The sequence below is a fragment of the Channa argus genome, chromosome 11 (assembly GCF_033026475.1).
Source record: "Channa argus isolate prfri chromosome 11, Channa argus male v1.0, whole genome shotgun sequence".
Classification (NCBI taxonomy): domain Eukaryota; kingdom Metazoa; phylum Chordata; class Actinopteri; order Anabantiformes; family Channidae; genus Channa; species Channa argus.
In genome coordinates, this window is record NC_090207.1 from 18,149,502 (window position 1) to 18,293,680 (window position 144,179).

The 144,179-nt window shown below is 40.1% G+C and overlaps 7 protein-coding genes across 22 annotated transcripts in view; 3 read left to right on the plus strand and 4 right to left on the minus strand.

Moving 5' to 3' along the window:
• Positions 1–19,212: 19,212 nt before the first annotated feature.
• Positions 19,213–28,798, plus strand: adrb3a (adrenoceptor beta 3a). The gene is made up of 2 exons (XM_067522541.1): positions 19,213–21,089; positions 26,667–28,798. Exons 1-2 carry the CDS (start codon positions 19,774–19,776, stop codon positions 26,692–26,694), a joined length of 1,344 nt encoding a protein of 447 aa, XP_067378642.1. The 5' UTR covers positions 19,213–19,773; the 3' UTR covers positions 26,695–28,798.
• A 380-nt stretch (positions 28,799–29,178) lies between these two features.
• got1l1 (glutamic-oxaloacetic transaminase 1 like 1) lies at positions 29,179–36,047 on the plus strand. The gene is made up of 8 exons (XM_067522543.1): positions 29,179–30,672; positions 32,443–32,624; positions 32,786–32,909; positions 33,683–33,900; positions 33,993–34,143; positions 34,750–34,915; positions 35,121–35,263; positions 35,724–36,047. The coding sequence occupies exons 1-8, from the start codon at positions 30,501–30,503 to the stop codon at positions 35,861–35,863; spliced, it is 1,296 nt and encodes a 431-aa protein (XP_067378644.1). The 5' UTR covers positions 29,179–30,500; the 3' UTR covers positions 35,864–36,047.
• A 5,166-nt stretch (positions 36,048–41,213) lies between these two features.
• On the plus strand, positions 41,214–47,461 carry prlhr2a (prolactin releasing hormone receptor 2a). The gene is made up of 3 exons (XM_067522542.1): positions 41,214–41,350; positions 42,668–43,148; positions 45,208–47,461. Exons 2-3 carry the CDS (start codon positions 42,688–42,690, stop codon positions 45,842–45,844), a joined length of 1,098 nt encoding a protein of 365 aa, XP_067378643.1. The 5' UTR covers positions 41,214–41,350; positions 42,668–42,687; the 3' UTR covers positions 45,845–47,461.
• A 16-nt stretch (positions 47,462–47,477) lies between these two features.
• Positions 47,478–59,494, minus strand: rab11fip1a (RAB11 family interacting protein 1 (class I) a). Of its 2 annotated transcripts, XM_067522539.1 has the most exons (6): positions 58,763–59,494; positions 53,882–54,318; positions 52,681–53,746; positions 49,838–51,592; positions 49,411–49,516; positions 47,478–49,041 (listed from the first exon to the last, which is right to left on the minus strand). In XM_067522539.1, the coding sequence occupies exons 1-6, from the start codon at positions 59,110–59,112 to the stop codon at positions 48,838–48,840; spliced, it is 3,918 nt and encodes a 1,305-aa protein (XP_067378640.1). In that variant the 5' UTR covers positions 59,113–59,494; the 3' UTR covers positions 47,478–48,837. The 2 variants fall into 2 exon arrangements, with proteins under 2 accessions (XP_067378640.1, XP_067378641.1); XM_067522540.1 differs by lacking the exon at positions 49,838–51,592 and having other exon boundaries at positions 58,763–59,485.
• Positions 59,495–60,622: 1,128 nt separating this feature from the next.
• Positions 60,623–95,045, minus strand: adgra2 (adhesion G protein-coupled receptor A2). Of its 2 annotated transcripts, none has more exons than XM_067522536.1 (19): positions 93,989–95,045; positions 79,961–80,032; positions 69,472–69,543; positions 68,404–68,475; positions 68,232–68,303; positions 67,485–67,648; positions 66,887–67,100; positions 66,543–66,707; positions 66,253–66,463; positions 66,007–66,156; positions 65,733–65,894; positions 65,416–65,616; positions 65,085–65,274; positions 64,372–64,580; positions 64,146–64,273; positions 63,934–64,057; positions 63,702–63,850; positions 62,890–62,979; positions 60,623–62,734 (listed from the first exon to the last, which is right to left on the minus strand). In XM_067522536.1, the coding sequence occupies exons 1-19, from the start codon at positions 94,288–94,290 to the stop codon at positions 61,318–61,320; spliced, it is 4,164 nt and encodes a 1,387-aa protein (XP_067378637.1). In that variant the 5' UTR covers positions 94,291–95,045; the 3' UTR covers positions 60,623–61,317. The 2 variants fall into 2 exon arrangements, with proteins under 2 accessions (XP_067378637.1, XP_067378639.1); XM_067522538.1 differs by having other exon boundaries at positions 66,265–66,463; positions 93,989–95,044.
• Positions 95,046–98,081: 3,036 nt separating this feature from the next.
• pdlim2 (PDZ and LIM domain 2 (mystique)) lies at positions 98,082–134,656 on the minus strand. Of its 3 annotated transcripts, none has more exons than XM_067521687.1 (10): positions 134,325–134,656; positions 123,571–123,695; positions 121,532–121,683; positions 119,386–119,455; positions 118,747–118,892; positions 117,334–117,397; positions 105,343–105,461; positions 100,447–100,592; positions 99,546–99,657; positions 98,082–99,213 (listed from the first exon to the last, which is right to left on the minus strand). In XM_067521687.1, the coding sequence occupies exons 2-10, from the start codon at positions 123,661–123,663 to the stop codon at positions 99,027–99,029; spliced, it is 1,089 nt and encodes a 362-aa protein (XP_067377788.1). In that variant the 5' UTR covers positions 123,664–123,695; positions 134,325–134,656; the 3' UTR covers positions 98,082–99,026. The 3 variants fall into 3 exon arrangements, with proteins under 3 accessions (XP_067377788.1, XP_067377790.1, XP_067377791.1); XM_067521689.1 differs by lacking the exon at positions 134,325–134,656 and adding an exon at positions 132,448–132,575; XM_067521690.1 differs by lacking the exon at positions 123,571–123,695.
• A 1,362-nt stretch (positions 134,657–136,018) lies between these two features.
• The window catches only part of sorbs3 (sorbin and SH3 domain containing 3), a 21,856-nt gene continuing 13,695 nt past the window's right edge, over positions 136,019–144,179 (minus strand). For 6 of the 12 annotated variants that reach the window (XM_067521359.1, XM_067521356.1, XM_067521357.1 and 3 more), the window contains exons 10-21: positions 143,266–143,319; positions 143,012–143,119; positions 142,374–142,429; positions 140,995–141,065; positions 140,390–140,451; positions 140,199–140,245; positions 139,925–140,039; positions 139,713–139,838; positions 138,287–138,838; positions 138,062–138,165; positions 137,833–137,939; positions 136,019–137,387 (exon numbers count right to left, since the gene is read on the minus strand). In XM_067521359.1, coding sequence (XP_067377460.1) covers positions 137,326–137,387; positions 137,833–137,939; positions 138,062–138,165; positions 138,287–138,838; positions 139,713–139,838; positions 139,925–140,039; positions 140,199–140,245; positions 140,390–140,451; positions 140,995–141,065; positions 142,374–142,429; positions 143,012–143,119; positions 143,266–143,319 — 1,464 coding nt within the window. In that variant the 3' untranslated portion in view covers positions 136,019–137,325. The remainder of the gene's footprint in view (positions 137,388–137,832; positions 137,940–138,061; positions 138,166–138,286; positions 138,839–139,712; positions 139,839–139,924; positions 140,040–140,198; positions 140,246–140,389; positions 140,452–140,994; positions 141,066–142,373; positions 142,430–143,011; positions 143,120–143,265; positions 143,320–144,179) is intronic. The other 6 variants (XR_010915556.1, XM_067521364.1, XM_067521360.1 and 3 more) reach the window with 6 other exon arrangements.

Genomic DNA, 144,179 nt, shown 5'->3' on the forward strand with positions numbered 1-144,179 from the left:
TTTAATAATGTAAAGCAATGATTATCGATGCTGCTTTGAACTGCAGTAATGCAACTCTGTCATTAAATTCTCATATGTCACAGGATGAAAATCTTTTTTTCCACTGAATTTCACTTAAATTAGGTAAGAGTATCATGATGTAATGCATTCCTAGTAAGAACTCGGTGTGAATCAAGGGGTGCAAAATAAGTGGCCAAAGGAAGGTTCTTTGTGAACTTCTGCATGCACGGTTGATTGGGAAGATTCATTAGGAAAGTGGCAAGTATACAGGTTCACTAATGATAAATAACAATAAGGAAATGGTTCATTGTATGTATTCTAAGTAATTACATTATTGATTATATACTGTAGCTCCTGACTCAGTTATTTAGGACTCTATGATCAATAACCAACCAATAACCTACTAATACTTACCTACCATAGATAAGAATATATTAAGAAAATAAGCAAACAAGAAGTCAGTTTTAAGTTAACATTAGTTTGTAGAAACAGTCCCGACTCATACTCTATGTATTACCTCTTTATGTAGCTTTCAACCAATATAAATACCATCAGAAAAAGCAGTACCTCATGCTTAGTTGTCATGGTGATGGGCTGATATGTCAGCTTAAATATCATCTGTATGTTCATCCACAGCATTGGGTAACAATGACATTGTTCGCAGGAGCTAGCTTTCAAGTTTAACTTCCCTCCATTTATCCATTTCAGGGTCGCAGGGGACTAGAGCTGATTCCAGCTGTCATCATGGGCAGTGGCGATCCTACAGTCTCAAGATATGGGAAATACAATAAAATACACACCCAGCCACACTGGATATAGCACAGTAACTTAAAGTAATACATCAGTGATTTATTGTACACTTTTAAATTCCATAACTTGGCATTCATAGCTTGACAGTTGAACACAGATTTCATCAGTTAACCAAATAAAAAGTATTGTCCAAGTTAGCTGATTATTTGCAGCCTGCTAGCTAAGCTAACAAGTTTACTTCTGGTGACTCCTCCAAAGCAGGACACACTAGGCTGCTCTGCTAACTTAGTTAGCAAAGTTAAATGTCAAAGTAAACAAACTATGTGATGCCAATGGAAGTTCTGTTGTTCAACTGTCTCTTTTTACACAATTACAGTGTTTACACTGAATCATGCGCTACTTGCAAGGAGTGAGGGTCGGGTCCTCTCTGACAGGTAGTGCCATTGGGCAAAGTTTAACTTTTGTCAGACTTCAGGTTACCCCTACTGGTCTGGGACCCCAAGCAGCTGCTTGCTGGCACGGTACGACTCTGACCAGACAAGAGAGGTGGGGTCCACCCTGGACAGGTCACCAGTGTATCTCAGACAGACAACTATTAAAACTCACATTCACACCTACAGACAGTTTAGAATCACCAGTTAACCTAACATGCAAGTCTCTTGACTGTGGAAACCAGAGAACCCTGAGGAAACCGAGGCAGGGGGAGAACATGAACTCCACAAAGAAAGGCTGAGGCTGGCAGATTTGAACTGGGGATACACTTCTAGCTGTGAGGCAGCAGCACTAACCCTTCCACTCCTGTGCTTTCCTGAGTTTAAATTAATATTTCTATTTAGAGCAATAGTAACAACAATAGTTTAAAAACTGTCATCTGTATACAGTCGATTTATGTAGCTCGTTAGCTTAGCTTAGCACAAATACTGGAAGCAGAATCATCAACTAATCTGTTGTATACTGTATGTCTATGTATTATGTTAAATCTGTAGATCTGTCATTGTATAGTGTGTAAAAATGGCACTTGAATTAGATTCACTGTGGCTGCACTGGTGCATTGACTCACTCAGGGGATGATTATTTGGAAACCAGCATGAGGGCCTGAGAACGAGACTGAAATGTCAATACACAAATTCACATGAAACTGAGAATTGCATTGGTGAGCCTAAAATAAATCTCAGAGGCATTACAAACAAATATATACGTTTGATCAACTGTTGCTTGTTTTCCTATTTCAATAGCTATACCTTGGTTCTTGAGGGAATAGGTCTTTGAAGAACTCTTCTGGGGATTCCCACCAGTCTAAGCACAGTTCCCACAAACTGCCGCTGGCCACAGCTCTCTGTGGGTGACTATCAGATTAATCATACCGGTGTAAAGAAACCCAGACATTTTCAGATTCACAATGGTCTCATATACCTCCAGCCTTTCCACCCCACAGTCTCCCCCAGTAAAAACAACCTGTGTTTTTATACAATTTGTGCAAGTTGCACAAATCCAACACTGTTTGTTCAGCCATTATTGACTAATATCACTGGATAACTCTCTATAGTTTCCTGCCACTATTGGTTGGAAAGTCTAAAATAAATTTGTTCCCTTGGAAATCCATCCGGGCCAGTTGTGGTGAGGCTGCAACCTGAACTGCAACTACATCTTATTAATCACAAACATGAGAGTTTCATCATATTCTTGAGCTTACAGAATTTATGTTCTGATACCAATGCAGCCCCTTGGTGTGCCATGGTGTCCAAATCAGCTCACAGCTTCAAAAATGGAGGCTCCTTACTTTCCCTCAAACTGGAAAACAGAAATGCTGCGGGTAGATGTGAGGTTCAGGCAAAAATTTGAAAGGTGAAATGCAGGTTTTCCTGATCTGGAAAGCACAAAATAATCTGATCATCTGATCTAATGTTTCTAGATTTACAAATGGCTCCTGGCTCAAGCGGCATACCATCCCACAGTCCTTTGTCACTCCCTAAACCCAAGAGAAACGACACAATGAAGGCAAAAACAGCACAGTGTTTGGGGGAGAGGGGCTTGTTCTCAGACCACACACTAACTACAGCTGCTTTGTTTTTTTAGTTGTTTTTTTTAAATAACAGCAGATAGTCTGTCGCCAGATCAAAGACTAGCTATTTCTGCTCACTCACACATGGACGACAGAATGTCTCCTTTTACTGCAGCTAAAGTTAGCATTGATAAATTATTTGATGACCTTACATCATCTAAGACAGTGGTAAACAAAGTTATGAATCACTTTTGTAAAATTTTTATTGTAATTTATACGTTCTAATATATTGTCAGATTGTTCAGTGTTGAAAAGCAGTTCACTGAGCAGGCTGCCAACATCATTATTCATCTTGTTTTTCTATCAGGATGGCCATCAAATCAAATCAAAATCAATCAAATCAGACTTTTCTTTGTAATATGTTTTTCCTGCGCAATTAAACAATTTGTTTTGCACTGCACTCACCATCTGGGCACTACCTGCCTTAGGAGCCACAGATGGAGGTCGAGTTTACACAGCACACACGGCAATGCCATTCATTCAACAAGCCGCCATGCAGCACTGGAAATTTCCTTTGTACCATGATCACATCGAGGTTTAAAAAAAGATCAGTGAGAAACTTGATTCACCGTGCTTCTGGAAGTTGTCAATGACAAGCCTGGGACTTTGCACCTGTTATGAATTAACACATAGTTTGATTTTCTTTATGTCCATACAGAACTGGAGCATTAACAATTATGTAGCAGCAGATGTTTCAAGTCAAAGTCATTTTTTATCTTATAAAGATAATATGCCACACATATATAGTATATGAGTATATTGTAAATTTGAAGTAATTATTTTATTATTGTTTGTTCTTCAGACCAGCTGTGTTTTCTGACCATAATGACTTGTGATATAATATGGAGGCAGTGTGTAATCTAGAGTGGAATCAGTGTCCCTCACCTCTTGAAGAATGTCAAAAACGTGTCATCAGATAGAGAGCTGCCTGCATATAAAGTAAAGTGACAGGCAATTTGGCTATGGTGACATCTGAAGATTTGCTTTCTGCAGAGCTAATGAAGACAAAAAGCATACTATTGGAACCAGCCAGACTATACAACATGAACCAAATTAGCTAATTATCAAAAGTTTAAAAAAAAGGAAAGAAAACAAACAGGATGTAGGTGGCTCCTGTTGTACTGCGTAAAACACTTGGCCCACCTCTCTAGCAGCAAACTGCCTTAGGCAGCTTGGACCTGCCCTCCTTGCATCAGGGATCCATCACGTCAGGAAGAGTATAGGGAAATGTTTGAGAGAACAAAACAGGCAGCAACCCAGGAAATTCTAACTCAAGAAGGAAGTATGATTTTACTCTCAGATAAACGAGGAATTCAATTAAAGGACAGTCAGTGAAACACTTGAAAAGGGGACAATGGGACAATAGATGCCAGTGAATAAATAAGGCATATGTTTACAACTATGTAAAAATGTACCTTCAAATAATCCATACAACTGTTCATAGAAAGAAAAAACACAGACTTTCTGGCTGTAAATGACCAGTTAACTCAGAAACTCCACACAGCGAGAGACCAAAATAGGCAGAGATAATATTAATGCAATCCAATCAAATTCAGAGACATGAAAGAAATGCTCTTGGTTTCCCATGGCTCACTAGATGCCTGGCATGAACTCCCCCCCTGCAAGGAGAGGATTCCAAAGATGCATCAGAAGTCACTGAGGCATATTTAACAAACTTTTTATATGTGGTGTTAAATCCAACTGAACTTGTCTCCTTTCCAGTGCACTCTCACAAAAACATTAGAACACAGAGGGTTTATTATCCATTCTATTAGGGCTAAGTGGGTAATGACAATAGGCAGGATAATCAGATAAGCCCATTTGATTTAAACTAGACTCTTGGCAGCATGTACTACCTCTGTATCTTGGTGGGAAGGACCTTTGTGTAAATTCACACAATTTCAATAGTGGCTACTAAGCATAAGCCTTCTCTGTGTGTACACATTTCTGTTTCTTCCTTTGGAAAATCGGATATCATTTCACCACAGCATGGAAAAATGGTCTATGAGCAAATATTTGTGTTCACTTCAGCTGCTTGAATCCTTCATTTTGCAGCACTCACACGCATCTCACTTGGCACAAGGGGAGTAAAGCCATCATTACAAAATGGTTTGTCCAGTTGGCTTTTTGCACATCAGACACGTACTCACACAAAAACATACAAGAAGAATTCACACAAACACCAACACACGCAGACCACATAAAATAATGAGCTGCTCAGGACTCAAAGATAGTTGTTAAAGATAGTTTTTATTTAAAACAAAAAACAAAACAAGAAGCCTGAAGTTAAATTGCATATATTAATCTGTTACTAGAATCTGATTATTAAGCTATTAAACATGGAGAAGCACTGAATTAATCACTGTTCACTCCACCTGACACTGGCGTGAACTGCTACCCAAAGACCAAGAGATCATTTAAATATAATACTGTTGACTGTGCTGATTAGATACATATAAAGTACTACAATAAGAGAAACACTTATTTTTACTAATTCTCTGGAAATTAAGAAAATCACTACTGTGCATGCAGGGGCAGACTAATTTACAATAGGAGATTACAAAAGAGTTTTAAAAAAATAGGATGTACAATACTTAGAACCTAATAAATGTTTGAGATGAATTGTGCTCTATGAATGAGTTGGGGTTTTTATCCAATTTTAATCCAGCATTAAATACTGTAAGCACTTCGATTAAATTTAGTTAGTGACAGCTGATCACACTGCCTGAAAATACTGCAAGAAGCTACTAACCAAGTGTTGTGTACAGTGAGCTTTGCTAGAACCATGGATGTCCACAATTAGGATTTTATTCATCTCTATCTGCAGCTATTGAGTTGAGTTACTGCGAACTAGATTAATAGAAAAACATGCACCATAAAAACCAAATCTATATTTTTTGATCTGCTAATATCTTATCACAATTCTCTTCAACTACTGTTAAAACGCCCCCATGCCTATACATTAGGAACCCTCTTAGAAGCAGCATCTCAAGGAACTCAGTCACCCAGGCCAAATATTTAACACATTAATTCATTCATTTTTACATTCATTCTTAAATATGTTTAAAGCATGTTTAAAATGTGTTTATGAGGGGACAGTCATGTGTAATGTGCTTACATTTTATGTATCATGTGAAAGACGCAGCCCACTAATCAGTAACAGAAGCTAAAAGTCAGGGGTTGGAGTTCAAGCCTATCAATCAATACATGAACTTGTAGCGTAGCATTTCTCCTGTAGGAAGATTTCAAGTTACTATTAGCTTCTAAATAACGGGGCTCTCTCAGAGGCAAGTAACGCCCTGATTCCTGCATTAAGCCCCCAGGAATAGGACTGAACTGTGAAGCAATTTGGGGTAGAGCCCAAAAGTTGTTACTACATCCTCCATGTGTTCATGCACACTGGTCCAAATAGCATTTTTCCCATAGAGAATAATTACAAAACAGACTTACTGCCTGACTATTAAGTATTTCAGACTTGAAAGTATTATTCCAAGAAATTGTTATATATGCACATATTACTAATATATATAATAAGATTTTTTTACAGCTGCACTAACGAGACAACAAAAACCAAAGCCAAAAGCTTTAAGTTTATTTACAAACCTTCTGATTTACTCTTAAAGTACAAATTTTAAGGGATTTTAAGTTTCATTTAGTCCACACATTTCATTTGGACACATTCATCAATATGGACACATTGGAAAGAAAGTCGCTTGGAAAGAAAGAAGACTGATTTCCAGAGATCAGATTTCTATCTGCTTTATCTGATCAGCTTATCACCTAAAGTCCTCCCGCCCACCTGATCACTTTGTCATAGGCCTCTGACTGATAAGCTGGTAATTACAGGAGCAATCAAAATATCAATGACACATAATTCTATTAGAAATCTGTCCTATGGTCATAAACTGTAATCAGAACTATGTAATATTGGTTCTATTCCCCAGTTCTGTGTCCTTTGGCTGAACTTGTTGACACTGCTTGCGTCAAACCAGTTGGACAAACACTTTTAAACGAATGCCGGAGAATGAGTAATAGAAGAATGTATCTAGATTGACTAAATATAAAAACTGCCTGACAACTGACACTGTATAGATTTAGTGAGGTGTTTAAAGGTGATGATGCCAATCCATGTATTGCAGAAAGCATAGGTTGAGTATATTTTGCCAGTTTTGGTTTTTAAATTTAGCACTTACTGCCTATTGTTCTGACCCAGTAGCAAGTCAGTCTGTTTAATGACTTCAGGATATGAAGGCAGGTTACTCTGACTGTGTCCCCCACCTCGTCCCACCCACACACACTTAATGAGGATTGGTTTCCCCATAGCAATTACTGTAGATGTCCTGTTTGCATTTTTAGGCTGGTGCTCGATTAGCCTTCCCTCAGAGGAACAACCAAACACTGGCAGATCTATTTTAAAAGTCATAGGAACAGGTCTAAGCTTGTTGACTGGCTAAATATACCATTAGCAATGTGAGAAATGTTCCAAAGCAAAGGGCGCCGGCTACAGAGATACTATCACAGGGCACACCCTCATGTTTTCATGCCATTCATGTCCCTCACTTGTCCCAGTCTGAAGCCTAAAACCTCTCCTACCTATCTTCTCCTTCAAGCTTATCCCACCTCCACCCATGCATTCTGACTTCACCTCTATTCTCTTGCCTGTTCTGTCTCCCCAGTGCGATTCAAGCATAAACTGGCCGGGCAAGATTCTTACGAGTGTACAAGTGAACACACCATGCTGTATTAGAAAGTGCCGTTAAGGTGTGTTTTTCTAATCTTAGCCTGTCTAGCATCGAAGAGGTGAGCAAGTCAAGGGACTTGCGTGCAGCACAGGAATTTCAGATCAAAGGAAGAGAGATGCCGCCTTCCCCCCCTCTGACATTTTGTCCTTTTATCACTAAAACCCCTTGGGATTCCCAACAGAGGAATCAGATATAGCGCCATGAAGATTTCCCAGAGTAATAACACAGATGATGATTTTATTTTATACACCAATAAAAATTAAAATTTAACAATAATTCAAATTATAAAGCTTGTTTTTCGTCTCAGGGATGGACCATTCAGTAGTAGATTACACAACCCAGTTTCCCTTCCTCTACATTTCCTTTTCTCTGTGTTATCTTTAATCAGCATGTTCAGGCCTTTTACAATATGCTTTACATGGCGCCAGAGGCTGAACTTTCTAAGAAAGTCTTAAGGATGCAGTCACACCAGGCATCAATGTATGTTTGCTTTAACCCTTACTCACTTTAATAAAAAATGACAACAAAAACAACAACAATAACAATAAGCCCCGGTACATGGTCACTGGAGTTTGGTGCTCAGCAGGTAGATGGTGCTACCTGTATTTGGATGGAAAATGAATGGCACTAGTTTGGATTTCAAGCTTTCACAGTTCAATGCACACAATTTAAATCCATTAAATGCTATCTTGCAAAACTCAATAAATTATGACCCTCACACTACCCCTGGAGTGCTTTCAGAATGATTGAAACACCTGGACACCTGTGCACCAGTGGTGGTACAGACCTGTGGCTCCAGCTTAAGCTAGATAGACAAAGAGTTTTCTAAGTCTGGAAAGTCACTGTACAACACTCACCCAAACTCTGAAAGTATTTCCTAAATCCTTATATTACGACTGTGGCGCAGGAAGGTAGAGCGGTTGTCCACCAATCTCACAGTTGTTGGTTCAATCCCCGGCTCCTCCAGTCACATGTCGAAGTGTCCTTGAGCAAGACACTGAACCCCAACTTAGTTGCTCCCGGTGAGTGTTGGCCAGCTGCATAGCAGCTCCCCCATCGGTGTATGAATGTGTGTGTGATTGTGAGTGTGAATGGGTAAATAAGAAGCAGTGTAAAGCGCTTTGAGTGCCAATAGGTAGAAAAGCGCTATATAAGTGCAGACCATTTACCATATTCTCATTTTGCCATCCAGATACTGTAATTAAAATCTGGCAATGTCTTACACTGCTTACACAGTCTACGTCCAGGTGTACAAGGGTGCAGACAGTGTCATCTACGGCTGGTGATTTTTACAATAAACCAGATGATTTCTAAAATTGGTGACTCTAAATGCCTGTAGGTTTGAATGTGAGTGTAACTGGTTGTCTGTTTTTGTGTATGTTTCTCAGTGTTGGACCTGAGATAGGCCTGAGATGTACCCTGCCTCTTGCCTAATGCCAGCTAAGATAAACTCGACCCCCCCGCAAACTAAATAGGATAAGCAGTTACAGATAACTGATGGATGGATAGTTAAATATCAAAGTATAGAAAGACTTTACTGAAAAAAATCACATCTACTAAACAGTACACAAAGAAAGTAACATTTTTTAGATTTAAAACATAGCTTGTTAAAATAAGCTCCATTGTTACCGGTTGCAACATTATAAACAAGTGGGTTTCATTTTGGTAAATTTTTTAGGGGCTGTGGTAAATCTTTTGTACAGCTACTTAAGTAAAATTTTAATGCTGGACCTTGTTTTTATCCTGATCTGGATGTGCAGGTGAAAAAACGGCTTTGTACATTTGAGACAAGGTGTTTCAAAATGATAGGATTGTGTTTCCTTCATAGTAACCAGTAGGTTTGAAACAGACATACTGGATTCCTTCAGCTTAGTTAAAAAAAAGATAATTTCCCTAGCTTTTTTTTTTTTTAAAAGTTGGTAGTTAGTGTTTAAGTAAACTTAGAATGTCCTTCCTCACTCCTCAGCTCCGTAAGGTCTCAGCCTAGCTCTGGCTGGGGATGAGATTATCCTCAGGTATCCAGTTTCACAGTTATAGTTGATGCAATTTCAACACCACTTGCTCTTGAGCTGGGAGAAAAAAAATGTAAAATAATGCGAATACCACAAAGTTATAGAGTTTAGTAATCAACCAAATAGACCCCAAAGTTTTTGTTGGTGTATGTGTTTGTGTGTGTGTGTGTGTGTGTGTGTGTGCATGTGTGTGTGTGTGTGTGGGTGTGTGAGGGAAAAAGAGAGAAGGGAGAGAAGATGAAGAGAGTAGAGAAAAAAAGAGTTTACAATAAAGAGAAAGAGGAAAAAAGAGAGGAATAAAGATAAGATAAGGATAAAGAGGAACAGGTTGACAGCAGGTAATAACAGGCCTTCGACTTCAACTCATGCTGTGCGTTATGGCAGTAATATGCAGGATATTAATGTTGAAAAGAAAATGCTATTTAAGGATAGGTCAGGGACATGCATTTCAAACAAAACTGGGACTGTGGGTAAAAAGCAAAACAAAATAACATAATCATTATGAAGGAATACCTTCCTGATGCACATGCCATGTGCTCTACAATTACTTTAAGACAAAAATTAACATATTTTAAATCATAGGTTTTTACATGATCTGCTGTATTTCTGTTTGTTTTCTGGGATAAAAGCATGGACATATTTGGACCAAACCTAAGCATATGATAACAGAAGTCAGAGAGACAGATTTGCTTTAAGATTGTATGCTCCTATTACACATTGTGCTAATTTGCATATGTTACATTCAGTGTTCTACATATGCATAATTGGGGGATTTTGTTTAGACAAATCCCACAATATCTTACATGTAGAAACTATACCTCCTGTGTATCCATTTTGCAAATCTTGTTCTTTGACACTTTTTTTAGCATGCTATAAGCAGCTTCTCTATGTGGAGTTTGCATGTTCTCCTCTTGCTTGTGTAGGTTTGCTCCTGGTACTCATCCAGGTTTCCTCCCATAAAGACATGCATGCTAGGTTAATTGGTAACTCTAAATTGCAGATGGGTGTGAATGTAAGTGTTAATGGTCGTCTGTGTGTGTCTCTCTGTGTTGGCCCCAAAAGAGACTGGCAACCTCTCCAGGGTGTATTGTGCCTCTTGACCAATGACAGCTGGAATAGGCTCCAGCCCCCAATGAATGAAGTCTGCCCTGCCCATGGTCTCGCCTCTCTAGTTGATTTCTGCTCAGATGTCCCACCTGTAGTGAAAAAAAAACTTTTGTGCAATTTCTCTGACTTTATCAATCTTTTCAAGTCAAACAACATACCATAGTGTTGCATGTTTGCCAAGACCGCTGTTGTTTGGTTTAGCTTTTTATTGTTATCTCGATACTGCATGATTTCTTTTTAATTTCAGGATAACAGATGACATTGTGAATTTGTAGACAGACAAGACTAATGATATACTCCAGATGAGGTTGAATTTGGCATGTTTACACTGTCATGATGGTAAGTTGGCAATGTTATGTGCACACTGCTCAACTGAGTTTGTCTCTTATTTTGCACAGCCTTGTATGCTATTCCCCAGTACCCTGTCAAATGTGATGTGATGGGATACAGGCTACATCTAGCTGGTCTGCTTACTTTTAATTTATTCATTAAATGAGCAAATTTGCAGCCACTCTGGAGAAATAATGTAAAGCTTAGAGCAACACTTTAGTACCAGTAACAGAGAAGGCAGTGCAGAGGTCATCTTTTTCATCTTTTTCATCTGCTCGCAATACGTCAGTTGCTGCAGGTATAGTGTCAGTCAATTTGATGTTCTGGAAAATACAAAATAATTAAGTTTTAAGGCTTATCGTAGGGAGGTTGAACAGATATCACATCAGTGCACCAACAAATAACACCGAAGACGACACCATTCTCTTGATTTAACGCTTAATAAATGCTTTTTTTATTTTAAAGAAAAAAAAGTATGCACTCCTTTTGATCCACATTAAATACATTTCAGCAAATTGTGCTCTTTTGCATGTTTTGTGAACTTGGCCTCCCTTGGACCAGGACCACTTTTGATAGGGACTGACCAAGCTGCATTCTGAAAACACCCCACAAGACCTTTATCTGTACTTGTTTAACCATTGCAAAACAATGAACATCTTTGATTTGCACACATTTGTCTTTAGCTCGCACTATCTGTATGCAGTTATAACATTATCTGCTACTATCTCTCCATGGAGGTTTCTTTCAACATTGTAGGTGACCCAACATATGTGGGTTGTCCCCCTCTAAGACAAATGTTTACATACTTATTGTCTTTCCCTATTGTGTGTTTGTAGAATGGATATAATTGAAGGAATGTAGTGCATAGGGGACTGGCTTAGCTCCATTTAAAAGTGAAGTCATGAGGGTTCAGGCAAAGGTTAGGGATTAAGGGATGAATGGGAGTCAGTGTAATGTCTCCTCTAATTTTAACAGAGCAAGGATGGAAGTGTGCTGTACTAGCAGGGGTAAAGCTTTATATGTGGGTTTGAACCTGTTTCATGTGAGTGGCCAAGTGAATCTCCACATATTGATTGTAAAAGAGAATGTCCTGGTTACAGGCCTAAATGTTTTATAGTCCTACCAGATGCATCACAGTAGCATGAAAAACAGCATTCAGAAAGCTTTTCCACTGACCCTTAACGTACAATAAATTACTTGGTCTAAAATAAGATCCACTTAATTTGGGCGGTGTTGTGCAAAAGCAAGATACAATGACCTGCCTTGAAACACTTTGGCTGGAGCACTGTTCATCAAAATGTACATGACAAGTCGATGGAAACATTTGGTTTACTGCACTGTGACTGCAAAGGATGCAGGCCAGTCAAAAGGGGTTCTTTGAGCCCATATAAGGGCTGTTTATATCCCAGTTATAGAAAAAAAAGTCTTAAGGCAGATTGACAGGCAACTTGTTTTTTAATTATTATAAAGTGGACTTGGAATTGGTGGTACAACTTGTTTATTGAGCCAGGCCCAAATGCTCATTCACTCTGGGTCAAGTTTTGACACTAGTCTGGAAAATGAGTGTATGGTGCATCCAGAAAGTATTCCCAGCGCTTAACTTTTTCCACATTTTGTTATGGTACAGCCTTTTTTTGAAAATGGATTAAATTCCTTATTTTCCTCAAAGTTCTACAAACAATACCCCATAATGACAACATGAAAGAAGCTTGTTTAAATAAAAAATGAAAGAATCATATGTACATAACTATTAACAGCTCAATACAGTCCCAAGTCTTTTTGAGTATGATGCTACAAGCTGCTCTCAAACTCCATTAGGTTCGAGGAGCATTGATCCTGACTAGTCTCTCAGTTCCTGCCGCTGAAAAACCTCCCCACAGCATGATGCTGCCACCACCATGCTTTACTGCAGGGATGATATTGGCCAGGTGGTGAGCGCTGCCTAGTTTCCCCCAGATATGAGACTTGGCATTCAGGCCAAAGAGTTCAATCTTTGTTTGATCAGACCAGAGATTTTTGTTTCACATGGTCTGAGAGTCCTTCAGGTGGGCTGTCATGTGCCTTTTACTGGGAGGGGTTTTGGCCTGACCACTCTACCATACAGGCCTGATTGGTGGAGTCTTGCAGAGACAGTCGATCTTCTGGAAGGTTCTCTTCTCTCAACAGAGAAACGCTGGAGCTCTTTCAGACAGACCATCGGGTTCTTGGTCACCTCCCTGAGTAAGGCCCTTCTCTCTTGATCGCTCAGTTTCACCAGGCAGCTCATTCTAGGACTTCTTCCATTTACGGATGATGGAGGCCACTGAGCTCATTAGGACTTTTAATGATGCAGAATTTTTTCTGCACTCTTCCTCCCAGATCTGTGCCTCAATACAATCCTGTCTCTAAGGTCTACAGACAATTTCTTGGACTTAATGGCTCGGTTTGTGCTGACATGCACTTTGGGACTGTGTTTAACTGTGGGACCTTATATAGACAGGTGTATGCTTTTCCAAATCATGTCCAATCAACTGAATTTCCCACAGGTCAAGTTGTAGGAACATCTCAAGGACAATCAGTGGAAACAGGATGCACCAGAGCTCAATTTTGAGTGTTATGGCAAAGGCTGTGAATACTTATGTGCATGTGATTTTTCGTTTTTTTATTTTTAATAAAACAAACTTCAAACGAACATCTTTCACTTCATGCAAAACTTCACCCAGTAAGGCTGCAGATGACAAACCTATGACCTTCTTGCTGTGATGTGGCAGCACTAACCACTTCACAACCATGAAGTCATCATCTCTCCTCTGACATCAAATAATCTACCAAGTACCAATGTTCTCATTGCTTTGAAACTGCTTTGCTTTGTTCTCATTTGCTCCACCAGACTCTGCGCAGTTCGTTAAGAAGTTCTTGTTATTGCATTTAAATAAACAATCTGTGTCATGAATCCGTGTCATGAAAGCCTCCACCACACCTCTTCACATTAAATGTTGGAGCATATTTCAGTTAAAAAAATATGTGAAAAATGTTGCACACAGTAAGCTCAGACAGCGGTTGTACTGGGCTGGTGAGTGTATTTGTGTGAAAGCATTCCTGAAAATAAGAGCAGGCCACTCAGTGAATGTTCTTTGAATAAAAAAAAAAGTTTAAAATATATGTACATGTATTTATGTGATATAATAAAGACATGACCATGACCCTGTTACAGTGTCTGTACGCATCTAGCATTCAGCAAAGGCACTGCTCATTGCAAAGTGTGTTAAAGGATAACAATGTGGCAATACCAGTGAACAAAAGAAATGTTTCATTCAGTAGAATAACATGCATTTAACATCCTTGTTTGGAAATCAAGAAAAAAACAATGAGTTTTGCTTGTCGTTGCACTTAAAACAATGACTGGTCACTTTGAGATTCTACAGCATTGGTATTAGTGAAATGCAAAGCAATACCGTATATGCAACATGTGTAATGGAATAAAAATATATACATTATGTAACAAACTGTTTTAAAGGATCTGCTGCTCTGTCACAATATTTGTTAGATACAAGAAAGTAACAATATTTATCTCCCCATGCTCCAAAATAAATAAACAAATAAATCAATAAATACTAGTCAGTTTTCCAGTTTTAATTTTTTCCATTCTAAAGTTTGCTGTCCCATCTTTGCTTTGTGTTATTCTTGTGCCCCTATTGATATGCTCAATTAACTCTCTGCGGTTTCTCTCTCTCTCTCTTTTTTGTACTGACAAGCCTGTCATCAAGATTTCCTGTGTGGCTAATCTTTATCTGGAATGTTTACCTGACACAGGATTTCACCTACTGCTGGGTCTCACCCGGTCTGTCATCAATAATTCAGTGGGATCACAGGTGGTACTGAATAATTGTCATGATTAATGTCAACTAAACTCCTGCTGACTGCAGAGGGCCAACATAGTGACACTAGTAGTCATCGATCCCCACAAGACCAGATGAGAGCTGAAGCAGAGCTCTGCTCTCGCTGTCTGTGTGTCTCTGTCTGTGGCGCCAGGATCGTGTACTCCTACTTTCTTCACTCTGACACTGATTCACAGTATGATAAGATGCAAACCACTTATTTTATTAAGATATAGAGCTAGTGTTAACCTCAGATTTATTGTTTAACTTGAAGCAGTAATTGCAGACATTGTGGCTGTATGGATTATTAATAGCATGAGGGTTTTTTCAGGACTCTCACAAATTTACAACCTTGCTCCAGCTGACTGTGGGTAAATATTCCAAGCAGCAAGACAAGAATGACCACTTTTTTGTTTTATTTGTTTACCAAATGGAAACACCAGCGTGATTGTTTTTCATACATTTCTTAAATGTTTTCATGTTGTATCATCTTCCTTGTTTTGTACTTAAGGACAATCAATATGAAGAAGTTTTCTGTGTGTGTCCTGAAACACAAGCACATGCTGACAAATGGGCATTTATTTAACAGGCTGGTTATAAGCGTAATTTTAAAAAAGTCCCAACTGTAGTGAGAATCTGAGTGACTTATCCATAGGCATAAATTAATCAATGTCGTTCATTTATAGAAAATTACTGACCAAACCACTATAACTAAGTACAGAAAGTATGAATGGGCACTTTAGAAAACAAACAAATGGATACACTTTATTCACTTACAGTAAAGCCCCAGATATTCATTTATTACTATGTATAGATGTGTTTATGATATTCTAAAACCACCGTTCATTTGTTCCATTAATGTAAAAATGTGTAAGCAGGATGCTACAGAATAAGGCTAACCTACAGTGCAAAAGTTTAAAGTGGCACTGCATACTCTGTAATACTGTTCACAAAGGTTTATATTAAGAAAAAGAGATGTGGATTGCACAAAAAATACTGTCCCTTATCCTATGGCGTGCTACTGTAAGTTATATACTGTAAGTTAAGTTCCAATTATTAATATGTAGAGCACTTGCTTGAGAGTGGAAGCATCTTTAACTAATCACTGGGGTTTATGAAATAAAAAACTTAACGTGGTCTCAAAAATAGCCTCACATTGGCCGTGTTTCCCTCTCCTGAGGGTGTATGAAAGGACAGAGGCCATCAGTGCCTAAAACCCGCATGATTCTCTGTATACAGTCCCAGAAAACTCAGCATGTGGTTCCACTCAGAGCATAATGAGTGTGATTTACCCACAACATTATAGTGGCAGAAGGCTAAAAAGTTTGGCCTCTTACTAGCACCCTCTTCTCACCTTAACATATGGTTTCGTACTATATATCTGCTGGCAAGCAAACTGCTTTGGGGGCTTTAACTTCACAGAATGCATACATCTAAAATAAATCTTCTCTGGTCAAATGTTATTTTCATGATTCGTTGTCTTTATGTTCTAACAATACATACAGTATTAGGCAAATTATTACATCGTTAGTGCTCAAGAGTCTGAAGTTTGTTATGCACTTGCAGCCACTCCTCCCTCTTTCTTCCAGTCTTGATTAACTTCTCCAGCTAATGGAGAATTTCCTGTGAAAAAGAAAAAAAATATCTGATATACAGAAAAGTCACAGCAATTCAAAGTCCAGTAAAGATGTGCTGTAAAACAATCCCAGCACAAATCTTTATACTTAATACTTATAATTTTCAAGTTCAATCACAGTCCTTAAACATGGATCGTGAACATGAAACAGATTGTGCACTCTGATTAGAAGCACAGACTTTCTCAAATGGAACAGCTTGACCCCTCTTGTCCAGTATTGACTGTTTAAACTCATACCACTGGTTCCTGTTTAACTTTTGTTTGACAAGATGAAGACATTAAACGTCTTTTTTTTTCCCCTCTGGTAAAACAAGAGTGGCCACTTTGCCAGATCCAAACAACATTTTGAAGAGACACTCAATTAAAAAAATCCACATCTAATGTTAAACAAATGGTCTGCAAAAAGCCCTGCTCAATGTGAGCAAACTCTTTGTCTGCAAGATTTACACCCTGAGGCTTTTGCCACAGGCAATGAGTGGGAGAGTAACTGTGTGGACTTTTCCAAGCACGGGCGTATTGGCAAAGAACAGATGGATTGTGCTGCGAATTGAAATGTAAGTTTGTAAAGACCAGATGGCTGCCACGAATCATGCCTTCTCTATATCCTGTAAGTCTTAAGAGAAAAATACCAGAAGTTTTTAAATACAAGCAGATTGGAAAATATTGCATTTGAGGTTTCCATGGAGAGTAGAGAATCATTTTCAGGTTAAAGTGCATGTGTAAAGCTAGTAATAAACACATTTTCTAATGCCGTATGGCTGGTCTGATGATTTACAGCCTGCCAACACAAAATGAGCAAATCCTGCTCTGCTCTCAGCACTGCAATCAGATTTTGAATTTTGTTTTTTAGTACGCACAGCTTGGTCAAATATCTCCTGAATTAATTTCCCACTAAGCAGGGAACAAGATAGGGTGTCACAGACATTTAGGTGACAGATTGCCCAGGTCAAGTGCACTGGAGGACCATGTTAATTTGCAGGCTCTGCACATGATGTTGGGTGTTTTACAGTGCAGATACCACACAGATTAACCTTAAAGGCCGTGGTTAATTTAGCAAACAAGCACAGTACGCACAGTATTTACTACTGTTACAAGATTCTCTCTGTAATGTTGAGAAAGCTGTCAAAGCTGATAGTACTATCAACAACTTGTGCCAGCTGCTGCACTTCACTAGACTAGGACCAGGTCCAGATCCACAATGGCATCTTCTCACGCAACGACAAATGAGCAGCTGTCAAGCTGTCAGCTCCACAGTGACCTTCATCTACAGAAATGCAGTCTGATGGGGCCTCTTGGTCGTCAAGTTTTAAAAGGCGCCAGTGTTTTGCTTTTGACTGCTTTTCCCTTTTGTGAATGCAATCACAGCTCCACAACTTCCTTGAGCTGATTGACGAAGTAACTTAAAAAAAAATTGGACAAAATCAAAGGGAGAAAATGTGTATATGATGAAAAGGTAAAGCATTCTATAATACAGCATAATCTGATTAATTATCTAATTGATTAACTTTTAAGTTGTTTTATTACTTAAATTTATTAACAAGTACGTAAGGATGTGGACATTAAACAACTCTGAAACTCTGCATGGTCTTTATATTAAGTCTTGTGTAAATTTCATGATTCAATATAGTTTTTACTAAGCTAAATTTGACTAAATACAAACGGATTGCTCAGAAAACCCCTTAAAGGAACTGTGTGACATTTTGGGAAATATGCCTGTTTGTTTTCTTGCCAAGCATTACATTAGAAGATTGATGCCAGTCTCATGCCACAGGTTCAGTATGATATATTTCCATGATTATCCTCCCATTAAGCCACATTCAAATGCAAGGTGGGAATAAATGTAGAGGAACCACAGCTGCAGTTGTCAAGCTGATCAGACCAAAGAAGGAACTGCTCGGTGACAGCTCCGCACCCCGGCAGCGTGCTGGATATCTGAAGGGGATCGCATGGAAGGCATTCGCCTGATTGTTCTTCTTCAGTGCGCTGGCTTGAGTAACAGCAAGATAGCTATCTATTATTTTCTTTCCCTCCTTTCAGTCAAAGGGAGGGCACTTATTTCCTATTCTGTATTGTTGGCGGTATCTTGTGTCTTGTGGTTGGCAAAGCTGACCCAACACTGCATTACAAGTAAACCTTTAGAGTTGTGATTTCATACTGGAGGTAATGAGCTATAGCCACATTTACACAGCTAAACATGCCAAAGTATTCCAACATTTTATATGTTTACAGCAAAGCTGGTGTTTAAATAAATGACAAAACATATTGTTAAGCCTTGGAAGTGTGTGTTTGAAAAAAGCCAGCATCATTTGACAATCAGAACAGAAGCCAGTAGTGTAAAAGCCTGTCACATTGTTGACACAGTAAGGTGACAGATATGGGTAATGTGTTAGTGTAGTTGCTAGAATCAACATAAAATCAGTCGCATTAAAGAATGAAGAGATGATGGTAGTTCCATACTTTGTAAATGTGCATACAAATATGCTATATGTGCTGATTCAGGACAACTGTATCTTTAGTTGTACAGTATGTGATCGCTCACATGCGTGGCTTTATTAGGGTACAGATCCCTGTATAGCCTGAGCACACAGGCACACTTTTCCACTCCTCCCATCTGCTTTCAGCCAGGGTGTGATTAGAACCAATACAATCTTGGGCAACCTGCACTGAGATACAGCGAGAGAGAGATAGAGGGAAAGAGAGAGACAGAGAGGGGGAGAGAGAGAGAGAGCTAAAAAGAAGGAGTGAGCAGCCAATGTGATACACTCTATTGGTTACTGCAACAGCGTCACTGTTTGCTTGATCTTCAAACAGTCTAACTGTGGCATTGTGGCAAGATTCAGCGAAAACACAGCAAGCTGCACAAATCCCAGTGGATGTATTTAAATGGACAAGGCTGGGCTTCTGTTTCCAAAACTTTTTCTCTCACTTGATATATGGACGTATTTCCTGGATTCATGGCAGCAGATCACAACTGTGCTAACTTGTATGGTTCCGGCTTTGTGGATGGTTTCGATTCATCTTTTTGGTGATCATGTTATTGTTGCCTAAGCCAGAAGAACTTCCAGAAACAATTATGTCTTTCGAAATGTGGAGACCCACAGCTGCTTTTTGAGAACTGGCAAACAAGATTCCCAAGGTGTGAAAAGTAAGCAGTAAATGCAAACAAAAGAATAACTATGATTTAATGAGGGAAACTTTATTTTCAGCAGATTTATAATGTTTGTAAGATGTGCAGACTTTTCAACCCTAACTTTTGACTGAGCCGAGCCAGTGAAAAATGGACGGCAACCTGAGCACTTCAATATATTTGCAGAACAACATAACAAAATCCTACCACAATGCAGCAGGACCTTGGATCCTTATCATACTGGTCGTGATCATATTGATCATAGTGGTGGGAAACCTGCTGGTCATCATCGCTGTAGCACGTACTTCACAGCTACAGACAACAACAAACATCTTCATTATGTCCCTGGCGTGTGCAGACCTCATCATGGGTGTCTTTGTGGTGCCTCTTGGGGCCACAATTGTGGTGACAGATAACTGGCAGCTCAGTAACGAATTCTGTGACTTCTGGACTTCTGTAGATGTCCTGTGTGTGACGGCTAGCATCGAGACCCTCTGTGTTATAGCTGTGGACCGATACATAGCCATTACAAGGCCACTCCGACACAAGGTTCTACTCAGTAAGTGGCGTGCAAGAGGAATAGTTTGTTTAGTGTGGGTTGTGTCTGCCTTAATTTCCTTTGTGCCTATTATGAATGGGTACTGGCGTGCAGGAGAAGAACCTGAAGCACAAAGGTGCTACAGTGACCCTGCATGCTGTGACTTTGTGACGAACTGGGCCTTTGCTATCATATCTTCTATAGTGTCTTTTTACATTCCGCTGGTCATAATGATATTTGTGTATGCAAAAGTCTTTCTGATAGCAACGCGGCAGGTCCAGCTCATAGATAAGAATCGCTTGCGTTTTCAGAATGAGTGTCCAGCAGCGCAGCTGCAAGTTGGCCCTCAGGTCAACAACATCTTGCCATCGGCATGTGTGGGCTCCAGCGGCTGCAGCGGCGCAGTGAAGAGAAAAAGCGCCAAGCGGAGGCCGTCACGCCTAATGCTTGTAAAAGAGCACAAGGCCCTCAAGACTCTGGGTATCATCATGGGGACCTTCACAGTGTGCTGGCTGCCATTCTTTGTTGCCAACATCATTAATGCTTTTAACAGAGACGTTCCTTCTAAGAATATCTTCCGACTGTTAAACTGGCTGGGTTACATCAACTCTGGACTTAATCCTATCATCTACTGCAGGAGTCCAGAGTTTCGCAGTGCATTTAAGAACCTGCTCAGCTGCCCGTGGATGTCCACCCCACGGCTCAATACTTTCTATAAAGAGCTTCGGACTCGCTGTTCCTGTTTTCTATGGCAACCTGAGTCAGGTACAGCCGGCTCTTTCCAGAAGTCTCCATGCAGTAGGATGGAGGGAAATGAGAGCCTGTCCAGTATTCGGGGAAGTAGCCAAAGTGAGGAGGCCTCCCCTGGTGCTCTGCAGTACAACGGCAGTACACAGTTTAGTGCCATGTCAGAACCAGACACCAAATTGTAAGTTCTTCTTAATTTACTATTTGTTTTTATTCTACAGTCCATTTTAACCCACATGTGATGAACGCCCCACAAACACACAAACTTCTAACTCCTCAAGTAGAAACACTGAGGTCAGTGTTTGACAGTTCATGTGTAGTTCTCCCAACATGCTGCATTACACTTTTTTGGAATATGTAACTGATAAGATGACCACATGAAATACACATTATACTCAACACAATACAGCATCAAGAAATTGTATTTCATCCTATTAGCTTATTGATATTATGAAACTAAAAAACCCAGAGATACAGTATATGAGTGAGTCTGACTCTTGTCACAGATTTGACATTTGATTTTCTTTATGTGCCTTTGTCCTTTTATCCCACTGGATCAATTCTCCATGGAGCAGTGTTACATCAGTTATTTATAAATTGATGACCGTTTACCTTACTTACATCCTGTTGTGCTTTAACAGGGCATTTCACAATGATACTGATAAAAACACGTCTACACATTAGCACTTTCAGTTTCATATATAATGATAACCAGAAAAATGACCCGCAAAATATATTAAGAGTTGTAGTTTCCTAGTAATTTGTCTTTTAACAAAACTGGCTCCACATTATGTACAGTATAATGATATCCTGAAATCTAAGAATCTTTGAATATTAAGATATTTTAAAAATATAATTAGCACAACTTTCGGAAACGTATATATATAGGTTCCTTTTTGCATTTAGACATATACCTGTTTGGAAATGTTCTTACATAGTATTGTTCTGCTGCCCAGGAGAGCAATAGACTAAGTGAACATTGCAAACAAATAAATAAATAATTTCTGAAACATTGGCTTTTGGGTTGTGCCCGTACAATTTTCTGCACCATGTTACTTATAATCAGTCTTGGAATTTAGTTTAGTTTTTGTAAAATAAAAACAAAAAACAGATGTTCACATTGCAGTGGTTGATACTGTGTAATAATGGGTAGTAGGTTTTAGTTTACTAGTTAATAAGAATGATATTTATTTATTTTGTGTTCTAGGAATCTCTTTACTGTTAATGTAAATCTTTTTTGGTCAGCAATCTGCAACAACCGTATTCCACAATGCAAAAGGTGGCTGTGAAGTGGCTCTGGAGTGATGTGTAAAACACAGAGAACCTCATGGCACATTTGAGGACATTTTAACTACTGACTCTCCTGCCTGTCAGTGGGCCTCAGTGTGCCCTGCCCAACACCTCCTGCTGTAGATAAATCTTTATCACTACACACAAGACTTCCCCCCATAAGTGGAGAGGCTGTTTACAACACTGACAACCAATGCGAATGATCTCGTTAACACAGGAAAATCAAGGTTGGACAGCTGAATACTTGCTTCATTATTATTCTACTACATAACCAGGACTTGACAGCACGTAATTTGAAAAATTAAGAAAGCTATCCAATTACATAGATTCATGCAATTCATATCCAGTTTTTTAGCTGGTTTATTAAGTAATATTGCTGTTTAATATAACATTTGGCTATTTACAGAAGTAATCAACACTCGTCTTCATTATCGCCTCAATGAAACTTTAAATATAATTTCATTAGAAAAGGTTTATCGTTAATTTTCACAAATATATTAAATGTTCCACAGAATTTTATATTCAATTCCCATACTGTAAACTTTGTTGCAACATCAATCACAGATATTATTTAGAATTTTAAATGCCGAACAAGACCAAGACAACAACAACAAAATACTTTTGGAAACACAATTGTTCATAAGGTTATAATTTACGGCGATAGCTAATGTTTAATCACACTGTTTAGTTTTAGTTTAGTTTGATTATATTTTCACAAACTGAGAACATTTGGGTGAATATGCAGAGTATATACATACGCAGATTAAAAAATAAAACATTTGAAACTGCAATATTCAGATTTCCACCCTTACATTTACTCCCAGGAATGTATTTAGAAATATACAATAATTTGTCCAATTTCAGACCAGTAAACTTTTAATGCGATGTCATTTTGAAAACTGACACAACTGTTACACCTGCCTTGTGAATTCCCATGAGTAACCAAGTTTTATGACAGACGGATGTCAAATATTTACTTTGCATATTATATATTATTTTTCTCTTCTCTTTATGTGACATCTCCACAGTGGAATTTTACAGACATAATCAATGGAGCCATAAAACGGAAAACATTTACAAGCGTATAAAAGTCTTCCTTAAAAGGAGCCTCGTGGGTTCTGTACTAAATCACCCCAAGGGGAAGGCTCAGTGGGCTCACCCTGCACTTTGGGCAGGATTACAAACATAAGTGAGACCAGCCGTTTGAGAATGACTCTGATGGGGCCACAACTTGAGAACTGAACCTGGTAGAGTCTGGGCTGCTTCTTTAACCTTTAGGACAACACACAACAGCAGTGTTTGTTAAGTCAAGGGTCAACGTATTCCAGGGCTGATAAAAACCAAAATACAACCTCTGGCATGAATAGTTACTATAGGGATAAAAGGCTTCATCACACAGCACTTTATCAATAGTTACAATATTTAGATTTTATAGAAGTACATGTTGACATAGAAAATGCCTTTTCAATGTATCTTTTATGATTACAGATTTAAGTAAATTTTTTACAGAATTAATGAAGATTTTGTTGTGTCTGTGTTTTTGTAAGCCGTGTCACTGTGTGATATTTTAAGTGGTATTTCTGAATTAGTCTTAATATATTCGAGAATATTTACATATTTGAAGGGGACCAATGTTGGTTATGGACAAAAGGAGTTCCTAAGCGCAGTTTATCCATGGTTGACAACTCTAAAATTAAGCTAACAGAGAGTGGAAGCTTTTATTTCAAAAGCCAGCAGCCAAGTAGGATTTCTACTAAATCACACTGTAAATGTGAAGATATGAGGAGCGTCTGTCTGATGTCTGATAGCCTGGTTTAGAAAGATGTCCAGAACTTTCCTCTTGATGATGAATACAGGACTAATATGCGTGCAAAGATACAGGACAGCAGCCATGCAGGCATGTGTATTGCAGCATATCAGAGAGCTCATACTCTACACGTGAGGAAGCGACTTGTCAACATGTTGCTGAGTAACGTCTCTAAAAGGCAGAACAAAGAAATCTGGCATGGCCATCTGATGCACACTAAAATATTTTCCGCTGTAGATTTGAGTACAAATTTAGCACTAAAGCAACATGTAATAGGTTACAACAAGCACAGTTGTAACCTTTATTTTAATGACAACTTTCTCACTGGTACTATCTGTTCACCGCATACAATCAAATGAACACGGTACACGTTTGTATACACAGTATGTTCTTATTCTCAGCTTGTGAACTTTCAACTGCGGTGAACTAAATAAGCACAAGTAAGCAGACATCACACAAAGCACAAAGAGATGGGTGAGAATGACATTTCCAGTATAAATACTGACTCACTAGAGCCACATTAGTGACTCATTACTCAATACATTACTAATGACTGTATAAACATTTCAGACATATTAGTTGACAACTCATAACAAAAACTTCAAAAGGACGTTGTTTTTATAAGCTTGGCATCTAAGGTTTACATTGTCAAAAACTTTGCGTTACTTGAAGAGATTATCATTATGCCAGCTAAATATGAGGATATAATTGTATTTCCCACAGATGCAGACTGTTTCTTCCCATAGCACACAAACCTGTATTAAAGGACACTTTAGCCCATGACCGCGGCCTGAACTGCCGGAATAAGTTAAAGCCCTGCAGGTAGCACATCATTAGTTACACATTAGAGCAACCTAATGTTTTGATAGAATTAAAAGAAGGACCGGAGCGTGTTAACGCTTCTTTCCTGTGCTGTGAACTCTAAAACTCTGGGCTTTTCTCTGCATTATACTAACTGTGCCTCCAATCTATCGCCACACACCGACTTCCACAATGTGCATTTGGTTAACTAAGAGCAAGATCAGGCTCAAGAAAGCGTGAAACAAGCAGCAGGATAAAACAAACATGGTGGTAGTGACCTGTGGGAGACCTCCAACACTCCTTTACAAGCATAGCTGGTATCAGGTCCAATCACACTGCATCACGTTCAAATGGAGGCATCCAGAAGTTGAGCAAACACTTGGAAACACTTAGATTGTTAGGGTTTGGACAGATACAAAAAAGCAGTAAATCATACCTGAATGCTCCTTGGCTTTATCCCTACATCAGTTCTACATGACTGAAACTTTCAAGACTGTCTGTTACACTAACAGGAGCAGACATCAAGATATCAGTACTTTCATGTTATGCTGTACTATGACCATAGTGTTCTTAAAATATTTACCTTTGCATTACACAGATGGTTGGAATATTTAATGAAATCAAGTTCTTCACTTTGTCACATTTAAAAATGTTCTACATTGATTTACTGTTGGACAGAGGGGGTTTACCTGCAGTCAATACAATGACAACTATGTACCTTTGGTAATTTTAAACACATTTAAAATGATAGCTTTATTCTCAGGCAGGCTTTTTTAAAATCTATATTTATTATGGCTAATAATAGTATGAATACTGGCTTGGTGGTTTTAATGTCTGGTTTCATGGGATTGCTGCTGTCTGTTCTTAGTTCAATAATATGAAATACAGATGAATACATCTATGTTGGCAAGATACTGTACACGGCATCATCATAAATTACGACAAAAGTTTTTTAATTCCATCCTCTATTTCTCAGAAAATTCTATTATTGTATATATGGTATAATATAAAACATGTTTTTCCTGATTTTATATCTAATTTTTTGTGTACAAATTCTTATGAAACAACATTGTGAATAGTTTCTTGGCTATTTTTTTCCCTGGATGCATTCACATTTATGTGAATTTTACAGTTACAGGTTTTCCTGTAGAGACATGTACAGTTGAGATGATAGCATCAGAATTTCTGTCTCGTTAGGGGGGTGGAGGTAGAGTTTCACGCAGGATTAAAGGATGAAAGAAACTTCGCATTAACTTTCTATTATTAGGGGAAAAAAAACAAATAACAGGAAAATGAGATGCAATAATAATAATGCTGGTTTCACTTAAAACTCCATACTCACAAATAACCTGTAAGACAACAAACTGTCACTGTCTGGAAGGTTTCTTATCTGCCAGAAACTGAAATGCAACAAAGGGTGTGACTAGCACAGGACAAGAAGTCCTTTAGTTACACACATAAAAACTTCATTTTTTATAGGGTTACATTACATCTTACAGGGCTGCACGGCAGGTCAAGGATATAATATGACAGCAAACATTCTTGTCGGTTATCTTCAAATCAACTGAAAATTAAAAACGTATAATTATGATTTAAGAATTACGATTTTAAAAAGGCAGTGAAATATTCACAGGTGAATATTGGATCCTGTCACTGTGGGCAATGTCTTCCTTTCATCCTAACTGTTAGCAAACAGGCCAATATTGCTGCAGAACTGCCATGCTGATTTTAGTTGCAGTTCCCCCCAATGTGATGTCACGTTGTCTGTGTGACATTATTTTAAAGTACACAAGATAGATAATAATAAGGTTAATTCACTTCAACTGAAACATTTCATGCTAAATGTTCATATCTTTTCAGCTTCACATTACAAGAAAAGGACGGATGAATTGTAAAATGTCAAGCTGCTGAGGCAAACTATGGACTTCTTTGATTAATGTGATTCCTGCAAAGGCTGAGACCAGCTGAAGAAGAACACAACCACCGGCCCTGAAAAATGTAGCTGAGCCCTCAAAAGATGACTGGATTGAGTGTAGAGAAACAGCTGCTTTAGTCTGCAGATGAAGATCGTGACTGTCTCTGTGGAGAAGACTGACGGCTGCAACTCAACACTGACAACGGTGAACCTCCCAGTCTCATCTAAATACTGTTTGCAAAATACACTGAGTTTCTGAGTCATACTTAACGGCAAGTTTTAAATGCATTCCAGTGAACCTCTGGACACAAAAATGATAGCAATTACTCATTTTTTACAGTACATTATCTGGTAAGTTATCTATTTATGATGACACTGAATCTGTAGTGAAATACCAAAGTTGAAATACTTCCAACAAGGTCATAATCTTGGCAAGTCTTCACTGTTCATTAAAGAACATATATTTTCCCACACAGATTCTTCAGTGTAATATCAGCTCAACCAAGCACTCAAATCCTAACTTCATGTGTCTGTCTCAGTCTTAATGTTTCTGTTTGAGCCTAAAGTCTGTATCCGCACAATAGTTATCTTGCTTAAATCAAGTTATTCTATTTTATAACACAGCTATAAAACATGGCTGTTGACGCAAACAAAATTCTAGTTTACAATCCAAACATCAGTGTATGTCACTGTGCAAGGTACAGTATTAAAAACTGCAGGTAAACATAGCAAAACACATCGCTGCTTGCTGTGTTGCTGGCAAAAATGGTCATGCTATAAGCTCTGTAAGCACTCTGACATGTCCAAATATAGAAGAATAGTGGACTTAACTGTATCCATTATTTTGTTGTATTGGGGCATATTGTCGTGTGTTATTAGTCATAATACACCATCTGTTGCATTAGGAAATAAAGTATTATACAACTGTGACACTGGTCACGTGTGAAAGCTCTCACTTATGAGAGCAAAGTTGTAAAAATGTAAATTCAAACTACTTAATATATAATTGTGAGATGTTGAAGTATTTTAGTATTGAAAACCATCTACTAGGATTATTTAGAGTCAATTGAAATTTCCAGTATTTAGGATCAAAATGTATTTTACCATTGCTCAAATTCAGCAAGTCATTGTCTTCACAGTCTATACTGTGATGTTTTAATGGTAATATACCTCCATTCACCACATTTTCTACACACATTCTAAACTCTTGCTGGGAACAGTGTGATTTTAAGTGTTTTCTAGACACACGAAGAAGCAAAAGAGTCCAGTACTTTGACAAGAAAAAAGACAAAATCTGCAAGAGGTCAGGACATAATGAACATCCTTTAGATTTATCTCACTGTGATTCCCACCCTGGAATCACTGCTCTGTAATGTAAACCACTTGATCAGCTTAAGAAACAGTTGTAAACAACTTAATGTTTCTTATTATAAGTAATCCTCCACCCACCAAAACCACCATCTCTGGCTGTGCTACTGTTTGAGCAGATGTCATCTTATGTTAAGTGTGGAATTATCAGGATTTGTGACATTAAAGAATAAACTGAGAGTGAAAATGCAGGACATCTGACAACAAACTGTAACCAACATTATGTAGCTTCGCCATGCGAACTGTGTGACTACTGAAACATGATTTGGTAAAAAGCCACCACAGTTCAGAGTGGAAAAAATTTGCCTATCAAAAGTTAAGCCACATTTAAATCAGCTGATTCCTGTTACAGTGTTTTCCATGAGCTGGATTAGATTAAGGGGCCTATTTTATGAAAAATACTATTACAGGAAGTACAAATAGCTTCCAAATACATTTTTAACAACCAAAAGCCAAACCATTACTAGTGTGCATGCAGATGATCATAGGCAAATTCATTCTTATAGTTGCAGGATTAAAAAGATTTTACACATCTTACAAACACATTTCAGGTCAAACTGCACATGTAAACCATGGAACTTTTAAAATGTACATCCAATTGTTACTTTGCTTTTTCCCTTTTCAATTTGAAAATCTAATTTCCACATGATGTAGTAATATATGTGCTTGCAATGTTGATGGTGTTTGATTAAAGGTTTTTATTTCTTGGCTCTAATTTTAAGCGTGTCATGGTTTTTCTCTCTCATCTCTTGATTGCAACTGAAAATCAGTGTTTCTTCACTGAGCCTTTATGGTGCCAACACCTTGTCCTGCACAGGGTGTTACGCCACATTTTTCTCAGGATAAACACACATTTTCAGTGCACAAACATAAAAAGTGTTCATTGACACCAGACTAGATCTCACCATTAGAGTGCTTTAGTCTAACTAAGTTAACACACTGTGGATCCATCCTGGTAACACGGCGTGACTGAAACATACACCACTTGGTCAAGCTTACAGAATGTTTTATTTTTTGATACAACGCGGTATTAGATATAGTTTCTTATATAATAGATGAACTCCAGAAAAGTGATTTCCCTTTGTTATAGGACTTTTGGTTTTGTACTGTACCTTTGTTTCTGGGCTCATTTTGTTCTAACTCCAAATTATAACACAAGCAGCCACACACAACCTGACATCACAAATGTTTAAAACACAACCACAAAGCAGTCTGATGCTAGGAAAACAAATCCAGCAATAGACAAAGATACATGTTTTGTCGTCACTCCCTCAAAACAAAACAAAAAACACTTCCATCTGATTCAGAATTACTCATACAAAAATAAGGATAACACATTACTCTACTAAGAGTCATCTCCAGGATACAACATCCCACGAGTCCAGGATACAACATCCCGTGAGGACTATATTACATTTTAGGAAAGGATGTGACTCTTTGCATGGAAAAACCCCACTGCTACACACAATAATGCTGTTGCTTAAACAGTTAATTCTCTGAAGACAAGTACTGAGAGAAACAGCCCAGCAGTACAGAAATAGCAATACAGCAGATAAGGCCAGGAAAAAGTGCATCTCTTAAATGAATCTCTTTCCTAAATGACCCAAGACAAAACTAACTACATGGTTTGACCAACTACTGCCATCTAGTGCAGTGATTTGTGATGAGCAGCTTTACAAACTGCTCTACATAGCCTCTGCTCTTTAAAACTTTAATTCTGGGTTTTTCAATTACTGTGAGATTCACTGCTATTTCTTCATCCACATGAAATGGCTGTTTTTCAATTCTCAGCTTGGGTAAAACGCACTTGGCCAGTGCTGTGTCCCAGAAGCTTGATGCACTTACAATACTGTGGTGTGTCATAACTTGAATGGCAAGCCAGGAAGCTGCACTGCTCCTCTTAAAATGGATCTGACAAAGGAAATGTGATTTGAAGTACTGTACATATGGAATATTACTAACACGTTTTATATTATCACTAGCAACTTATACTTATAAACCATCTCCACAAAGACAAGTCAGTGACAATGGATGAAGAAAATCTTTCAACATGCTGATTGCTGCTTGGCATTTTAATTAATGTGTGGAGGTTGCAGGTTTGTTGTGCAACTACAAAAACTAACCTTATATGGGAGCAGGAGGTCCACTTTAAACTGACTTGTTGTCACACTTTGAGGCTGGAACTGGGTTGGTCTCTTCCAAAAGTGATCACTTCCACTCAGGCTAGCCTATCTGAGAATGGCTCATGTTGGTGGCAAAAGTAAACTCACCAGAGCCACAAATTAGGGAGTGACAAACTCATCCGTTTCTGTTGCCGTGGTGACAGTATCCAAAGACGTGCGGTAACCTGGAGACAGAGTCTAAACAAAAACCTCGTAGGTACCGTGTTGACGTGGCTGTTTGGAAACGAGATGAGCCGACCTGGCAGGAGCACTGATGAGGCAGAGGTCAACCAAAATGACGACCCAGGAGGTCAACACTCCGCATCCACACACACTGCAGCAGCAGCCACTCCTGAAACGAGGCTGCTGGTAGCCTTCAATACAGACAGTCAGGCCAGGAAAGTTTACCTGGCAGGGAGAGGTGAGTCCGCTCATCTGCGTTTACCACTGTTTATGATGGTTTCTCTTTCTTTAGCCTAATTGTACTTATTTCATGTAACTTTCACTGTAACTTCACTACAGCTCAGAGAGGGAAATAGGTACTACATACATTCCAGAGCTTTAGTGATGGATACAGATATGATGATAAAAAATATAATTAACAAATAAATTATTATGCTTTTTCAGCTAATTAACTACTTGACAGCAAATTGTTAACCTTCATCTGAAGCTTTTGTGATGTTTACACATTATTGAATAATAATTCAGTAACTGAGGGCTTATTGTTTTATGTATATTTTGATGTTTTTGTACCTTTACTGTTTTCCATGCAGGACTATACTTTGAGTAAAATATTTATACACCGTGGTAATAATAATTTTACCTCAACAAAATACAACTTCTTCCACCACTGCTCACTCAGAATAAAGGGCAAATAAAATGTTTTCCCTTTTTGTCACTTGACAGCTGGTGTTTTTGATCTAGGTTGCTAGGTTACAGAAATCTCCCCCCCCCCCCCTTTAAAAAAAACTTTCCTAGCATTTGTATTTACCACATTTTCACCTTTGAAAGAGTACTGAAGCACAAATAACGATTTTGTTTTACAGGTGTGTGTCCCCCAACACTTGTTTTTCTAAAGCATACATTTCTGAATAGAAGAAAATAAATTATTGTTGAATGAGTTCTCAAATGAAATCCTTAGAAATAAGCTTTGAAGAACAAGTAGTTCTCTCCTTGAGTCTATATAGATACTATATAAATTAAATTAACGTGCACAGCTAGGCACATACCAACCCAAGGTGCAAAACTGTAGCAGGAAAATAAAAAAAAACATTTATATCAAGATCTTATAAATTGAAGATCTTTAGATCTTCATAATTCCACCTTAGACGATCTTTAGATCTTCAATTTATTAATAAGCATACATAAACCAGTCTGTGCATAACAGTTTCCACAGGCTTGCTTAATTAATATAAAATGAAAATTTGAGATTTGAGGAGAAACATTATCAAACAAACAAATCTGGCCAAGACTTTCACGGTACATACAGTACATATGATCAACCACACCTTGTACAATACCATTTAAAATACGCAGAAATTTTTGTAACTCAGTCAGACTATTGCCTGGAGAAATCAGAATATTAGTAGTGTAATTGAGGCATTTTAAGGGAGGGCTCACAGACACGATCAACCACAAAAAGGAATTTCAGCAAAATCAGTAACAGATATTAGCCCTTTGTTTCTGGAGGAGCAGCTCCAGGAATTGTGAAAAAAAAAGAGACAACTGATTTTACCCACATTATAAGAATCTGAAGCCTGGAGGATACTGTACGTTTCCCCTCGCTGTAATCCCGAAGCTGGAGCAGTTGGATGGACCTTAGTATACTTCAAATACAACTTCTGTTTGCATTTTAAAATCTATATCTAAACACAAAGTGCAGTAAATTAGCTACCATGACACTAGCTTCTTATGCATTTCCACCAGATTTCCACATTTTTTTCTTCTACATTGTTTTTTTATTTTCTCTAATTGTTTCCAGCTGATTGTTTTTGAGTGGGATGATAACTGCAGATCAGAAATCTATACTAGTTAATTGGTCCACATGCAGAGATTCATAGTTAGACTGCAGTTTTCCCCCGTTATGACCTTTGTTTTCCTTTTCCGAAAACACAAAAGATTTTTCAATTTGACAGTTTTGTTTTGTAATGAACAAAACTGACCTTTTTAATGCAACGACTGCCTTTTGCAGAGTATTTCAGCGAGGAAGGAAAGACATTTGAATTGTGTCTTATTGGGAAAATAAAGCAACAGTTGAGCGGCGATCCCACTCTTCGACCTGAGTATCCATCTTCTTTAGGCCTGACAGAATTCACCAAGAGAGCCACACAGGTTGCTTTGGGGAAGAGCTCTCGGGCAATAGTGGAGAACAGGGTAATCGCAGCTCCCCACAAACACTGTAACTGAACTATAATTGATCTATAATTACACAGTCATGGATTTAGATGCAGCTGTAACGTCAGAATAAATCAGCACATAAAGAGCACTCAAGTGTTTTAGCGTCCTGATCATTTTCATTATTTTAACTCTTTCAGGTGTTGGGTGTCCAGACTCCTGGTTTTACTGCAGCTCTGCGTCTTGGAGCTGAACTCTTAAAACACTGGTTTGATGCTGGCGCACCTTGGTGTGGGCCGGTCTACCTCTCTTCCCCTTGTGATGGTAAACCTTCGTCTCAACAAGAACACACGTGTGTTGGCTCTAAAATGTTGGTGCACGTTAGATTAGGTTCTTAAAACATAAATAACACAATGCACAATTTTTAATAGTTAAAAATGAATACTATAATAGTCCAGTGTAGCTCCTTATGTAAATTTACATGTTACTGACAACAAAACTAGAGGATGACTCATACAGTATACACCACAAATATACCATAAGAACAAATGGCAAATAATGGCCAGCAATAGTATCCATAGCAACACTAGTTACTACGACATAAACACAGAAGGAAAGAGGTTAGACATAAAAGGAATGGGTGTATGAGAAAGACAATCCTCTCTATAGACTCATGGTATCTTCCAGATAAAGAGCCATTAATATATTCAGACCCTTAGCAGACATGTCAGATGTTCACTGAAAGAATTTTCTACCTTCCAGATAGAGTTTATTCACTTATCTTTTGCAAATATAAAAGATTTAGTGGGGACTTGGCGATTGAGGAAACCTGTGAAAAGAAAAGAAAATGTGCAAAACAGAATGGAATGGACTACTGCACATTCGCATCAATCCCTTTAGGAATGCAGCAGAAACTTGTTCACAAGTAAAAACAATTGGTGGATTCAATTAAAAAGCAAATTATCCTAAACAGTGTTCACTTACAGTGGTGGCAGCATAGTGTAATTATATGCTGGGGGTTTAAGCAGCAATGATCTTGAGGAATTTGTACTGCTTTAAGAATCTAATATAGTATTTCATCTCCATCCTTTCTGTAGACTCATTGCCTGGTATCTTCCAAGCAGCAGGGATCCAAGATATCCATGAATATTACTACTGGGATGACAAGCAGCGGGGCATTTGTTTGGAGAAGCTACTGGAGGATCTGGAGAGGGCTCCTGAGCAAAGTGTTGTTGTTCTATCAGCGTCTGCTCACTACCCAACCGGAGCAGACCTCTCTCACAGTCAATGGGCTGTGGTTATGCAACTCATCATGGTAACAGACGCGTACATTTCTAATAGAGGCTAACATTGTTTTTAATTAGACAAGAAGCTCCTCACTCCTACTACTTGGCACTGTTTCAACAGAGGCGTAGGCTTTTCCCTTTCTTCTTGCTGCCGGCTCAGGGACTGTGCTATGGCGATTTAGAGCGAGATGCCTGGCCAATACAGTGCTTTGCATCGCAGGGGATTGATCTCCTCTGTGCTCAGTCCTTCTCCCACTGTTTTGGATTATATGGTGAGAAAGTGATGTTCAGAAAATGACTTATTTTAAAGATTTATATGTGTCACTTCTGTGACCAAAGGGACTCCTTGACAAGATGAGCCAACACAACAAATTAAGACTGGTATCTTTGATGTTAAATCAGCACAAAGTACAATCTGAACCTGCTCTGCTATTAAAAGAAAATACAGCCAGTCAATCTGAACTCAATTTTCTTTTCTTTTGTGCTGTCAGACAGTGTCAGCCCCTCACACAACAGACCAGAGCAAATATGTATTCTTGTTTATCGTATCAACTGGGCACTGCTAGTTGTGTCTAACAAGACAAAATCACGTTGCCTGTTGCTTTACAATATTACTTTTCTGCGAGGGCTCTATGCTAGTATCAGTAAATCTTTCCAAGGCAGCTTCTTGCTTGTTTCTCTGCGAGTTGGAGAAATTTCATTCACCAGAACTGAGTGGCTTATTTTATTTCCTAATTCAGAGACATCCCTCTTCAGCCTTTTTTCAGCACCAGCTTCATAGGAAATAGAGAAAAATAACATTATAATACTATTGCTAAACCATGTGCGGCGCTTCTTTATAGTATCTGATTCAATCTCTTCTCTTCCCCCTTCACTAGGTGAAGCTGTGGGACACATCCTATGCGTCTTGAAGCAGGACTCCCTCTGGTTGCCTGTGCGGCATCGAGCTGACTCAATAGTCAGAACACTGTGGGACCAGCCATCTGTAGGAGGAGCACAAGTTGTTGCCACAGTGCTCAGTAACCCTGCCCATCTGGTTGAATGGTGAGTCACGCTCTACTTGAATGAAAAAATACGTATTTAAAAAATGTGGCTTGGACAGTGACATTGCTACAGTATCAGTAGATGCCAACAGCTTGTGCACCGGTCATCTGATTTATTTAGGAATCGCATGTTGACCTCTTGGATCTTTTTACATTTTGCAGGTACTGAATGATATTAGTTCCTAGTTTGCCCCTGTGTTTGCCAGGCAGGGTGAAGTTAAGCGCATCGTTGAGCGATGTATGCTGATCCGAGAAATCCTGAGAGACAGGCTGCGGCTTTTGGGAACTCCAGGTTCCTGGGATCATCTGGTTCAGCAAAGTGGACTCTACTGTTGTACAGGTCTAAATGGTGAGGAGAAATGAAAATCTGTTGTTTTTCTAGTGAACTAGACCAGCAAATGATTCACTAGACTCAAATAAGGATAAAACAAAACACTGCTGATGTCTGAAAGTCATAATTACTGTAGTTTTCAATGCTTTTCTTTTAATCTTGAACTGAACTGGCGTTTACTGTATATTTTTTCAGATTCATTATTTTGAACTGAGTCATGCCGCTCTTTCGATAACATGCAATTATAGCGCTTTTTACAGAGCTATGAAATGTGATTGGCTCACTTTACGCCTGTAGAATAACAGGCCTGAAATTTAACAGTCTCTTTTTGATTGTTTAACAATAAGTATGATTGCTAATAGTACGTTCTTCCGGAGGAAAAATACTACCAGTATTCTACAAAAAGCAACAGAACTCATGATTATCATAAATACCGATGTGCTTTCACTGTACTTCTTGTTTTTTATATCTACTTTAGGTCTGCAGGTAGAATTTCTGTCAAAGTGGAGACATATGTACCTCCTGCCCAGTGGCTGCTTAAACGTCAGCGCAATCAACGGCCGTAACTTGGACTATATTGCTGAGTCCATCCATCTGGCCCTGACCACTCCACTCTGATCATGTGGCTTTTGATCAAGATCTGAAATCAGGCCTTTCAGCCTCCTTTAAACACATTCAGCTTGAACCTTTCCTCACACTATAAAATGCTAAATATCAGGGTTGCTGTAATGACTATTGGTGGTGTATACTGAAAAATAAATGCAGAGAAATAATACAGAATAAATGCAGACCATAATTTGATTGCTTATTAATTTCTGATTCTTTATGACCGAGGTCCAGTCATTGGTAACTGTAACAGATACCAGCCTGTGATGGACTTTCAGCTGAGAAGCCAAGAGTAATGTTCAGTATGTGATAGTAATAGTGTATGACAGAAAGGTTGGAGCTAATTTTAATTACTTTATATTCCCTCCAACCTTCAGACTGGAAAGATTTGCTTTGAACTAAAGGTGGAAGGAGTTTCTGTAGTTTGAATCTTATATAAACAAAGTGTAGCACTTTTCTGTGGCACATGCTTTACTTTGTTAGGAGAGACAGCATGATCTGCAGAGAATTCCCAGAGTCTTGCACAAAGGCACAATTTAATATAAGATGATTCAAGAGCTTAACCATGGTCTAAGCCTAACCTTTAGAGTAATAAGCCTTAGACTAGCAGCCTGTTTTGCTTACTGCACTCAAAGCAGAAATGAGCCTTCATGAATTCCTTTCAGTTGCTATGAACAGTCAGGAAAATGAATGTGATGGAAACATCAGCCTTGTATTCAGAAGGTAATAATTCAATTAAGTTTGCTGTAAATAGTTTTACACCAACACTTCACGATCTCTAAAATACGATTATACTATACTATATAAAATAATAATTGCTTTGACCTGTACTGAAGGTGACAAATAACGTTTCATTGTCAGGTACATTTCTTCTAATGGACCATGTCTCAGTGCAGGACACTGTTAATACCTACGATCATATTGGCAGAAAGAACACGGTCAGTGGTTTAAGGGGCTTCATGACTCCCACAGTAACATTTAATCTGTAAATTGTGGGGGGCTCTTATAGTCACATGATCCACACAGCATTTCCTTTCCATTTAACAAGGATACATTAAAAATGTGTTATACGGGTAAATTATGTCTAGAAACATCAGTGACTAAAACTTTCCCTATCATGAGAGTCTGTGTGTGATGGTGTAATGGGCTAATAAAAAATGAGTATTATTTTCTTGTTTGTTAAAGAAAAACAGACTTTAAAAAAAAAAAACTTGTTTTTTATCCAACTTGATATCTCTGGGGTCCTGCTTTCATTTGTGAGATATGTAACTAATGTCAGTGTATGCTGTTTAGTTCTCCGAAAAAGGTTGCAACAAGGTATTTAATGGAGGCGGTGTGCTCACTCTTTTCATTACTGTGACCTTGGGTGAACAACGAGGATAATCAACATCCACCATCACAGTCTCTGAACCATTAGATAGTTGAAAACAGTGAAAAACAAAATTCTCAAACACAGACATTTGTGCTCCTGTGAAATACTGATCATAGACCAATAGCCAAGATATGAGCATTTGGTGCATTTTTTTCATCAGTTACTTCTATACCTAAGATTTAAACACAACTGTTATAAAGGTGGTCGGTTGTCTAGCGTATAATCAGGTCATGAATCGGACTGTGATATTACCCCCCTTGAATAGAGCAGCCTTTACAAAAAGGTTAATGAGTAGGACGGCTTATGAATGAGTCAATAATAAAACTACTGAACATTTTAATAAACATCCTTCTTGGAAAGTGGCACCCATTTTTGGTCACGCCAGCGTCAGGCTTATTAGATGACAATGTTGGCTATTTGGGGGATCAGTACATCCCCTTTGGTGCAGAGTAAATAGTCCTTTGTCCTTTCGTTGTATCCTGTGAGTTCAGAGTTGCCACAGCAGATAATTTGTCTACATGTTGATTTGGCACAGTTTTTATGCCGGACGCCGTTCTTACGCAGCCCTCCCCAATTTCTACCAGGCTTGAGACCGTGGCTGCAAGGCTGGGGATGGAGATGGGCAGTTGGGGGTTCAGTTTCTTGGCCAGAGACACTTCGACACGTGGTCGGAAAAAGCGAGGCACGACCCTTCAACCCTATGGTTGGTAGGAAGCCAATCTACCAACTGAGCCACTGCCACCCACAGAATAAATTGTAATTGTTTTATTGTTTTAAAGCATACTGTTATACAGACACACAATAACTGTTTTCTTTCCTCTGCACACACATCTGACAACAACATCAATGTTAACCCGAACTGTGAAGGAGTAATCACATCAGCTTTGTCTTGTCTGAGCTGATCTCTAAATTGTCACAGCAAGACACAGACGCAGTAAATTTAGGACACATGGGGCAACCTAGCATCGACTACACATAGGGCAGGCTTTCATTTCCACAGGAGATTTTTAGGTGTTCATCTGCTCCTTCAACTGCACTTAGATGTGAGAAAAAGATGTGCGGACTGACAGTGATCGGTGATTAGCGGTGACTCACACTGAGGGAAAAAATGCTATGAACTTCAAACAAAAGAGCCTATAATACAATCTAAACGACTATGCCATCAAATTATTCCCTGGCAACATAATGATTTCAAGCAGCGTGGAAAGAACGCAGGAGTTATCTGAACTCTGTCATTACTTGCAATAGTATTAATTATAAATTGTGCTTGTGCATGTCATTATACTAAACTATAAAAAGTGTTAATGCTCTTGAAACTGTTTCATAAAAGAACCTCTTTTGATTCAGCGATACACTATGTTTTCCTTCTTTAATAGCACTGGATTAATGTTAAGCCTTTAGTTCTTTTTTAAAAATATTTTTTGTAAACTGAGTGAGCTGTCAAAACTCAATTCTTATGTCTCTTTCAAGTTTTCAAGCACCTTAGTTACATGTCAGAAGGGCTCTGGTTGATATTAATAACAGTGAACTCTGTAACTGTTTAGGCTTTAGAAAGTTCTCTGACATGCTTTAACAGCTTTGTGGCTGCTTAGAGGTAAATCTGTTAGTAACAAAACAAATTTTACAAAATTGCAATTCCACTGCTATCAGTTATGATACAATTTACATCCATACCAAGTCAGATTGGTCGCAAACTCTCAGGTTAACAACCTTTAGAGAATTTAGAAGTTAAAAACAAGCTGTCTGACACAAATAGCATTAGATTTCATGAACCAAAGTTCTGAACAATTAATTTTATCTAAGGATGGTTAATGTTTCAGAGGTTTTTTGGTTGAGACAATAAATATCTTTACTGAAACAGAGCACAGACGGCATCACAAAGAACAGAAAGTTTTTATTGTGAGAGCTATGAATGTGACAAATGCCATGCACTGATTATTCAGTAAAACAAGTCTTACAGATTGGTTTGGGTTGAGTCACTTACATTTATACAAGTCGGATATGATGAGGATAAATTATCTGACAGAAATGTGGTGTAGTGCTGTCTGCAGATAGCAGGAACACACTGTGGTGACTGATCAGATCATCCTCTTTTTAATCCTTAGGGTCTAGTGATTTGTTTATCCTGTGTGTTTGGCTTTGGGGTCAATTGCTCTCAAAATACTAAGAACATTGTCTTAGAGGATCTCACGACATACTCTTGTAGACTGTATTGCCACTATATTGTGCCAAGCAGGTATTCAGTCTGTCAGCGGGGCAATTGGTGTCATCGTTCTCTGTGATGATAGGACAGGAAAACTATAAAGCTGTGAAGTGAGTCTGATCTGCAGTACTTTAGGGTAACCTCTGATTTCATATAGACTATGGGCGTCACATCTAGATTCTGGCAGGCAGTAGCTTGCTCCATGCCAAAAACAAAATTATACAGGTGACAGTTCATGTACAGTATGGTTATGCATTTATGAACTGGAGAACATGCTGTACAAATACACAAAATTCTCTGAAGCACATTACGCAGCTAGTCAGGGAAACAACAACAGTGAGTTATTGTACAGTAAACCATGTTGTTGATGGTAACAGTTTTCTTGCAACAATCACGTAAATGAATGAACAAATACATGTTTGTTCACATACTTTCTGGAAGCTAACACGTTAAATTGATTCCCTCTCTTTGGAAAAGATTTTCTGTCCATCTGCTATTGATTGAAAAAAAAAATAAATTCTGCTAAATTGAAGCTCACCTTACTTCAAGGAGAGCCTGTATGCCTTTTTAACAAAGGCATACATTAATGAGTCTAGCTACATTTTTTTCCTCATAGCTCATGTTATCTTCATATCTATTAATTACGTTTTTGTTGCTTGAGAAATTTTTTTTTTTTTTGCCACCAATATAATTCCCATTTATAACAGGAATTATATTCCTATAATATAATTACTATGCTGGATATTTTCCAAACTGAGGGATCGTGTCAGAAAGTTACTTCAAGGTAAACTCAAGGATACATTCTGTCTACATTGAGCTACCTGGGGACTGAGCTATGACTGGCTGCATGCACGAAGCAGAGTGAGGAGAGTTAACCTCTATTGATTACAACCAAACTCCTAGAGCTTCAAATGAACGTCCCAAAGCCTCAGACACACTGTGAGCACAACTTCCACTGTGTGTATCACTCCAGGATCCCCTTTACCAGGCCTGGTCATCTGACTTCATACGGGGATGTTGATTCAGAATCTGTCCACTAATGCCAGTGTATGGCCATGATTGTTTTCCCTTTTTCAGCTGACTTGTTAAGGATAAACAGAGAGAGTTTGCACTAATAAAACACGCTACCGGAGCTTTATCTCCGACTGACCTCCTCACGAAGGCCACTTCAGAAATCACGTCACCTTCTTATCGGTCTGGCCCTCAGACCCTTTCACAAATATTTGTGACCAGTGAAGGCTGACAGTTTAAACATTACAGCTGTGGCAGTGACCTCTGCTGCATTAATTCAGACAGCAGCAAGCACTAAAAGGACACCATCAAAATAACCCTTCACATTGTGACATTATATCCTCACATAATCCTCTGCCTCTACATTCTACAACATTAAAAACTAACCTTTGTGATTTAATCAGGCATTGTGCATTATTCTATAGAAGCCCCCGTAGGAGTTTATAGAGAATATACATATAGAAAACAAAGGAAGAATAAACTGTAAGTTCTCTTGTTCTGAGCAATCTAACCGAATGATTTGTTTTCTTTTTTTTTTTTTGAGGCTATGTAGGCTACACAACCTGCCTCTGAAACACGCGTCAGCAGCTCTTTCAGTCATCAGCTGCCAGTCAGCTTTAAAGACAGATATAAGGGAGCCATCCCTTTCAGCCAGAGTGCATCTGTTGATCTCCTGGTATTACATGCACTTAGAGCTCAACGACGATTGTGACACAAGTCTTCACAGTGGAAATCAATACTGTCACATTATATAGGGAAGCTTCAGAGTGCGGGTGCAGCGCTGCCCAAAAACCTGAGGGTTCATCGGTATGAGAAGTGCGTATCTCTCCGGAGACGCACGGCGGCTCCGCGCTGCTGGATCTGCGCCCCTGCGCTGGTTTTCTGTGACAACTGACAAATCGAGACAGGGAAGGTAAGGACAGCTACTTTTTCCTCTTTTTACATGCAAGAGATTTATATCTGTGTTATTTAACCCAACTAAAACTGGATCACCGTGAACAATTTAATCGATTTTGTAAGGGTTTAGAGGGTTTTCATTTGTTTCTGGCGTGTTCGAGAGAGCCCGGTGTCTTTCTTATCGTCTTTCAGTAAGAGTTCTCATAGGGCAGAGAACATTTACACTGGTTTGTTGTTGCCGCTATTTCACTGTATTCATTCGGCTTGGCAGAAAGGTTTGGACCAAAAAAAGCTGCTTTACTGATTTTATGTATATATACACTGGATTAAGTAATAAGTTTCATTCTATTGAGTTACTGGAGAAAAGCCAACAGTGATTTTTACACTTAAATGTCAAGAAGATACAAATAAACCATTGTGCAACGATGTAATTTTATTCTATTTCATCTAACTGTAATAGAGTCAGCTGAATTATTACGTACATTTGCTTGAGGCGTGAATTGGCGCTATATAAATAAAGTTGAATTGAACTTGAACTTAAATTAATATCAATAATCTACAAAATGAAGAAACTGACATTTTGGGCAAATTTGTAACACAAATCTTTTCTCTAATATTTTCCTCAGTTACTGTAGTAAAAATGTGATTGTTTCCTTCTGTTATGTCTGATCCACCATTTTCACAAAGATCAATAAAAATTCAAATTTTCTGCAGAACTGTAGCAAAACCGATGGGTAAAATCAACAAATCCTAAATGAATTCATAGCCACTGCCACCTGTGTCCAGTACTGTCTCATACTGCCATGCACTTGTGATGTCCTTTACATTTCCTTGGCTCTGCTAAATATAGCTGAAATACACTGATGTGAATTGGTATAAACATCCCTGTGCACATGCAGAGTGTGGAAATAATTAGCTTTGTTATTTAAAGTTTGTGTTGAAGACAGAAATAACTGAAAAATCCAACTCGCAGACAGTGACAACCCTCTCGATGTCAGAGTTGTACTGCAGCAATTAACCCTAAGACTGAATAACAAACATCTTTGAGGTAGTTTCTCAGTCTACTAATTAAGTTACATTTTACGGTATTCTGATCAAAGGAAGATACTGTCAGGGATTTTACCTGGATGTAGACAATTGAAAAAATGTGTTAAGGACAAGAATTACTGTTTGTATTGAAGTCAATGGACTGACAAAAATTCTATAGACATGTTTATAGCAGGGGGGACGTTATCTCCATCTATCTTTCTCCTGAATTGATATTGTTTCACATTTCACTTTGCACATTGATGAACACATGCACTGAAGTTTAATCATGATTCCATCCCTCCAGGTTGACGTCAGCCTTTTGAGATGGAGGGTGCAGGCAGTGGCTGGGCAGCTGAGCTCACACCCCCATATGTGATGCTCGACGTGAACGGAAATGACACTGGTCGGGTCTTTGAGGTGGCGCTGCAGAACAGCTCCTCTAAACGCAGCTCGCAGTTTGTGGGTGTGGAGCTGCTGCAGTCCTTCAAGCTGCTCATCATTCCCTGCTACACTTTGGTGGCTCTGGTGGGGGTCTTTGGCAACTATCTGCTCCTCTATGTCATTTGTTGCACCCGTAAGATGCACAACGTCACAAACTTTTTTATTGGGAACCTGGCCTTCTCTGACATGCTGATGTGTGCCACATGTGTTCCCTTCACACTGGCCTATGCTTTTAACCCACATGGCTGGGTGTTCGGCCGCTTCATGTGCTACCTGGTGTACCTCATTCAGCCTGTGACGGTGTATGTGTCTGTCTTCACTCTGACTGCAATCGGTGTGGACAGGTACGTCACAATGAGTCACTGTACTGTGGACAGACTATGTGGACACACACAAATAGCTTAGTCTCTAACCTATTTACATGCATCCTGTCACTCACTGATATATCTAGTGTCATGTGTCATCAGATGAGCAAAAAGCAACGGTTTGAGGTTTGAGCCATTCAGCTTCAGCCATTTATATAACCTACTTTGTCACCCTGATGTAAACTCCAAACAATTTTTGAAATAGTATGGTATAATGCGTCAATGAATGGACTATCTCCTGAGAAAAATTGCATCAAATTGCAGAGGCAGATGTAAGCACCAGTATGTTGTGGATTTTTGTGTCTGTGCTGAAAATAACTAAGCTGACGTGCTCTGAGTTTCTAGCATGAACCAGCATGAATACAGGCAGGATGTAGGTGATAATAGTTTGGGACAGCTTTCTCAAGTCCTGTACAAAAATACTGTGCGTTTGTCTGGGAAGAACAGCCGACGAGGTTTCATGGATAACGGAGCTAGTGCTTTTCTCTCAGCAGCCTAAGACTTCTAATAAAGGTTCAATATAAGTCTGGTGATCTGAGGGAGAGAGAGAAAAAAAAACGACCACGAATAGACTAGAGCCTTTTCATGATCCTATTTAAAGATGGTATCTTCATTAAAAAGGTGCATTGTCAATCGCCTTTCTGAAAATGTTATAGTATTTCTCTAACTCCTTAACATACGGTGGCCATGATAGTGTGAACTTACTCTATTCACAAGTCATTTTCTTAATTATGTCTTGTTGTGATGGTGTAGCTGCATCTGTCTCTATGCTGTATAAGTCCTTGACTACACCACAGGAAGCCGCCTTGTGGCAAAGATATGTAAGTGCAGCCTAAAATAAAATCAACATCCAAGTTGCCTGTTGGACTGTCAGGTGTGGAGGGTTTTGCAGGTTACAAAATATATGAGTATGTCAGGTAGCTTCTTGGCTATATTTTTATGTTTCTTAAATACTGAGAATGTAGCTAAAAGTAGGAAATGTAGCTCTTTAAGCCACGGGCCTCAAGTCAGACACAAAAACTAACTAGCAAACAAGTGAAGTGCAAGAAAAGCACTGTGGCTTTGTCTTTGGCATTTTTCATAGTGACAAAACAGAATTGTTGACTGCAGTTCAAAAGTTCTAAAGAAGAAACTGGATTCCAGATCATTTTATGGAGAGTTTGGAATTAAATAAAAGAAAATATAGAAATGACCTATATCCAAAAACATGCATGTTGCCCATAGGTGTGAATGTGAGTGTGAATAGTTGTGTTTATGTCTGTGTATGTCTTTTTGTTTTGGCCCTGAGCTAGGGTGACCTGTCCAGAGTGTACCCCACCTCTCGCCCTATGAGCTGGGATAGGCTACCCCCTATCCGGCCAACTGGCCAACCAGTTGATGAATCAACTCCAACTAATCATTGCAGTTAAAAACAATCTGTTATTTTCTTTTTAGCGAAGCCAATTTTCATAATGTCTGTCAAAGATAAACACCACAAAAGAAAACAAATCTCAATTCTACATCACTATGTTGTTTGATATCTCCATATGTTAAAATTTATTTATTACAATAATAAAATTGCACCTCATGGTTACTTTTTTCACCATCTTAAAGCTTATAAAAATACAAGTAAAATAAAAAGACAGACAGAAAGAAAGACCTGTAGAAAAATGACTTTGGCTGTAGATGGCTTAGACTAAACTCTGAAAATATATTGTGAACTAATCCCTGCATGCATTTTCCTCTTTGTTCAGGACACCAAGGTCCTTACACCAAGCTGAGTCCCAAAAGTACAAATTCTTCTTAGTCAGTTCACCTTGAACATCCTGAACGAGAACTGAATTGAATTTAATATGTGAAGCACTTTGATGTTTTTTATTTGTTAGAAGACTTTAGGTAATAACATTGTCATTTGCGTGTTGATTACTGTAGGCAAGTTTTGCCCTATGTACTGCTGTGATTACTCCCACTTTCATATTACTTTATCATTTTAACAAATACTCTGATCTGATCTCATCCAACTCTTGCAAAGTAAACTGAGACTCCTCTCTTTTTGTAGGTACTATGCCACAGTGCATCCTCTGAAAAAGCGCATCTCAGTTTTGGCGTGCACCTACCTTCTGTCAGGCATCTGGCTGCTGTCCTGCGGTCTGGTGGCTCCGGCTGTGGCTCACACCTATCATGTGGAGTTTAAGAATGAGGGCTTCACCATCTGTGAGGAGTTCTGGATGGGCCAGGAGAGAGAGCGGCTGGCTTACGCGTACAGCACTCTCTTCATAACCTATGTTCTCCCTCTTTCGGCACTTTGCATCTCGTACCTGTGCATCTCTGTCAAACTGAGGAACTGTGTCGTACCTGGCCATCACACTCAGAGTCAGGCACAGGCGCAGCGCATGCGCAAACGCAAGACTTTCCGCTTGGTGAGCCTGGTTGTGGCAGCATTTGGTGTCTGCTGGATGCCCATAAGTGTGTTCAATGTCCTGCGTGACATTGACATCGACCTGATTGATAAGAGGTACTTCCTGCTCATTCAGCTGTTCTGTCACCTGTGCGCAATGAGCTCATCCTGCTGCAACCCCTTCCTGTACGCCTGGCTGCACGACCGCTTCCGGGCCGAGCTCCGCAAAATGTTTACGTGCCGCCGTCGCATTGGAATCTCCACCAACAACTGCGCCACAGCCAGTGTGGTTTTGTGAAGCAGCTGTGTTTTGGGCTACAGTTGGTTAGTCCTTGCTTCTTCTCTTCGTTCTGGTAACAAAAATGAGAGTGATTCACAGGTCTGTATGGTGATGAGGCTATAGCTGTACCCAAGGTATCCACAGGTGTGTGCACCTTTGGTCCTTCACCTTAAAGAGTCCTCCACAGATTTAGCTTTCCAAAAACTGTAAGACTCAAAATGGACGGGTTGAAAAAAGTAATCCGCCCATAACCACTTGCCACAAGTTGTGTCACCTGAAGCTGACCTCCCACAGCCACGTGTACAGATATAATCACTGACTAGCCTTCCTGTTTTTAGATTTAAATTGGACTTTTACTCCGTGTCTCGTTTCAACGAGAGTGATGAAGATGCTGTGATTATTGATATTCCCCTGTTTGCCACAATGCCATCTTTCCCCAGCACCAGTCACGACCATCCCTACATCTAGAACTGCGGTGCTTTCAACCTCAAACTGCACTACAGCGTCCACATAAAACTATATAACGAGATACGGAGTAAAACAAATTCTTACGGTGGCAAAAATATGTTGCCATAGTCTTTCATGTGAAGTCACTTTATTGAAGGAAATCCTGCTGTATGATTTATTCTTGATGTTTGGACCATTAAAATTAAAGGTCTTTATGACACTTAAAATATTGACCCAACCTCCTCCATTCACTTTTTTGTTACTGCTTTGAAACTGAAAACACAGCTCAATGACATATTCTAGTTGTACATGGATTGCAAGTTATTATCTTGCAAATAGCGTATTGACTTCTTTTTTGTCAAACATTTAATTCTTATCAGAAAACGGAGGAAAATAACAAATTTAGGTAAAACATATTTTACTTGAGTGCTCTCCTCAGATCTCATGAAAAGACCGGACAAAGTCAATTCATTTGTATTTAAAACAATACTTGATAATGTCGAGTGCTGTATAGTTTTCTGCAACCATTTTTTAAGCAGGTGTAAGTTATGAATTTGTTGTGGAAGATTTTTCGCCACATTTATGATGTGCTATCAGTATGGACATGACTTACAGATAGTTATTAGCCGAACAGCTGAATATTGAGAGCACGTAGTCAGGTTCCTCCTTCCACAATCATGGTTCCACTGAGCTTTTCTTGGTGTATTTTGCTGTATTTTAGAGAAACTATCAAGGGTTACATGGAGTGTACACCTGACTACACTGCAATGCATGAGTCAAAGCAGTGAGCCTGCTACCGAAAGCCAGTGCAGACATATGAAGAGTTGTGTGACGTGATGTTTTTGGTTAAAATGTGATGTGCTGCTGCATTTTGTGGCTCACTGATGTGTATTTACCACTTTTTTTTGCAAAGTTATAACTAAACTATGTTTACTAAGGCTGTAACATGGTCTAAAAGACAGCTATTGTGTACAATAAAACATGCTATATATTTTTCATGGTTTCCATTTATTTATAACCTTGTTAATCAGGGAACCCTAGTAAACGAAACCGCCGGAAGTTGATTACTAATCTACTAAAGTCCTGAATGCAAAATGTAAATTGTTGTTAAACAAAGACAATGTAGATTTATTTAGCATGTGTGAATTGGACATCAAAATACATATAACTGAAAAGAAAAAAAAAAAACAAGCAAACCATCTAGTGAAATAATTAGTGTCTTTATTTCCAATAAAACCACATTTTGCTCAGCTTCATTTCTTTCACGTGTTTCACACTGACTGTAGTGTTATGTTAAACACCTTACACACAAGGCTGCAGTCTTTATGTCGTTAACCTAGAAAAAGAAGAGGTAGCCAACAACTATCCATCCAGCAAATCAGATATGATCGTGACAATTTAAAAAGGCACAGGTTTGTACATTCTGAAGATTAATATTGCTGTGAATTCTACCAAGACAGACAGTCACGTAAAGGCATAGATACAGGATTCATTCATTAGTATAGATGAAATACAAAGACAAGGTTATTAATGCAATACAGAGTATGTCTGTTCCTCTGATGATTCGTTTTTTGATTATCTCTTGGTTTGTACATTCAACACAAACATCAGTGGTCAAAATCTCATTATTAGAGTTTAATTATGTAGTATTACTAGCATATGAAAACTTTGCACGGCCTAGATACTGTACTAATCACATGAAGAAATGATGCTATAACTACTGTGTACTTATAACTACATAGTAGCTGCTTCTTTCTATTAGCCTGCTGGTTTTATAAATAATACTTTTTTTTTTTGAATAATTAGGCACAATAGATTTGAGGACTGGAAGACCAGCTGACATTCAACTGTTGTGAGTAAAGCAGGATCAACAGAGAAATTCAAGAAAAAAAAACAAAACAAAAAAAACCCATCTACTTACACTATATTATAAGAACTCATCAAGATGGTGCATGAATTTGGGGTTGCACAAGTCTAAAATTATTCATCACACAGCATTAAGTAAATCCCAGTGTAGAGTATGAACTGTTTTTTGTTCCAAGCCCGGTAGAAATTGGGGATGGTTGCGTCAGGAAGGGCATCCGGCGTAAAAACTGTGCCAAATCAACATGCGGACAATGATCCGCTGTGGCGACCCTGAACTCACGGGATAAGCCGAAAGGAGAGTAGTAGAATAAGAGTAAATTTCTCTGAATTGTAAGTAAAGCTCAGCCTTGGCTTCATCAAGTATCATATATAAATCAAGATATTGAATAAAGCTTTCAAATAAAAGTTAAAAATAAATTGTTGTACCTTAGTGTCAAAACAAAAGTATTAATTTGCATAAAACAAAAGTATTCATTTGCATATATAAAGATTTACTTGCTTGTTAATAAGTAATAATAAAGTCTTATTAGCTCAGAGCCAAATTTCCAGCATTCTCAAACGAATCTGACTCTGAAATTAAAAAAGTGCATATGCTTAAGACGTTTCTTTCAATACAGTGACAAGAATATGCATGCACACACAAGCACACACACACACAAAAAACATTAGTAGGCTTATTTGGGAGCCACGCCATTACTTTACACTGGCTTAGCAGAGTTAAGGGCTTGCAGGATGCTCGGTTTCTCCTCTATGACGCGGACCAGCAGATGGTCAATGTATTCTTCAAGCTCAATGATCTTTGCATCCTTCTTGGACAGATCGGTTTGCTGCTTCACCACTAGCGTGATCAGCTCTTCCTGTGTCAGCTGAGTGTAAGGTCCACTTTCCACTGAATCTGCCACCTGAGGGGAATGAAGACAAGTAAAGAATTTGAATTCATATACATAGTGATTTTTGAACTTGAACACTCATTAGCTTGTCTATAGACGGGGAAAAAAAAAAAAATTATATATATATATATATATATATATATATATATATATATATATATATATATATATATATATATATATATATATATATATATATATATATATATATATATATATATACACACACACACACACACACATATATACACACACATATATACACACACACACACACACACAAAATTACTTTTAATGTTTTAAAAGAGATAAGAGATGTTGTTGTGTGGGAATGTCAGTTTTGGCCTGAATGAGTATGCATGTATGCCAGCATGTCAGTACCTTAATCTTCCTTGGTGTGACATCCCAGGTCTTTATCTCTTTAACAGCTTGAGCACTGGTGGGAGGCTGGCTCTCAACTGAGCTAAGAGGCTTCACAGGATGAGGCCTGTTAAAAGAAAAAAGGGGTACATTATTTTAAGGATCACTGCATGTACAACAATATGTACTAAAAAAGGATAAATGCACATATTAAAAGTAGGAGCAAAAGATGAAACAATTTCAACAAGTGTTGTGCAAATCTTTCAAATACTTCCACCGTGATCCATGTGCGATACTTTAATTGAACCAGATATAAGAAAAGCCAAGAAATCCTAAACCTTCAGTCACACCCATGACAAAAACCAACACCTTAACCAACTCCCAGTACAACAGCAGAAGCAAAGTTTACACAAACCATACACTTTGTATGTAGCCTGTTCAAGCTCACCTGCGTGGAGCAAAGCCTAGACCACCTCCATTGCTACTTTGACCACTGACAAGCGGAATCTCAGAGGGTGAGACCCATGCTCGCAAAAGTGTCTTTCCCCCAGATAAACCACCTCCCTGAGATGCTGGTTCCTCCATAACTACCTGTAGGGGCTCTGAGGAAGTCAAACCTGAGGGCACAGTAAAAGGCTCAGCTCCAAATAGATCATCTCCTCCATAAAAATTGCCCTGTGCATTCTTTTCATGTTGAGTTTGCAGTGTGACAGACTCATCCATGACTTCTGCTGCATGGATGTTTTGATCGGTTATGGCTTTGGTTCCCCCTTTATCATTTTTTGGCTGTTGTTCAGACTTGAGACCTTTTTTATTAGAGTGAGTTGTTGACGGAAGAATGTTGTACTTTCTTTGTGAATTCCTTCTTTGGAAAACAGGACTTCCTTCCTTTGAATCATCATCATCATTTTTCCTGTACTCAGTCGGCTTGGTAGGATAACTGCCACTAAGACTTGCAAATGGATCGGTTAGTTTGTCGTTACCAAAATCTTCTGTCATCTCTAGATGTTTTGGTTTCTGCTCATTTCTTTTGCTGGTAAAAAGTTCATCTACTACTTGGTTCTGCTTTGGCTCTGCCCACGGGTCTTTGGGAAAAAGCTCACTACTTGGGAATGCGTTGAAATCTCCAAGGCTCTCTACCCTGTCAATCTTCTTGTCACTACTGCTCACTTTTGAACCAGATAATTTCTGGATGTTGGGGTTGGTTTTACTGTTTTGTGTCACATTGGATTCCTCTTGTTGTGTTGGCGCTTTAGCACCAATGCTCTGTCTGGGCTTGGCTGTGGGGGCTTCTTTGTTCATAGTGACCTTCGCTTTTCTTTGGTTATCTGGAGGAGTTGTTTCCAGTTGGCCTGTTGTTCTGAGTGCATTTATTGATGCAGGTAATGGAAGCATCACTTTTCTAGCTCCACTTCTGGGCATCCTGGTGAAATCATGGAGATTTTCTTTGCTTGAAGTATCACTGCTTCCAGGACTTGGGACTGCAGATGGATTAGACCTTAACAGAGACTGGTGAGCAATGTCATGGCTTACTCTTTGACTAGATTCTGCTACTGACTGAGGCAATGCAACTGTTTTAGGGGGAGCTGGGGCCACTCCAGATTTAGTTTCTTGATGGTGTGTTTGATAGTGCCCCATAACAGGACTCTCCTGTGTAACACAACACGTAGGATTCAGTTCCTGCTCCCCTGGGCCATCCACACTCATTTCCAAAAACTGAGCCGGAACATCCCTGTGCCTTTGATTGACCTCAGCAACTATATGATCCCATCGAGTTTGCCCTTTTACCCCATGTCTCTTCTGTCGAATCATGCTGTCATAATCAGGAAGTGGTAGAGCCACTTTTTGTCCTTGTTGCAATCCATTTGCCACTACAGTGGCAGAATTCTTTGTGTCTGTCATAGTAACATTATTTCCTCCAGTGTGGGTTTCATGTACAGTATACGTGGGTGGCAATGGGGCTTTTTTCTTCTTATCTGCCATGGTTGGTGAAGATACTGCAATTGACAAATCCTCAAGGCTGCCACGAGGTGAGCCAAGAAGGCTTTGACTTATGTGTGATGGAGCGAGAGTTGAGTGCAAGTTGGAGAAAGTATCAGGGGAATCAGTTGGGACACTAAAGTGAGTAGAGTTGTTTTGGGGGGTACACAGCTGACTAGGGGTTTGGTATTCAGCGGATTCAGAGTCCAGACACTGAGTGAATCTGCCAAGGAGTGAAAACAAAGGCCTACAGGTCAGTGTGACCATCACATTACCTGAACCCATTACCTTCCACCAATGTGCAACAACTAATACTATTAAACTCCTATTCACAGCTTCAAATAAGACACTTTATTATTTACTTAACTCTTTACAACTTTCCAAAATCTTATAAATCTGTGCTGTGTGAAATGAGCTGTTAGGGGTTGTTTTTATTAGTAGCTAATACTTGCACGTTAAATATGAAGTCTATAATATGACGTTTCTGCTGTTGGATTATCACAATTTCTTTCTACACAGTTGTGCAACATGGCATTAAGAACAAAACACCACAAGCAAAATATACAAGCTTTCTTGAAAAGACAGACTAATCTAATATTATTGAGAATAACAAGCATAGGTCCCTTACCATTGTGGTTCAAGCCTAAACAAATCTGGCACTATCGAGTCCACACACAACCATAAAAAAAACAAACAAAAAGAAATCTAAACGTAAAATCCAATCCCTCAAGAGGTTCTCATAAAAATTAACACTGTGGCTCAGTTACTTCTTATGAGCTTTTATCAGTCCACAACATCTTCACCAGCAAAAGCCACACCTAGATTCCCATCTGTACAGAGACCAAACTGGTCAAACTGGCCCATCAACCACTGATTGGAACTCGAGGTTTTGGTAAGTCAAGACAGTCACGTGGTTGACCCGGCATGAGTAGGAACTTGAAGTTTTGTTGCTGACAGACAGACATAGGACTAACAGTTGTTTTGGTTTTATTAAATAAAGTTTTCCTACAGATGCATGCTTTTTAGGCAAGAAAACAAAATAAAACAACTAATTTTCCTTTACAAGTAGTGTTGGGCCTTTTTTGATTATATAAAATGAGGTGGCTTCACTTTCAGGCTCACTAAAGGCAGCAATCAAATTCCAGTTAAGCAAGTCTAAGAACAGCGTGACTACGTTAAATAACAGCTTTCAAGCTTCCTACCCGTGATATACTAACAATATTACATAGAATGCAGAGTAACGTGTTGCAGAGAGACGTGTTGTCTTTCTTGTTTAATCTATATAATGTAATCAAATGAGCACAAACTTACCTGGGTTTGACTGCAGACACTTTAGCACTGCGGTGGAGGAAGACCGTGGCAGAGGGGATTTGTGTGTTGTGATTGGATTTCTGAGAATCAGCTGGGCTTTCATTACTGCTAACTGGAAGATCTGAGCTGAGCTTGTCTTCAAATGGGTTGGTGGATTGGTGGAAGATTGGTTCATGAGGATCTGTTGAATTACTGCGAGGGGCTGGTGTAGGTGATTCTTTTTTGAGGTGTTGGTGTACCTCCTCCTTTTTCTCCTCTTTCTTTCTGATCATTCCAAACAGAGAGGTCAGCCTGTCACTCATGGAGGCTTCATCCTGTCGTTTCTGCTCCTCAGCTCTTTGACGTTCCTCCTCAAGCCTCTGAGTTTCTGCTGCTTCCAGCACCCTGTGTTCTTCCTCTTGTTTTCTTTTGTCCTCCTCCTCTCCCTTCTTTTTCTTCCTTCTTGCTTCATCCTCAAGGAGGTGTCTCTTTCGCTCATGTTCCTCCTGGTATCTGTGTTCCTCTTCTTCCATTAATCTCTTGGCCTCTGCCCGGCGTTTTTCCTCTTCCAATAATCTCTTGGCCTCTGCCCGGCGTTTTTCCTCTTCTTCCAATAATCTCTTGGCCTCTGCCCGGCATTTTTCCTCTTCCTCCAATAATCTCTTGGCCTCTGCCCGGCGCTTTTGCTCTTCTTCCAGCTTCTTTGCTTCTGCCAAGCGCTTTTCCTCTGCTTGCCTTCTCTTCTCCACCTCCTCCTCTTGATGGTGCTGTTGCTCAAGTTGTGCTCTATCTGCAGGCTCATGCTTGTAGAATTGAACAGGTATACTTATAGAAGAATCTGCAGAGACATCAGTGGTGTGCTTATTGACATCATCCACAGAGCCTTGACCTGAGCTGTTCAGACTTAGTGTAGATCCACTCTTGGGCTCGGCCTCCTCTGCGTACACATGGCTGCCGTTGATGCAGAGGTTGTTTAGGTCGTTGTTGCTCTGCTTGGAGCGACCCAGGAAGGAGAAGGGACCCTGAGAGGCTTTGCTGTCAGAGCTGCCTGTCCGCTTGTGTCCTAGGAATTTGAATTTCTTTTTAACTGGGGAGAAGAGACAGTTAAGCATGAGGTCATTGTTCAAATGCAAAACACCATTATTTAACTTACATAATGCACCAGAGAAAATCTGTCACTGTCAACATACAGCACACACAGAGTATGGAAATGTTCACTTACCATCAGGGGAATCTACATTAAGGCCAGATGAGCGGCTGCCACTAAGAGATGAATTCTTCTCAGGGAAAGTCCCTAGTGTGGACATGGACTGCGAGATGTTACGCTGTAAGTTTGATTTGGGAGCAAATAGGGTTTTAAGCTTATATTTCTTTTTCCCTTCTGGAGATGGATTAAGTGACTGTGCATCAGCCTCTCCCTCACTGTCTGTGAGGACCTGGTTGACAGAAGGAACAATAGCTGAAGCGGAGTCAGAAAAGCCATCCTTTTTCTTTCCACGGACTTTGTCCTTCAGCTTAGAGATTTTGGAACGTGGTTTGTCCTGCATAGAAAGGTCAAACATGCTAGCTGACATGTTGTTCCTCATAAATTGGATATCTAGCAGCACTTCGCCTCGTGCCTTGTCCTCTTTGCCAGTCTTGTCCACCAGTTTGAACCAACTGCAAATGACAAAAATAAAGAATTTTATGATCAACAGATATTTTCCTCAAAGACCATTTTCTGCCTTTGAATCAACACAAACTATGTGACACAAGCAGTGGTACATATATTCTCCTCGTGCTTGCACACAATCTATTAAGAAAAGTTTAGAAAATCTCACTATATACTTTGTTGTTTTAAAAACAATTAATTGGTCATTGACTGAATTAAAATACTGACATTTTAACAGACATGCAGAATAATCATTAGTTCCAGCCCTGCTCTAAGAATTAGATTGTATTAATATTCTATGTTCAACTTCTGCATATCATTAGTATTACTACAAACAAGAGAGCATGTGCCATAAAACCACATTTTGTTTGGGAAGGAAAATACAGTAAATACATTCCCACAATAAATCTCCTAGTTGTTAACACTGTATCTTAGAGTTCAAATCTGTGGCCATTAGTCAGCTATGTCTTGTCTCTTACACCTGAGATAGAGAAGTGTCATTATATCATCAACCACTGTAAAACCGTTCCGGTTCCTGTTGGGAGCAGCATGCCAAATACAGATAAAGCCTGACAAATACAGCTTTGTTCACATGCCCTCTCCCCAAACACATCCCCATGTCCTCTCTTTTGTACAGGACCAGCACTTATTGTGTACAAGGGAAACGTAGGAGTGTTCTGGAGAGCCCTGTCTAAAACCATACCAAAACAAGCAATTAGTGTTTTTACATACAGGCGCTTTCTAATTTTACAATCGAAGCCTTGCCATTATTAGATGAACTAGTCACAGAATTGCCCATTATAGTGAGACTTTAACATTTTGAGCTCTTATGTTGCACAACAGAGTGCATTTACTTAAAGCAAAGGGCACTGTCTGGATTCCTGTTTCATGATTTTGTAGAATAACACAGAAAGTGTGGGTTACTGAGGCTCAACCTGAATAGCACAGTGTAAGAGATAAAGTGGAATAAGCTAAATATATGCACTGCTGGATCAAAATACATGAATATAAATATGGTGTGGCATTGGAGTTTACTGATACAGGGTAGATATTAGTGCCATGTACTATAGCAGTTATCCAGACAGGCCCCACTGGGGATAAGTTATGGGAAACAAGCATACGAGTGAAAAACATTCCACAAACATTTTCAAATATCCAGGGAGGTGCTCTACAGTACGTGATGTGATAAACAGTACACTGAGCCTAAGTTAAACATTCCTATTCTCCCACCCTAAACCAAGCAAGCCAAGCCAAACAGTCCACAATCACATTCAACCACAAGGACAGAGAGATCACATTTCGAGTCATTTAAGCAACTGCTAGTAGTTTTTAGATTGGCTATTTCAAATACAGCAGGATGTGTAGTTTATTAGCAGCTGGTAAATAAAAAGCACTGTTACAGTTCTCATAGGGTGTACATGTTCTGTCACGTTTGCATAGAAATACGGAGCCGTGCCCTTGATACATGCACTCACCAGTCCTGCTACACAGGTCCTCTTTTAACTATCAAAGGTACTTCTTGTTTAATAATTAATATGACTGTGTTGATTCTAAGAGTGCAAATCAGAATACATTTTGCCCATAAAATAGAAAGTTGTAGAGTAAATTAGGTAGCTTTCTCAAAAATTGAACAGCTTCATGGACTAGTATTTAACTAGGATTTTGCAACATTTGCAACAGGATTTTGTCATAAAATATCAAACCTTTGAAACATTATCATCAAAGCCACAGCCACAGAAAAGTAATGCCAAATACAGATAAAGTCTTAACATAATCTTAGGTCATTCTCATACTGGGTGAGAAACAATATGCCAGGATCAAAGATGGTTTGTAGTTCCACTGATCTTCTCTTTGTTTACAAAATAAACAGTGACTTAGATGTATGAACAAATTAACTTCAGTATGAAAAACAAGGTCTGCAACAATTATTACTGTTTTAGTATCATGAACATTTCCAAAGTATCTCGAGCTGTAGCCATTTGCTAAAGGATGCGTAATTAACACCTACAGCGATAATTTTTTAAGTTATTTTTGAAAGAAAAATGCCAGGGAAAAGACACTAAAAGCAAAGTGCCATAGGAAAAAATGTTTCAGTTCTTTATGATGGAGGTGTCACATCGGGTAGAAAATATTTACTTTTTTAAATGCAAAGGGTGCTACCGAAAAGTTTAAACTAACTGTTTTTAGGAATGAGACTTGTGTACGTGAAGAGTTAACTCATTTTACCATTGTGGGACCACTGAGCTGACAGGCTTTGCTTGGGATCTTTTGCTGAGTTTTGTACAGACCAGCAGGAATCATTTGTTGTCAGAGTGGAGGGGGCAAGATATATGGTCGACCCAGATGAGGTAGGAGAGTTGAGTTTGGCTGTTGAGTTAATAATTTCTTAGGTCAATGTCAGAGCCTTGAACCTAATGTGGGCAGTTACTAGTAAGTATGTGCAGCTATATCAATTTTGGTATGACTTTTCCTTTTTGGCTGATTATAAAGGACATGCTGCATTTGGATCATCTATAGACATTTGCCTGCACAGTAGAGCACCACAGTAGTCAAGAAAAGATACTACTAGAGTCTGCAAAAGGAGCTGGTTAGTGTTTTTAGAAAGGTAAAGTAGGACTTCTGTCTTGCAGAGATTGAGATGAGGACTTCCCCTCATTCAACCAGAGATGTGAGAGAGACAGGTGTGTTGAAACACTAGAGTAATCTCAGGTGTAAGTCTTTTTTTTAAAAATAGAGAAAACTATAGAACTGCTCAGCAGCCCTTTAAGTCTCACCCTGTCCCTGCATAAATGGAAAGGAGGAAATTAATCTACCACCACACTCAAAAACAGTAACATTCAATACCCAGCATACTCGGCCTTAAGGAAAATGGAAGAAGGCCAAAGAAAGGAGTGAACTTTGCAGTTACAGGGTAAAAATTTACTGAGCAAACACAAGATAAAGTTTCAGATATGACGGTACAATAACTAAGTGAATGAGGTCATTCTGTCACCATATCAATGCTGCCTTTGGTCAAGTGATTATTGAGAACCCCAGCAGCTCACCCAGGCTTTGCGATTAGGTCATCAAAATAATCAAAGGCCACAAATGGGAAGGGTTTACCACTGTGTAACAACATTGACAAGTCTATATTTAAACCATCTTTGTTTCTAAATGTTCTCTTACGTAAAAGGGTGTGTATATCTCAATGTTTTATTTAGATTCCTCTTATGCCCATGTTACACACATGCTCCGTCAAACCACAGATGTCAATCTTGACTCATTTAACAAGAATGGATGTGAGCAGATGTACTGTAAACTGGTAAATAGCTCTGAGGAATGTGCAGGATTAACAACAGCAATGAAGAAAAAAAAATATATTTCTCAACAGAGTTTCAACCAAATGTTTAGGTTTGGTCCAACAGAGAGGGAGATTAGAATAAGCTTTTCCCACCATATCTATGATCCATGATTTCTGTTTTTTCCTCTCAGCTACGGATAAGAGAAAAGATTCCTTCCCCTATTTTCATTTTTTTTTCTTTTTTTTTTTTCTTCACATTTCACTTCAAATATTGTTACCTGTTTAAATTATATTAGGTATGTATTTGATGTCTATATACAAATGCTGCCAATCAAACAGTTACCATTGATGGCATAGTTCAAAGATAAATCAAATGCCTGGTAGTAAACACACAAAGACAAGATTAACCACTGCTTGTGCCAAAGAAGAAGAAGAACATTTTTCATATTCTGGGCAGAATCCAAATAATTGAAATTCACAGAAATATCACATCAATAACAAAAGATCTATTGATGCTTTTTTAGATCTTAAAGTAACAAAAAACACTGCAAGTTACTTCAACAGTTACAAGTTACCTAGGACAACTTCAACTAGTGTAGACTAACCATGTACTTAATTAAAAACAATAAGAAAAAATCAAAAGCTATGACAGGTAAAGTAAGACAAAAAAAAAGCAGGATATGTTCCGGCCTAGTCACTGAAAACCTGAATCTAATGTGGAAGTAATTGTTTTGAGGAAGTCTTAAGTCTATTTAGAATTAGGAATATGAACATGACATTAGGGAAAAGATCTGTTGGTCTCTGTTTAATTTAGAGAAATGGTTTGGATTTCATATCAATAAGATATGAGCATTCAGTGGGGGTTAAACTGAAATATTTATTTACCTACCTGTTTACTGCAACATTACTCAAGTTTTATGATGTAGACTATGTTGCACTAAGTGTTCTGAAGTTCTGTTGATGGACTATTTTAACTGTATGTGTGCTGAGATTTTAAGGGCGTTAAGGATGGACTGTAATTCAACTGGCTGAAGCTGAATTGTAATAAGAAAACCTGTGTCTTCAACAAATAACTCCAACTCAAGGGAAACCCCCTAATACTAAAACTCTGCCCTGACACAGTGTTGGAAATTACGTATACTAGTAGGCCCACATTAAAAGCGGTAACTCACTCTGTCTTTTTGCGGGAATTGTTGTCATGGAGATCCAGTAAGTTTATCACAGCTTGGCCCAGGAACTTGTCGAGCCCCACTTGGGCACGGTGCATTACTATAATGTACAGCGTACAGCGTTCAGCGTTGCCCGGGTGGAAGAGTGGTAAGTCAAACGAAGCTTCTTCTTTCCACGACGGAGCGACACATTTCTCTGCCACAGAGGTAGAAAACTTGTCTTTGGCCACCTGGATGATCGCATACGCGTCGTTGGTGCCATTCTTTCCCTTGATGCGTAGGCTTCGAGCCTGATGCACCGTTACCTGTACACTCGTAGGAAACCACTGCTGACTCTGATCGGCCAGAGACATGACAAAAGTCTGTTAGGCTTTACCAAAACTTAATGCCAATTGTCCTGTAAACAGCTTCCAACATTTAGTTTGTTAACCTTCTCCTGAACTCTGTTTTTCACTTTCGGCGCAGTTATAGGTTAGTTACCCACTGTAACGTTACGCTAGCTTGACTTTAGTCCAGGAAGCTCAGGTGGATGTAACTCTTCGACGTCCCCTTCGTATCGTAATACCTAAACTTGTAATCACACTTGAGTTATGTTAACACTTGGTTTTACCGACTTAATCGTAGTGTAATCCAACGAAGACGTCACTGAGATGCAAACATTACCTCGAGGAACCTTTCTTAAAAGTAGCTCCCTTTAAAATTGGATAGTTCACTTCCCTGATGTTATGAGAACCCACCTATACTCCAAATACTGCTTTGTGATTGGCTGATATTTATGTCTGTATTTAAAGTAAGTCAATGATTGGATAGCAAAGGAGGAGGAGGAGGAGGAGGACGTTAGACGACGTTACCTACCGTTATTAGCTACCGATCAGGAATCAGTTTAAGATAGTACAGAATTACTTAGGGCATTAATAGGAGAAAAAACAACACTGAACCGAGTACAGTTATACTAATTTAACATTTAAAGGAAAAAGACGTCCACACAAACTATTTTTACTACTTTATTTTGGGTCGAATTTATTTTTATTATAAAAATATTTTATTTTTGGGCCTAATATAGAGTACAATCCACAGACTGAATGTTCCAGAATGTTTCAGGAAGAATTTAACACTAATTTATAAATAATCAAAATACGAAAATAGCTGGCATTTTGGCACACATTTATCATCAAAGAGGTGTCTTAATACAAACATTTGGTTGGTCTTGCATAGGCTACACCTGACAATGTAAAAATAATTAACAAAATTTAGTTACTGATACAGCAACAGAGGCTGAACACAACTCATGGTCACATGAAACAGAATAGCTTTTATATCTTTTATGTATTACATCCTGAATAAATCCTGCTTAAGGCTGATGAAAAAGCTCAACCAAAATACGATGGCTGGCTGACTAAAAGTAGAACATACAGTAAGTAAGACTTCCTCTCAACAAGCAATGTGAAAAAGGAGTCACAATGAGTTGCACTGTAGAAACACTATTTCCTGTTAATGTAATTTCCTGAATTTTAACTGTATCAAAGACCAAGAAAAAGGTCTCCTTAAAGGACCCATCATCTGCATGAACTGCTTTTGCTTAGGCTACTGATACATTGTGGATACTTACTTGAGAAATGTTCATTAATAACACTTTTACAATTATAGCAAAAAGGCTTAAAGTTAAATCCACAAGGGTTGGATAGGTTTGGCATAGCAAAACGTGGGCGATTTGTCTCATTTGCAAGAGTCATGCATTTGGAATGCTTGAAAATAACTGAAAAGTTTATCTGCCATCTAGGAGGGGGCAGTCATTCATGCATTAGACCAGAATTGAGGATTAGTCAACTGACATTATGGCATACTATAGTGTGAAAAAGGCAATTATTTTATTCTTCCTGAATTTATTAGCTAAAAGGAGCTCTGCCAGTGCTGATAGGAGTACACAGAAATACAACTGAATCATTTTCATCATATATTCAAATTTGTCGCATAGTTCTTTTGTTTAAGTTCGCTCACAGATTCTGTACAGCCATTCATGCAATTACTCTCATATTGTAAGTACATACACACTCACAAACACACATACACACACTCACATAGGGAACATACGAGTGCATAAATGAGCAGACGCAAACAATTACTGGAAGCAAACATGAGCGTGAAATGTCCACAGATTAAATGCATATATCTGTACTTTGGAAATGGACCATTGAGCACTCCATTTCATGTTATAGTTGATATGCATAGAAAAATCACAACTAAAACAATAAAGCTTTCATCTGGCATCAAAAACCAACATCACATGCCAATTTCTGAGATATCTTTTACATTTGTTGTGAAATGAATAAAGCAAATGACTATTTTATGTTTGAAAATTACCAGAAAAACCTAGCCACTTCACAGCATACTTCTACGATGCTACAGAGGCAAAAGTACCAGTTTAGGATCCTGGATGCCGTCATGATTTTTTATCTTAAATTATGTAATTATTATAATCAAGAGACCATTCAAACATAACCCAGTCATTTAAGAATTCATTAAGATCATGCATAGAATTCACATAGTATAGGTTTAGGTTACACTGTGGTTTCACTTTTCCACACACCACTCTTCATTCCAGCAGAGCTCTGCGATTGGTCTGTGCCACTCATGTCATGCTCCAGCTCCAACACAGAGTTTTTTACAGTGCCATTAAGGGCAGCTGCCCCTTGCACATTGGTAGTGACACTGTTCAAAGGATAGGAGCAGCGCTTAGTTTCTCTCTCTGCAGCAGCTGCAAGTTTCAAATTGTCTCTGCTGGCGCATCGTCTCTGAGCACCGTGCATGGCTGCTCTGCTGGCCACAGAAGGCAACAGAGGGAAGGGTTTGCGGCTCCCGCTGCTGCCCCCATCACTTCCCTCTGAGGGACTGGTGGCCACTGACTCTCCCACTCGCTTCCCATTTGTCATGAGGCTAGCCTGGTTCTCTGAGAGGCTGTGGTGGATGCTGCCATTCTCACTCGTGGCCTGTTTGTAAACTGCACGTGAAGAACTCAGGTGCTCTACACCTGTGGGCCCTAAAGCTCCGAGGCTGCCCCCACCTCCAGCAGTCCTGAGAGCTTTGAGACGATAATGACCTCTGCCCTCACCACGATTGTGATACTGACTGCTCCCTTGTTTAGTTCTGCTACCTACTTTCCTTCTCTGTGGATGCACTGGGGCTGCGGAGTTAATGATGGGCAGCATATTATTTGTTGGCTTGGTGATGTTGTCAGTACTGGTGCTAGTGTTGTTGCCTGCAAGAGCACGTGAAGCAATTGGATTGTCTTGTGCCACCTGCAACAGGTTGGTGAGTTTGCAAGGTCCAGGTCCCACACTGCTGATACCACTTGGTGTGGAAGATGACGGAGTTGATGAGGAGTTATGAGAGTCAGTGGGTGGGTGGCAGTTGATAAAAAGTTGAGATCCCTGCTCAGAGGTTTGCACTCCACTCCCAGTAGTGCAGGTGTGTGTGTAAATGGAAATTGGATGTGCACGACGATAACCAGGGCAACATGCCAGCCACGAGGCCTGCACATCCAGACGTCGGAAGCAGTGGTGCACCACCAGAAACACACCCAAAACTGTGGCAGTCATCCCATAGAGACAGCTGAACAACAAAGTATTGTGTCCTGTCAGCCAGATTGCCATGGCTCCACAGCACCACAGAACCACAAACAGGAAGTGGGTGGCTACCAACACCAAAAACTGTGTCTTCAGTGAGTACTGGTCCTCTGGAGAAACAACAGGGTTTATAGGTCCCACCACTGAGTCTGTGGAGAGAAGGCTGGTGCTTCCTGCCAGTGCAGGCTGGCTCTCAGACACAGGAGAGGACAGGGTGGTTCCTGTGCATTCTTTGGTGACATGGTGCCTTAGGCGAAACACAGTACACAGGAAATAGATCCAGGTCACTGACAACACTAAGCCAGCAGGGACAAAGAAAGAACCCAGACTGGGGCGACACACCAGCCAGCAGCTGCAAGAGGCAGAAAAGATGTCGGGAGGGTCAATACAAAACAAGGACATCTCTGTGTATTCAATATATCACACAGAATCATTCACTTCAGTTCCAAACAAAACAACACAATGTCAAAAGCCAAATGGCTCAAGGATAAAGAGAGAAGAACTCACTAAGGAGTGTTGTCTCCGTAGTTGTTGACATTGACAGCTGCAGTGATCCCACAAATGATAAGAGGGACTCCACCAGCTATCAAATAGAACCTTAAATAACAGTGAAAGCACATTAAACATAGGAAGTTTCCAGTTTCACTTTTACAAATAAAGTGGTTATTGTCTGTACCACAAGATGCTCCATGATCTATGGCTGTTACAACAATTGCATGTTGTTTGGTGTTTTTATGTCTCTCTGGTGGTCTATAGTTTGAATAGAGCTGTGCCTTTGGCCTCTTAACGGGCAGAGTGTTACAAGGGTGAGTATAGGCTCCATAAATCTGTGATATATTGCAACTTGATCCAATGTGGGTGAGTGGGCAACAAAGGGGTGGCTGCAAGGCCAGAGAGGTCAGGGGCACAACTTGTGATTGAAGCTTCAGGATTGCAGGGGTAGGGGGAGGTGAAATGGAAGGGAATATTTAGAAAGCCACAGTGTGCCCCTTGAATAACCCTGCTTGGATTTATAATGGCCTTTCTCTGCTTGTTATACTGATTTCATACATTCCTCTCCTCCCATGCTCTTAGTTTGTCTGCTTAGGGCTTCTCTGTTTCTTACAGCAGCACTTTGTTATGTCCCTCCAAGGTTTTCCTAAAAGCGGAGAGACTTTGGTTTTTGGGCACAATGACCACCTTTGATGGTGCACAGTTTGGGTGGTGATGCACAAGTATGGCTCCTGCATCTTTCATAATCTGTGTTGACAGCAAACAAGCAAACAACCATCTCACAATAAAGGAAGTGGGTGAAGGTGAGTTGAGGTTTGCTCCCTGACCTGAGCATAGGTCGCTGAGTAGGTGGAGCAGGTGACTCTCCTTCTGGCTGCCTTGGCATTCTCCACAGAGTCTCTTTGTAGATTACCCTGGCGCTGACTCCAATCCACAACAGGGTCGACAGCGAGGAGTAGTGCAAGGCAATGCCCACCTGTAACAAACCCCAGTCAGATCAGATATCGAGCTTGCATTCCATTAATCATAATGAAACATCTATGTAACTTCAGAACTTACTGCTTGACAAACCACTGGGTAACTGGTCAAGCTAATGCCTCCTGCGTAGATGGCTGTCGTCATGGCAATGTGGAAGCATATATTTAGTAATGTATGCCAGCTTTTTCTTGAGATGTGAATTGAACTGTAGGAACACAGAGAACAATAATGAGGAGATAAAGCAAATGAAAAATAGTAGTAAGAAGCGTGTTAATGCACATGCACTAAAGTACCTGTGGTGTAGTATGTATGTGATGATGATGGTGAAGAGGCAAAGAAGGAGCAATGCGGTGCAGGCGTAGACCACAGGGTGGAGCACTCTTACAGAGCTAGGTGTAGAGTTGGGGAAATCGGGCACCTCCTAGATAAAAATAATAATATAAGATATAAGTCAAATTAAGTCAATTAACTGCAGTGATCATGGATGAATGATTAACTGAATGCTTGAGCCCATCCTACCTGCAGCACAGCATAGTTACTAAGCAGAGAGCAGCGCATTGTGGAGGTGCTGCTGTCACTGTGGACCAGCTGGCAGCCCTCTTGCCTCCAGCCTCCCTGCTTCTCCAGACCCTTCAGACTCCACTGGGCTGCCACAGCATCAGTACCTGGGGACAAGTGGCGCAGTGACACCCAGATCGGGTCTGAGTGGTTCCACATGCTGCAGCCATCTGTTACAGGGTGAGATAAAAATAACTGATAACGTTCTGAAAAATAAGTTGTTTAATGTGCATTTAGTTGACAAACTAAGATCACTAAGGTCACTAAGATGACTCTCATCCCCAGGTGGAATGTGCTAGATTGGTAGCAAAGCATGTCAAGGTTCATGAACAGTGAATGGGGAAAGAATGGTTCTGTGGTTTGGCCAAATCATAATCAACAACACAAATAAATTAAATTCCAAAGATGTTTTACAATGCGAGTTGTTTACTTTGTGTTGTACAGTACCAGTAGCAATTCTGCAAAATGCAACTAGCACTACTTTTTTAAGAGAAAGTGGCTCTCCGCTTATTCTACAATAGGTTTTCAGAGTGGTCGAAAATGAAAACAGAATGGTGCATATTTGTTTGACCAGAATTAATGATGTTAGCAATATAAGAGTTGCTGTACGCTACACTTTTAAATGCTGGAATACAAAAGTGTATTTCACTAAATAGCCTGAGATGTTTCCTTACCAAGGCCTACGAATATGACAGGAGTATTGACACTAAGTCTGCGGGATTGTCCCCCATTGCTACTCGAGTTCACAAACTGGGGAAAAAAACTGCCAGTTCGGAAGGCTACAAACTGCAGCTTACAGTCTGCCGTAGCATCAGGAGGAAATAGAGTTGCTGGAAGAGTGACAGAGGCCAGGGCTACTGAATTCTGCATAAAAAAACATACAAAAGCAAAATGTAATTAATATTAGATCCACTTTTAAAGCTTGATACATGTGAATGTCAATAGGTCAGTAATGTAACAACATGTAGCAATATACACAACAGGGGAAGGATGCACATGCCTCACCTTTAAGAGAAACTTGTTCAGGGAGGTGTTATGTGAACCAGTGCTGCAGCGGAAACGAAGCTGTTGTTCATGAGCAGACTCTGTCATTTCCATTCCCACGCTGCCTGGTGAGACCTCACGACGCTGATATGCAGTGCAGGTTATGCCTGTGAAGTGGGCTGGTCGAATTAAATGGGCCTCCATCACGATGTTCCTAGACACCTGTGTATCATGATCAAATATGGCAAGCATTGTACAGATAAAATCTTATTTGGCAAAGATAGTGAGGTGTCCAAAATGTGGAAAAGGTGAAAAAGATTTGGGTTAATAGACCCTACCATTGAGAAGTCCTGTGCACGACTGTGTAGCTGAGGCCAGGCCAGTGTCTCCAGCGAGTAGACTATGGAGCTGCAGGCTCTCTTCTCCCTCTGGGCAAGAGCAAGGATCTGGTCATCCACCAGCATTAGGTTACTTCCCATCTCTACCAACACCTCTGACAACTGAAACAAATGCACAAATGCGAACATTTTTCAGTAAATATATAGTGCGCATCACACACACACACACACACACACAAAACTGTATAGAGCCTTTTAATGAAGGTTTTCTCACCTCTTGCAACTGTGTGACATATTCCATAAATTTCTCCATCATTTGTGCAACATACAGCACATCCACTGAGTCAGTGAAACCTGCAGCCTCCAGGGTGTATGTGCGCACCTGATGTGCCACAGTGACAGCATTGGATGCATTGATGGGCCTCTGGAAGAAAAGAGCAAAAATATGGTGAGAAAATAAAGTGTGATGTCATGAAACTGAATCTCCATAGCACTTACTAAACAGGAACCATGTACTGACAGCAGGACTGACCAGGATGAAGGTATGTAGGACACGGGTGATTCCATTCGTGTAGTGACAGTTTGAGTAGTCGCCCTCCTGCCACTTCCCAGAACGATCACAATAACGAGAGGCTTTTTTCTGCTCTATACCCCCCTCCACAGACAGAGAAGAGAAACGAAGCTGCAGGCAGTACTGATGGGAGGTGATGCCTGCCAGGGTTCTTGGCCACCTGGGAATTAACAGCAGAGAATAATGAGAACAGAGAAGCTTGAAGGTATGTAACAATAAAGAGTGTAACTGTCACTAACCTGAATTCCCCACGATTGTTGACAACTTTATCCTCTGGACAGAAGGAGGCACTGTTCTCCAGCACCACTATTTCAACGGAGCGAGATGCATTGCCCCGCCCAGTAGAAACCACACACTCCCACTCGCCACTGGCCTCCACATGTACGTTGAATAGAATAAGCTCACTGGATAAAGATGATACAGACATTTCACTATTACTCGTGTTTCGCACGAATCCAATGTGTAAGTGCATTAGTGAAATATTCTTCTTTCTTCACTTTCTTAGTACAATGACTCATCTTTAGAGCGCATTAGGGCAAAAGTGCCCACTTAAGAGTGCCTGGATAACTTAACCATAGCCTACCTGGTGATGAAGGTGCAGTCATGCAGCACACTGTTTACCAGCTGGATACCCATTTCTGGGTCAGAGGTCACCAGCTGACCATTGTGGCGCCAATACAAGGTGGTTATCTTGTCCACCAATGCAGCCGTGCAGTGGAAAGGCAGCCGATCACCTTTAAAGACCACCTGGCGCTGGGACGGCAGTAGCGACAGGGTGTGCAACTCCAGAGGAGTATCTGGGCAACATGTTGGAAAAAGATGCACGTGTGACTGTCACACATCAGTCTACATAATTTCTGCTGTTCTGTCATTACTCAACCTTAGCTAAGTGTTTCCACAGAAGCTATTATGAGTCTGCTGTTCTCAGGCAGATTGGATACAGACAGCAGCAGTCCGTACATGCAGCCGACAGCATTAGTTGTCAGCACAGCTCACTGATACGTTTACAAATATGTGCAGATTTCTTTCAACCATTCTGGTCTACTAATTCTTAGAATTACTGAGTATCTTCAGCACTATTACGTATGAGTGCACTGTCACTACCATCCATAAGCCAATGTTCTCTCAAATAAAGCGGTGAACCACTTAATTCATCTGTCTCACTCTAGCCAGACTCTCACCACAGCTCAGCTGGCTTTCCCTTAGTCCACATAGGGGCTTTCCCCTCAGCTTCCTTGGGTATGCACATAGGGTTTCGTCCCCAAGCCGGGCTGAACTGCTGCGAAAGAAGCCTGGGACCCAACGCAATCCACAGTCACATGACAAGTAGTCTGAGTTGAAGTTCCTGGACAGAGAAGTGCAGGTCATTTATGATAAGAGATAAGTCAGTTTTAATTTTTCACACTATTATGGTTCAGATACACTGTTATCTCTAGTTGTCCATTATAGTCTCAACACACCAAATCTGTGCATGACAACACACTCAACACACACTCATAGGCTTAATGCATATGATAAGTGACATATCATAAGTGACATTCTTTGCTGGATTACGTCCACCCCAATACATCTGTTTCCTTCTTACAGGTTTATTGTTTTCCCATAGAAATTAGTTGCCTGTTAAAGTACAATGTAGTACTTTAGTTTATCTTGTGATTTATAATAGCCTCAGTTTAAATGTTATTTTTTTCTTAACAATAAATAGATGAAATTTTCCAAATTCAAATAAATACATGTCAAATAAATAACTGTTGCTTATTTGAGTTTTTCTACAGTCTTGAAGTGACTATAAAACAGCAAACTCTAGGGAAAATAAATATGAACTGAAAATAAATGTTATCTTATCTTAAAGTGTTTATTGTTTCATTCAGATATGGACTGGTATGCAGTAAGAGCGAACTTTTAGTGCGCGAATGGCATCTACTCACACAAGTTTGAGGGACGGCAACTCTTGAAACACTCCTGCATCGATGGTCGATATAATGTTCCCAGAAAGGTTCCTAGCAGTACACAAATTAGATATAAAAGTTAACTTAATATCATTTCCACAACAAAGAAAGTATAAATATTTTTCTGGAATTAAATTCGTGTATCTCTTACAGTCTAGTGAGGTTGGTCAAGCCCTGGAACATGTCCGCAGACAGGCAGCCAATGCGGTTGTCTGATAGGTCGCTAAAAGGGTAAAAAGACAAAGGAATGTGTTGGTTATTTTCAAATTAAGGGGATTTGTCTAAGTCACTCACTCACAGATTGTGGTATCTTGACTCTTTCCACTACCCATGTTGTTTTGTGATAACAGACCAAATACTACATATGCAAAATACAGGTAAAACTCTACAGCGCCTCCATTAACATTTTATTTTATTACCATAATGTAAGTAGTAATAAATAGTTTTCTTTGCTCTTGTGCCTGTATAGTTTATTGCACTGGGTTTTTTCCAGTTTTACAACAAATAACTACGCCAATAGTTTCTGCAACTTTCCCTTATCACAATTCCATGAGACCCAGTGAAAGTTTATCTCCAGAGGGGTAAATGCAGGGCCCCTGTTCTGCTGTCCAACTCTTGAGTGTGATGTATAGCCATGGCCAGAGAGGGATCTGCTCTGTTGCACCTCTGACACTACCCAGCAGAGAGCTGTCCAGAGCATGTGTTTATCTCCCCCTGTTTGTTTTGACAAGCCCCAGACATTGCAGGGAAAACACAAGTAGGGGGAGGAGGGAAGGGGAGTCACGCGGTGCAACACAGACGACCAGCTCTGACCCACGCCACAACTAGTCCTCAGGGTCCAAAATCACAATGAGTGAGCACAGAGAAGTACGTGGCCCTGAGGTTTGCATGGTGGTGGAGCGGGGCACCAGAGAAGAGATTGCAGAGCCCTCAACAGGGTCAGCAGAAACAATTTGGTGAGGGAGGCCTCTATGGTCACACAAACACCAGGAGCACAGTATATTTTAAGACATCTGCCAAAACAGCACACGCTTAAGATTGATGTGAGGGGATTTGTGGGCTGGTCACTTTTAACAACTACTTGTTTAAAAAAGGCAGACTTTATCATCTCATACCACACTGCTGAAAATAAAATTTCCATTTCTATGTTAATGATTTCTGCTAATAGTTTTCTGCTCTAAAGTCCAACGGAATGTGAGTCATGTTAATGTCTACTTACAGTCTCCGAAGCTCAGACAGGCCTTGGAAGGCTCCAGGCATGATGGTGCTGATTAAGTTGTTCTTGAGGTCCCTGCAAAGAGAAAAAAATATTAGGTCAGTAAGAGAATACATGCAGGGATGATGTAGGCACATCTTCAAGGAATAGTTTTACATTTTAGGAAATATACTCAGTTGTTTTCTCTGTAGAGCAGTAGATGGGAACATTGATAATACATAATTGTCCAGAAAAGTAGTAGTCATGTAGCTTAGCTTAGCTTAGTGTAAAGACACAGGGAAAAAGAAACCTGGCTCAAAGGCAACAAAATCCAGCACCTCTGAAGCCCCAAGACAACATCTGAATGTAATCAGAGGATATAGCATGTTCTTCGTGGCTGGCAGCAGTTGTCAGACAACTGGTGAAGAGTACAGAAAGGGCAACAAATAGTCCAGAACCTGCAATAAATCTGCAAATTAGTGTCTTAATACTTTTTGTACATATTGAACAAACAAGATATCACTGAGAGGTGGATTCTTTACCTTTGCGCAAAGCCAGGGTCACTTACCCTGGTTTTTATGCCAAACTGTGCCAAGTGATTTCAGGCTGTAGCTTAATTCTTAACAGACAGACATAAGGGTTGTCTAACTTGCCTGATCCAACTCTCATTAATAAACCCGACGAGCAACGTCAAACTATTACTTAAACATGTAAACTTCACGATAAGGCTTTTTTAGGTGAAAAAAAAGGAGCGAACACACATTTTCTAACCCTCCCGCTACAGCAGGAAACAGCAGGGAATTTCTACACACAAGTACAAATCTCATCCCAACAACCATCTGGGTTTGGGGTTAGCAAGATGCATATACTCAACCAAATCAAATATTGGTGGAATCTAAAACTGCTAGAAAGAGGTTCTGCCATTCCTCTGCTTGTTTGACAATGGCTCTTCCCACGGTGAACTGGGCCATTGCAAACCATAAACATTAATTCTTTTAACGGCCTTTGAAGATCTAATTTCATACTACGCACTGCACTTTCCTTCACACTTTTCCTATTCTGCACCCACACCCATGGGTTTAACTATTCAGCCAGATGCCCCCTCTCCTAATCCTATTGGATTTTGAATCCAAGACATTTTTATTAGCCTGGTGAGAAAAATTAAGTTAAAACAACTCTGGAGGTGGGTGGTTATCTGCCAGACATGTTCTGTAATTTGATCCATTTTCGTACAGCCTGAAAAATGCCTGCTCCCAATGGACTGATAAGGATTTACTTACAGTAGCTCATAAGCATCAGTGCAATGTCCAATGAGGTCTTGCCTACTAAGATGCCACTGTGGTAGGCAAGACCTCATGGGACTTTCTGGTCCTTTTTGCCACAAAGATTATCTGTCATCACCGCTCTTGACCACACTGCCTCACACTATGTACAACCTCAGGCATTTCTTAACCATTGTCTTTCCAAGAGTTTTCTAAGAGATGAGCTATTTTGATCAAACTAGGGCAGGAAAATTGTTTTTGAAAATGGCTTCCAGTAAAAAATTATGTCGTGTGGTATGGCAGGGATAGAATCAGAGGTTTGCTGTTGATCCAAGATCTCAGCAAACCATCGCTTATATCTGGATTATAGACAGGAGACAGGTTATAATGGTGGAGCAAAAGCTGTCTGGCTGGAGACCAAAACGCTGAGGTCTTTAGTGTTTGTCTCAAAGCTCACAGCCTTGGACAGCTCGGCCCAGCTCTTTGACTGCGTGCCAGCTTGTCAGACAGAACAGTTTGCAACAACTTCACAGCGCTTTGAAAAGATGGAGATTATCCAAGTCTGTGGTTGTCAGATTTCTTGTTAAAAAGGTAACTAAAAATAAAAATCACAAAGTAAATGTTGCGTGTGACAAAGAACCAAAACCAAAACAAAAAGTTTGTGTGAGGGGGACTGGGGTTCTGTCAAAATTTACATGGTGATCTTTGTGGGTCCTGCTCTGTATGTACATGTGTTTCTGTGTGTCAGTAGCAGTATGGCATTTGTCGATCAACCCGGGGGGAGAACAATACGGCTGTTTCTAGTCTGTGTATACCGGGGATCATTAGTGCAGCGATGAAAGACAAGGCCCTGCCCACTATTTCCTTTCTCTGATGACCGTCTCTCCCTCCCTTTTCTGTCCCTCTCACACATACAGAAGTGTGCACTCCCTGTGTGACACTCAACTCTGTAATTGTGCACTTGAACATGCATTCACTCTGCTATGTTATGCTATGCTATGCTCTGCTACACTTTGCTCAGCTCTATAGAGGTGTTCTTTTTTAATGAAATGACAAAAAATTTGAATGCTTCAAATCGAACGTATCCTGTCATGATATCAGTTCCATGCACTTCCTAGGCACTTTACGTCACTCTCCTGTCATCTTGGTATGCTCCAGATCACCCCCATCTATTTGGGTTATCCCTCAATTCCCAGTTCTGCTATCCTGATTGACTGCACCTGCATTAAATCCGCTCTCCTCTGCTCCTTTCTCCCTTAGTGCCCAAATGTCTATCTTTACAGAACTTTCCAATAACTGTAAATTTGGATTTTGTCATTATTTTGTCATCCCAACCTGTGATAAACATACTCACTTCCCCTTTGCCTGCCAACTCATCACCTAATCCACCTGCACTTTTGGGTCTAGACCATTATAACAGAAATAAATACAAATAGAAACCTTAGCCCAACGGACTGCAAGACCACTTTGAAACTTACAACGCCCCCTGAACTGCTGTATTTCTCACTCTGTTTGGAGGACTATGCTGCTGGGTGTGCTTTGCCATGAAAAGTATCAGGAATCCCCTGCTTTTGATACACACTCTTATCACCAAGCTGGGGATTTTGAGGGAGCTCACCAGAGTCAACATGACTTGAAACCCTAGCCAAATACCTAGGCATACATGAACTAAATGTCAATGCTTGTTCACAACCATAAGCCAGGCTAAATATCAGCTGCAGTCCCTTACTACTCACCCGCACTTATTTTTATGTCCAGCTTTATCTCAAACCTTCAATGCAGAATAAACTGCAGCTCCAGTAGGCGATGATATGTCTGTGTGCCCTCTGGAGTAGACTGCACCCTCCCTGACAACAGCTTCACAGAAGCTCAGTGGCCTTGACACTGATGACAACAGCTGTCACCAAGCAAGAGGATAATACCAAAGACTAGAAATGCTTCAAAGTTTTGTGCTCGTAGACCATAACACTATTACAGTAAAAAGTTTAGAAGTTGCAACTTGTAGTTATTACTTTTTATTATTTTCCTCAGTGGCAGCATGTAGTTTATAAAACAGCTATGTGATTTGTGAGGACACATTATAGTTATGACTATGGCTTTCCTCTTTGAGTTATTCTTCGTAAACTTAGGAGTGCAATGCTTTGTCCCCTTCACCACATGTGGCCTGTGTGACTGGCTTGTGACAGACTCTAGCTCACTCACAGCCCAAAAGGGGGCATTGTCTGCTGCCACTGGGCCTAACACTAGCGGCTGCCATTAAGAATGTCCTTTTTTCTTCACAAACTCCTTCTGATAAATGAGTCTGGGCCTCTGCAATTATAAAGAGTCATTTCTCTGTGGGTATATAGGATGAGCACCTGGGCCCCATGCAGACTGGAGAGGACATGGTCTATAAAGCGCTCCAGACATGGAGAGCTTCATTATCAGGAGCAAAGCGACAGGGACTGGAGTGCTGCACTGACATTGTTAGGGCCCTAGCCCTGAAGGGAGTTGGGAAAATGAGTGAAGCCAGGGAATGGCCACTCATTATCACCACACTGGAATCAAGAATTTCTTCCTCTTATTTATTTTATTGTTTATTTTTATTTTTTTCAATTTAAATGCATGCAATCTATGTACTGTAGAGAACACATGTAATAGTCTTTGAAGAATGAAGATATGTTGAGAAAAACAGCAAGCTAAGTTAACCTGGCCTGTGGTTCCTGACAGAGGTCAGTGGAGACCATTTTTGTACCGCGTGTCATTTCCTGTCTGGTTGGCATCTCTAGCAGAGGCCTTTGCTCGTTTATTTTTACAGTTTCCTTTTTCTCCATTTTTTACAAGCCAGCTTTCCCCTGTAGGGAGGGGCAGGTGGGTTAAGGGACTCAGTACTGAGCAAAATTGTCCCAGTGTATGGCCCCGCAGACCCCACCTCCATACTCCTCAACACTTGCTCACAATAGGGGCTCTGTAACACAGGCCCCAAACGTACTCTTGCCTTCCCCCTAAAACAGGAAGCCAGGATCTGCAGAGCTCTTGTTTTTCTACTAATTTCCTGCTTAGCAGACCCTTCCCCAGATTATTTTCTTAATTTTTTCTGGTTCCTCTCATGTGGCTAATCAACGTTTTCTCCGCGTTCATCTGGAAACCAATTGCTTTGGTGCACTCATGAAGCTAAAGAAGCAAATACAGTGTGTTTCTATTATATTTATAAATGGCTGTAATTCTTATTGGATCATGTGGGTAAGACATTTAATTTCAAACAATCACCAACGATAACGCTCTCAGTTCTGCTTATTCAACTGCACAGACCTTAGCGGGATGTACAGAAATAGCAATATGTGCTTTTATATGAAGTGTAGAATTTCCTTAGTTGATTATATGTTTCTATAGTCTGCTGCAGGAGGAGCTGGAGATTTTTATGGCAATGAAAACTCTGGAACTATGAATTGTTATTGAATTCAGCTTTTTTAAGTTGGCTAAGAGAAGTGGGCTGCTGTATTTCTACTTTCTAAGCTCTGATAATTTCAGGAGAACCAAACACATGCAAAACAGTTAGAAGAACAAACTAATTTGAGTTTGTTGAATGTGTCTACTTCTTTAATAAATGGTAGATTGTAACTGTTTTTCTGCTTGTATTTACTGATCTTACTGTTATTTATGAATCACTGTAACAATTTAAAAGTTACTTTTTTGTCTCTCGTCTCTTTCACTCAGATCCCAGGGAGAGCTTGTAAAGCCTAATGAGTACACTATACAACTGGAAAAAAAAAAAAACTGGAGCCAACGCATTTGATTCAAATTATCAATGAAAAATAAACTCAACTCAGAGGGAGAATTTTCAGCCAGTAGGTGGACTATAGCTTGTAGAGAGTACTAAGGGAGGGGACAACAGGAGACCCAGTAAGCTGGGAGAGGGGAGATTCAAAAATAAAGCAAAAAAGGAAGACAAACGGAAGTGGGGGGAAGTAAGTGCAGAGAAAGCTCAAGTTTCCTCCAGAGGAAAAGGCCATTGAAACAATATCAGTTTTGCTGAATGAGTGTGCGAGAGAGAATTACTAGCATATAAAGCATACGATTTTGTAATGGGCTTAAGAGGGGGCTCGCTTGCTGTTTCAATAAACCCCCAGAGCCATGACGGAGCTAGGCTTGCAATACAAACACACCCCGTTCCTTCAGTTTATCTGAAAGACACATCTGGAGTCTATCAACTCCAGCAGCACCCCCCTTTCTGTTTCCAGTCTCCAGCACGCTTAACCCCTTCCTCACCCGCTCCACCCCTTAATGTCATGCACTCTCATTAGATGATCGTTGTCTAACCGGGGGCCACTCGTTGTCGTGTGCGGGAAAAACATACTAACCCATTATTTTCAATGAGGGAGAAATGAAGCTGCCAAGTGCGATATCCACAGCTGGCCTTAGCTCTATTCAGAGTGGTGGGCTGTTACAATCTGAACCTTGTCTCTTAACCTAGACTGGTCTAGACAGAAAGGCTCCTTGCCATGTCTACGTATTCTCCACTGTTTTTACATGCTAAGTGTATAGTACTGCCCACCTCTGCTTTGTTCCCACTCATCAAGGTAATATGCTTAACGTGTGTGGAAATAATGTTCATCTCCCACTAAGGAAAACAACCTCCGATTTATACAAGACAAACTGCAGGAGTGCGGTTTCCTTCTCTCACTCACTCTCTCTCTCCTGCCTTCTCTGTTTCCCTCTCTCTGCAGGCACCATACCATCTTTAGCCATCTTGGCTCCACTTCCCTTGTGTCAGATGGTAAAGTTGTTTAAATTGGACTACTTTCCCAGTTGCCCAGAATGGCAGAGGCAATCTCAAAGTCAGTTTCATAGAGGCTTAGCCAAGGGCTGAATGAAGAGTTGTCCCTTTTGTAAAATAGATACTAGGTCAAAGTGTTACAAAAGTACAATAAAGTGACAACATGTATATATTTCCTATCATGCAGACCTTCTTCTGAACTTTGTGCCCTTTGTGATCCCTCTGCCACAGGTTCCTTTATTAATTGACAATGCTTTATGTCTTCTGTCCTGCCTTTCAATAAAATGTTCACAAGTAGAAAGTTTTAGATAAACATGCATGGTATTTCCTGTGCATACTGTTCTGTAGCGCAACTACAGTAAACGTAAAGTCATTTCAGGCACAATCATATTGTAGGATTATTTCAGGCTTTCTTGTTGACAAAGTCTATCATGCTGCCAACACCTGGAGCTTCTGACCAGGTCTAACCACAAGCCTGACTTCTGGCTTTCAGAGCTGTCCACTGCAAGCGCCCTGCTGCTCCCTCATCCATCATCATCATTGGCCTCTGCTCTCTCTCTCTCCCCGTAGGGTGAACAAACCTGGTAATGAGGGCCCCTTGTGCCCTGCCTGGCTGTCCTGTGTCTCATGGTGCAGTGGGGCCCAGTTGGAAAAGAGCCAGGCTACCTCGGCCCTCTTTGTTCATTATTCTCATTACCTCGACTCAAATCAGAGCAGGACAGGCTGCTGGGATCTGTCCACAGCTCATAAAAGTCCTGGCTCATTAGAGGGGTTGCCTGCGTCAGCTCCCATCAGAGAGGGTGTGCACAGAGGTAGAGGTACTCAAATAGGTGCACAAGTACTGTACAGTGTTGCAGGCCTAATGGTGTGTACAAAAATGACTCATTTCACATCTAGCTAGTGTTGCCACAGAAGCAACAAGAAGAAGGTATGATTCAACTGGTGTTTCAACCCAAAGGCTGGAAAGAAACAAGGTATTCCAGGATCCAAATGTAGCTGTTGGATGGCAAGCCTATTTAAAAAAGCTACAAAAACACAGTAGTCAAGTAAGTGGGCAAAAACAAACAAGGGTAAATTGCTCCTCTGCACTTGGGTGGTTTGGCAGGTTATGAAGGCAGTAGTGGCTTTTAGGAGGTTTGTCCCAATGAAAGGGCTAACTGTGTAGATTGCTGCACTGTCTGGTCCAGGCCTGGAGGAGGGTGGCCTGCCCTGGAGCTGTATTATCCCACTAACAACAGCAGATCAGACTTCATTCAATGCTAAATACTGTTATAGTGTGTGTGTGTGTGTGTGTGTGTGCGTGTGTGACTTAGCAGACCCATTTGAAATGACTGGACAAAGAGTGAGGGTGCACACACTCAATAGTTACAGTACACACTGTAGCCACAACAAAAAAAGAACACTAGTAAGAGTGTGTGTGTGTGTGTGTGTGTGTGTGTGTGTGTGTGTGTGTGTGTGTGTGTGTGTGTGTGTGTGTGTGTGTGTGTGCAGTCAGGGGGAGCAGACTGTGTTTATCCTTGTCATGTAGGGGAAGAGATGCAGTGTAATTCCCTGATGTGTGTTTATTCAACCCTAGTGGGCTGGCCTTTGATTACAGAACTGGCCACATAATATGAGTAACTGTACTACTGCTCCAAATGACAAGCACATGTAGACGACATACAGTACTGGAAACAATGAGAAGTCCTAAAGTGTGATGGCGGGTTGACCAAACAAGCCTGAAATCTCACACTATGAAGCAAACAGTGATAAAAGCTCACACCCAAACCTTTACTGGAAACTCACATTCAGCCCTTCAAACTCTTCCATCACTGCCAGAGTGAATTTCAGTGTGGCATATTTCACACCAGACAGCAATTCTCCCATGAGCTCAGATGTAATTATAAGCTGTGCAAGGCTCAATTAAAGGTTGAAGACGTCAGAGTGACTGAGCAGACCTCCACCGCTGTGTGTCAGAGAGCCAGCAGAGGTTGAGACAGAGGAGTGAAATGAGGCCTGAATGATTTACATAATGTCCTCTCCTTACACCAGATGCCCATATCTTCCTCTGTGGAGCATAAGAATGAGCTAGCGTCTGTGTTATTGGCCTGTCTTTCTTTCAGGTATTTTAGCCATGAGTCCCCAGGATAGCTCCGTTCTGTTGACCTCTGCTAGTTTTGTTGTTGTTTTGGGTACAAGGACCAGTTAGTGGGTAAGATCAGGTTACTTGACCCTAGTGGAATCTTGAGCACTCCTACAAAAACAAGCTCATTGCACATCAAACACCTAAAGTTACAGATCTATAATGACTTTACTATCACATATTATTTTAGTAGTATTACTAACAGAATCTCACATGCTCTATCAGCATCCTTAATGCAACGTTGTTGAGGTGAGAACTGAGACCTTGGCCTTGAAACTATTCACCTATGGTGTGCACATGCATGCCAGAGATAAAAACAGCAATTTCAGCAAACTTGGCTTTTGTTCTACACTGGCATGTCTGGTGTGAGCTCCAGTAGGTAGGTCTTAACAAGCTAACAACTGCAACAAATTACCAAATTTTTCTATGTTTTAACTCTTTTGAGAAGCTTGTTAACCACATGAACAGTAGCTGTGAGTGGCACGTCTTGCTCAAGGACACATCAACATAAATACCAGAGGAGCCACAGCCAGCTAAAACAATCTGGTGAATATTTGGATCATATTTTTTTTATAGTTCAATATACAGTCGACTGGTTCCTTAAACCATCTTCTTCTTCTTTTCCTTTCAGCTGCTCCCTTTCAGGGGTCGCCACAGCGAATCATGTGCCTCCATCTAACTCTATCCTCTGCATCCTCTTCACTCACACCAACTAACTTCATGTCCTCCCTCACTACATCCATAAATCTCCTATTTGGTCTTCGTCTAGACCTCCTGCCTGGCAGCTCCAACCTCAGCATCCTTCTACCGATATATTCACAGTTTCTCCTCTGAACATGTCCAAACCACCTCAATCTGGCCTCTCTGACTTTATCTTCAACACATCTAACATGAGCCGTCCCTCTGATGTACTCATTCCTGATCCTGTCCATCCTTGTCACTCCCAAAGAAAACCTCAACATCTTAAGCTCTGCTACCTCCAGCTCTGCCTCCTGTCTTTTCTTCAGTGCAACAGTCTCTAAGCCGAACAACATCGCTGGTCTCACCACCGTCTTGAACACCTTCCTTTCATTCTCGCTGATACTCTTTTATCACACAACACACCTGACACTTTTCTCCACCCGTTCCAACCTGCCTTCACTCGCCTCTTCACCTCTTTTCCACACTCACCGTTGCTCTGAACCGTTGACCCTAAGTACTTAAAGTCCTGCACCTTCTTCACCTCTGCTCCCTGTAACCTCACTGTTCCCCCTGGGTCCCTCTCATTGACACACATGTATTCTGTCTTACTGTAGCTAAGCTTCATTCCTCTGTTTTCCAGAGTAGACCTCCACCTCTCCAGATTTTCCTCCACCTGCTCCCTGCTCTCACTACAAATCACAATGTCATCTGCAAACATCATAGTCCAGACTGGTTCCTTAAACCATAATGGGTTTAATACAGCATGGATGTCTGATACTACCGCATTCGGACCACTTCATACCAGAGACAGGCTGAGGACACATATATACTGTAGGATCAGAGGGTTTAGGTGTTTTTGGCTGACCTATTTTTTATGTTTCTAATCACCTGAGCAATTTGAGGCAAATGTTAACTTGTTGGTGCTAAGCATGTCCACCATCTTAAAATGCTGACATTTGTTTATTAACAAAAACCTGGACAAACTGAGATGAAAAGTTAGTTTTTAATTATTAATTAATTTCCAAATTCCACCACAATCTACTTGAGACTTGTTGAGATATTTCTGTGTGGACAAAACAAAGTTGTAAACTGACCTACCAGCACACAGTCCAACAGTGCCATGCAGCTGGAATAACTAAAAAAAGGACCTACTACTAAAAGGGCCTACTCTAATAGGCAACAGTTCCCACATTAGTTCCTCTACAGCAGGTCACCAGAAGTGTTGTGCTGTCATAACTCCCAAGAACTTATCTTGTCCATCACCTGTCTCACACATCATTCAGAGAGATTACGATGCTGCTGAGAAGGTCCAAACTGACTGTGAGCGGCAGGCGAAGCTGCCAAAACACACCTCCCAGAGTTCTCCTTTATCTTGTCCTGTGGAGTGGGGCTTACCTGATAATGAAGGACTGAGGTGTAATTATGGGTACTTCTCAACATAACTCTATGATAAGATGTCTGAGTGTATCATCCTCCCTGCTGGACAGAAGCCCATGAGTGAATAAAAAGCGCACAGAGCTGTTCAGATCTCACTGATACCCCTGTCAGTATTTCTCTACAAAGCCCCTTGAGCAAGATAAAATAATATATAACATATTTGGGCATCATGATAATCAAATCTAAACAACAACATGACATTATAGCATCTGCAGTATTGCATTAATAATAAAGATTGACAGGAAGTGTACTCACAGCTTTTCCAAAGCATAAAGTCCAAAGAAGGATCCGTTTCTCAGAACTCTGATTTTATTGTGATTCAATATCCTGTAAAAAGCAAAAACAAACAAACAAAAACACAGTTTTGTTAGACATATTCCATTGGGACTGAATAAAAGCATATTTTATGATGCAATGTTAAGATATGCAAACCATAATCACAGGCATCAGCTTAATTTCTAAAGGAAAGTTCAGGATTAATGGAGCACACAATGAAATAGTAACAAGAGAAGGAAGAGAGGTGCTGCAGTCTCACGAAAGATTAGCCCGACCAGAGGCATTAGTCAAAGATGTTTCCAATTATGTTGGATCGAACAAGGCATCAAGTTTAGGAGGAAAGCTGTTATCTAGATAATAATTTTGCATACATTTTTACATCAAAAGGATTTCTTTCGACATCAAACAAATGGCGGTACAGGCCATGCTAATTAGCCCTTTTCCCACTGGCAAATCACTTGCCACATAGGGCAGAGGGCTCCAGGACGCACTGGATGTGAAGTACAGATTGCTTTGTCTTACAGAGGAAATGGATATTTGCAGCAATCACTCTGCTCTGAGGGAGTGCCAATTGTCAGTTAAAATAGATTGATAAGAAGAGTTTAAGTGACATAGTGCACAGAAGATAGGGGGTTGGGGTGCATGGTTGGGCATACAATTCACAAAACCTTGACACCGGAGTTACAGTTCTTACTCGATTAATTGGAAGTGTTTGAATCTACTTCAAAACTATTTTATTGGCAATGGCCATGGTCACAGTGTTCACCCTACACTTCCTGTGTCTTCACAATAAGAGCTCCCACGTCCTCACAATACATGTAAATGCAGTATTCGTGTAAAAAGTTATTTGACCGGTAGAACATAATGCGCAGAGTATACAGACATTAGAGTAGGAAAATCAAAGACTCACATATACCAGAATAGATATTAAAATCTATAACATTATGCAGTGGGTTCCAGGTTCACATGTGTAAAGAGAAGACTAAGACTGAGATCCTCTGTGCTATTAGAATTTGTTGTACATGAATATATTTTTCAGGAGACAGGGTTCAATATTCTTTGTAATGTCTCCAGGTCTGTGGCAGACCCGCCCATATGTGCTCAGCAGGATCTGACAGTACAGCGGGGGCTCTTCACAGGCGACACCCTGCCATCATTAACACACACTTCAGTTTCACATCATCTTCACCCCTACCACATGGTGCTTAATGGGCTGCTTGCAATATTAAGTGTGTTCTTAATCGAGACAGTGGAGCTGTGTGTGCGCTCTTAAAAGTGGGAGCTGACTGTGAACAGTCTGTGAGATTTACAGATTCAGCAGCAGCAGTCAGCCCCCCTGTTTCCTGCCACATCAATAAAAACACTGCCTTCAGCTCTGCGCCTTCCAATGTAGTTAATGACCAGATTTAATCATCCAGTCTTGGTATACAAAGACAAACTGGCCTGACTTATTTCTTTACTTCAGTAACTTTACTGACAGCCACAAATTCAAGATGATTTGAACAGAGAAAAGTTATCCATTCAAGGATAAAGCCACGATGGAAAGTAAATAATCTGCTGCTCTATAGGTCTTGGACACCTCAGCCAGTATCTTCCTACAATTATTTACCAAAAAGAGAAACCACACTTTTTAAACCGGGCTGCAATCAAGGAAGGAGAGCTGCTTCACTGAAAATCACTCTATTGCTTTTATAAAGTATTTTAACCTAAATCAATAAAAAATTAAGTTGTGCTGCAAAAGTGTTGTATATGAATAGAATTACCATTACAAAAACAAAAATTACTTTGAAAGCTGAAGCCATCATTCCAGATGAAAACCTTATTTCTGTCAAAAACAAACGTTATGTTCAAATAAATAAAAATAAATAATTAGGCAAAGACATTTTTAGAGTGGATGACTGACAAGAATAGTCCTCCCATAGTGTAGCCTGAATTTGAACTCGTGACTCCAGGACCTTTAGGTCTCTAGCCTGAGTTTGGGCACAGTATCTCTTCATTAACTGGATGCAGGCCCGAGATAAAAGCTACTGAAGATCCGGAACTGCCTGAATAATTCAGTACAGATAGAAAAGGAGAAAGTCACATCTGGCAAAGAAACAAGCCATTTAATTCAACACAGACAGTTTAGATACAGATAGTTCCTTTTTGACTAAGCTGATTATGCAAAAGAAAACTATTAGAGGATGACTGTGTGCATGTTTGGTTTTGGTGTGCCTAAACTTGCATGTCTACAAACCCGTAGGTACAAAGATCTAAACTTTCATACAAGTACAGTATTAGTTAACATGTTTCCTGCTTAAAACTTGTACATATAGGTCTATTTATATCAAAATGTGTTAATGTGCACCTAGAAAATATAAAATTCACTAGTCAATATAACCCTCATTTGTCCAAAGTTAAAACATTTCGACACAGACTATTTCAATTAGTTTGCTACTCTGTACACCAGGACTTGAAAGTTCACTTTTACAAATAAACAAAGACCACAAAACGAGCTAACAGAAACCCTCCCGCAGACAACAAAAGGCGTAGATTTCCAGGAACACAGGAGAGTTGCAGAGACTGGACACTACTGTATAATCTCGGAGAGCCTAATGTTTGGAGCACAGCTGTAGTGAAGAACATTGTTCTTTCATAAACAATACAGAGTACAGAGTACAAATCTGAGAAAGAGAAAGAGGCAGAACTCTGTAAACAGACAGAAATAGTTGGCGTTCCCATCAGGCTAAACAGGAAACCCAGCCAATTAACTGTTTATTCAGAACCCGGTTTCAGAGGTCGGGGTTAGCAGAGAGAGCACTTCCTGGACAGTCATCAGACAGATGGAGCAGTGTCCGGAGGCAGGTGACAGCTGAGGCATATGAGAGTGCATCGCTTCATCACTGGAATATACAAAGGTTAGCAGAGCTTTACAAAGAAAAGATGAGTGGTTTCTTAATCGTAAAAGCCACACTACTAGAGGCCCATGTTCTGCTTAGTGCTCTCGTGCTACACGCTATTTTGTTGCACACAAGGCTCCTTTCTCCTCGACATAAGTGACAGATCAGATGGCAGATTGAATTAATCTATTTTCTAGAGCAATACGCCTCATCATACATGGCACGACAGTGTGTAAACTCAGTCCAGGCAATGGATGGTATTTCATAGCTACATTTACCATCTCTCATTCACTTAACCCTTTCAGACCTCAAGGGCCCCTAACAAATCAGACAGGCTAATTCAATCTATCTAATCTATGTAAAAAAAACCACAGCCACATGTTAGGATCCAGAATCCCATTTAACCATTTCATCTAATTAATTTACATAAAGATCAAAAAGCTTGGAGTAATATAAAAGGTCCAGGCCAAACAGAAGCACAGACACCAGCTTCGCCTCTGTTTGTCCCACACATGAAAAAGCATTTGCTTGAATGCACTAATTGTGTCCCGCACTTTCCATAATTAGTTAACTTTAGTTAAGCTTTCCTGCACATTTCTAAATACATTCTAGTCTCTGCAGGGAGGTTGTGATTAGGATAGAAAAAGAAAAGCCTTTAAATGCCCTTTCAGACTAACAATTGCCAAACACTTACTGTCATCATTTCAATTCATTATATACAGCACTACTGATTTTTACTTGTGTTTTATTAGTAAGTGTAGCCCCGTGTCAGCTCAGGTTTTCCTTGTTGCATGGTAAAGGGGGAAAAAGTTAAACCTACACAGGTTTGACTGTCTAGTAACCACAGCGGCTCTTCCCTGCACCAAGCCACTTTCACTCTGTTTGCTTCTTAAGCCCACAAAGCATTTGAGGGCCGCACAGGGGCATGGCAGCATGTTACAAATCGTATTTGCTCACTGATTTACCTCCTCTTTCTTCAGAACTTCAAGGCTGTAACAAGCTGCCTTGTGTGTTCACATGTGTGCTTATACCTGTGTGTAATCTAACTATACTGTAACTGTCAAATGTTTCCAACAGTAGTTTTGGGTCACTGACAACTGATCATTTTATTGAGGAGCTGTCTGTCTGTGGTGGACCTGTGCGGACTTGTGTGTGGCTCATCACCAGCTCACCAGATTCCTCTAGCTTTCCAGACTGCAACCTGGTGCAGAGGGACAGAGAGAGAAAAAAAACAACACAGAATGCTTCTATCCTCTGTCCTAACCACAGTAAGAATACTACAAAGCCAAACATAACAGGATGTCCTGTTTGTTGTCGGATACCACTGAAATTTCAGTGTCAGTATGTTTGCACCCTTCAGTCTGTGCCTCTGCTAAACAGCTTCTGTTGGGAAGTATGTACAGGAAATGCTCCATCCTGGATTGGCATTTAATCCATGACATGAATGAATGCACTGAAGTAAAAATCTCTAATTTTAGTTGGCCCCTGATGCTCTCGATATATTTAGACAAGCTGGACTCAGACAGTGAGGCTCTATGTAGCTGCAGGCCTCTACGACAAGCCAGAAGCAGAGAAGGGGTCTTAGGAGGGATATATATTTAATAAGAATTCATCTGCAGGCTAAGCTACTTGCTCTCATTACCTATGTCTTACTCTTTACAATCTTTGAATATCATTTGATTCCAGAGCATTTCTGCTGCTTCACTAGCAAAACATTGCAAGCTTATCCAGAGTGCCCTGGATGTTGTTCAATGATCACTGTGTGTGGAAGAGGGCTGATTTGGGGCTCCACATCTACCCCTAACTTTGAGCATTGATCTAGCCCTCCTCATCAAACAGAGGCAGAGTGGCACAGGTTCAGCTTAATGAAGAGAGTAAAAACAAGCCAACAGGCCACTGTGTAAACATCATTTCACTTTGGAAAGGTCTTACCCTTGAGGAACACACGCGAGGTGAAAGAGAAGAACCCTTGAAAGAGATTGGTAACTTGCCATAAATCCAGTCCTAATTCAGAGACCAATGGGAGCCAGATAATGAGAGTGATTTTCAGTAAGATTCTCACTGCATCATTATTCAATTAAGCCTGGTTTAATTAGCATGCTGCCTTGATAATGCACATGCTGGTCTGTGTCGGAGCCATGCTTAAGTTCATATCAATAAACCAAAATAATTTAGCCTTGAGGGAATTTTCCTTGGAGGTAATTAAGTTCTGCTGAAAGCAATGCGATTATCCACATTTAGACTAATAGCACAGCATTGTGTGAGCACTTTAATCGGTGTGTGTTACAGCTGAGAAGATTCTATACAAAACCACGAGTGTGTTTTAACTTCATTTTCCCTCTTTGCTTCCCATTTGAGAGTCTTTTGCTTGCCAGAGTTGCACTTCAAGTATATTGGCAGACAAACACTACAGTAAGTGAACATGGCAGTATTTCTCTTTATATACACATCACACATGCACAGCACTCAAAGTAACGAGGAGAGACATAATTGATTAACTAAATACTGTGGTTCAACCAAATTATGGATTTAAAATTGTTATGCTTAACTTGGTTGTTACCAGGTTTTCCAGAGCCCTTCACCATCAAAACGTCAGATTGAATATATAAAAGCCATTACAAAACTACACCACACTGAAGATTGACCTCATAGACAAGGAGCTCAGTCATATGAGTCCTATCTCAGGAGCTGAAGGAATCATAGTGATTTGTAAAATAAGCTCAGGCACTGTTTAGACACTATTTGAGTTAAAAAGATTTGTTTGCAAAGAGGAAAAAGTTTTTAGTCTCAGGAAGATATAATCACGCAGCAATTGGGTTAGAATGAAAAAATCCAGCAATTGTCACACATGCAAAATTTTACAATTAGTAAGATGTTTAAAAACGTTAAATGTAAAGAAATTGTTTTTGTCTGAACTTCCCATGCCATAATTCCTTGTAATAGTTTTCCATGTATTTTAGTTTTTGTATCTGGCAGCTTCTGTAGCTTACTGTGTGTCATCCAGAGACAAAAAGTATTCTTTAGTGTCATTTAGATGGAAGATAACATGTTTTGATTCAAGTGTTTAATTTTGTCTCCCATGTCTGAGGTTTGGCCTGCCTAAGTGTGGCTTTTTCATGTTTATAGTTTGGGGAAATTAAATTGTGTGTAAGAGGGCAGTAGAAAAAAATATAAAACTGCAAAAATGTCATATTTGTTGGTCTGTTTCATTCAACCCCAATATAATGAATATGATGCAGATGGTTTGACTGTATATTGTAGATTTGGTACTGTACTGGCTGTGCATGACATAATCTTTATAGTTATTATCATTCATTTGATGATATTAACATGATTTATTTCAATGACATTTACACTCACTGTTCACACAGTCACAACTGTTAACAGTTAATATTTGTGTCAATCTTCAAAAACCAGCATCAGCTGAACCTAACCTTGGTCTCTCAGTCTCTGTGCTGCTAATGGACACTTTGGTGGGGCACAGAAAAGGAAGGCTGAGGGAGGAGGAATAAAGGAGAGCACAGGCAGAGAGATCTCAGACTGGGAGGTGGCTGTGTCATCTTTTTTACAATAAGTACTTCATAAGAGGCCTCCAGACTGTGCTGACTATTCAGTGCATGGGTCCATCCAAATAGCTTAACCCTTTCGTTATAAAAAGACGGAGAGCCACCTAAGCCAGTGGGCCCAGGAGCCTCTTGCACCCTGAGTCTGTCCTTCGAGAGTCACAGCACTGAATGTAACACAGAGACTAAATGTCCTTGAGCACAACAGGCACTTTAGCAGCACATGCATGTCAAGATGTGAATGTGCCCATTGTGCCTGACCCACCAGAGGGCTTGTAGCAGCCATCAGGGAACGCTGCCAAGCTCCAAACCCCATTTACCGCCTGTCATGGAAAGGAGCACCCATGTAATTGCATGCAAAATATTTTCTTGTGAAATCATTTTGCAAACTCTGATTAAGTAATTTGATCATCAAGGGATGAAAGGGGAAGAAGGCCACATTAAGGAGTGAAACAGATTCTTGTCATATGTATTAATATGACAAAATATGACTTAAGATGGTGAGAATCTTGCATTACTAAGCTTTATTATCATTCTTTCCTGCCTTGAGGCTACGTACAGTTCGGGGAGTGTGCTTCTGCATTTGATATATGCTTATTATAGAGTATACTGCATTGTGCTTGGGTTACCAGCCTGGCCCAGGGAGTAAGGTTAGTGGTTTGTGGCTGTGAGTGTGTGTGTGTGTGTGTGTGTGTGTGTGTGTGTGTGTGTGTGTGTGTGTGTGTGTGTGTGTGTGTGTGTGTGTGTGTGTGTGCGCGAGCAAATTTTGATGCACAACTCTGTGACCCATCCGATTTACTTAAACGGAAAGTGTGTATGTTTACTCAATGTGTGTGTGTGTTTGTGTGTGTGTGTGTGTGTGTGTGTGTGTGTTTGTGTGTGTTTATAAGTGCTCCAAAAGTTACTAGTCTAAAATTAAAATCTGGGTTTTTGAAATGTCTCTAATTAGACAGGGAAGGACTGAAGCCTATTTTGAGAGCTGTGCACGCCCTTCCCATATGCATATCCAAACACACACGCACACACACAATGCACACTCCAGAGAGGAAGGTCCCCCACTTGGAGTCAGTCTTATTAGACAATTCATCGTTTTGCTAACAGGAACTGTCCATTAAGTGTGTTTCTTGTGCTGTCTACAAACAATTTAGTACAGCTGAACAGCCACTGAACTTTGAAGACGTAAACAAGGAGCTGCTACAAATATTAACAGCAAGAGAAGACGAGCTAAAATACCACCGCCTTACTATAAAGCTACAATAAATTATTTCAATATTTAGAGTCTAAGACAAGTCAAGAAAAAACAAATTGAAAAGTTTATGGCTGCAGAGCAGGGACACAATAGTCAGTTTAATCACTGTCTAAAGTGTTTTTACACTTTTAATGAGGCAATTTAGTGAATTTAGCCTTTTCAGTCAGTGAGTGGAATGTGGTGTATGCCTGGCTAACATTGTCTCATTGTTCTGTCTCATAACCAGCCTCTGTTTTCCGCTCCTGAGCAAAGGCTGCTGGGACATTAGACTGCTTTTACAAAGAGTAGGCTAAAATTGTTCTGCCCCAGATTCTCTCACAGTGTCTTTTGAGGCATCTGTGAGAAGGTTTTGCTTTTTTTTGGTAGTTTGTAATACTGCACTGTTTAAAGAATCACAATCGCCTCAATCCAAACTACTGCACGTCATCAGTTTTGACACCAGAATTGACTATTATTTATTAAACAGTTATAGGGCATGTATTATAAGAATATGGTAGACCGACATACTTTCCAAAGAATGATTTGATTTTAGCTGAAGGAATACACATTCATGCTGGACAGTGGTTTGCTCCATCAATGAAGATTTTAATAAAAGAATATTTCTTTGTTTCACAACTTGCTCTTCCCCTTTGATTAGGGCTGTAAACCAACGCACATTGGCAGAAGGAGCAATACATAAAAGAAATGTAGTGGCAGATTTTTAATATCTGGTTATATATGGTTCTGCGCTACAGTAATAGCATACTGAACATTAAACTGGTTTGGAGTGATAACAAAGCAGTTATGAAGATGAGTTGTTGTTTGACGTTGTGCATGAACTGATTTTTTTTCTCAAAAGTTACTGAACAAGATGTTGCAGACAAGGGTGAATGAAACACATGCTAACCTGGACATGATGTCAAATCAGCTCTCATGATGGATGAATGAATGTCCTTTCGGCTTATCCCGTGAGTTCAGGGTCGCCACACCGGATCATTGTCCGCATGTTGATTTGGCACAGTTTTTACGCTGGATGCCCTTCCTGACGCAACCCTCCCCAATATCTACCGGGCTTGGTCGGCACTGGCCGGCACAGCTGGGGGAATGGGCTGTTAGGGGTTCAGTGTCTTGCCCAGAGACACTTCAACATATAGCCAGGGAATCGAACCACTGACCCTGTGATCCGTGGACAACTGCCTTTACCACACTACATTACTACAGCCGCCTCCGGGCATTCATGATGGATAACGAGTTGAACAGGGACCAGGAAGTGAGCTGGAAAAGTAATGGAAATGTAACTAAGATTACAATAATGAGTTTGTGAAATTCAGTAGGTGACTGCACTGTGGTGCTGGATTGGTTCTCAAGGGTAAGTACCAGAAACACATAGCACACAAATACACACAGATACACACACTTAAGCCACAGGCATTCCCACTATAGACACCCATTATCTGGGTCTGTATCCATGTGTTGTGTGTCGACACAGAGCAGGAACTCTGGGGCCACTGTGGTCAGACACAGAGAGAGGGAAGTTAGCTCTGGCAAAGAAAAGTTAAAGTCAGGGATTTTTGGAGTAAGATAAGAAGAAAGCGGCGTGAAAGGAAAAACTAAAATAACAAAAAGCCACTTGGGGGTATGAGATTACTATGACAACACAGCTCTCTGTTTTTGCCAAGTTTTGAAATTTCGCAGGCTTTTAATCAACAAACACAGCGAGGTGATAAGTGATATACACATTCATCATCCAAACAGGCGGGCAGCTACAGTACAGCACAGTAGGTGCATGGAGATGTCCCACTCCACTCATGTTACCTTAACCTGCGAAGGCATGATTAAATCCAGGGCTTGTGTGGCATTGGCAGGTGCTGCAGCTGAGTATAAGGCTCTGAATATCCAGTGTCAGGCCTTTGTTTGCTTTTTTGATTTATTGCTGACTGCTGCTCCACCTAAAATGTGCGAGGGAGAGCCTCACACCACCCCCAACCCCCCAACACCTTTCCCCACATAAATAAACCATATTGCTGCAGGAATGCCTGGGGTCCAGCGCTCGCCCCGCTGTTGGAATTCTCCCTGCTGATAAGATGACTGGGACGTTTCATCGACATACTCCCATCTCAGCACATACTGACTCACATACCCAAACCACCATCACATCTGCTGTCCCTTTGGTATCCATACACATGGGCCACAAGTGAGAGGTTGAAGATGTGAGTCAAGAAATTAAAATGGAGATTAAAGACACACAAATTCATGAAGCCAATCTGTGATCTTGTTGAGGTGAGCTGGCTTTAAATAAACAGAGACACAGAAGATTCTTCCAGCTAAATGGAAGCAAAATAATGTTTGAATTTTGAATGTTTTACTCAGAATTATTTCAGTCAATACTGACACATAATAAAGTCAATCTAGATTGAAGTTTATACAATACATTTTGTTTTGAAATGTCAGAAGCAGTGACTAGCATCTTCTCCAAAGTATTGTTGTACCCGTACCATTTAGGTTTGCCAAATGTAGCACCCTATGGAAAATAAATGATTAATAAAGTTACAGAAACACATTTTAGTATACGCAAAGCAATGCAACACAGGTTTTCTACCCTGCAATACTGTTGGTCTTTTCATTTGCAGCTGATAAGATGCTTAATTGTTGTGAATATTTCACATTCCGCATTCCATTTACTACATGCTTCGACCTTGTAATTGCCTCTCATATGATCAGCACTAAAAAAGCTCCAAAAAGCTGGAAACATTTGAACTTTTTGTTTGTTTGTGCTTTTTCATAAAATCATTGAAGATGTTTAAGACTTTAAGTGACCCAACACAAGTTCGAAACAAAGTAAGGTTGAATTACTGGCTCAGTCTTTTTGGCAAATGTGTTTATTCTTTCTCAGTCTTAGATGAGAGGGAGTTTCTCAGGAGGCCTACAACCGATATGAAGCTGCATTACAGTAGCAACTGGCTAGCTTATTGGACGTGGGGGAGAGGTTACAGTTTTTAAGATAATCTAAGTAAATTGGCTGCCTGCTGTAGCTGTGTCTCAATATTATGAGTAGTATCAATCTTCTCATCTGATAGTTAAATAAATAAGTTTTACCTATAGTGAGCAAGCTAAGATCAACCTGTTGCTCGAAAACAGTCTCCTCACTTTAAACTAAAGTGTTCATTTATAACAGTGACCCTCACTGATAATAAAATTTCTACCCCAGTTGAAATATTTTTATCTTAAGCAGCCGGCAACAATTATATACTGGGCTCAAGTGCAAACACGCAGGGAGTAACTGTCCTGCAAATGCAGCTGTCTCGGGTGAAGGGGCATCAGGCCAATAAAGGGCACGCTGACCCCCTACCCCGAGCATCTGCGCCCACTCATTCAGGCTGGCACCCAGTGAGCCACAGCCATCAGTCACTGACAGCGATGACAACAAAATACGCCAGGGGAGGAGCACGGTTTTGACTTGGGTAAAAGCCACAAGCTATGAGGCACCCGCACATTCACACACTGCCACTGTACGTTCTCCTCATTTGTCTGTTCTTCATTAAAACATTAAAACAAACACAGCTGCCGCCACACAGCGCTAAGAAAGCATGTTTCTATGTATATGATGCATCCATCTAAAGGATTTTTTTTTTTTTTTTTTTACAGAAAAATAACAAAACTTCCTTTTTCACTCTCTTTTCAGAAGACTAACAATAATAATTGAGAAATGGAGCAATGCTTTAAAAACAAAGCTATGCTGCTACACTGAAGAGCCCTGCCTCCTCCTCCATCTCACCCCAGTGATGAAGATCTGTTAGTCAGGGGCTGGGGAGTTTTCAGTCTCCAGGGGCACATCCTTCTGAACAGCCTGCCAAGCTTCTCCTCTTCCTCCTCCATCTTTTCTCTTGGTCTCCTCTCCTTCTTTGTTCCCCTCTTCAAATTTCTACTTCCTTGCAGCCTCCTTTCAACTACTGTCATTTATTCCTACTTTCTCCTCAACAATTGCTGCTATTCGCTTTCACACTCTTATCTATTTTTCCCTTGGTTCCCTTCCGCTTCTCTTCCCCTCCCAATGATCCAGCTCCTTTGCAGCAGTGCATAATTAGGCCTAAACACAAGCCTGCACAGGCTCACATCTGGAAGGAGTTTAGACATGGCAGTTTCCTACCAAGACGACTAAATATTTAGGTTGAGAGTTACTGCGTGTGGATGAACTCATGATAGAGGGGTGGGAAGGGGAGAGAATCGTGGAGCTAAAGAGAAGAAAAAAGAAGGAAAGTGGGAAAGGCGACTGGAACTCTTGACTGAAAACTGGGAATAGCATAATGCGTGATTAAATTAGTGATAAACTGTACATTAATAGCTATGGTGAGATGTATAATTTGACACAGATGTATTCAATGTAATCAAAGTGTAGCACATGACAGGTCAAAGAAGAAGGTGATATTCAGGGAGTGACTGGTTGCTCCTTTATGGCTGCAGAAAAACAAACAGCCAACTAATAGTTTTAATAAACAAATCCCTGTTGGGATTTCCCATGAGGCTTGGGGCCCTCAGCTGGAATGTTCACAGGGGCCAGCTGTTGTGCATTACACGTAGCAGCCAGCCCCGGAAACCTTGGGCCTGGTGTTCTCCAGACTTTGCCTGCTCAGCATGGAAGGGAGCATTCCTCCATGCTGCCCCAGGAGTAAGGGCAGCGGGGCTGGACGTCAGGCCATACGATGGTGGGAAGGGACCGAAGTGGTGCAGAAGAACAACTAAAGATCCCCTGCTGCACCTGGGATACTGTCTGCAGTCTCTGGGTGGACTGAGGAATGCCAGGAATAACATGGATATCAACACAACTTCTCACATTCCACATCTGGAGCTAATGGCATAAGCAACGATAGGAGCGTGAGCGCTTGAGGAAATCATCAAACCTTAAGGAAAATTAACTTTCCAGACCAACGAAGTGGCAGATAATGTAAAGGAAATGCTGAACTTCTGGTTGACATTGTTTGCGTTTTGAACAGAGATACACGAATGTGTCACAGAATGCTAAACATCTGTACAAAAACAACCTTAACCAAAATTAGTAGGTGCGGGGATGGAAGATTATGTCCAATCACCTCACCCAATGCCACCCAAGCCATTTTTTCTTGCCTCTGGTTTTCAGCAATGTGTTCCCCAGATGTTTATCCTGCCTTTATTAAGCAAGAAACATAAAGGCCTATAAACGGAGCGCTGGCTGGCTTTAGCTCTCCTGGGGCATAAATCCCCTTACTTTACCTCATATGCTCACTGCAGTTGAACGATTTTTTTTTTTTTTTTACTGTGCCCATGTGCAAACAGCATTTCTCCCACTGGGTCAGTGTAGAGAGACAATAACATACTGTGGGAACGAGCAATGGCTTCAGAAAGTCTGAGCTGCAATGTTGCATCACAACTGAGCAAAAACACCATCCAAAAAATGTGTCCCTGATAAATTGGTAATGCATCCATCATGAGAGATAGTGTGTTTTGGCCCATGATGTGGCCCTTTCAAGTTTGGTCCAAATAGACCACACAAATAACTGCTTCATAATTAAAATATCAAACTAAACTGGCCCAGAATCAACACAGTCTTGTTCTCACCAAATGGTTTTGGTGTTTTCGATCCTCACCATAAGGCCATCATGGGACAGGGTGTCATTGGTACTAAAAGTTGGAGCCAACCCACCCGTAAAGCAAGAGTCAGATATAAAATACTCAAAATGTGTTTCTGTTTAATCTAGTTTTGCAAGGCCAAGTGACTTGGACCATGTACACAGGGTGGTGGTGGTGGTGGAGGGAGAAAGCTGGAGCTGAACTTGGAGAGCCTGGCTGGGTCAGAGTCAAATTTAAAGTGACAGAGTTGTGTCAAAGAGGCAGGGCCATAATGATGGCTACAGTCAGCCTGCCCTCTCCTTGTTCAGCCCCCAGAGTTAAACTAAATCAAGATGTAAACTTGTGACCTAACAAGACTTATAACTGCAGCAAGTCCTCAGTGGAGTTAAAATTGAGGTCATGACACTGTAGGTGTGTGGGCCTAAGTACAATATTTAAATCTCATGTAAAGCTATTTTTTCATATTTATTTGTATTTTTAATCGAATTACATTAAACTGAACATTCGACAAATTAAGTCCTATGGAAACACTGTGGCTCCACAGCCAATTAAATTGTAGGTTACACTTATTCTAACGATAGTAAAAAATGTTCAGCGTCAGTGGAACAGGTCTGCGAAATTAATTTCTTTCAGATAATCGCGTAGGTTCACCATTTGTTCTCACCGCCCCGTATCACAGTACACTAGTGATATATTATTAGTTAGGATGTTACAGTAAAGTTTTCCAACTCACAAAGTGACGGTCCTGTTAGGGAGCAGGCTGACATCCGGAGGTTCAGTCAGCTCCTCCTTGCTGCAGCTGACTCTTTTCCCCACAGGCTGGACGCCGTGCGCTTTGGACCGCTCGTCTTTGCAGCTGCAGCCGCTGGAGGAGGCAAGCAACCCGGGACAAGCCTGGGAGAACGTGGGCTCGGAGGCAGAGAGCAGAAGCAGCATCAGTACCAGACGTCCTGGCAGCGGAGGGATGCCAACGCCGGGCGCAAACATTGTCCTTCGGCTGGTTGTCACCTCAGCTGCACCCCCGCCTCCAGTCATCCCATATCTCCACCATGAAGCTTCCAGAGGGTGTAAGGGTGTCAAAAAGAAACACAAGTGCGTACGGGTGTTGAATGAATGGTAAACTCGTAGATCCTCCCCTCAACAGTGAACACACATCATCTGGTCATTCCAGAAACATTCAGGGCCGTTGATTTTCCAAGTGTCCCGTTATGTCATGGCAGCCTGGGCGCACGGCTCCCATTGGTCCAAATGGCTCATAAATCCAATGGATGGATGAGTATGGATGAGTCCATCCATACGTCTTCACCACCTACAAAGAGCCGCAGTATTCTGTAATTCTGTCTATATAAAGGTAGTGCTTGTATTACTACCTTAAGAAATGTACACCACTTTGAAAACCTAGGAGTGTCCAGATTACCGTTGTCCCCCTCAAAAAGTCGTTCCTGGGGTTAATGAGACTCACAACTGAGCAGTCACGACCAGAGCCACAGTATCATATATATGATGAAGAAAAGTCTAATCTCAAACCTTTGTCAGTTGTTTCGCTTGGCTAAAAAACTTTCTTCAGCGTGCTCCTTGATCCCAGAGCTCCCCGTGGACTTTTGCGCAGCGCAGTTTGTAATAAAATTGAAAATATGAATTTGGGCGAGACGTGAGATTGTCTTGAGCGGCTCCTGTGTAATTCCCAAAATCTAGCGGTTTTGCGTTCTTGCCTCTGTCACAGTCAAACTCACTTAGTTACAACCCCAAGTGCGCCCGTTCCGTCTGCTCGTGCTCTGGTTCCCGCGGTCCTAGCGCGTCCAGCCCAGACTCAGAGAGACAGAGACAGAGAGGAGCCCTCACGTGTGATCACTTCATCCCACTTCATCACTGTCGTGTCTGTCTGAGCTATTTTACGTTGTATATCAAGCCTAAATAATTGGTGTAAATATTTTAGCTCGATGTCTAAACTATAAGACATTTCTGAGTCCCTCACACACTATCTGGTATATTTTATTTAACCTACATTTGTTTTGAAAGGGAGCTGGTAAGGAATTATGATGCATTAACTAATCGCTGTTTTCACAGTGTTTTTTTCTGCAAATAAGAAAGAATTATGACTGACTAGAGTGAGATTTCTGAGAATATTTCAGGTGACACGACCCTCTAATGCCACAAATGGAAAACACCGTCTAGCAAACAAGTAAATATTATTAGAATATTCGGAGTTTATAGCATATGAATGGTTTAATGCCATATTGCTGTTGTTTTGCTGCTTCCTGAGTTGAATAGGCTGTTTCCACCCAGATTGTAATGTCATGATTTCAATGGGTGAGCAAACTAAAGTTATGAATGATCTGTTTCAGCAGATGAAAGGCTTTGCATTCAATCAGTGGGAGGAAAAAGGAACTAAAGTCTTTTGTGGATATACTTCATTCTTACAAGTACAAGAGTTATGTTCAAATTTATAAGTTATGAAATGCAGCATTTTTTGTATCCCAGAGGCAATTATTTTCATATTCAGTTGGAGGCCTTGGGCTACAAACCCTTTAGACATTAGATACTGTACCTCATAAAAGTTTTTAAATGGTGATGGCCTCAGTAACAGACTTGTTGTTGTTGCAATGCGACCTCTGAAGAGTCTTTTCTTTGTGTTGTTAATGTGAAAATATTCTCTCAGATTCATGTGCAAAATAAAAACTATTCCAAAATCCTTTGCTGAAAGGATACTACTATATAAAACATGACATTTTCCTTCAAAGAACCAAACACGATCCTAAAAATATAGAGGATCATAAACTTCCTCAAGGCTTCCATTCCACGTTTGCCTTTGTGTGTGGAAGATTCCAAAAACGGATTAATGGATTTCTGTTTTAAAAATACTTTTTGATATACGAGAGGCCCGGGAGGATGGAGGCCATGGCGATTCAAATCTGGAGAGCATTTCTAAATATGAGAAGGTGAAAAAGGAAAGCTTTTGAAAAGGGACTTTATGCAATTGCGTTTGACATGTATTTGCAGTCATAGCCAAAATGCAGGCACCTCAGTCATGCGAGCATGCCCAGCAGTATAATGGTGCACTGTGCTCTCATCCACACAGTGGACCTTGGGTTTGTTATTTCTGTATATGATACTGTACACTGGAGCTGGCTCACAAAACCAGCATGATTATTGAAAGAAAGCACAAGGAGTGGATGGGGCCTGCTCAGCAACGAAACAGAGGGCTGTTTATCCAAGCTGTTAAATAAGGCTGCAAGTACAACACCCCCCTCTAACTGCACAAGGCCCAAATCTTTCTCATCTGGAGAGCACAGTTTCCATTTAAAATGTCACGTCTCAAACTGCACATTATATCAAATTGTACTTAATGGCATCCAGACAAACTTTAATGTCGTTCCAACATTTTCTCTCTTTGCACCACACAGCCCCCTCACTCCTTATAGCCAAGCGAGCAATCTCTCCTTCTCCCTGTTCCACATCTGGACTCCATTCCAGGTAGGGTATTGAGAAAGCGAAGAAAGTCAGGATGGAAAGGTGGAACGCAGCGAAGTTTGGAGGCATAAAACATAGAACTGACATCATGGAGAATCTGGCTTTAGTTCCACTGATATTTAGAATATATACTTTTTACTCGCTTACATGTTTTGTTCCTGTGGTCTTCTTAATCACAAGTTGGAGCAGAAATACCTAAACGCACAAGGGGTTTCCAGCACGATAAGAGGTGTGAGCCAAACCAAGTGACTGCTGAGATTAAGGCACAGCTTAAAGTTGTGTTTCCGCCAGTGGTCAAACAAAAGAAAACTTCCAACTGGGGTAAAAAAACATCAGGCCGAATTTAAGGCTAGCTCATCTGTGGCCGAGTCTTTCTTGAAGGGTCAATGACATCTAGTGGTGTGATCAGGAGCTCACAGAAGGCCCACACTCTCTGACCTACACTGCCAGTACCACCAGTCCTGCAGGTGGGGAAATTTCCTGGATGCCTGGTTTAAATTAAGGATTCATTAGAACAATAAACCCATGGTTTCCACAATTTATGAGGTTATCAAATCATAATGTGGTGCCATATTTTTTAACATAAAATACCTGTGTCCATTAACTATTAGTAGTAGCAGTAACAGCAGTGGTGTTTATAGCTCAACCTTTACACTACATGGCTGGAATGCCCATCTTTTTATATTCATATGTAATCTGTACATTTGCCTTATACTTCTCAATCATAAACTCTACTCATACGCTTAGGCTTTATCAACATGTCACTAAGTCTTCTTATAAAATGTATTACAATGGCAATTAAATACATATTCTTTATAAAATCTAAGTCTAGTTTTGAGAAACAATGCCATAAAAATACATAACAATGTCTTAACACATTGTTGGGGGTTCTCCCTGATGTCCTAATTGTCTAGCTTTTCTAAACTTCAAACTGTAGTAATGTTGCCCTCTTCTGGTTAGTGACGTGAGCTACATTCATATCAGGATCATTTCTATTTATTTTTACAGGCTGGGAGAATCTAAAAGACAAATGTCAGACACGTCAGGGTGCTTTTGTTTTTGTTTGCAGGAGCTTCACATTTCACACAAGTGTACATTCCACCTCACCCTGCTAATTCCTTAAATTGTCTGTCAGATGTGGGTGGCATCCTACTCACCAAACCCGTTTTCTTAGAACAAACGTGTCAGTAGACAAACAACTTCCTGTGCTAGTCCTGCTCAGAGAGTTCAATTTGTCTCAAGTATTAGTAAGTATCACAGTCTTAGTATCACATTTAAACATGGAGCAGATGTATAAAGATACTTTCACTCTAAAGACTTTCAACATATTATTCCAACTCAATAATCAGCCCTCATGAGGTTCCCAATGGTGCAAGTTTATTAAGTGCCGAACAAAATCAGAAAAATATAATGCATCGGAGTACTGCTGTAACTGGTGAAGTGTAGTATCATCCGTTGTTTTCAAACTAAATGTCCTGTGCATACATTATGCATTTTATATGGTCAATATTATAGAACACTGTTCATCACAAAAACATCAAATATACTAAATATATTGAATGAACAGCAAAACAATGCAACAAACTTTTTTTTTTCCTTCTTTCTACTAATAAATTCTGATTACAAAAAAAAATCATGTAGAAAAACTTAAAGGATTTTGGCCTAACAAAATTCATAAACCTCTGTCTCATTAACAACTTGGCCCACCATCTTCCCATCTTACACATCTTTCACACACACGCGCGCACACACACGGCATGCAGAAACCCCTACACATCTGCATGTCATAGTAGCCACACATCCACCCACCCACCCAGCGCTGTCGGTGTACAGTACATTTTTATAATGGCATGCAATGTAGGTGACATTTTGGTCCCTTTGTGTCAGCAGGAGATTCAAATTATTTTTCAGATCTTCAGAGAGTGAGGGAGCCGGTCCTGTGCAGTTTGTATAAAGCATTGAGGTTATGTTTTATATAAATCTGTCCTTAGAACAATATAAGTTGGACTTGAGTCCATGGCAAATGTGCATCATCAAAGCTAAAAATAACCTAAAGAAACTGGGGAAGCTGGGCCATATAAACAAAGCCCCAGTTGTCATACAAAGAAATGGAAGAGAGTGAATCACAATATTGCAAAATATGGTTAAATGTGATCAGAAAAATACATCCTCTCTATATTGCTGACCAGTGTCCACCTCCACGTCCTACCAAAGGTTTATCACTGAGTCAGATGAGGCAAAGCTTCAGGCAGACAAGCAGCATTCTATGTCCAGAATGAGGCAGGTTTGGAGTGGCAGACTTATTGGCGAGGGGACACAGCGGCTTTGGGGGATCCACCATGATACCTCTGTTTGGCATGCTTTTCACAGTACATAACCTCTCCAATCCAAAAGTGACCTCTCATCCTAAGATTAAGACCACAATCTGTGCAGGTGTAGCACTCTGGGTGACGATAGCAGTCGTCTGTTATGCGCACAGCTTGCGTGCTGTGGAAACATGAATACAGCCATTAGGTAAAGTTATTTTATTTATGTTCAATGCAAATTAACTCAGGAGAAGCAAAAATCAGCACAGATAAATGGTTTAATTCATGCGTTTAGGGAAAATTATATTTAAACCTATTCCACTTAGGCAGCAATAAAGGTTTTATTTATAAAAGATTAAATATTTTCTGATTGATTTGACTCACAAAAAAACACTACAACCACTAAATATACAATATTTCATCCATTATGTTCTATTATTATACATATTAATATTACATTTTTCACAGTCATGTTCCAGGTAATATAGATGTGTAAAGTGACAGCAGACTTACACAATGCTGGTGCCACACTTCTCACAGGTGTGGTATTTGCTGACTCCTCCCAATGACGTGTTTGGTTTAGGGGCATTGGGCGAGAGTTTCCCTGGAAACCGCACGGCTGCTTCTAGCGTTAGACACAGACAAACAAAGATGCTCACAAGGATGTTTTGACAGGCTCGTCTCTCTGGTCAACACTGGATTCATCTTCATGCTCTCTGTCAGGGTGCTTGTATGGGTTTCCCACTTGTCATCATTAGCTCATTGCACCGGGAACACACTTCAATAAATTGTTTTGCACACACTGGTCATTATCACGTCATGAAAGAATGTATTCGCTATCTGGATTTTGTTGCCCTGCCATTTATCAAAGCAAAGGGGAAAAGGGAGGACAGAAACATTCCATGATATGCTGTTCACACTATGAGCTCCCTCCATCCAGCACAGGTGATGGCCATATGGAAGTCACTATTCAGTAACTCGCCCTCACTTGTTCTGCATGAGCCACATTTGACAGGGATGATTTCAAGGAATGCAGCCAGTGGACAGCTGTAGGAGAGGATGTAAATCATGTTGCATTTGACAGAACAGATGAACCCTGAAACAACCCCTCAACCGGGTTATGGAGAAGAATCACCACTAAAATCTATAACATGCAAGCATGCCAATGGCATTTGTTCTTCCATCTTCTAACAACCACTTATCCTATTAAAGGTTTTTACATTATAATTAGTAACACTAAATTCATTTATCACTATAAAGTTTTATTTAAATGATTAAAATGAATTAAGTTGTATTTCTTTACACTGATTCTTATCTGTTTAAAAAGGCTCTTTAAAATTATGGAGAGTCAAATTCTTTCTCCTTTAAACTCTGGACTTTTTTTTTTTTTTATATAATTATCAATCTTTCTAACCTTTCTCATCAGCTTCCAGGACCTCTTGCAACATTTTAAAGGTGTTGGACTGACGAGGTGCTGAGCGGGACTCTTTATTCTCCTGGATCATCTTGTACACCTCTGAGTCTCTGTCAAACCTCTGCATGGTAAAGTCAGAGCTTGAGCTGAAGGAAGAGACAAAAGTAAATCAGAGTTAACTAAAAATCACACAGTAGATCAAGCTCTTGGTGTTCAATACAAAATCTACATTCATGAAAGCCTTTTGAGTCTGGTACAAGTAAATCCAAAGGAAATTAAGGAAAGTGCAGCAGCTGGCTTTAAGACTTTGACCTCAAAGCATGAATTCCAGATTGCACACAACAGGCAAAATGCCAGACAGTGTCCAATCACACACCATGTGCTTCACCCCTTACAAAAGGAACAGTGAAAACAAAGACAACATAAAAACCACATAGTGGAGTGTATACATCATGTGGGAAATATTTATGTAATGCAAAATTACAGTGGATACATCTTTTCAGTAACCATAAAGGATTTGCACATTGTGTTAATACTATACAACAGTCAAAACACGATAGAATGACTTCTAGTTCTGCCCGTTTTGTTTATATCCAACCAGTGAAGGGAGAAAAGCTTTCACTTACGGGTAGCACACACACTGTCAGCTCATTAAGAAATTCGGACGGGGGGGGAACACAAAAACTTATTTTTCTTTTTCTTTACTTGATATGTGGTTGAATATCATTCTTTCCATTCTTTCTCTATGTCTACCAAAAAATGCGTACATTAAAAAAAACTGATAGATATAACCCCAATTCAAAAAATGTTGTGACAATGTGTAAAACGTAAATATAAACAGAACACAAATTTCATAGATCTATATTTTAATCACAATAGAACATAACATATCAGATGTTGAAACTGAGAAATTGTACTATTTCATGGAAAATATTAGCTTATTTTGAATATGATGGCAGCAACACATCTTGAAAAAGTCAGAACAGAAGGAACAAAAGCAATTGCAGGGAAAAAAACTAATGGAGGAGCATCTGACAATGAATTAGGCTAATTTGCAACCATCTACAGCATATAATGTAATCAAAAGATTCAGAGAATCAGGAGGAATCTCTGTGCACATGGGACGGAGCCAAATGTCAAAACTGGATACGTGTGATTTTCGGGTCCTCAGGCGGCACTGCATTAAAAACAGGCCTGATTCTCTACTGGCCATCACTGCATGGCCTCAGAAATACTTCCAGAAATCACTGTCAGTGAACACAGTTCACTTTGCTGTACACAAATGTTGCAAGGAAGGATGCAAAGAAGAAACCATATGTGAGCATGCTCCAGAAACGTCACCATGTTCTCTGGGCCAAAGCTCATTTATAATAAAAAAAAAAAAAAAAGAAAAAGAAAAAAAGGAAAACTGCATTGTGGTCAGATGAATCAAAATTTGAAATTCTTTTTGGAAGCCATTGATTCCATGTCCTGTGGACTAAAAAGGAGAGAGGCCATCCAGCTTGTTATGAGAGGAAAGTTGAAAAGCCTGCATCTCTGATGGTATGGGGGTGCATTAGTGGCTATGGCGTCGGCAGCTTATACATCTGGAAACACAGCCTCAATACTAAAATGTACATAGAGGTTTTAGAGCAACATATGTTCCCATCCAGATAATGTCTCTTTCAGGGAAGGTCTTGCATATTTCAGCAACACAATGCTAAACCAAATGCTGCATCCATCACAACAGCATGGCGAAGAGTCCGGGTACTGAACTGGCCCACGTGCAGTCCAGACCTTTTACCAATATAAACATTTAGAGCATCAAAAGCAACAAAAAAATCTGGTACAAAGGCCAAGGACTTTTGAGCAGCTAGAATCCTGCATCAGACAAGAATGGAACAACAATTCTCTCCTAAACTCCAGTAACTGGTTTCCTCACTTCCCAGGATGTTGATAGACAGTTGTTAAAAGAATAGTGGAGGCTACACAATAGTAAACATCACCCTGTTCCAACTTTTTTGAAATATGTTGCTGCATTAAATTCAAAATGAGCCAAAATTTAACAACAAAAAAAAAAAAACTTAGTTTCAACATCTGATATTTTGTTAATTTTCTATTGTGAGCTAATTGCATGCTGTCATAAGAAACCAGTTGGCCAGGTATGCTAGCTGGGCCAGGTGTGGTCGGATGTCTTACACCTGCAACCAACTTGTCAGCCAGAGTCAGTCAGCTCAACACGACTGACTGTCACATGCAAATCTCCCCAAATATTTAGTCTTCGACTAACACCTGTGCTGTGAATGAAGGAGTGGAGACAAGGAACTTCATCTATGTGTTGTTTTATTTAAAATACAGTAGGTGTAACAATACTGGTCTTAAGGTTGGTTATAATATAGAATTATAAAACAGATTTATATAAATATCTAAAACGCAATTACAGATTTGCATGAAACAGGCTGAGTTTGCACATTACCCATTAATTTGAGTATAAAGTGTATAAATTTTATTGCTTTTATATACAATTGCTGGAATTTACTACAGCTGTCCCTTCAGGGGATGTTCCGCACATTGATTTGGCATGAGTTTTTTTAAATTTTTTTTTAAATAATGGATGCCCTTCCTGCCACAACTCTCCAATTTTATCTGGGCTTGATGCTGGCACCAAGGTAGTGGGGTGGGATTTGAACCTGCGACCTTATGCGTCCCAACCCAATGCCCTCCCACTGAGCCACCAGGTCCCCCTAAAATTAGGTCACATGTTTCATGTTAAAACCCACTGTAGTATTTATGAACAACAGACATCAGCAAATTCTTGTCCTTTTTGCAGGTGGTGCTATTGCTGGAGTGTTTGTTTAGTGCCTGTTTCAGCCTTTTGCTCTTAGTCCATCAACCATGTGTTAGATAGACTGAGGTCAGGTGATCATCAGCCAATCAACAGGATTAAATGAAACTGACTGGCCAACTCTCCGGGTTCATGTTATGTATGTACTTTGCCCCCAAATGAGTCTCAGAAACAGTGAAAGCTTAAGTTCAGTGACCGTTCACAGGAGTTTCATAAGCTTCATGCAGGGCTGTGTGCATATGTGTGTAGTTTCCATATGCGTTTCAGCTATATGGGTTTGTTTGGCAGTAAACTGTAATGTTGAAACAGGAGATGGCAAACAGAGAAGTCAACAAATGTGACTAAAACCCTTCAGACCCTTTCCTCTGCATCACTGAACATGGTTCAAATGGAAAACAGACCTCTAAAGCACACACTTCAACTGCTCCACATGTTAAGGCCAACCCTCAGAAATCCATTTCCCTTTTTCGCTTTGCACACCATGTCTTTTAGACATGTAATCTCGAAACAAATGGAAAGTCTAGGTCAAAAGGGACAAGAACTACGTATTTAAATGAGGGTGAGAGAGAAATGCATGCATCTCAACAAGTAAGGAAAGAACACAGATTTCACCAAGAAACTTCAAATGTTCTCACATCTATACAATGTCTGCATCTGAGACTAATATGTTGGTGGTTTCCATACTCAAACTTGGCAATGGGGTGCACTGATAATGATCTAGTCATAGCAGGGTCGTAGAAGGTGTGTAGCCAAAACACATTTAACATCACAGCTTAAATTCCAACCACATGCAGCAGAACACCTAAAGCCAAAGTCAGAACATGCTGACAAAGAGCAACATGACAAGACTCACCTCGAAAACAAAGAACAAAGTGAGAGAGTTCAACTATTCTCCAGTAACAGTCCTCTTATTTCTAACACTGCTACAGCAGCTCAGCACATAACAGAAAAAACAACCAATATTAGCATTCACTCACAGACACTGAACACACACCTCTATCTAAACCAGATGAGACCGAAAAACAAGAGAGAGTGAAAGGTGTGCCTCTGGGCTGAAACTCATTGGCCATGTGACATAAAGGGGTGGGTAAATGGGTAATACTCTGTCTGATTGGCCATGGAGGAACAGGGAGAGGCTTGCTGTGCAAACTGGGGGCTCCAGACTTGGGGGCCAATCACGGGGAACAGTTAAATCTGACTTTTTTGGGAATATGGGGTGTTTGGATATGATTGCATATCACTAGCTGTGGTTACCCAGGAGGGAGAACTGGGGCCAAAGTCAACCATTGTGCACTGTGAAAAAAATTAATAAAAAACAGGGACTACGTTCTCAACCAGCAAGAGTGGAGACAAAAAGATTATGCTGGAGACGAAATCATTTTCATTTCTCAAGTCGACGTGAATCTAAAGAATTTTCAGAGTGCAGCACCTGCATGCTGTGAAACGAGCTAAATTACAGCTGCATCACCTCATCAGTGGCCATGAATTAGGAAAGAAGCAAACTGAAATGCAGGTGGTGAACACAATGTTTTGTTCCCAGAGGCTAAAAACTGCAGTTGTTGAGTCCAGCTGCACACAGCTTTAACCACAGAGTCGGCTGTAACACAGCAGTGAATTCACAAGCTGACTAACAGACTTTTCAGTCAATTTACACTTTTAACTGCTTTTCCACACACACACACACACACACCTCTTAATGAAGGAAACAGTAATTATAATAACAAGGAACATTTCTAGCATACAAAGACTTTATTTATTCCAAATGATAAAATATAGCAATATTATAACCACAACTATATACAATCCTACATAATACAGTAGCTACACAAGACTGCAAAATAACTAAATTCATGCTAACGAAAAGGGTGTTCCCCAAATTTGTTTTACCAACAGATACAGATTAAGTGATAAGTGAGCGGAACCATTTTGTTTGGATGTATTTATATCTCTGCACTCTGTGTCTTCATCAAACAATGTGTGAACGATGCATACGTGTGGTTATGGCAGACAACTGAAGTGTGTGACTATGGTGACTTTTAATATAATACTATGTGCAATCTGCTGCTGTTTACCTGCGTCGAGGAGACATGGGAACATCCCGTTCAATGGGACTATGGGGTGAGTTGCGCCCTGGTGGGGTTGGGGTCCTGCTGGAGAAAGAGTTATTTCTGTAGTCTGAAGGGGAGAAGTCCTATGGAGGGAGAGAAAGCGACAATAAAATCTATAAAAATATGAAAGTCAAACTTCATGCAGCTGCAAAAAAAAAAAAAAAAAAAAACAACAACTTTGCAGTTCAGAGTAAAGAAATCTACTGAAACAATGTGCAAGTTCTTAGACTATGATGCAATGTTACTGTGAAAGAGTCACATGAAAAAGAAAGTGTGCAGAGGAATGCACACCCAGTATTTCAAGATCACTGCTGCTCCAAGCACTGGCACTCAAGAATTTCACTGTAGCCTTTATATTACAGGAATCTGAGGAAACTGTATTGTATGGCATCATGTGGGATATATTCAGTCAAGATCAAAGCAGGAAACATTTGGTAGTTGCTTGAATTAGCTTGAGACAGAAAGAGCACATGAAGAACACTGGACACGACTCTTTCTATTCATTGTCATCATCACACGTGACTGAAACCTTTTTTTCAGCTGAGTGCAGAATAAACAATACACAGTCATTGTCTGATTGTTTTTGGTGTCCCGTATTTTCAAATCCAGTTTCAATGGCATGAGTCATGCCCAGCATTCCTCTGCTGTTGCCCATCCCCAATGATTAGTTTTAACAATTACGCCATCCTTCATCAACATTTTTTATTTATCTCAGTTACCATTTAATAGCAGTGTTCTTCAGTCTCTCAGCTGATAGATAATAGATTGTGTGGCAACGACTCCAGTGTTGGTTTGATGGGAAACACAGGACCATTATATACTTTAATGCTTTCCAGATGCTTTTGAAATCTCTTTTTTTTTTAATTGTATAGTTAATGTAAAGAGTGTCCATCCTCATAAAATGTGAAACAAATTCTACATAGCAAGAGTTTAACAAAGCTGAAAACACTCTGTACAGTGTAATTCAGGAGGAAAACTGTGATCACTCTTAGCTAAGTGGCTAATAACTAGCATCTGACAGAAGAGGGCGCTATATACCTAGACAAAGAGCTTTTGAAGTTCCAATAGATGCACCCATGACATTTTTTATTGCAGCTGCAGCTTAGCAGAAAGAAAAGACAGGAGCATTAAGTTACAACATTAATTGCAAGGGTTGATTTATTTAACCACAATTATGTCATAAGAGTATGAGTGAGCAACTAGTGGAACTTAACACTCGGCACACCTGGACTAAGTCTGCAGGCACATAACTCAGTCCAGACACTTTTACTGTCAGGAATCCTAACAAAAAGGTGTTTAACCATAACACTGTCTTCCGACTATGACCACCTGCAACACTGACAATGCTGATCACAGAACGCATACAAAAAGGAAGTCTCAACAGTTTCATAACTTCCAGTTTGCTTAGGAAACAAAGTTATTACATCAGTTTAGGTCTGTGCACAGTCCAGGAAAACTCAGACTGCAAATCAAACAGCCCAGCATTCACAGAGAAGCACACTGAGCTTCTCTCCTTCAACCATCACCAGCTGGCATCTGTGTAACACAGGCTCCATACAAGGGAGGAACGTCTCCACCCAGCTATTTCAACCAGTACATATCTGAAGTTCAAGTTGGAGCTAATGCTGGTGCTTGTTGCATACAGTGGCACCGATCAAGTCAAAGAGTAGTGTGCCAGCACCCGCTTCCAATTCAGAATCTCTTTGAACAATGTCCCTGTTCTCAATTGTGTCCAATTTTCCCCTTCTTTTTCCTTAGTGAGTGGGCAGATTAGCAGTGAATGCCAGGAAGCCTTTACAAGAAACGATCATTGGGATGTGTCTCTGCGATTTCTCCCAGGATAAACTCCACAGGATAAGGTAATAGCCACAGGATCATAGGATCACAAATTCCATACCACCATAGTAAAAGAACAGAGGCATCCATGTCCTCTCCTGCACTCAAGTACATATGGGGGATTTATTCAGACGGACAGGATGCAACACCACAGTATGCACATATGAATTCACACTACTGCAAAGCAAGCCTGTTATACAAGTGTTTATCTTTATAATATGGATTTTAATCCTCTCTCAAAAGCCGAAGAATTCACAGACAAATCAAAACTCTGATCTGTGAGATTTGAGAGGAATGCAATGAAGTAGGGAAAATAGAAGGAAAAAGGAGATCGAGAAAAAACACTCTACTTTAACATGAACATGCAACGGTGATCATGCTTAACCTTAAACAGCAGCTCTTTCATCACCCTCTCTGTAATTTCAGATGGAGATTGGCAAGGGCCTTAACCTGGTATCTCCAAAATATCTTTGTTCTAAAATAATCACCATTCTATTGTAAGCCAAACCATTACACAGGAATGATCTGAAAGATCCAATTTATTTATTAAACTGATATGAAACATATACTCCTTCACACACTAGTCATGAATGAAACACACACAGTACATTCACTTATGTTAGCCTGTGTGTGCTGGTCCTTTGTGACTAGTGTGTGTGGACCACCTAACAGTCGAAGAATTGTAGGTTTCCATGAAATTCCATAGGAAATTAATGTGGGTCATTTTTGACTCACCTATGGAAGCTTGAAGTAGCAATACAAAAATTCAATATTGTGAAATTTATAAATAGTAGGTTAAAACTTTAAGTGGCCTGATATCACTATTTTAACCCACTTGTGAATCTAAGGGCTAAACTGCCCCATGGCAGTGCCAACAATGGCACCATGTTTCATGCACCAACAAATTTAGGGAGGGGCACAGGCAAGTTGAGGAAAGCCTATTATTTTCTCTTGGATGGGGACATGGTTCAGAGATGGAAGAGCCTACAGGAGAAAAAGCAACCAATTCTTCCCGTGGTTGCCTAGAAGAGGAAGCCATGATTAAAGCCACAATGAAATGTAATCAGGAGTTCACAGTCAACATACAGTACCCAGGATCATTAGGGCAAGTCACTGGTATTCTGTGCTGGCACTGACATGCATATACAATAACATTAAAGTCAGACACTTATGAGGTTTGTATTTAATCCATTGCATGAGTACATTTAAACATTTACATTTAGCAGACACTTTTGTCCAAAGCAACTTACAAGTGAGGTATGGCTCAGGAAAACTTCTTTTCTCAATTAGAACAGTTTAAATGTTACGAATGAGATTTTATTATTTGCATTTTTGGAATCAGGAAAAAGTTCATCAGGAAAAGATGAAGTCACCTATTTCAGTGCAACAGTGAGAGTGGATGACAGCTGTGTTGTCTCTCAATGCTGCCATGCCAATGTCTATTAAAACTTTTCTATCAATCTTTTTTCCTGAAGTTGTTGCATATTTATTCTTTTAATATTATAGAGACACTTAAGATCTGACAGGGCTTTCATGTTGAAATGTTTAAAATTTTGTCCCTCTGCAGCAGCACAACAGCTGCAGCAAATATGGCTGACTATTTGCAGGTTTTGTTGAACCCTGCTGTTTGTTTGAAATCATTCATCCAGCCATTCATTTATGTAGCCGCCAATCCCAGCATGCACTGGGAGAGAAAGTCAGAAAAATATGATATTAATTGAGTTTGATTGCAACAAGTGAAAATTGTGTCACATCTGGTTTTCATGTGAGATTTACTAATTTAAAGTCATTAGGGAAAGCAGCTTTAAAGCCTGTTAGGATTTCCTTTTTTCAAAGAGGGTTTTCATTGCTGTTCTAAAATCAATTTAAGAAATCTAAACAAATGACAAAATGCCCTTTCACTAAATTAATGATCAAGTGTAAACAACTTTTTCTTCAAAGAACTTGGTACAGGAGGAGGAGAAACGAATGACAAACTCAATCACAGCTGAATCACAGAATCTAAGACACCAGTGTATTTCTATGATTGGCCCTTCAACACAAACAAACAGGAAATGGTGAACTGAAGGGAAGGCAGCTGTTTCAGATCAAGGCCCATGGGAGACGCTGGGGATACTGCCAGTGGAGGAGCCTTCAGACTGGCTCCGAGCAAGCCACTCTGCATCATCATCATTACCACCCTGCAGCTTCAATTACAGGGCATAGACCAGCATCGCACAAGAGCAATGCCTAGAGAAGCTTTTATTTTGGGAAGCTCTGTGCTGCTGTAAGAAAGTGCTGTAACTGCTAATTCACTGTCTCCACCACAGACGTGACTGCTGCACTACAATGAGGTGGGGGACAGACATCCTGGGCTAGGTAACAATCAAAGCCATGTACAATGTTTCCTATCCAACAGTGTGCATCAGTGGAGGTCCTGAGCAAAGACCTGGGGATGACAGTAAACTACTTATTATCCACTGTCACTGGATGGACCATGCCTTGTAATTATGTCTGCATGAGGTTACATTACTGTGTCCACATTCTGTAACAAATAAAAACACAATACATGACTGAACACAGGGCACAATTTTATATCAAAATTCATGTCATTAACATTCTTTACCTTTTTTATTGCTCCCTTTCCCACGGCAGCTGCTTAATAAAGGGCCTAAGACTAAAGTGCTGATCAGAATAATGACATGACTAGATCAGTGGGTTGAGTCATTATGCATTTTCTTCTAATTTTATGACATTGGTCATGCTTAGCTCACCTATTTTCAAAATAAGGATGGAAAAGTACTCAGCCTATACTGCAATATATGGAGAAGCTTTAGCAGTCAAACTCAATCTCCTGTAATGTTTCCTACAAATAAACTCTTATCAAAGAATAACATGGTGCAACATTCATTATTGTGGAATGAAGTGACAGATAAATAAGATTCCAGCGCTAATAACTACACGCACACAAACACAGAAATCTTTCTAAACAATGGACAATAACTAAAAGTTAGCACAAGCTTGTTTGTTTACATGTTTAGCGCTACTACTAACTGAAGAAAAAGCAATTTGGTTTAATCCACTGTGTGAAGTGTACAACAAAAACTGGGAGAGAAAAAGTTTAAGCAGTCAACTTATTTTTAAAAATAATTTTAGGGTTATTTTGTATTTTAGTATTACTGTAGGTTTAACATCAATTATTTATGTGAAAAGTGTCATGTCACAGTGAAAACTTCAGACCCTGAGAGAAGCCAAAGCTCTCTCGTGTGATCATACTGTAGGTGGTCTGAGGGAAGCACTTACATACACAACCATCAAAATCAGAAACACAATGAGGAATGAGTAAGTCTGAGTGCTTATTTATTTATGCTACAAGCAACACATTTTTCATCCCTATTAAATTCTCCACAAGGCTCCAACCAGAGCAGCATATCAAGCTCATTAGACATCTGGAGTTCATTAGGGTTGGACTAAAAAAAATGTTATATGACTCCATGTTACTTCTCATTTATGGTTGCCTGGATGCTTTAAAAAAAAAGAAAAAAATCTAAAGAATTGAATTTAAACCCAAGAACGCTGATCAAAACTATCATAATGAGCTAAGAGGGCTAGATATGGTGCCACTTTCACAGTAACCTCAGCATCCTTCTACCAATATATTCACAGTTTGTCCTCTGAACATGTCCAAACCACCTCAATCTGGCCTCTCTGACTTCATCTCCAAAACATCTAACATGAGCTGTCCCTCTGAAGTCCTCTTTCCTGATCCTGTCCATCCTCGTCACTCCCAAAGAGAACCTCAACATCTGAAGCTCTGTTACCTCCAGCTCTGCCTCCTGTCTTTTCTTCAGTGCCACTGTCTCTAAGCTGAACAACATCACTGGTTTCACCACCGTCTTGAACACCTTCCTTTCATCCTTGCTGATACTCTTTTATCAAACAACACACTTGACACTTTTCTCCAACCTGCTTGCACTCGCCTGAAAAAGTCCTGCACCTTCTTCAACTCTGCTCCCTGTAACCTCACTGTTCCATCTGAGTCCCTCTCATTCACACACATGTATTCTGTCAGCCCTTCTCTTTCCAGATCAGACCTCTATCATTCTAGGTTTTCCACCACCTGCTCCCTGCTCCCGCTACAGATCAATGTCATCTGCAAACATCATAGTCCATGGAGATTCCTCTCTAACCTCATCTGTCAGCCTGTCCATCACCAGAGCAAACAAGAAGGGGCTCAGAGCCGATCCTTGATGCAGACCCACCTCCACCTTGAACTCCTCTGTCAAACCTACAGCACACCTCACCACGGTCTTACAGCTCTCACAGATGTCTTGCACCAACATACTTCTCTGCAACTCCAGACTTCCTCATGCAATACCACAGCTCCTCTCTCTGCACCCTGTCATTCGCTCTAAATCTACGAAGACACAATGCAACTCCCTTTGACCTTCTCTGTACGATATTCTACATCAGCATCTTTAAACCAAATAACTTGTCCTTCCACTTGGTCTCCTGGACCCACAGTATATCACCTTCCTTCTCTGCATCATATCAACCAACTCTCTAGCATTCCCTGTCATAGTCCAACATTGAAATCCCTACTCTCAGTCCTACACTTGTGGCTTTTCACTTCACTCTGTGCCTACGAACAGGCCTTCCTCCTCTCCTTCAACCAACAGTAGCCCAGTTTCCACCAGCACCCTGTAGGTCAACAACTTCAGTGGTGGTCGTCATTAAACCGGGCCTCAACTGATCCGATATGGCTGTCAGATTCAGTGTGGAAATCATGATTTGCATGTTTAATTTGGAATGTGCTTTACGTCGGATGCCCTTCCTGATACAACACTTTACATTTATCCAGACTTGGGACTGGCAAAAGAAGACACTGGCTTGTGTCCCCTTGCAGTGTTTTAGGATTCTGACAACATCACAGCTACACTAATTAGAAAACATCTTGTTTGTCTCCACCTCTGGTTTCACTGGGTTCTCTGGTACACTAACTTATCTGTATAACAGAGTACGGCTGCAGCTCAGTTGGTAAGGCAGTCGTCTACGGACCCTAGGGTCAGTGGTTTGATCCCCCAATCCTGGCTAGATGTCTTACTGTCCTTGGGCAAGGCACTGAACCCGGAGATGCTCCCAGTGGGTCATGTGAGCACCTTGCATGGCAGCAACCACCATCGGTTTGTGGGTGTGTGTGAATGGGAATCAACATTGTAAAGCTCTTTGGATAAAATCGCTATATAAGTGGCCATTTACCATATATCCTATAATGCATTAAATTATGATGGGAGTATAGCCTAATACTCAAACACTGGAATTTCTATTGCTGGCTAAAACATAAATCTAAAATTTCAGCAAGACATGCATGTATGGCATCTCAGTGCAGTGTTAACTGCATGTCATATTGCCAGCCTAATTATGATTCATGACCAGCAAATACAGTCATCGTAACCATTACCCTAAAGGTGATGTCCTGTCTGAAACTGGAAGGATATATGTTGACATGTCTGTGTTTGTTGGCATGAACACACTGAGGGTCAGTTATACATGTTCCCCTGACAACTACTTTTGGAATGTTGACACACTGCTTAGCCACCTTCCCAAACAGCACCAAGCAGTAAAAAAAGCCTGTCTCTTCCAGCCAACATTTCCCCATAAATCTCACAGCGCAGAGTATCCCCATGAGCGCGCCTGAGGGCCTAGAAAGCACAGGGAATCAAATGTGCCCCAGTTTGCTTTTCCACTCCAGGGGAAAGAAAAACAAGTGTGCTGATCAATCAGTGGGGATGAGGAGAGGCATGCTGCCTGCACAGTGGCCACAATGGACCCCGAAGCTAAACAGCTACAGGTCCATGTGAAAAGGCCTTACACTGTCCAGTCACAGATTTCACTGTGCAGAAAAGAAAACATCCCTCCACCAAGGCCACAGCCAGCGCTGCTCTCCCGACACTGGCTTGGCTTAGCACAGCACTGGTCTGCCAAACGAAACAACAGCCCTAGTCATGTCAAATCTGAAATAGCACATCATTCGAAGCAATCGTAGCTGAGGAAAAGATATACAAACATGTCTGTCTTTAGTACTAGAGAAGAAGATACTAGAGTTTACATCTAATTTTCCAGTGAAGATTGAAGATTAAAGACTTTTTAATAACTTCAGCCTTCAATCGACAGTGTGTACAATATAAAGTTTTATACTACTCAATTAAAAAAACGTGGTTCTATTCCAGCAGACAAACTCTCCAAAGCAATTTATGCTCCAAAGCAATGACCACAATATTGCTCTCAAGTCCACCACAACCTCCAGAATAGAGCAGAAAAGAGCCAACTACTGGGGTGCAGGGGCAGGTCTGCTGGGAGGGGAACAGTGGACAGAGAAATGCCCTCTCTGGACACAGAGCTTAGTGACACATTTATCCTGTCAGGGCCACTCCACCAAATTTAGTACAGATTGGAAAGGTTTGGCCTACACAGGTCCAAAACAGAGCGTCACTTTGCAAGAGCTGCCCCCCTACAGGATTAGGCAGCCGCCTAAGGCAACCCTTAAAAAACCTTACAGTGCAGTTACTTTAAAGTCAAACATGCAGCCTGGCCCTAATGGTCATCGGTGGGTTATGGCTTGTTACATCTCATGTCTTTCAGGAATCTAGGATAGCTTTGCTCTTTTACTCATGGTGAGAGCAAAGAGTACAATGCATTTTTAGGGCAACTGTGTTCTTTGCATTTGTATTTCCTCTGAACAAGCCCTGAGTTGGCTTTACTCTACTTCAGATTTCATCAGGGCGAATGCTTCTTGCAATAAAGACTTGAGCCCACACCCAAGCATTAAAGGTCGCTTTGCCTTTTCAATGCACTAGCCTTTACAACACTTGATTAATGTGTACTGTATACTGGATATATTTCCGGGAAATTCATTCTATGTTTTTTTGGGTATGAGAAACGTAAAACTCACTGTAGAAACACATGTTGCAAAACTGTCATTTAAGTTATAATTGGTAACAACAAATGTTGGATACACTCACTATAAACACACCCAGAAAAGAAATGAACCTACAGTCATTACCAGACACCACACGTGCACATTAAATGCAAAAATGACTGCAAACAGTATGGCTTAAAGGGCCCTATTGTGTTTGAGCAGCCTATGAGCTCTGCAGGGTGGTACGATGGTATAAGCACAGTTTGGAAGTGTCAGTACACTCCCTGGTGTCCACTCCACTGCCGATGGAGCAGGAAGAGAGGGGGCTCTCTTCCAGCTCCCATCACACAAGGACAAGCTTTGTGACGGAGGGAAAAAGCAGCACCAGCCTTCCACTGCCTCTGCCATCACAGCCACTATTGTACAGGGACTTTCTCAGGACATCCAACACTCTGGAAAATGGGAGATCCTGTTGCACATCCCACTGTTTTCACTCAGGGAGCCAAAAAAGGGGTGGAAAAGCCTTTTAGGAACTTTTCAGAGAGGCCAATCATCTGATACAGAAGCACTCTGCACCTCTCATGCAGGACAGAGGGCCTTGTCATTGAGGCTCCACATCTGAACACTCACTGGTCTAATGTGTTTTGGCCAGCCTGAGCAGGATAAGGCACTGTGTCTCCATGGTAGGCCTGTTCCCAGCCATTTCCCCATCAAGCACTCCATCAGAGCTCCACTCACTAATTGCGGCCCAGTGGTGGGAGGCTCGTCACTACTTTAAAAACCAGGGTAGACATCCCTTGAAGGAAGAGGTCAGCCAAAACCCCAAAAATGCTCATCTATTAGGCTGGATGATGGTAAAAAACAGGGCTGTCAGACACAGAAAGCAGAGCAAGCAATTCAAATCAGCCTAAATCCAATAAGCTTAAAGCTTAATTCAAAGATACACAATAAACAGTTAAAAGTGCCAAAAAGCCAAGTTCATATTGGAGTGGAGGGAGATGTAAAGGGATGTAATGACTCCCAGAGCATCCAAGATGATGGGGATTCTTACATAAGAAAAATGACACAAAGGGCTGAATTTAAAAATGGTAAGGGGAATGGGAGAAGGGACGACTCCAAAAATACCACAAAAATGCAAGGCTGTCCCAGATGGACATCCATGACATGAGCAGGCTCGGTATTCTTTTGGGGCTCTCAGCCATAACACCGCTTTTAATGCATTTCTTAGTAGGCATATGATGAAGTTTGCTCCACTGTGATTTGCCTTCTGCAGCTTCACTATAGCTCCACAGTGGGGTTCAGATTTTGTTTTGAAATGATGCTGAAAACATCAGCCCCTGTATTTCCCTGAAGCTCACAATGCCTCAATTGAGAAATATTATATTGACACATGTAAAATATAGTATCAGGAAGCTGAACCGAGCATGTGTACAGCAAATAACCTATTTAGCCAAACCACTGGAAATGGTTTGTTTGTAATAACTTAGCTAAAGAAATTATTGGCACAGAAAAGACATTTCACTTCCAAGTGAGAAAAGATTTGAAACGAAACAGCTCTTTCATCTCTAGTCCAGTCTACAGTCTGACTGAGGCGTCAGAAAACATCACATATCATACTCCCCAAAACAACTTGGAAGCAGACAACATGTCATATGGCTTTCCAGTGACACCAAATTATTAGTAGGGACTCATAATCTTACATTCCTGAAGCCTGTACTTTGCTGGAACCAGATTGTATGGCGGCTATGTATGAAAGAGGCATTATATTTCATGAAAGACCACTGAAAGTTGTTCAGAAAAACTAACAGTATCCTCTGCCTGGATGCTGGTTTCATTATTAATAGATTTCATCATTTAAGTTTATTTTTCTTCAAGTGTGAAAAAGAGGCAAATTTTCAGATGCACATCAGCTGTCGGAGACTGGACACCACTGGGTGACCATGTGTCTTTCTAACATATAAACAGAAAAATAAAATAAAATTCCCAAACTCAAAGAGAAATTTAACAAAAGAAAAAAAAAAAAAAAAAAAAGGAACTTCTCAGCCATCAGACTCTTGGAAAGTCCTGAACTGTTTGGAAGTTCAGCCCTCTGCATATTTATCCAACTTTATGTAATGTCCATAGTTATAAAAATGGCTGGAATTCCTTGTGTCATTCTAAAAGGTCTTGTATGTTTTTTTTCCTGCTCTGTCATCTCAGATGTTCGATCTTCAGTGGGACCCGTGCTTGAGACTAAGCATGTAAGCATAGCTTAAATAGCTCATGATGAACTTTCCCACAGCATTTTCGCTCTCTAACTCACTGAAGTCTTTCCAGAGGCCTAAGTCTCCTCTCTTGTTTTGTTGTTGGAATGCTAAGCACTGCATAGTTTTGCTGTAGTCTGCAACCCCAAGTCTGTATTTTACCACTTTCCATATTTCACTGCCTACCAAGACTAATGAGTCTCTGCTCAGACAACTAAAAGGTTAAGGCCATTGTTGAGACAGAAAGCAATATTTTTTTTCTTGGGCTCTGAATGAAATGGCTCCAGACTGTTGTTCAGTTTAATGTCAGATATTTTCAAAGAATGACCTTTACACTTTATGCACTCCCTGCTATAAAAATGTCAAACTCTCTCTGTATCCTGCCTTTACTGTGGAGCCCACATACAGTACACACTGGAGTCCATAAACCTTTTGCAGAGCAATTTCTATGGCATCAGATACTAACAGTTCAAGAAGAAAGGATGGAATGTATGAAATTGTATTATTTCTACAGACTGTGGCAGTGCAGTCAAAATAACATCCCACAGAGCTACAGAGAGGACTGTCGCTAAATCAGTGGGTAAAGTTGAATGACAGATTGACTTGTGGGGCCATTTGTACATTTGTATGCATCTGTTCTGTAACTATAGGTTTCAAAACAGGAAATGTACCAGACATTGATTCAAAAGGCAAAAATATTATAAACTGTATATCACAATAAATAAGATCAAACACAAATAAGATCATTTTTTCTATAGAAAAACTATTTTACAGTATCAATACATGGACACAAACAGTTTTCCCTGATCAGAAATGATCATAATTCCACTAAGAACTGATTTTCCCCGTCCAGTTGTTGCAAACAGTTATTTAACACGTAGATGGTGAACTCTGCTCGACACTTAATCTCTAAACTCTTAAAACCTTCTTCAAATGTTTTATTTACAGCGAAATGAAAAAGATTTGGCTGAAACTAACCTGTGACAGTGGTCTGGACAGCCTGTGACTCCTCTCCTCCGGAGACCATGAGCATAGCTGGACACTAGCATAAGGGCAAAACGTGTGAGATAGTGAGGTCGAGAATGTAGGGATAAATACTTTTGCACCAATAGACAGTTAAATACACAAACTCTCAGATTTTCCTACATAACGTATGTGCTATAGTTGCTAATTCTTTAATGTCTCAAAGTTTGAGGAAACTGTAGCTACTATACAATGACAGAAATATTGGATTTTTATATATTTTGTAACAAAATGCTTTAATTTGACAGGTATTCGTCAAATTGCCCACTAGGAGACAGTCTACCTTATTCATTTTTCAGAAATCCTCATTATTTACATTGTTAACAAATGTAATGGTACGGTGTTATTATTCCATAATTCCCAGGCCTACATGATTAACAGGTACAAATCATAAGCATTCAGACCATAATAATAATAATGATTATTATATTATTATTATTATTATTATTATTATTATTATTATTATTATTATTATTATTATTATTATTGCCATTACATTAAAATTAAGAACACAATCAAATGTATGCCAGGCAGCAAAGCTTCCGTCCAGACAAGGGGGGAAATTCTGGGTTTGAACTGTGACCTACTAAAAGTTGTCCAGGACAGTCAACAACTGTCCAGGCACAGAGTGTGTAGTGAACATTCCACATTCTGCCTTTTGTTAAAATGAATGCAATCAGTGGAATGTGATATCCAGTGCATTTCTTTTGTTACTACAGTACAATCCCATGGCTCTACTTTCTTTTCTGTTATTCCTATGCCTATTGACTCTAAAGCCTATTGTGAAGTCAAGAGAGCACTTTGTCCAGATGTAGGCCTATTTAAGAACAGACCAGCTTCTCAAAAAGACTCAGTTGTCTATTGGAAATACGGAAGTCTGAAATGTCCAAAGACTTCATCCAAGACCATGTAGATTCAGAAAAAAAGTTTTTTTTTTTTTTTTTGTATGTAATTTGTCCGTCAGATTTTCCTAATTGCAATTCACAAGCAACCAGACAGCATGTGTGTGACTAATTGGTACAATCCTCTGCTTTTGTTATAGCACTGGTAAGCACAGTAACAATGCAAGAGTGGACAAGCTGAGGGTTACGTAAAGTAAAAGGAAAAAAAAACAAAAAACTTTTTTTTTTAAAAAAAAATATTATTTTGAACTCTGAGGTGAATTTTCACACTGAACAATTGTACTGACATCTGAGGAAGTGTTAGCATCTGCTTTGAAATGCATCCTGTTACACGTTTCAGCATGAAATTGCAGCCAATCAGCAATATTTGAGTTTTGTCAGATTTTCCATAAAAATCAGATTTGCTCTGCAGAGCTGAACATTGCAATGCTTTTTACAGACATAAAAAACAGGTATGGGGAACTACCTCTTGCTAGGTGTCAGCCGCTCCCTTTTCCCATCAAGGCTGGAAGGAGGAGGAGGTGAGTAAGGTCCAGGGGACAGTGACACAGGGCTGGAGAGGGTGTACTCTCTGTAGTTCTGGTTCTCATCACGACTCACTATTACAGCTTCCTAAAAACAGCACATGAGAACAATGTTACTGCATTAGTATCTTTTGAATGTAACTTAATCTTTGCTACTGCATTTCGGCTACGCAACTATTGAAAGCCTGAGAGTGTTACCACACAGGTCCACTGAAATAAATGCTGCATCATAAAACAAGACACAGACAGTATTACTATGTACTGTTGGTTGTGCTCTGGTACTCATCATCATCATGATCATCTTAATAAAACACAGGAACAGCCACTATATCTCAATAATGTTTTGCCCTGCTTCCATCTTGAGGACAGTGAAATAAACAGATGTCTGATGTATGTATTAGCAGAAATGAACACACCCAATGTAAACAAACACATTATCCAAATAAAACAGGTGCTTGCAAGTAATGTTGTGGAACTAAAAGACATGTGGAACACAGTTCTGGACATCAATTTGTTTAATGATGTTCATTATTAGGATAAAATGTAGAAAGATTAAAGTTGCTGCAGGCTGCAGCACTGACCTGGAAGCGTCCAGTGATTTGTTCAGGTGTGCCAATTCCATTGGTCTGTCCAGGACTGGAAGGTTCAGGTCTTGAATACAGAAAACCGCAGAGATCAACTGACATTCAACACTGCTCATGAAGTTTAATTCTCCATCAAAATAACATCTGGGAGTCTGATCCCATCATTCAAAAAAAAAAAAAAAAATTCATGCTAAATAAATAAGCATAGAAAATGGAAAGATGAATTGGGATACTATAGTCACTTTTTCTTTACTTTCTTAAATAGGAAACACATTCTGTAAGCAATTTATCATCGGATTTTGAGGGGAAAATATGGGCAGTATTAGCGCCAATACAAACACACAATGCCCCCCCTGGCTCCAAAGCCAGAGGCTTACTGGCTCTTGGATGAGCCCAGGCTAATGAGGCACACAGGAAGGCCTGGATGCCTGTGGTAAATCAGCCAGAAACATCTCTCATGGACTAGGTTCCATGAACTGTATGCAGAAGACAGAGATGGCAACAAAACAAAAACTGATACAGGAGCTGCAAGACATTTCTTCCTGTAGGAGAGATTAATGTGTCAAGCCTGAAAAACTCATTGGTTTGAATTAGAAACTGCCCAGCTGAAAAATACTCACCTTGTATTTTGAACTTATACTTTCTAGTATGTACAATAGAACAGCAGATATAGCTGTGGTCTTTAGACAAGGACCGGTATTTTAGGTCAATGATCAGATCTTTAGTCTGTTCTTGGTGAATTTACTGACTTTTTACCATAGAGATGCAAAACTGACAAATCAGTGCTTGAGCTATCTGCTGTTTCTAGGTGTTCACTGCTATCGTAAAGGAGACGTGGCACAGAGTGTGAATGTAAGAAAATCTCTCCATCATAAAAACTAAAATATTAAAACACTAAATAAAGACCAGAGCTCAGTAAGATTCAGATCCAAAAAGAAAAAAGAACATGCTTTGAGTAAAATAAAGCTACAGCTTTATTGGACTGGGTAGGGTTTTGATAGTTCATGCTAGTGCTGGTATGACACCCATGTATAGATAAAGTGATATTTGCAATCAACTGATCTAAAAATAAATAACCGAACTAACTGTTGTTAACTAACCAGAACGGGCATAGACAGGACACTTATGCTGCGGTTGGTTTGTTATGTCTGGGTTGAATGGGTCATCGAATGCACCAGCAATAAACTCTGCTTTTGTTTACAGCAGCAGATTTGCCTAAAAACAACAGTGTTCTATTCTGAGGATGGGCTGATGCCAGTTTCTTTCAGTGGGCAACACCAGCTGTGTGATGATATATGGTATCCACATCACTGCTGGTTTGAGGATAAACTGCCAACCAGATGTGGAGCTGGAAAAGGGGAGTGCTCTCAAGTAACCAAAGCACAAATTAAACATTACAGATTGTGCTGCACAATAAAACAACTCTTTAGAGCTTCTTTAAGCTTAATTCTAATATGTACAGTTTTTGACAAATGTCATGAAGCCCTGAGCCTGTAAAGTGCAGAATTTTGGTGCTGGAAACCTTTGACAGTTAACAAAGTGGCATTAAAAACATGGCAGAGCTACACTATGTCACGGACGATGCAATAAAGACGTTTCTGGCTTGATTGGAGACATGATGTCATCAGGGAGACTTTCCTTTACATTGACATTGGACATTTTAGAAGGGAAGTATGCAAAAGCATTTGTGTGTTGCTGTGATTCATGAGAAAGACTAAGAAAGAGTGACAGGGTGGCAACAGTGATAAGGAATGAGAATTTTGAGCGGCCCTTTAATCAAAATGTCAGCCAAGAGTCCTGGTTCACAGCAAAAGCTTTTTAGTAGCATACTCCCTGTCATCCAAACAAGGGTTTGGCACATCTCTAAAGAGTGTTCATTAAGAAGGACCACGGAAGGGAACAGCTTGGCTCTCATACATGCTGGCATTTCCCCTGATTATAATCACTTGTTTTGTTTGTACAGCACTTGCAGGTTAAAAACAGCATAAAAAAACTGAGTGTAACACGAACAGATAAATATGCATGATAAAACATGCTAGACACTATGCATGTATTCTATGCTTTTAAAGCCAACACATGCAAACAGACAAAAAGTGCTAAAAGTATATTATTTCTCTAATAGCACAACTGCGTGCCAGCTTACCTATCCACCAGCAGCTGCAGATGGTTCTTTGCGTTCCGGATCTTGTTTTGAGCCTCTATGTTCAGCATGTTAGCCGTGTTTTCCCCGTTGATTTCCAAGATAATGTCACCCGGCCGCAGGTCTGCTTTCTCTGCCTTGCTGCCCCCATTGACCTGTTTGACAGAGGAAAGAACTCCAGTTAGCTTCTACTGGACCCAACTCATGCTGAGAAAAAAAAAAAAACACTTCATGGATACTATCAATCTGGCAAGGGTAAACAGCTCTATATCTGTTAATGCTTTAACAACTGTGGACAATTTATCAGTGACTGACTTTTTAACACTGACCGAATTTTCTCATTTATTACATTGCTTCAGACCTTCATCACTCCAACGATGCAGTGCCACTTAACAGAGGACAGCTTTATTTCACCCTTGGGGAGAAGTCATTAGTGGGACACTACTTGGTGATTTGACTGAGCTTGACCTTTGCAGCTAGCCTCACCACATGTCAAAGCCAATGCTATACCACCACATCAGAGAGAATTCCACACTAATGGGCCAGAACATAAGGTCCAAGCCACTACGCTCAGTTTGATTCCTGTATCCCAGGCACATACACCCACACACAAAAGCAACGCCATAATGATGAGGTTTATGCTGGCACTGCTGAAAATTTAAAGAGAACTAGGACATTCGCCACAAACAGTTTGCCTCACAATTAAAAACAGAGACGCAATAAAATAAAGAATGCAAAACAAAATAAAGAGCCAATCACTGAGTATAAAATGCTCTTTTCTGCAACTGTAGAGGAAAATGGAAATGCAAAGAGAATGTCAGTCAAAAAGCTGTTTATCAGATTAGCTAAGCAAGAGGGCAGAGGTGCCATGTCTGTGGGCCCACTTGAGAAGCAATTAAGCGTTGCTGTGGTGATCCACAACAGTGTGTCCCTTTTCTGATCAGGACACGCCTGGTTTCACATTAACTAAGAGCAGTTGGGGGTTCCTTTCCAGGGCCAGGGCAAGCCATCTTTCAGTGCAACAGGAGTAAGAGGGCGTCAATGTCATCGCTGTTCCAAGTTGCAGCCACATCAGGAGGTGGGGGCAAGGGGTGAGGAGGGAGTAGTTTCGTAAACTAGTTTATGCAAACCAGTGATGAAGTTCTTCTCTCAGCAACAATGTCCATTAGTTTACAGAGCCCGTTTGATATTTTAGACAAGCAAACCTACTGGTGCTGTTGTTTATTAGATAGCAGTAACAAAATTGAACTTAAAGCCCACTTCTCATAAGAACCGTTTTTCTTAACAGTTAGAAAAGTTAAAAAAAAAAAGTTAGAAAAAAAAAAAACACGGCGGCAAACAATAAATGCTTTTGAAATGAAGGAAACCTGAAACTCCGGTTGTTTAAGGCACTGCTCCCCTGCCATGTTTTGGCCATAATTTATTACTTGTGGTCTGCAGAGCTACTGGGGAAGGCTCACTGGAAAAGTCCAGGCTGCGGTGGTGATGTAGAACCAGGATGTGCAGTGGGCAGAACTGGTGTCTCTCTGGTATGCAGAAGTTAGTCTGAGCAAAGTTTCCTGGTGATGTTTACTGTGAGCAGTCTGCTAACAGTGTTCATTTTTTCACTTCTAATTCATCTGCTGTTTTGTAGCAGTGAATGGGAAAATATGGTCAGTAAAAATAACACATATGACTACAAGTTTACTGACGCACGTGGTAATACAGTATGTGATGCATATTGGTACAAAAACACAAACCCACTCTCAAACTGCACTCTGGGGTCAGGAACCCCCTCACCTCCCACCACAACTTCCACTGTAACTGTAATCAGCGGTTTCCTTCTAATGTTATCTCCTTCCATCCTATTCTAATGGGTTCAGTAGTCAAGGAAATAGGTATGAAGCAGCCCGAGGACACAAACAAAGACAAGAAAAGAGTCGTAGCAGGGAGGAAGTTGACTTTGCATGACATGCCATTGCAGGCTATGTTTTGACAAAACATAGGACATGGTTTGATAAGGTGTGACAGGGTTAAGCAACAGGGCGGCTGTTGATAAGTACCTTAGATACACTTATGGCCTTCTTGAAGTCCCTTCCTCCACATATTCTGAAACCCCATGGTGAAGGACCAATCAGGTTCACTGTCAGCTCCATTGGGTGGTCAGGTCAGACACGCTTTTTAAAACCTTGAAGAAAAATAAAATAAAAAAAGAGAGTGACTATGAGATTAAATGTGAGTAGTGTGTGTGCTCAAAACCTGCATATGGCTGGATGTTTTCAATGTCACATCTTTCTGCTGGTCAGGCTTATTGCTGGATCAACAGGTAAAGACAGCAGATATTTGGATAGGCTACCATGTATCTCCCGAAATACTTTCCACTGGCCTAAGTCGCCTTGACACAGATTGGTTAACCACATAAAATAGGAATGGGAAGAATCTGAACCCAAAGATACGTGACTGACATTGCTAAAGTGCCTACAAGTCCCAAGAGTTTCATTTACTGCTGTTTTGAGACAAGGGAAAAATTGTTTCACTGCGTTTTAATGAAACCGTTGAGATACTCATATATATTATATATATAAAATCCAACTTTACATAACATTACATACTATATGTAAAGTCGGATCCCTAAATATTTGGACAGTGACACAATTTGTTAATGTTTTGTATATGAATAAAAAAAAAAAAAAAAAACAATCGTATTAATCACTCAGGAATCACAAGCATTTTTATACATTCACAACTAAGGGCCTTAAAAGTATTTGAACAAGCAAACCAATAACAAATTGTCAGTTTAAATGCCTGGTTTAAACTGAGTTAATGACTGTCTTAAGAAATCACAGATACTGGGTTTTGGGTTTCGTCCATGTTGAAACTGTGTCAGGCTTTCACTGCAGCTGTTTTCACTTGCCGCTTCTTCTTGGGGGAGAGGGGAGATTGGAGTTGGATTCAGATCAGGCAACTGACTAGGTTATTGCAAAGCGTTCCACTTCTCAGCATTAAGGAAGTTTATGTGACAGTATACTGAATTGTGAGAAGGCCTGTTGTATTCTCTTAAAGACCGGAAGTATTGAAACTACACAAAATATTTAGAAAGAAGAACTTATACTTTAATTTAATTCATGTTGCTGTTCACCTTTTCCATACCCAAACAATTGCTTCAATTCAACAGTCTTTAGAGGTTAACAGTCAGTACCAGCTATGAGTTGTATCTTCTGTGTGCCAATCAGAAGACAGATACATGACAGGATACTTAAACACCCGATGCCCCCCATTGGAGGTACTCAATTACTGGGTAGAATCAAGCTCTCCAAACATTAAACATTGCAAAATTAGAAGTGGTGATGACAGTGATACATATACTACTGTCTAAGATCTACATCATTAAATAAATTAAATACTATTAGCTAAAAGTGACTTGTCAATGATAATTTGGTATCTCCCAACTCCATATGTCATGGTAACATATCTTCTGAGGTTGTTTTTTGGCCCGAATCACTCAATATGAAAATTCTCAAGTTATCTCGGTGTAAGCTGTTGACATGAAGGCATGGCAAGATGATAATGTCCCTGTCAGCAAGATAGTAAAGGGCAAGCACATGAGTTACAAAACACGACACTAACGTCTACAATCTTTAAAGACTTTTAAACCCATTCTCATTAAATATTCAGCTGCTTTGGGAGGGAAGTGTCAAGCAATATTTTCATTAAACATCCAGACTCAACGAATCTCATGGTTACACAACCAGTGTTTACACTACTGTATCTTCTAAACATTAGTGGGGCAAGCCGCAGCAAAATACGTTCTGACAGGCTTGTTTTTAAACACTCGAGGAAACCTGCCATTTAGTCGCCATACACAAGCACACACACACACAGAGCCTGTGAGAAGCATCAAACTAAGAAAATGTGCATTTATTTTAGCTAAAGACATTTGTTTATTAGGAAACATATGTACACTTTCTACAGAGCATATTTTATTTTTTTCCAGATTATCAAAACAAAGCATACATTCATATTTATTTTATTTTTTTAGATTTACGTAGTGCCACTGTGAGACTGTTGAGATCTGCTGAATCGCTGACACACTATTAGCTACAAACATGCAAAACTTTGATGTCTCATTGCTGATGTATTTTTAAAATGCTGTACAATCAGTCCAATACACAGATTCCTCCAGTGGTAGCTCCAACTCCTTCCTTTTTATTCTGTTCATAGGTACTGCCAAAGTTGCTCCAAACAAGGGATAGTCATGGGCTTTAGGTGGGCAACTCTAGCCTTTCCCAACACTAAGGCGCTGTGAACTTGATTACTGCTGTCTGCAGTCGAGCAGACAGTCTGAAACAGCCATCAATTCCAAAGTAATTTAACTGCTCTAGACTTGATACCCAATGGGACCACCTTTGGGCAAGATGTTAATTCACAGTCTCATCCCATCCCAATCTCATCCTGCAAAGCTCTTGCATAATTCTCCTGGCATATAAATTCACAGGTGCAAGATTTCAGCATGGATCATACACGGAGCTCAGCATGGATAGAATCCCTCTTCCAGTGGGGGGCTTACTTTGCATAATGACTCTAAACTTGAATTGATTTGACTGAACGCACTATAACAGGCCCAATATCCTTTCCGTCAGAAGTGCATTTTGATCCAGAACTAGACCCACTTTTTCTATCGCCTTCTCCTCTTCTGGAATGGCTGCTAACTCCATTCGATTGTTGCAGATCAATTTATTTAACCTGAAGCCATCCATCTCACATACAGTCTTCAAACTGTGTTGAAGAAACTCAACCGATTTTAGGGAGTCCTAAACTCCTCTTGACCACCCTCAGGAAAGTCATACTTAAAGTGCTGACTCTACAGGTCTTTACAGGATTTGACGCAACGTGCGTTACTTCATCTTTGGTTCTGTTGCAACCACCTTCTTATAGTGTCCCATTGACCCAACCATCCCAGCATAGCTCTGACTGCATAAGGCCCATTGTTGACGCTAGGAATGACTTTCTCTGGTTCCATTGCCTTGGCGGCATTAGTTCAAATTAACAGTCCTATTTCTGCCCTGATGAGAGATAATATGCGGGAACTTATCTACATCTTCTTGTCATGGGATGTTGACTTTGCTCACTGGAATATCCTTTTGTGGAAAAAAATTATAATTTAGCTCTATGAAGTTATTTGCTTCCAGGTGTCTTACTTCCCACTCCGATACCATGTTACTAGTCACGACTTTGTTTTCTCCCATAGTTATAAGGAGAAGATTATCCTTTGTCCCCATGTACATTTAGCTCATCAAGAAGTATATCTGTGCAAAACGTAGCTGTCCTGCCAGAATCCAAATATGCATAAGAAATAATTACTTATTAATTACTTTGTTGGCCTTTTTTACTCAGACAGGAACTATGGCAAGAATGCCATCGGTGCTACCATCCCAGCATCGAAGTGTTGATTGCGTCCGCTGTTCACAAATCTGCTGATCACCAACTGTTCATTACCATCCACAGACTGCCTCTCCTTATCAGGTGTGTTTTCCTTGACTTTCATATGCAGTGAAGTAGGGTGCTTCCTAGAGCATATCTGGCAGTTTACTTTCTCCTGACAGCGTTTACTCATATGCCCAGGTTTCCGACAACTGAAGCATATGCATTTGCTCTTAAGAAAAATCTATCTTATACTTGTGAGAAGAATTACAGAGTTTTTACAGTGTTCAAAGGAATGTTCTTCATGGCAAAAAAATATCCTCGGCTCGGTTTCATGTGAAAACAACTTCACACCACTTCTTTAGGTTGTCCACTTGTATACTGCTCTAAAAAAAAAAAAAAAAAAAAAAAAAAAAAAAAAAAGGAGAGCCGATCACTTACATCCCAAGTTCTACTCTGATGAAAATGCTCTGATGAAGAGTCTAGAGTCCAGAGGATCTCCACTAAAGTTAGGAATTTTTTGATGCGGTAGAGCAAAAAACCTGTGGTGTTTATCCAGAATTTCAGTAATATTGTTCTGACACTGATCATCCGTAAACAAAGCATGTTGACCTTTTGACCCTGGAAGCTGGCTGAGAGCACTTTCTTGGACCTTACAGTGGCGTATCTCCACCTTTGCACTCCCACTATATCCAACACCAAAACACCCTTATATCAAGGTCATCTCTTGCTTCCTCACACTGTTCAGCCACATTGACAACAGCAGCAACAGGTACTTTATCCCTTGCATTTGTTGTCTGTGTCTGGTTAAGCTTGAAATTGTCATTGCTGCTGTTTGAGCCATGCTGAAACCACAGAGCCTTCATGTTTCTTTAAGATTTGAATTGAAGCATTAGTAGCAGCGGCATTCATTTACAATTTTCTTTCTTTGTACTAATTTTCTCCTCTTCTGCATTAAGCTTAGCTTCTTTTCGCGCCTTTTCTGCCTTAAGCTTACCTTCTTGTATCTCAAGCTTAGCTTCTTGTTCCTCTAGAGCTCGTCTTTGCCTTAAAGCTTCAGCCTTCGTTAACTAAGCCGCTCTTTCTAGTTCAACCATAAGGCATACCTTTGAAGCTTAAGATGCTACAGAGTGAACAGAACTGGTTTTGGATTTCCTGGATATTGAGGACACCACAGAAACACTGTCTTCAGCAGTTACATCATCATTTGCCTTATTTGCTTCTTCAATGCGCTGATGTGCCTCTTTAATCTAACTGGCAGCATCATCACAAAATGTTCTGAATGAACTTGCCCTTGGCCTGAACCAGCCTTGCTGATGACCACTGAATTCCTCTTCAGATCTAAGCTCATGGAGTATTTCCTTGACTGAGGTATTTATATTACAAAACAGTTGTTTGAGCTCTGTCAGTTTGGTTTACAGCTCTTCCACACATCAAATCATTATACATCAAACCAAGTATCTTGCTCCTTTGTTTCACCAGCTGGTCCAACTTTGCCTTTCTTGCGTCTATCCGACTTTGCAAAGCATGAGCCCTAAGACTTGGCTTTGCCTGTTGTTTTTCCACTTTAGATGAATTAATTTCTCCTTCCGTTATAATTCCACGTTTAGTCCGTATAGAGACCTTTTCTTACTAATATAAGGGCAATCTTACTCATATCTGATGGTCCAACAATTATCCACCCTAGAGATCGTTGTATGATGAACACTGAACATTTATTGTATTCCATGTTTCTCAACTTAGCTGATAACAGACTAATTCCACAATACACGTTTATGAACAGTAATTTCACAAATACGTTAAAAAATCGTTACCATCAAACAAGTTTCTCAAAGTGGTTCCTAAATCCACAGAACACGGTAACAACCCGTGTGCCTCCACAGCTACACAATGAACCTTTCGCTTCTACCTTATTGCTGTTCACACTATCTTGTAGTCAAGTTCCTTTGCTCCAGTTACTGTCTCTCGTTATCCACGTGTGTTCCTTTCAATAGCTGAGCTGAACTGCCTCTCATAAGAAACCATTGTTATGCATCGTTTTCCTTGACAACTGGATAAACAACTTAAAAGACCAACTGTCATTAATGACATCATCAGTATGGCTATACTTATACTTCTTAATCTAATTAACCTTCCAATACACAACATAAACAAAAACAGAGGAAACCCTGGTTGGCTCATACATTAATGATGATAGTACAAATAGTGTGGCAATAACTGTAAAATATGAGGGACAAGAAGGACATCACAGATCAAACCAAGGTGGATCTAGGGCATCAGGCATGCTACAACCCTGAATCCATCCCAACACTGGCCAATTTCATCTTCTGCACATTCCACAAGCGTTTGGGACATACAGTGCAGAACCAGTTACTCATTAACAGTCTGGGCCAGTTAGCTGGGTAACAGGGCTCACAATCATTAGGACAGCTTAATTGCTGTGGCATCCAGAAGTGCAGTTGCGACAATAACAGGGAGCAGCCGTACCAACGTTTCCCAGCCTCTGGGGTTGTCAATCATATGTATTTGCCTCGGCAGCTTCTCCTATAGAGTGGGCATTACTGGCCAAGCTGCTTAAACATAAACCATTCACATTATGAACCTACTAGTGGTGCATATGCCAAGAGAAAGGGTGTGAAGTATTAAGGAGAGCTACAGGAGCAAACAGTGATGATGAGACTGCACCACACCGCTGTTCACATAAAGCACTGAATGCAGTTTGATGAAACCTCCCTTTCACACAAAGGTGCTGCTGGGCAGCTGCCAATATGCATAAAAGGTAAATTCTGTTGTGGTGACATGTCACTGCTTTTGCTGCCATGCCAGTTTGACAGCACCACTGAGCAGATTAAAATCTGATCATGAAGTATCTGTGGCTCTCAGTGGAGCATCAGCCGCATAACAGGGAAAATGAAAATGTAGCAGTAAAGAAATACTTTCACTTCCGACACACAATAGACAAATTTATGACTTACCTGTATACCTACATACCAGTGAACCTCAAGTTGTCAAGTCAGACAAACTACAAGACAGCATCTACATTTCAGGTTTATAAATTGTTTTATACAGTACACAAAGTATGCCCATTTATTAGGTATACCCATCTAAAGCTAAAAAACAAAATGGTAAATCATATCAAACAGATCTAACATTCTGAACAATTTCTCAAAAAAAACATTCCTCTGACAATTACCAAAAAAAAAAAAAATGAAATTAGTTGTTTTTGAAAGTTAGTAGAGACACAGAGAAGCCAATATGCATAAAAGGTGAATCCCATTGTGGTGACATCTCACCGCTTTTGCTGGCACGCTGGCATCAATACCTCTGACTTACCATATTCACACAAAACTGTTTTTCAAGAATCTAACCAATTTGAGTATTTTACTAAATGAGAGCTTAGTACAGTACCATCCTGCCTTAATGATACAGTTGAGTGCAAAAGTTTGTATTCCCTTATTCTGAAAGGGCAAAAGGGTCAAAACAAGTTTTTTTTTTTTTATCTAAATATTTAATGCACAATTAGCTAGTACAAACATTTCTTTTTAAAAATCTATTTAATCAAGAGGGATGCAAACTTTTGCTTAAAATTAATTATTTATTGATGAAGGAAAATGTGTACTAACTGCATGTGTATTTTTTTTTTTTTCCATTGATAAGGGATCCCCCCTTATGTTGTACTTTTGCACCCAATACATGTTATACACATATCTTATCACTGGTGTGATAAAAAAAATTGATTGTCCAACAAATTCAAAACAGCTACTGAATGAAGAAAACCTATGCTATCAGAAGTTTGAGACTAATAAAATACTGTTCAAATGGTTTGTAAACCCTGATCTTGGTGCTGCTGTTGTGCATTTAAAGCACACTTTGGGGGGCAAAATTGATGAGTAAACATGACCGTGATGAATAGCTTGGCTCAGACTTTACTGCAATTTCCACAGGGGCATTCACCTCTTCTGGGCAAAGTTCAAGCCTGACGTGTGTAAACTCTATATGTTTAAGGGCCTTTTGGCTCGTGTCACATGTATATGTGTCGCTACAGGCAAAAAAAGATAGTGAAGGTATGAGGGGGGAGAATGGGCTCTTTGTAATTTTGGATTTAGAAGTTACTGCTCCAACATGCAGGCAGCCCTAGGGGGTTTATGTACCAAAAAAACAGTTCAATTACATGCTTTTCACTTATGGTAAAATATTTGTTATTGGCCACTAGTGTGCCAAAATAAGCACTGAATTGATTAAACAAATTTCTGACATTATTCAGTTTAGTATGGCATCTTTTATTGAAAAGGCTGACACTTATGATGAAAATATCAATCATGCTGCATATGTCGTTACCATTCTGACTGTAAATGCAAAACACTACTGTGTGTGTTGTCACGCTACAAGCCTTCGTGTCTGCTGGTGATGGGCGCTAAACCTGAATGCCATTAGGCTGAGGCTCATAGACACAAGTATTCAATTTAACTTGTTTATCATATCATCATACTTATGGGTAGTTAGGGCTCAATCAGTGAAACCTGCTAACACATGTATGAAACTGTGTGGCAAAAGCGATCATGACTCACCCCTTATGAGTCATTAACTTTGATCTGCATTTCACCACAGCGCAGTTATGGCAACCAGTTGTCAGGTCAATGGTCATATTGGCATTTAATACTGGAATGCATTTAATGAACAAGTACATGCCCTTGCTGTCATGCTGTGACATGACCAAACAATAAATACGTGTATCACAGGAAGTCATTATCATCATGTTTAACAAAGCTAATCGTAAGAATTAACACCTCGTTCGCTCTGAGGAATGAAACAGTTGGAAAAATAAGTTGTTCCCACATGTACTAGTAGAAGTTAACATTCATGTATAATATATATAATACTGCTGTATAAAAAAACGTAGGCCACCTACATCAATGCTTCACCTCCTCTCTGAATCACTTCAAAGGTTAACTAAGACCGTTATTCTTCTCCTCAAATCCTGGGCCAAAATACAGTGAAATATACAAGCCTTGGATCTCCAACATGCCAATACCAAAGGGACTGCTGATGAACATAGCAGACACAACACATTCAACTCAAATCTCTGGCTAAGCTTTGATGTGAGGGAACACTTAAGCACTGTGGCTGCAGGGGAATATTCCTGGTATTAATCACGCTTGTCGGTTATCTCACTGGTGGCCGTGCACCAGTGTGAACTTTTCACAGCCCGTGCCAGTGATGCAGTCACCTGCTGACTACCCTGTGTGTCATGCACTACACTGACGGGACAGCAACTACCTGGACACACACACCCACTGAATAAAAAAAGAGAAGAATGTGACAGCAAGCCTCTCCCTGGACTGAGCAGTATAAAATAACATTCTGTACATTCTCCGCAATCACACCCATGTGGTCAAATTTAACTACAGTCACTAGGGAGATGTGAAAATATCAAACAATAACAAATGATGTCAATTGGGTGTGGGTTCACTTACTGCATCGTTGCTAATAGATCGAAATAATCATAGAGAGTGCCATACCTGTAATTTTTGTGGTTTACTCCCTTTACAGTGAGAAGCTCAAGTATGCATGCTCCGGTCACCCTGTGACACAATCTTAAAAATATGGCATTATCTTATCTACAGGAGGAGAAAAAGACTTGCATCCATCATGCCTTTCTGAAACCTCTTTACTATTCTGCTGCAGTACTTCTACAGTGGTTCAGCTTGATTCTACTGTTGAAGCACACGACAAGCAATGATACTATTGGCTCCACTTAACTCCCTCTGCATCATCATCATCTGTGGATCATGTTACTGCTCCTCACACTGAACATACTCACCACTCTGCTGCTTACCAATCAAAGCAGTTCACCACATCCTCTGCAAGTACTATTTGGCGCCTCTCACCAAAGACAATTTGTTTGTTAGATGCAAGCTCTCAAATTATGTCGCTGCAAAGATGCATCCCGTTCAACTACTACCTTGATGCTTGGTGACAAACATCCATTTTGGTAAAGTTGGACAAAGAAAAATGATGTAATGTGAAAGAAATAAAGAGTTGAAGCCGGCTAGCCTCAGCTAAAATTGAAAGCCACACTTCTCTAAGACAGGAATCCAAGTATCACTTTCATCTTTCAGACTTAACAGATTATACTGACTTCCTGCTTAACCACACACATGTTCATCACAGATAAAAACTGCCTATCATAGTTCCTAAATGCATAAAAACAAAAAGACTAAAGTTTTCTTTTGCTTAGGTAAAACTTAAACTTACTTAAGCAACTTAAGCTTAAAAAATGTTTTCTGAGTTAATCACTCCTCCCTATCAATTGCCAAATTAGAGTGGTATGTTTGGGTTCCTCCCCATGGAATAAAAGCAAAGTCATCAGGAAACCACCACAATATAAGTTGAGCAGAGAGTAGGTAGAGTCCTTACATGAAAGACATGCAGGCCAGGCATAATCACAATGGGGAAGGTACACAAACAGCAGGCGGTGAGGGTTTAGAAACACAATGGTTTCACTGGGACTTTTATGGATCACACATAAACACCTCATGTAGGCTCCCACCTGCAGAGCTCACATGCCTGTTCTATTTATTTCGAAACACTTGATGAAGTAAGTGATCCAGAGGTGAACAGCCAACAGCCAAGTGAACAGCCAAGATTTACATTGGGGGAGAAAATGCAAAGACGTGCATTCAGATCATCATCCACAAAAAGCAACTTTTAAGTCAAATAAAAAGAGCCTACAAGAGCATTTAGGTGCAGCACCAAAATTTTTCACTCAGTAGGAAAATAAATACACAGTGATTAAAAAAAGCCTGCATGAATAAAGAAAACCTGCCTCTAATAGAGCCCATAGGTGGGAGAACAACGAGCATCAGTTTTAAAAACCCAATTTTTCCAAATTTCGAAAAAAAAATAAAAATAAAAAGCACGTATCAAATTTAAGAAGCTTGCATAAAAACATGCCTGTGTCTGGGGACAAATACAATGTCTATGTTGTAGGTATTGGCTTCACCAAAAGGATAAATGTGACAGAAATACTGACGTTTCCTGAGGTCACAGCTGGTCCAGACCCTCCACAAATCATGCTGACCGTTTAATGAGCAGAACTAATGGCGTGGAGGGTCCACAATAGTGGCTCCAAACCTGCACCGTGTGGTTTCCAATCAGACAGGCTTTTAGTTTTTAACTATGCTATCCACCATTTCCATATGGGGACAGTTAGCGTCTGAACTGGGCACATGCTTGACATCACTCATAATCTGGCACTGACTTGAAGGTTGCCACATTTTTTTATTAACACATGAGTTTCACAGCTGATTTATAACTTCAAAAAAACACCTGACGATAAACCGATTTATCAAGAGTTTGACGCTGCGCCACCTTGACCAACGCTGCTTTCACTTACCGAGGGGATGCGGGGGGATTTAAGGAGCCGTTTCCACCTGTTAAATCCGCGTTAAAACACCGGACACACGCCGAGGACGCAGCGGGTCCCAGGTCACCTCTACCGCCGCCTCCAAAGCGCGAGAAAAATAAAGCAGAAAGCAGCTTTATGACTTTCCACTGTCGATGCAGAGGAGCTGAAGCAGTTAGGTATCGCTCGTCGTCTCGCCCTCGTCACTGTCTCTCTCTCGCCCTCTCCCTCAAAAAAGATGGCACACGTTAACACCACCTGTGGCTGCGCACGCAACAGTGTCACCAGGACGAGTTGGCGGTGCCATGTGCTGCTATCAAAATAAAGTCAGGTCTGACACAAGCAGCGAAAAGGGGCGTGTCGCATCAGGGAGGAGAAAAGGACGGAGGAGGAGAGGTGGGTGCAGCTGGGACGATTGAGCCACTTATCCAAATTACCCTGTGACTTACCCTTTGTGTTTGCGCGCCACCTATTGATGGAGCGGGGCCAAGCAGCACAGAAGGGAATGACTCACCTGGTGTTATGAGTGTTAACTAGTCTGACAGGACAGACTACTTTATAGACAATAAATATAGCCCACAGCTGTATGCAAACATTTACAACACTATATTAAATATATTATTAAGTGCTACTTATTTCATGATCTTAAATTCACACACACACATATGTCTGAGTAGCTTTCAACGTATCTGATCTGATAATTTACTGATAAGTAAAAATCAAGAAAACTGTGGAAGCTGACTTCAAATCTGGAAGACAGAGGAAACTGTCTATTGTAAAGTAAGCCACAGCAAAGCCTCCTGCGAAAGACCACAAGAAGCTGGTTTAGCAGACTTGAATGGACCAGGAGTACATAGACTAGACATGGTTTGGGGACTAATGATCATCAGATGAAAATGTGATTTCTGGGTGTAAATGTCGAACGACATGGAAGTGAATCTGAGAAAAGGGTAGTTTATGAGACCATGACCCAAAGCAGATCTAAAGAGGCTCTCTGTCATCTGAATTGAACAGCATTGATAATTAGTGGGTAGAGCTTAAACATGCTGTGTCTGTAAGAAAAAATAATCTCAGAACTTTAAGTGATCTGCAAAACGGGTAGGTGAAGATATGTAGAAAAAGAGCTGCTGGCTGCAAAAAGTGTTTACAAGCTGTTAAATCCACCAAAGAGAGTACTGATGTGTACATCTATAACATTTTTATAGGTGTCTTTTCTGTTTTGCAAATTTCATATAATGAAACATTGCAAAAACAATGCACTAACATTAAATCCTCATTTCAATGTATGTAGCATTTGTATTTACACACAACACTTCCCTCGATGCACATTCCATGCACCCATGTTTACATTTAACTATATGTCATTTGACCTCATTTGCCTTTATTACTTATTGAATCTGTAGCTTTAATGTCTTAATTGCACTATAATTTTGTCTGTTACTGTTGGTCTCGTGGGCAGAGTTCATGTAACCCCTTAAAATAAACATAATAGAGGAGTGTTTAATCGCTCTCCAAATAAAATAGATAGAATGTATTTTTAAAAATTGTTTTGATAAATTGCAGTACAATTGCAGTATATTGCAGGTAATTGTTATGAGATTGTAAGAATGTAACACTAATACCAGTATGCAGAAACCGTAAAATTTAAGGCCAGTGTTAATTTGATTAAAAACAAGAACACAATCTTCTTTCACTCTCTTTAATTGCTTTAAAAAATTGCGTACCATAGAAGAGATATATTGTTTTACAAGCAAATATATATTATACTTTCTATTTGATACAGGGTTAGAGTCTGTACAATCATCTCCTGTGACAAAAACGTATGTTTCATCTTTACAGTGAAATCATGAAAGTTACATACAAAACTGATAAGGAGTTAAGCTTAGAAAGGTCACACTCATAAGAAAATGCACTGGCACAAGCATCAGTGATTATAAGAATACTGTTGTTTTTTTTTTTAAGTGAGCCTGTTGATTTTATAAAAGGAGATAAAACATTGTGAAGGCAGTCAATGTAGCAGAAATGAAAAGAGAAAATACTTCTCTATGGAGAATTTAAAAATGTCTTGAATTTTATATTTGGTACATACAGCATTATACTTCAACAGATGTAGAAGCATTGACTAGATTTATTTTAAAGCTGTTAGCAGCATACATGCACCTGATCTTGTATAACTTACAGCACAGAACAGAATTCATCTCTTTACTTTCCCCTTTGGCTTTCCACTCCATGGCTTAACAAATGTCATCCAAAACAAGCCACATTTTCTATAGTGAATAACTTACAAAACAAACATGCGTTATTACATAGTATTTGTTCTTCTGGCTGTAAACGTCTCTTGACATGTCCCAGACCTTACTCTGCTTTACTTTAAGCACATACTGTAGCTATGTTCATGCTGTTTCCTCAAATCTGACCCAGGTATTTTCAGAGATCTGAAAGAAAATCTGAGGGAGATATTTGGAAGAAACATTAATACTTTGCCATCCTCGTTCAGAATTCTCTGCAGTGGTTTGTGATAGAACTATGGTGAAGAAAAGCTGAATGTAGCATCATACTGTATCAGGAGCACAGAAAGGAACAGTGCTGTTCACTGGGAGGGAATACAAATTTCCTGCAGCTGCAAATAGTTCTGGAACAAAAAACTCCTTTCTTTGCACCCAAACAATATCATGAGCATTCATTCTTTCCTCTCAAGTGATGTGTGTGAAAACACTTCCCAAGTCTCAGTGCAACCCCCACACATTACACATGCGTACATTCATGCAGGGGGTTAGGTGAGAAACCACATGATGTCCCTGCCGTGTCTTCACCTTTGTTCGGGAAAACAGTGTGTGGTCTGACATGCAGGTCTGACTACACCAGGTTTGGAAGTGTGGTGGATAATGGGATGAAGAAATGCTGCAGTGTCAAAAGTGGATCGGCTGAAGTGAACTGGAGTGATTAGCTGGGCTCTTGTGAGTCCAGAGTGGGCAAGCAGGAAATGGGGAAGTCAAACTGGTGCCACATAATTCCCGGGAAAAGTCCCAAAAGCACGAGTCCTTTCTGACGTACCTGCAGAGGACAGTGTATACAATGTGACCACTCAAAAGGAAGCAATAAATGTAGGTGTATGCTCTAAAACTACGTATAAAAATATGCACAGTTTACACACTGTGCATAGGTTAACTGTGCCAGTTACACATGCAATGTTTCATATTGTCCACTAGAGGGGGACCTAAAACTGCAATATGTCTTAGTTTTGTTCACAGTAAAAAAAAAAGCATTTGTTAGTACATATTTTTTAATCGAATTTAATTGTTTTCTGTTTTTAACACTGTGGACATACTGGAACATTCAATTTAAGTTTTATGGAATGTGTGATTTCTTTATGAGGTTTTAGTAAATGCTCCTTCATAGTTGTTTTTAAATAGTACCGACTATAAAAAAACAATGTTACTGTTCCTAACATTACAGCATGCACTGAAAACATTATTTTTCATGTCACTATATAACTCACCTACAAACCATCCATCGTCACATTTCTCCATGACTTGTACAATATCTCCTTCTCTGAGCTCCAACTCGTCCGAATTCTGTGGTTTGTAATTGTAAACAGCTTTATATCTAAAATTGAGAACACAGAAAAATAGTCAAACTAATGGACTGTGGCACAAACTCACCAAAGCTTCAAAACTTAGTTTGTACTGTAGCCATGTGAGTAAACAGCATTTAATCTCTAGACGTACGGTTGGCGCTGCACCAGTGTTGAACCAGAATTGTTTGGCACTTGTGTGTGTGGCAAGGAGTTGACATGTGGATTAAATGGAGCAGTCGAATTTGGTATTGCACCCTGAAAGAAATAGAAACCTTATGTCAGGCATTATGAAATGAAGAGTGATTAGCCACATTCCTGTCAACACAAAGAGTGACACCATGGGTGTGAACATGCAGTGTCTAAAGGAGGAGTCGACCTGTGAGGGGTCAGTGTATCTGGGAGTGTTTGCACTTGTAGCTCCTGCTCTGTGTGCAGTTGTTGATGGCTGAGCGGGAGGTGAAACAGGCCTCGCTGTAGAGCTCTGGTTAGCTGAGTGTGTGTCAGGCAAGTGGTTGTTCTGGTTCGTATGTAAAGCAGATCTGGAGGTGTTGTGTGGCCACCAATTGGCTGTTTCTTTGGGCACAGGTGTCTGGGTGGGGGAGCGTGACTGTGAAGCTGGGTTCCCGTAAGAAATGGGTGAAGACGGCTTCAGGGGGGAGTGCTCAGGCTTGGGACTGAGGGAAGTGGAAGTGAAAGGTGATAATGGTGATCGTGGACAGGGTGAGTGGAGTGGACGCCCTGGGCTCTGAGGTCCAGGAGAGGCGGGTGACAAGGGGCCCGGTGAGTAGTCATCCGTGGAGTATTTGAATCGGGGCATCTTGTTGACCTGGACATAATTGGCTGGGAAGATGCCGCTTCGACTGGTGCCTGAGATCCTGCCTTCCAACCACATATCATCAACCCGCCTGGTTATATTGATCACCTCGCCCTATGGAGAGTTAGACAGTAAAATAAAAGAGAGGCAATGTTAATCATGTAAAACTTTCAATTTTGCACAAATTGAAGGTCACCAGTAATCAGAATTCAGGTTAATGCTCCCCAAATTTATAGTATATTAGAGCAGATGGGTACAAAAGCTGAAAATACAATTCATTGCATTGTTGATATATCCCAATCTCATGACCATGGGACAAATATAAGGTTGTATGTTAGCCTAACCTTGCATAAAGAATGAAAAGTGGAGTCTTGTCATCACCACAATGTTGTCAGAAGTGGAACAACTGGATTCTGCTTGGATGCAGCCAGGCATTATAAATAAATTTTATAGACTAAACTTAGTCTAAACTTAATTTAATCTTTTTGGAATAAAATTATTTCATTTGTTACTAATAATTGAGACAGATACCACTCGGAAGACTCTGCAGAAAAATAATCTGGAGTCAATGGTTAGGTAGATTATTTTGACATAAAGACAACTTGCCAAAATCCACCAGCCCAGCACCTCCAAAGCTCCCTAATAAACAATGTGTGTCTAACTCGTATCACAACAGTTTTTTGTTGTGTAACCCCTGTTTCCACTCTTTGTGGCAAGCTAAGCTATACAGCAGTAAAGTAGTTTCATGATGTATTCACTGTACAGGCAGGAGAGTGGTATATATGAACTCATCTAATTTATTCCCGAGTGCTAATAAGATTTACAGCCACAATCTAACTTGCACTAGGAATGTATTTGTTCCACAGCCAAATCTACAGGAGCTCAGCGATGAAGAAAAACTTTTATTACAGCTACAATTTTTAGCCTAGCTCGTATGTTCACATATTGGAGTGATATAACACATACATAAAATGAACCGTACACTCACTTTACGAAAAGACAGTTCAACGGGTAGATCGGCATTAAAGTTATACAGAGCTATAGCTTCTCCGTAATCCAAAACCTGTAGAGTGGGAGATTTTATAGGTGTAGGCTTCTCTGTTGGAGGGAGAATCTATTAAGAGAGCAGAGCAGAGAGTTTTTAGCCAGTATCACAATACAGAGAAAACAGCAACAAATGAGACAGACGAGGAAATTCACCTCCACATAAGATGTGGGGAAAATGCCAGCCCTTCCATGATGTTCTCCTTCAAACCAGTTGGCATCTACCTGCCTGTGGATGTAAACAATGTCCCCCTTCTGCAGTGTAAGCTCCCTGAAGGAAAGACAATGAGACACAAAAGGAAAAGCCATTAGTTTAGCTAAAATAGGCAAGCTGTCTCAGGATTTCTGACTTAGGATTTACTTCAGAGCTGTATTTCTGAAATGTAAGTGACAAGAAGGAAATGGCATATCAGCTCACACCGCCACTCACTTGGGTGACTGAGCTTGGAAATTGAACTTGACTCGCGCTGCTTTCATCTGGAAATAAAAACAAATGTAAAGTTGCAGGCATCATATCTTTAGAATTTGCGATTATTACAGAACTTAATCACAAAATACTAAAACTGAAAACAACTTAACAATTGATTTTTTTAAAGAAACAACCTTTACAGCAAAACATACCTTTTTCTCCTCTTTCTTAGGCGGCAGCTCCATGGTTTCATGTGTAGGGGAAAGGCGTTCTACTGTGGAACAAAGTAAAAGCACAATGGCGTGCATGCACTCTTAAGCATGCAGTCTTTTGTTCAGTATATTTTGTTTTTTTTAAACGTGTTGCTACAAAAAAGACCAATCAAAATCTTAGCAACTGCAGCACACAAGTTCAAAAAGGTTCTTGAATTTCCAGAAAAGAAACAATTGGATAAAGCTAATCTGTAATCAGGTCTTCCGAAGTCCACTTCCTATTTTTGTGCACTTCCTCTCCACCCTTCTACAGCACCTTCTCTTTCTATAGGAAAAAACTACATAGGCTTTCCATGCTCACATCAGCCTCATCTAGTGAAAATCCAAAGATGAGAGATTAATGAGGCGGTCAGAATAAGTGAGATTACTAAAAGCTTTTGTTATATGTAGACATGGGTTCTTGTGGATCAGTGGGGTCAAGAAAACTGTGGACAGTTTTAATAGGAAAAGAATAGAAACAGCAGGGTTCTTATTAACACCCCTTCAAAGTAATGTCAGAAATAATAGGAAAATGTCTATGTGTGTGAAAAAAAATTCATGCTTACCATATGTGGAAGTGGAGGTTGCTAATGTGCCAGTGGAGCCAAGGATAGGCTGCTTTGATGCTAATGGTTTGCTGAAAAAGTATAAATAATAATTGATTTTTTAAAAATGCTATTGTATTGTTGTGATATGTCTTCTAGTCAGCAGGGAGTTTGTAACGACAACAAAAGACAGACAGTCACACACATACAGTTTGTGTGTGTGTTAGTGTGGGGGGGTATCTGCATTTTCTTTTACGGCACATCTGTCTGCAGCTGCACATTTTCATGCGCTGGACAGAGATGAAACAAATAATCAGACAACTAAAAGGTTTTGCAGATTATAAAATGAGTCATGCTATTATCCCTGAAATGAAATCTGGTTTAGGTTAAGTTTGGACCTTTAAGCATTTTAATGAAAAAAATCTCCATTCACGATCAGAATCATTAGAGTCCAGTTTGTCCTGTCTCTCTTCCCCAGAACGTATTTGCATATTTCCAGACAGTGTTGGCTTTCATTCAAGTATTTGCACTGGACTGCCCACAGCTAAACAGCTATGACTGTTTGCTACAGCTGCTGAAGTTTTAACTTTAGATGTCCATAGGAAAGGGCTCTATAATAAAGCCCCACATCCTACCTTGCCAGTAGATGTCAAAACCCATGAGCCCAACTTAGCAAACAACAGTGAGAATCCTCCAAGAATGCAGTGCACACATGGTAGGAAATGAGGAATGGAATGCCGCATGCTGTCTGAAGTAACAAATACTTACTTGAACTTGTTAGAGTTCACTAGCTGCCTACTAGTTTCCTAGCAATGTGAGTCACCTGAATATCTAACAGGTATCCTGCAAAGTATTACTGGTCCATCCAATCACAGTGCTAGGTGTCTGAAAACTCCCAGCTGATGAAGCAATATTAAAGTGGATTAAGAGGCAATGTGTTGTGCTCAGAGGAGGTTTCTAATGTGGTGATTGACCCTGGCCTTTGTATAACCTGCTCTGCATGTGGCTCAACAATTTATATACAATAAATTAATTGCCGTTGTGCAGGAGCAATACAACCAAATTTGCTATACGTATGTTACAAGAAAAAAAAGGAAACGTAGCATTACATTTAATTATTGTAGTACATTTAGTTATTGTAGCATTGTAACAGCAACATGAACATGAACAGTGAGTTCGACAGCTTTCAACAAAACACACATTGTTTCCATGGTCAATACTGAAAGTACTGAATCTACTTTTAATCAGTCTTAATAGTCTGTGTAATTAAAAACTTGAGAACTTTGAGAACATATTACAGATGACAAAAATACGCCTAAATGGTCAGTAAATGAGTTATTACAAACTCCTGAAAATAACTTGAAGTACTCATGTTCCATATAGGTAATGTTACCACTGACCTGTGGGTTATAGTACCAGTCTTTGGAGCACTTCTTGGATCCTTACCTCGGGCCTCCTGCAAGTACAGTTAACAGTGAACACAGTTTGTTCGCAGTGGCACCCCTCAGCCTTCTGTATCTCCCAGCTGACAGGAAATCTCACAGTAACTCAGACAAAGTAGAGGTGCTAACCACTCCCAAAGGAGCAAGAAATCCCCTGGGTCCTATCCTCCTAGGGCTACAAACAACACCACTCATGATCGTTCTGAGCTGTGATTTCCGCTGAATTACAGCCTGTAAAACTAATTTAATCACACAAGAATCAGGAAAAGCAAAAGAATCATATTTTTAGCATCCAAATCGTTCTCTAAAACAAGCACAGTGCAAAGAAAATTTCTAAGCAAAACTATCAAAAATGTATGAACTACATTTGCTTAGGAGGGAGAGGGCACTTGCAGGCAGGTGATTAACATAGCAGATCAATCCGAGTGCAAGGCAGGCAGACGATTCCCAGGCTGTCATTGAGGTCACAGAGACAAACAAAATGTGTGGCAGCAAGCATCTTTACGTGGGGAGAGTAAAGGTGAGGGTGTGTGAAAATCCTGCTAGATTGGGGAAGGGATGCTTCAGCAGAGAGAGTCAGGAGGGGGGCTCAGTACCTCACCCCGGCCTCGCCGTTGCTTCTTCTGGGAAAGTCTCCTTTCCAAGCCCTGGATCTCCGAGTCCAGCTCAGCCTCAAATCGACTCAGCTCAGAGACCAGACTGGCCTGAGCCCAAATGGTAATGGAATGGTAAAATTAAAACAATAGTACATACTCTGAGTTTTAAAGCTAATGGTGTCCCTTTTCAGTGTTTTAAAAAGATGTCTTCACAGAGTGAATGCAGAAACTAAAGTTGGATCAAAGCTTCTCACCTCAATTGATGGGGACTTTGGTTTCTCTGGATGTTTTGTCAGGGATAGATGAGCCTAAGGACAAAAAAAACAACACTGAACAGAAGTTGCTTAAGTTATAAAACTGTTGCTAAACTTATCTTGCTTACTTATCTTGAACACTATCCAACCAAAGCCTGTGCCCCCCTAGCAGTTTAATCCGGCCATGCTACCACCAGTTCACAGCTTGTTGACTCTTTAGTTCAAATGGTGGTTCAAATCTCACATCCAACTGAATTCCACCAAAAATACTGTAGATGTCGATATGTGTGATTATACTTGTTTTATAGAACAGATTTATAGCAATTAAGGTTATGTAACTTGCCACCAGCTCTCAAGGGTTTTTGGTTATTGTGTAACCACATTCATAAATATGACACAGATTTCTATCTAGTCCAGTGCTGTGTGGAGAGCTTTCATTGGTAGACAAACAGTTAAAGGTAGCAAGTAAATTTCTTATGAGGTGAAATTAGTTTTCCAAATGCAGAGAACTCATTATTAAAGCTTGAAAAGTGAAAAGTGGAAGTGCATTTAAGGACAGGCATGGGTTTTAAGATTCTGACAAACATCCACATATTTCTTTCTTGGATGATTTAGTCAAATTATCTAGCTAGCTAACCAATACGCCTTTCACCCTCTGTTTAGAGAGACCTGACATCCACACAAGCAACGGATTCCATCAAGCATTTCTTTAAAAGGCTTATCTGGAAAGAACCACAGACATTTGGGTCCATTTTCTTTTTCTTTTTTCTGTTAAACAAAAAAGCCTTGGCTGAACGAGTCCCTCTGAATGCCAAAACCTTCCCCTCAGTCCTCATTACAATCATAGACTGTGGAGTAGCAAAACACCTGATATGGTCTGTGCGCTGGTTTTCTAAATGTTGTCCAAGGGATAG

Coding starts and splice junctions, on each gene's coding strand:
- adgra2 (XM_067522536.1), bottom strand. CDS start 94,290: ATGACTGGAGGCGGGGGTGCAGCTGAGGTGACAACCAGCCGAAGGACA. Junction 66,708..66,886: donor GACTGCACCTTCATCACCAG/GTAGGCTATGGT, acceptor ATCTTTATCCAG/TGAGCTTATTCTATTCAACG. Junction 64,581..65,084: donor TGTCATATTCGTAGGCCTTG/GTAAGGAAACAT, acceptor ACCCTGTAACAG/ATGGCTGCAGCATGTGGAAC.
- prlhr2a (XM_067522542.1), top strand. CDS start 42,688: ATGGAGGGTGCAGGCAGTGGCTGGGCAGCTGAGCTCACACCCCCATAT. Junction 43,149..45,207: donor ACTGCAATCGGTGTGGACAG/GTACGTCACAAT, acceptor CTCTTTTTGTAG/GTACTATGCCACAGTGCATC.
- adrb3a (XM_067522541.1), top strand. CDS start 19,774: ATGGACGGCAACCTGAGCACTTCAATATATTTGCAGAACAACATAACA. Junction 21,090..26,666: donor TCAGAACCAGACACCAAATT/GTAAGTTCTTCT, acceptor ATATCTTTTCAG/CTTCACATTACAAGAAAAGG.
- got1l1 (XM_067522543.1), top strand. CDS start 30,501: ATGAGCCGACCTGGCAGGAGCACTGATGAGGCAGAGGTCAACCAAAAT. Junction 32,910..33,682: donor CCTCTCTTCCCCTTGTGATG/GTAAACCTTCGT, acceptor TCCTTTCTGTAG/ACTCATTGCCTGGTATCTTC. Junction 34,144..34,749: donor CCACTGTTTTGGATTATATG/GTGAGAAAGTGA, acceptor CCCCTTCACTAG/GTGAAGCTGTGGGACACATC.
- pdlim2 (XM_067521687.1), bottom strand. CDS start 123,663: ATGGAGCTGACAGTGAACCTGATTGGTCCTTCACCATGGGGTTTCAGA. Junction 100,593..105,342: donor CCCATGTCTCCTCGACGCAG/GTAAACAGCAGC, acceptor CTCTTCCTTCAG/CTCAAGCTCTGACTTTACCA. Junction 99,658..100,446: donor CCTGGAAGCTGATGAGAAAG/GTTAGAAAGATT, acceptor GTCTAACGCTAG/AAGCAGCCGTGCGGTTTCCA.
- rab11fip1a (XM_067522539.1), bottom strand. CDS start 59,112: ATGTCTCTGGCCGATCAGAGTCAGCAGTGGTTTCCTACGAGTGTACAG. Junction 51,593..52,680: donor GTGTCTGCAGTCAAACCCAG/GTAAGTTTGTGC, acceptor ACTCCTTGGCAG/ATTCACTCAGTGTCTGGACT. Junction 49,517..49,837: donor CTAGGCTTTGCTCCACGCAG/GTGAGCTTGAAC, acceptor TTCTTTTAACAG/GCCTCATCCTGTGAAGCCTC.